Here is a 144,179-nt window from a genome sequence, read left to right on the forward strand (position 1 = left end):
CAGACGGCACTTCTGAGCCTCAACTGGCGGTGTTGGAGCCCAGGAATTTAAGTTCAGGTGGTAGAAAGATGAACACAACAGGAGACCTAGATACTGTAGACAGTCACCTAATTATTTAATCAGGAAGAGGAGTGGCAAATTCCTGCGAGATCCAAGCCTTGTTCATTTTCAGGAAAGTAAGCCGGTCAACGTTATCGGAGGATAGTCGCATGCGACGGTCAGTTAGTACACCACCTGCAGCACTAAAGACACGTTCCGATAATACACTGGCCGCAGGGCAAGACAGCACCTCCAATGCATACTGGCTTAGCTCTGGCCATGTATCCAGCTTTGAGACCCAAAACTTGAAAGGGGAAGAGCCGTCTGGGAGTACAGCAAGAGGGCAAGACATGTAGTCTGTCACCATCTGACGGAACCGTTGCCTCCTGCTGACTGGAGCCGTCTGTGATGGTGTAGACTTTTGTGGCGGGCACAGAAAACTGTGCCACAGTTGGGCCATACTGGTCTTGCCTTGGGCAGAGGCACTGCTTCTGCTCCCTCTTTGTGCAGAGCCTCCACCACTGCCTGGACGCACTGAGCTGCTTTGGAAGGCACTAGCAGCACTTCTCTCAGTTGGAATGGAGAAGATGATGGAATTCACCAGTGTGTCTTGGTACTCCCACATTTTTCGCTCCCGGTTCAACGGTGTGATGAGGCTTTCTACGTTGTCCCGGTAGCGAGGATCGAGGAGGGTGAACACCCAATAATCAGACATGTTGAGAATGTGGGCGATGCGGCGGTCGTTTCTCAGGCACTGCAGCATGTAATCCACCATGTGCTGCAGACTGCCAACTGCCCAAGAAACGCTGTCCCCTGCTGGAGGCGTGATCTCTGCCCGCTCGTCATCACCCCACCCTCGCTGTACACACTGAGTACTGGACAATTGTGTAACTCCCTCCTCTGGACGGATGTCTTCCTCCTCCATTGACTCCTCCTCATCCTCCTCACAAACTGTCCCCTGCCTACGCGTTTGTGAGGAACCACGTGGCGCTGACTGTCCAGAAGATGATGGAAATGCTGAATCCTCATCCTCCACCTCTTCCACAACATCATCCCTTAGCGCTTGCAGTGATTTTTCAAGCAGGCAGATAAGGGGGACAATCATGCTGACTAGTGCATCATCTGCACTCGCCATCCGCGTGGAATAATCAAAGGGACGCAAAACCTGGCAGACGTCATTCATAGTGGCCCACTCTGTGGTTGTGAAGTCTGTACGGCGCTGACTGCGACTTCTTTGCGCCTGAAGCAGCTGGTACTCCATTACAGCTTGCTGCTGCTCACACAACCGCTCCAACATATGTAACGTGGAATTCCACCTGGTAGGTAGGTCACATATGATGCGATGTTCCGGCAGGCGGTGTCGGCGCTGCAGAGCTGCAATGCGCGCTTTTGCCGTGCTGGAACGCCGCAAGTGAGCACACTCTAGGCGGACCTTGTGCAGCAGTGCATCAAGATCCGGATAGTCCCTCAGAAAACTCTGCACGACCAAATTGAGCACATGTGCCAGACATGGGATGTGAGTGAGGTTGCCGAGGCCCAGAGCTGCCACCAGATTTCGGCCATTATCACACACTACCACCATGCCTGGCTGGAGATTCGCTGGCACAAACCACACATCGCTCTCCTGCTTGATGGCATTCCAGAGCTCCTGCGCTGTGTGGCTTCGATTCCCCAAATAAATTAATTTCAAGACGGCCTGTTGACGTTTGGCCACGGCTGTGCTCATGTCGGTCGTAACAGGTACACGTTCATCACGGGTCCATGTGGAGGTGGACTGTGACGGCTCCTGCAGCGATGATTCTGAGGAACTGGTGTAGGAGGAGGAGTCAATGCGTACAGAATGGATTCCTGCAATCCTTGGAGTGGGCAGGACACGTCCTGCGCCACTCGCACGGTCTGTACCCGGCTCAACGACATTAACCCAATGGGCAGTGAGGGAAAGGTATCACCCCTGTCCATGTTGACTGGTCCACGCATCGGTGGTGAGGTGGACCTTGCTACTGACAGCGTTCAGTAGCGCGTGTTTTATGTGTCCCTCCACATGCTTGTGCAGGGCAGGGACGGCTTGCCTGCTGAAGTAAAAGCGGCTGGGCACATTGTACTGTGGGACTGCCAATGACATCAAGTCATGGAAGCTGTCAGTCTCCACCAGCCTAAATGACAGCATTTCCAGTGACAGAAGTTTGGCAATGCCTGCAGTCAGAGCCTGTGCTCGTGGGTGGTTTGACGAGAAAGGCCGCCTTTTCTCCCATGCCTGTACTACCGATGGCTGTAGACTGGGCTGGGAGTGTGTGGATGACTGGGAAAGTGGTGCTGCGGGTGGAATTACAGCGGGTCTCTGGACAACATGGCCAGAGGTTCTTCCACGGCGATCCTGGGAGGAAGCCGAACCACCTGCGTGTGAGCTGGAGGAAGAGGCAACACGAGCTGAAGAGGTGGTAGCTGCCGCTGTTGGTTGGCCTAGCTCTTCAGTGTGTTTTTCTAACTCCGCCGGGTGCCTGGTGCGCACATGTTTCCACATGTTGGAAGTATTGAGGTTGCTGACATTTTTCCCTCTTTTTACTTTGTGATGACACACCTTGCATTTGACATAGCAAATGTCATCTGCAACTGTGTCAAAAAAGGACCAGGCACTGCAAGTCTTGGGAGCGCCCTTTTTGGCTTTTGGAAGAGACATGCTCCTAACGGGTGCCAAAGCGGAGGCTGCAGGATCCGCAGTCTTCCCCCTCCCTCTCCCTCTTTGGGCCGTACGGGGAATCTCTTCCTCAGAGCTGCTCCCACCACCTTCCTGTCCCTCACGCCAAGATGGGTCAAGGACCTCATCATCTACACTACCCTCTGCCCCCAACTGCTCCTCCTGGGTAGTCTCAGCAGCAGAGCACGCACCAGTAAGTGGCACCTGAGTGTCATCATCAGCTGATGCGGCCTGCGATGTGGTGAACGGAGCCACTGGCCCACCCGCCTCTTCAGAGGAAGAGAGAAAAAGCTGTTGGGCATCACTGCACCCTGCCTCTTCTTCCATTTCTCCAATGCTGCTTGGCTGGCCCCCTGTTTCCAAGCCAAGAGATTCAGAGAACAGAAGTAGAGACGGCTCCTGTCCTGGGCTCTCTGTCTGCCTGGGCAATTTGGCAGGTGGTGAAGAGACAGATGGCTGCTCTCCAGTGCTCTGTGTCTGAGAGGATGTGGCACTAATTGAAGTTGATGCATTAGCTGCCATCCATCCGACAACGGCTTCAATTTGTTCTTCACGCAGCAGTGGTGTACGGCGCTCTGACACAAAGCTGCGCATGAATGACTGTTGCCTGGTGAAAGTGGGTGCTGATGAATCACCGGTGCCCGCAGCAGGCACAGAATCCCCACGTCCCCTCCCTGCTCCGCGCCCACGTGCCTTACTCACTGCCTTCTTCATCTTGGTTGACTGATAAAGATAAGCAGAAAAGTACTAACGGATTTGTGTGCTTATTCCTGAACAACTCCTCCTAACAGGTATAAGAAACACTAATTTTCTAAAGTGTGGACTAGACTTTAATATGAGCTAATGTGGCCTACACAAATGTAAAGTGGTGTCACTGGTGTGTTTGGTGAACTTTATTATTTATTTATTTTTTGGGGGCTGAACTGACAACAGATAGAGCTGCAGTCACACGGAGACCGTACAGACAGACGTAAACGGCGCTGCAAGGCCCAAAAACCCTCCTCTACGTTATCCTATGTAGTGTTTTTCCACAAGTTAGCTGGAGACGGGTGGAAAGACACTAATAGGAATTTTTTGAAAAAATGTGCAGCAGCCTGCACTACTTAAAACAAAATGAAAATTGATTTGGCGGTATGACGCAGTGAAGAACCCTGAGCTGGAGACAACCAGGCTATGGCTGCTCACAGACTACAGGGCGAGCTGCAGTCACACGGAGACCGTGCAGACAGCCGTAAACGGCGCTGCAAGGCCCAAAAACCCTCCTCTACGTTATCCTATGTAGTGTTTTTCCACAAATTAGCTGGAGACGGGTGGAAAGACACTAATAGGAATTTTTTGAAAAAATGTGCAGCAGCCTGCACTACTTAAAACAAAATGAAAATTGATTTTGCGGTATGACGCAGTGAACAACCCTGAGCTGGAGACAACCAGGCTATGGCTGCTCACAGACTACAGGGCGAGCTGCAGTCACACGGAGACCGTGCAGACAGCCGTAAACGGCGCTGCAAGGCCCAAAAACCCTCCTCTACGTTATCCTATGTAGTGTTTTTCCACAAATTAGCTGGAGACGGGTGGAAAGACACTAATAGGATTTTTTGTTAAAAATTAGCAGCAGACTACACTACTTGGAAAAAAAAAAAACAAAAGAACAGTATGAGGCAATGAACCACCCTCCCTGAACTGAATACAACCAGCTATGGATGGCCTATGTGGCTGCACTCAGACTAGAGAGTGGGCTGCACTCACACACACACACACACACACACAGACCTTGCAGATCGCTGTGAAAACAGCGCTACAAGGCAAAAGCAAGGTGAATAGTAGGTGAACACAGCGGTTGCTAAATTAGCCTTTGGAAAGCACAAAGAAGCAAATCGCTATCTCTAAACTGGCCCTCAGTCAGCAAACAGCATCCTGTCACTAACTGAATTCACAGCAGAGTGATCGCAAAATGGCGCCAGCGACTTTTAAACTGCATCATGACATCATTTCAGCAGCCAATCACAGCCATGCCAGTAGTTTCATGCCCTCCATGCTGAACAGGATGTGCCCACACTTGAAATCATTCTCATTGGCTGAATTTGTGCATTTTGAATCTGGGAACTTCCGATTCCGGTATCCGATACGCGGCAAGTATCGGAATCCCGGTATCGGAATTCCGATACCCGATACTTGCGGTATCGGAATGCTCAACACTAGAAATCGCAAAAGGGCCAACCTCGCCGTACCTTTGCGACTTGCTTGTTGTAGTAGCAGTACCCTTGATTCTTGGTGTTGCTACGTGACCCCCATTCACTTGCATTAATATGATGTAGCAGCGGCACCATGTGAACTGTGGTCACGTGAGTGACTGTTGTCGTGGCCAAAATTGTAATATAACCCTTACATAAAGCAGGATGCACAACCTTTTCTGGTCCACAGGTTTTTAGCATATCAAAGTTATAAACCATAGATGTCTAGGAAATGCAGGTTTCACTACTAGGACACCACGTATTTGGAGAATGTTAGCTCTTCTCCACCAAATAAGTACACTATAGAGGAGTAGACCCTGCACCCATGTAACTATCCATTGGGTGTTATAGTATCTGGCTGCACTTCTCAATTCCCATAAACTAGAATGGGGAGTGTTGCACACAGGCAGCCTGCACTCTAATTTACATATGCCTTTTTGGAGGGCTAAATCGGGGTCGAGAAACCCTATTCTCTTGATGTATGGGGGGCCCAGATTTGGCTACACAGCACTCTTTTCTTGCTCATCTTGCTACTCTCCGTCCCTCTGACATGGAAACTACTTTACACACAAGTTTGAGGCGGCTGTACAGGGTGGGCACCCATGATTTAAGGGAAGAGACGCCATGTAAGGAGATGTGCACACGAGATCTTGTTCAAATGGATTCTGCTTTGATAAGTACTTCAAAGGGAATCTATCACCCCCAGAGGGGGGTGAATTTATTTATGATTTGCTTATATAGCGCTATCTTATTCTGCAGCGCTTTATATACATTATCACCGCTGACCCCAATGGGGCTCACAATCTAAATTCTCTATCGATATGTCTGTGAAGTGTGGGAGGAAACCCACGCAAAAACTGGAAGAACATACAAACCTTGCAGATGATGTCCTTGGTGGGATTTGTACCCAGGACTCCAGTGCTGCAAGGCTGCAGTGCTAAACACTGAGTCACCGTGCTGTAATGGGCATACAGGTAATAGAAATGTTACACTAGTCCTACCTGTGTGCCTCATATTAATGGTCTTGTTGCTGAGAAATGTTATATTCTTTCTTTATGTTAATAATGTCTTCCAGGCTCAGCTTCAAGACCATTAATATGAGGCAGACAGATAAGACTAGTGTCTCATTTCTATTACCTGTATGCCCATATTAATGGGTCAAATATGTCCCGGGGGTGACAGACCCCCTTTAAAAGATGATAAAAAGAATGATTTCATGGCCTGCAGTATAAGTGCTTAGCATATGTGCGGCCTTCTTAGGCTCAATTTAACTGTCTCAGGCTGTGAAATCTGTGAAGCAGCCTGAAATATAATATGCAGGGTATGTGATACCCAGTGCATGCAATACGCCGAGCATGTGATACACCGAGCATGCCATATGCCGGGCATGTGATATACGGGGTGCAAGATGATTTCACTGCACTCAGACAAGCAACACGCATTCAAATCAGCTCTCACCTCTGCTAAACAGGCCTACTTTACATCCCTTGTATCTTTATCCCACAACCCCAAACAGTTGTTCAACACTTTTAACTCCCTCCTCCGCCCACCACTGCCCCCTCCGAGTTCCCTAATCGTTGCCGAAGACTTTGCCACGCACTTCAAAAATAAGATAGACCAAACAAGGCAAGTCTTTGTTGTCAAACCACCACAACCACTTTGTATACCAGACTAATGCCCTAACCCCATAACTTCCCTCTCCAAAACCACTGAAGGGGAGCTTACTCATCTTCTCTCCAAATCACACCTCACCACTTGTGCGTTTTAGCCCATTCCATCCCACCTCCTCCGCAACCTCACCATCACACTTATCCCATCCCTAACCTATCTCTTCAACCTATCACTAACTTCTGGTACCTTCCCCTCTGCTTTCAAACATGCCACAATCACACCTATCCTCAAAAACCCATCCCTTGACCCGAGCGCTATGTCCAGCTATCACCCCAAATCTTTGCTCCCAAACTCCTTGAGCAGCACGTCCATGCTGAACTTTCCTCTCACTTTGCATCTAACTCTCTCTTCGACAACCTACAATCTGGCTTCCGTCCCCACCATTCCACTGAGACTAAAATTACCAAGATTACTAATGACCTACTTACAGCCAAAGCTAACAGACAATTCTTTATACTCCTCCTTCTAGACCTGTCCTCTGCCTTCGACACAGTTGACCACTGCCTCCTACTTCAGATCCTCTCTTCCTTTTGTGTCAAAGACCTTGCCCTATCATGGATCTCCTCATACCTTACCAACCGCACATTTAGCATTTCCTACACTCATACTACCTCTTCATCTCGCCCCCTCTCTGTTGGTGTCTCTCAAGGCTCTGTCCTAGGACCCTTAAGGTACCTTCACACTGAACAACTTAACAACGATAACGATAGCGATCCGTGACATTGCAGCGTCCTGGATAGTGATATCGTTGTGTTTGACACGCAGCAGCGATCTGGATCCTGCTGCGATATCGTTGGTCGGAGCTAGAAGTCCAGAACTTTATTTGGTCGTCAGATCGGCGTGTATCGTTGTGTTTGACAGCAAAAGCAACAATGCCAGCAATGTTTTACAATGGTAACCAGGGTAAATATCGGGTTACTAAGCGCAGGGCCGCGCTTAGTAACCCGATATTTAACCTGGTTACCATTGTAAAAGTAAAAAAAAAAACAGTACATACTCACCTTCTGATGTCTGTCACGTCCCCCCAGTGTCCGCGCTGCTGCTCAGAGCTTCCTGCACTGAATGTGTCAGTGCCGGCCGTAAAGCAAAGCACAGCGGGGGACGTCACCGCTCTGCTTTAGGGCCGGCGCTTACACAGTGCAGGGAAGCGGACGCCGGGGGACGCGACACACACCGGAATGTAAGTATGTAGTGTTTGTTTGTTTTTTTACATTTACACTGGTAACCAGGGTAAACATCGGGTTACTAAGCGCGGCCCTGCGCTTAGTAACCCAATGTTTACCCTGGTTACCCAGGACCTCGGCATCGTTGGTCGCTGGAGAGCTGTCTGTGTGACAGCTCTCCAGCAACCACATAACGACGAAACAGCGACGCTGCAGCGATCGGCATTGTTGTCTATATCGCTGCAGCGTCGCTTAATGTGACGGTACCTTTACTCTTTTCAATCTATACACTTGACCTGGGACAACTCATAAAGTCCTATGGCTTCCAGTACCATCTATATGCTGATGACACTCAGATCTACCTCTCAGGCCCAGATGTCACCTCTCTGCTCTCCAGAATCCCAGTGTCTATCAGCCATATCCTCCTTCTCCTCTCGCTTCCTCAAGCTCATTGTGGACAAATCTGAACTAATTATCTTTCCTCCATCTCGCATTTCTTCCCTACCTGATCTATCAAAATAAATGAAATCACACTCTCCCCCGTCCCTGAAATCTGCTGCCTCAGAGTAACCCTTGACTCTGCCCTGTCCTTCAAACCGCACATCCAAGCTCTCGCCACCTCCTGTTGCCTCCAGCTCAAAAATATTTCCAGAATCTGTCCTTTCCTCAGTCCTCACTCTACCAAAATGCCTGTGCATGCCCTAATCATCTCCTGCCTCGACTACTGCAACCTCCTCCCTCCTCTGTGGCCTACCTTCTAACACTCTCACACCCCTCTAGTCTGTCCTTAACTCTGCTGCCCGACTAATTAATCTCTCTCCTCGCTAACCTCCTGCTTCCCCTCTTTGCAAATTCCTTCACTGGCTCCCAATTTCCCAGCGTATCCAGTTTAAACTACTAACACTGACCTACAAAGCCATCCATAACCTTTCTCCTCCGTATATTTCCAAACTAGTCTCTCGATATCTTCCCTCACGTAATGTCCGGTCCTCCCAAGACCTTATCCTCTCCTCCACGCTTATTCGCTCCTCACTCAATCGCCTCCAAGACTTCTCCCGAATATCCTCCATCCTCTGGAATTCTGTGCCCCAACACATCCGGTTATCCACCACATTTGGATCCATCAAAAGAAACCTGAAAACCCACCTCCTCAAAGAAGCTTACAGCCTGTAATGACCACACGGCCACCTCAACACCATTGGAGCTACTGCAACCCCCGACCTACTGTCTCCTTCCCCATAATCCTGTAGAATGTAAACTTGCAAGGGCAGGGTCCTCGCCCCTCTGTATCAGTCTGTCATTGTTAGTTTCTTTACTGTAAGTGATATTTGTATTTTGATGTAACCCCCTTCACAAGTACAGCACCATGGAATTAATGGTGCTATATAAATAATAATAATGTGATACGCCTGGCATGCGATATGCTGGACACGTAATACGCCAGGCACATGATAAACTGTGAATGTGATACACTGGGAATGTGATACATCAGACATGTGTGATATGCCGGCATGTGATTCACCGGGCACTTGATAGGCCAGGGATGGGATACGCCAGGCACGATACGTGGGGTATGTGATACACCGGGCACGATATGCGGGGTATGAGATACGCCGGGCACATGATACGCGCGGGGTATGTGATACGTGGGGTATGTGATAGGCCGAGCATGTGATACACTGGGGTATGAGATATGCCGGGCACATGATACGCGCGGGGTATGTGATACGTGGGGTATGTGATAGGCCGAGTATGTGATACACTGGGGTATGAGATAGGCCGGGCACATGATACGCGCGGGGTATGTGATACGTGGGGTATGTGATAGGCCGAGCATGTGATACACTGGGGTATGAGATAGGCCGGGCACATGATACGCGCGGGGTATGTGATACATGGGGTATGTGATAGGTCATGTGCACGGCCTCTGGGAGAGACATCTGTGGTAACGGTGTAACAAGCCCAGACCACGTGGCTCCTGGGGCAAGGGACCACAGACCACTCGGGCACGTGCCATCATCACCCAGAAACCCGTATATTCATGGAAAAGATTTCACTGCTGTCACCAGGGACTTCCTGGGTTTTGGAGACGACTGATCAGAATTTGCTAAACTAATAGAAAATCCTCTGATTTGCCACACACAGTGTAATGGCCTGATCAGATACAACTAGCGCCATGACTGCCTGGGCCCCTTCATCGCCATGCTTTCTGTGCTGGCCCTGCGTTTAGCACCTTGCTCCCTATGATGAAGCGCTGGAGGCCATCCCCGCCCCCTCACCACACAGCAGACGCCGCTTAGTCAACATTCACCATCACCAGTGTCACCACACAAAACAACAAAGAGCGGATAGACACGCATGCTCAGTAGGAGGCAGTCGCTGGTGGAGTCAGTGCGCAGGCGCAGGCCCTTCAGCTGCCGGAGGACTGCGCTGTGCGATCTGCTGCGGCCCTTATTATTGTCAGTCCCTGCGGTGCAGCAGCAGCTCCTTCTCACAAGTCTCCGCTCCGGCCTGTGCACAAAGCCTCGTCTTCTATTGGCTCTGGTGGAGGATCCTGGTGGCATCAGCGCCCTATAGATCACCATGGCACTAGTGGTCGGGTGCCAGAGAGGGGGCCCTGACCTCCTCCTCTAGGGGATCTGTCACCCCTTCCATCCAGCTACAGCTTCCTCCTCTGCTACCCACTAACATGCAGCAGGGAGGACCGGAGTGCTGGGAGCAGCAGCCCATGCAAGTGGCCCCCCGGAGCCTGATCCTCGGCAGCAGGGAGGTGGACAGGAGAGCAGCGCTTCTTTTCCAGCTGGTCTTCAGCTCTTGATTTGCTCCCTCTTCCTTCTACCCATCAATCACAAATCCTTCTACACCTTATCGCACTGTTGTCGGCCGGATCCAGGGATTCACAATGGAGTCGGTCGGGAAGTTTGAGTTCAGTAGGAAAGATCTGATCGGCCATGGAGCATTTGCTGTTGTGTTCAAAGGCAGGCACAAAGAGGTAATGTACCCACATCCATGGAGGCTGGCACCATCCGACTGCTCTAGTGGCGCCTTTGTCTCTGGGGGACGCCGGCCGATCTGTCTCTGGGGGGACGCCGGCCGATCTCTCTCTGGGGGGACGCCGGCCGATCTCTCTCTGGGGGGACGCCGGCCGATCTCTCTCTGGGGGGACGCCGGCCGATCTCTCTCTGGGGGGACGCCGGCCGATCTCTCTCTGGGGGGGGGACGCCGGCCGATCTCTCTCTGGGGGGACGCCGGCCGATCTCTCTCTGGGGGGACGCCGGCCGATCTCTCTCTGGGGGGACGCCGGCCGATCTCTCTCTGGGGGGACGCCGGCCGATCTCTCTCTGGGGGGGACGCCGGCCGATCTCTCTCTGGGGGGACGCCGGCCGATCTGTCTCTGGGGGGACGCCGGCCGATCTGTCTCTGGGGGGACGCCGGCCGATCTCTCTCTGGGGGGACGCCGGCCGATCTCTCTCTGGGGGGACGCCGGCCGATCTCTCTCTGGGGGGACGCCGGCCGATCTCTGTGTACATGGACAGATAACAATATTTACATTTAGGATTGTTTCAGTGAGAATGGTAAACTTGTAATAATTTAAGGGGCTGCATCGTGAACCACTGGGCAAATTGTTTATGAGAAGTGACCTGGTGGCAGTGAGGCTGTGTGATGAGCTTGGTGTCATGGAGGCTCCTCACTTCTGTGTGATCAAGGTGATTTTGTTTTAGGAACAGCACAAACCTGTGTCAGAGTGATATAAACCTGTGTGATAGGGATCTGCTAGGGATATAAAAGTGTGATCGGGATCTGCTCCTAGTGCATGACCTGCGACCATGGGACCCAGCGCTGCAATTTAATAGGGACATTTGTATAATAAAACTGGCTAAGATTAGATCTATCCTTGGAAGCTCTGCATGGGGCAGAAATTAAATCCTTCCCACAGAATTTGGACCACCATCAATTCCCCACCATCTCACAAGAAGCATGAATTAATGAATAATTCTGGGCTGGGCAAGTCTGGGCAAGGACCAGTTCAGGAACAATGGTGCCCAAGTGTATACTGTACACTACACAGGATCAGTGCTTGGGGCACCCCAGTATACGCTACACAGGATCAGTGCTTGGGGCACCCCAGTATACACTACACAGGATCAGTGCTTGGGGCACCCCAGTATACACTACACAGGATCAGTGCTTGGGGCAACCCAGTATACACTACACAGGATCAGTGCTTGGGGCACCGCAGTATACACTACACAGGATCAGTGCTTGGGGCACCCCAGTATACACTACACAGGATCAGTGCTTGGGGCACCCCAGTATACGCTACACAGGATCAGTGCTTGGGGCACCCCAGTATACGCTACACAGGATCAGTGCTTGGGGCACCGCAGTATACACTACACAGGATCAGTGCTTGGGGCACCCCAGTATACACTACACAGGATCAGTGCTTGGGGCACCCCAGTATACACTACACAGGATCAGTGCTTGGGGCACCCCAGTATACACTACACAGGATCAGTGCTTGGGGCACCCCAGTATACACTACACAGGATCAGTGCTTGGGGCACCCCAGTATACACTACACAGGATCAGTGCTTGGGGCACCCCAGTATACACTACACAGGATCAGTGCTTGGGGCACCCCAGTATACGCTACACAGGATCAGTGCTTGGGGCACCCCAGTATACGCTACACAGGATCAGTGCTTGGGGCACCCCAGTATACGCTACACAGGATCAGTGCTTGGGGCACCCCAGTATACGCTACACAGGATCAGTGCTTGGGGCACCCCAGTATACGCTACACAGGATCTGTGCTTGGGGCACCCCAGTATACGCTACACAGGATCAGTGCTTGGGGCACCCCAGTATACGCTACACAGGATCAGTGCTTGGGGCACCGCAGTATACACTACACAGGATCAGTGCTTGGGGCACCCCAGTATACACTACACAGGATCAGTTCGGTGCTCACTATACAATGGTGCCCCCCCATATGTGATACAAGTAGCACTGCCAGTGTTGCCTGCAGCTTGGGAGCCCCTCTGCTGGGTCTCGTCCTGTCATGTAGTGCTGCCCCCCATGAGATACTGATGGTTCTTGTGTTACGCTTTCAGAAGCAGGACTTGGAGGTGGCTGTGAAATGCATCAACAAGAAGAACCTGGCCAAGTCCCAGACTCTACTAGGGAAGGAGATCAAGATCCTGAAGGTGAGCGCAGCGCTGTGCGGTCTCTGTGCGGTTTCTGTGCGGCTTGCTGTAACCATACTCTTCTCGTTGCAGGAGCTGAAACATGAAAACATTGTGGCCTTGTACGACTTCCAGGTAAGCGATGATACTGCTGCTAACCCTGCGTGCTGTGTGCACTGTCATACAACGGGACCGCGGCCTTGTGCGTCTCCAGCTGCATGCCCGTGCAGCGGCAGGTCCGCTGGGAGTATTCCCGGTGTGCAGCGCTATGTAACGTGACCGCCGTCATCTCCCGTACAGCCCTCCCTCCCGGCACAGCCTCGGCCGCCGCTCTGCCGGCTCCTGCTGCCCTGTCACGTGGCCGCCTCCTTGTTTGTTGACATTCCTGCGTACTGAATTCTCATTGGTCCGGCGATTATATACGTCACGGAATTCTAAGAAAATCTCGCCCAGCTGTCAGACTGAGCGGAGACTCTCGGGAGTTGTAGTTCGTAACAGCCTTTGTACGCTTTTTTTGCGTGACGCGGAGACTACAACCCCCAAGTAGCTGTGCGCGATGTAAACACATTTTCTTGATTTGGCATCCGTCCTAGTAGATTGTTTGAAGAGGGCTCAGTTTGTGTTGTGCGTCCCAGACTAGGGGCGGCAGGGAGGAGAAGTGCTCGGTCATTGTACCAGGAGGCCGCCATCATTGCTGGGACAATCGCTCTTAGAGTTTACTTATAGGCCTTTTACAGGACAGGAGGACTATGTGTGCCAGTGCCCCACTGACTGAGGCCATACACCTGTGTGACCTGAGCCTGTGCCGTCACCGTGTGCCTGTGTGATCTGAGCCTGTGCCGTCACCGCGTGCCTGTGTGATCTGAGCCTGTGCTGTCACCGTGTGCCTGTGTGATCTGAGCCTGTGCCGTCACCGTGTGCCTGTGTGATCTGAGCCTGTGCCGTCACCGCGTGCCTGTGTGATCTGAGCCTGTGCTGTCACCGTGTGCCTGTGTGATCTGAGCCTGTGCCGTCACCGCGTGCCTGTGTGATCTGAGCCTGTGCTGTCACCGTGTGCCTGTGTGATCTGAGCCTGTGCCGTCACCGTGTGCCTGTGTGATCTGAGCCTGTGCTGTCACCGTGTGCCTGTGTGATCTGAGCCTGTGCTGTCACCGTGTGCCTGTGTGATCTGAGCCTGTGCTGTCACCGTGTGCCTGTGTGACCTGAGCCTGTGCTGTCACTGTGTGATCTGAGCCTGTGCTGTCACCGCGTGCCTGTGTGATCTGAGCCTGTGCTGTCACCGCGTGCCTGTGTGATCTGAGCCTGTGCTGTCACCGTGTGCCTGTGTGATCTGAGCCTGTGCTGTCACCGCGTGCCTGTGTGATCTGAGCCTGTGCTGTCACCGCGTGCCTGTGTGATCTGAGCCTGTGCTGTCACCGCGTGCCTGTGTGATCTGAGCCTGTGCCGTCACCGTGTGCCTGTGTGATCTGAGCCTGTGCCGTCACCGTGTGCCTGTGTGATCTGAGCCTGTGCCGTCACCGTGTGCCTGTGTGATCTGAGCCTGTGCCGTCACCGTGTGCCTGTGTGACCTGAGCCTGTGCCGTCACCGTGTGCCTGTGTGATCTGAGCCTGTGCTGTCACCGTGTGCCTGTGTGATCTGAGCCTGTGCTGTCACCGCGTGCCTGTGTGATCTGAGCCTGTGCCGTCACCGCGTGCCTGTGTGATCTGAGCCTGTGCCGTCACCGCGTGCCTGTGTGATCTGAGCCTGTGCCGTCACCGCGTGCCTGTGTGATCTGAGCCTGTGCCGTCACCGTGTGCCTGTGTGATCTGAGCCTGTGCCGTCACCGTGTGCCTGTGTGACCTGAGCCTGTGCCGTCACCGTGTGCCTGTGTGATCTGAGCCTGTGCTGTCACCGTGTGCCTGTGTGATCTGAGCCTGTGCTGTCACCGCGTGCCTGTGTGATCTGAGCCTGTGCTGTCACCGCGTGCCTGTGTGATCTGAGCCTGTGCTGTCACCGCGTGCCTGTGTGATCTGAGCCTGTGCTGTCACCGCGTGCCTGTGTGATCTGAGCCTGTGCTGTCACCGCGTGCCTGTGTGATCTGAGCCTGTGCTGTCACCGCGTGCCTGTGTGATCTGAGCCTGTGCTGTCACCGCGTGCCTGTGTGATCTGAGCCTGTGCTGTCACCGCGTGCCTGTGTGATCTGAGCCTGTGCTGTCACCGCGTGCCTGTGTGATCTGAGCCTGTGCTGTCACCGCGTGCCTGTGTGATCTGAGCCTGTGCTGTCACCGCGTGCCTGTGTGATCTGAGCCTGTGCTGTCACCGCGTGCCTGTGTGACCTGAGCCTGTGCTGTCACCGCGTGCCTGTGTGATCTGAGCCTGTGCTGTCACCGCGTGCCTGTGTGATCTGAGCCTGTGCTGTCACCGCGTGCCTGTGTGATCTGAGCCTGTGCTGTCACCGCGTGCCTGTGTGATCTGAGCCTGTGCTGTCACCGCGTGCCTGTGTGACCTGAGCCTGTGCTGTCACCGCGTGCCTGTGTGATCCGAGCCTGTGCTGTCACCGCGTGCCTGTGTGATCCGAGCCTGTGCCGTCACCGCGTGCCTGTGTGATCCGAGCCTGTGCCGTCACCGCGTGCCTGTGTGATCCGAGCCTGTGCCGTCACCGCGTGCCTGTGTGATCCGAGCCTGTGCCGTCACCGCGTGCCTGTGTGATCCGAGCCTGTGCCGTCACCGCGTGCCTGTGTGATCCGAGCCTGTGCCGTCACCGCGTGCCTGTGTGATCCGAGCCTGTGCCGTCACCGCGTGCCTGTGTGATCCGAGCCTGTGCCGTCACCGCGTGCCTGTGTGATCCGAGCCTGTGCCGTCACCGCGTGCCTGTGTGATCCGAGCCTGTGCCGTCACCGCGTGCCTGTGTGATCCGAGCCTGTGCCGTCACCGCGTGCCTGTGTGATCCGAGCCTGTGCCGTCACCGCGTGCCTGTGTGATCCGAGCCTGTGCCGTCACCGCGTGCCTGTGTGATCCGAGCCTGTGCCGTCACCGCGTGCCTGTGTGATCCGAGCCTGTGCCGTCACCGCGTGCCTGTGTGATCCGAGCCTGTGCCGTCACCGCGTGCCTGTGTGATCCGAGCCTGTGCCGTCACCGCGTGCCTGTGTGATCCGAGCCTGTGCCGTCACCGCGTGCCTGTGTGATCCGAGCCTGTGCCGTCACCGCGTGCCTGTGTGATCCGAGCCTGTGCCGTCACCGCGTGCCTGTGTGATCCGAGCCTGTGCCGTCACCGCGTGCCTGTGTGATCCGAGCCTGTGCCGTCACCGCGTGCCTGTGTGATCCGAGCCTGTGCCGTCACCGCGTGCCTGTGTGATCCGAGCCTGTGCCGTCACCGCGTGCCTGTGTGATCCGAGCCTGTGCCGTCACCGCGTGCCTGTGTGATCCGAGCCTGTGCCGTCACCGCGTGCCTGTGTGATCCGAGCCTGTGCCGTCACCGCGTGCCTGTGTGATCCGAGCCTGTGCCGTCACCGCGTGCCTGTGTGATCCGAGCCTGTGCCGTCACCGCGTGCCTGTGTGATCCGAGCCTGTGCCGTCACCGCGTGCCTGTGTGATCCGAGCCTGTGCCGTCACCGCGTGCCTGTGTGATCCGAGCCTGTGCCGTCACCGCGTGCCTGTGTGATCCGAGCCTGTGCCGTCACCGCGTGCCTGTGTGATCCGAGCCTGTGCCGTCACCGCGTGCCTGTGTGATCCGAGCCTGTGCCGTCACCGCGTGCCTGTGTGATCCGAGCCTGTGCCGTCACCGCGTGCCTGTGTGATCCGAGCCTGTGCCGTCACCGTGTGCCTGTGTGATCCGAGCCTGTGCCGTCACCGTGTGCCTGTGTGATCCGAGCCTGTGCCGTCACCGTGTGCCTGTGTGATCCGAGCCTGTGCCGTCACCGTGTGCCTGTGTGATCCGAGCCTGTGCCGTCACCGTGTGCCTGTGTGATCCGAGCCTGTGCCGTCACCGTGTGCCTGTGTGATCCGAGCCTGTGCCGTCACCGTGTGCCTGTGTGATCCGAGCCTGTGCCGTCACCGTGTGCCTGTGTGATCCGAGCCTGTGCCGTCACCGTGTGCCTGTGTGATCCGAGCCTGTGCCGTCACCGTGTGCCTGTGTGATCCGAGCCTGTGCCGTCACCGTGTGCCTGTGTGATCCGAGCCTGTGCCGTCACCGTGTGCCTGTGTGATCCGAGCCTGTGCCGTCACCGTGTGCCTGTGTGATCCGAGCCTGTGCCGTCACCGTGTGCCTGTGTGATCCGAGCCTGTGCCGTCACCGTGTGCCTGTGTGATCCGAGCCTGTGCCGTCACCGTGTGCCCGTGTGATCCGAGCCTGTGCCGTCACCGTGTGCCCGTGTGATCCGAGCCTGTGCCGTCACCGTGTGCCCGTGTGATCCGAGCCTGTGCCGTCACCGTGTGCCCGTGTGATCCGAGCCTGTGCCGTCACCGTGTGCCCGTGTGATCCGAGCCTGTGCCGTCACCGTGTGCCCGTGTGATCCGAGCCTGTGCCGTCACCGTGTGCCCGTGTGATCCGAGCCTGTGCCGTCACCGTGTGCCCGTGTGATCCGAGCCTGTGCCGTCACCGTGTGCCCGTGTGATCCGAGCCTGTGCCGTCACCGTGTGCCCGTGTGATCCGAGCCTGTGCCGTCACCGTGTGCCCGTGTGATCCGAGCCTGTGCCGTCACCGTGTGCCCGTGTGATCCGAGCCTGTGCCGTCACCGTGTGCCCGTGTGATCCGAGCCTGTGCCGTCACCGTGTGCCCGTGTGATCCGAGCCTGTGCCGTCACCGTGTGCCCGTGTGATCCGAGCCTGTGCCGTCACCGTGTGCCCGTGTGACCCGAGCCTGTGCCGTCACCGTGTGCCCGTGTGACCCGAGCCTGTGCCGTCACCGTGTGCCTGTGTGATCCGAGCCTGTGCCGTCACCGTGTGCTCTCGGGATGCCTGTCATTAAAGGGACGTGCCATTACAGAGGCGTAATAGTCTGGGTGCGCAGATCCTTTAGGGGTGATGAGGGCAGAGGGTAAGGCCACGGTCACAGGTTCACTGTTCTTAGCTAGGACTGGTGACTCCAATTTGTGCTCCAGCCATCAGCCCCATGTCAGTAACCTCTATGCATACCCCCCCCCCCCCCCCCGCCCCCGGTGCCCCCACTGACTGCAGCAGCCCACAGGACGAGGGCCGTCAGCTGACTACAGGCGGCCTATAGCCAATGGGGGATGGGTACGCTGAATTCCGAATGTCTCCTGATCCCTACCTAGAAGTCATGGCGGACGCCCGGCGATCCTCTGTAGTGACGTAATATTGTCTCAGCAGTGGGGAGTTGTGCTGTAAGCAGATGCCTTATATCAGGACCCTCGTGTGCTGGCACCAGGGAAGCAGCCGGGGATTTCCTGCTTCCAGTAATAGACCGGTGGTTGGGCTTGGCTCATGACACAGTTTCCTGATGGGTACACTTGGGTTTAGAGGTGGCCGGTCACCAAACAATTCACCAGCGCTGCACAGCTGAGATCCCTTCAAGGAATTGTCCACCTTGGAATAACTCCAATGTAAGGTCCTGTTGTGGGGGTGAATGATCTCTGGGAAACCTGAGGGTGCAGCTAGCCTTATGTGACAGGACGAAGGTGAGCTGTGTCTGGTAGATCTTGGTGACTATCCGTGCCCCTCCTCCATGTTTATCGTCTTCTTCCCCAGACGCAGATATCCTATCTCAGCACGCGGTCCATCCACATACAAGTCTAAAGCAATATAACAATTAAAACCGACCTATATTTGACCACAGGGTGTCCTATCTCCGCTGACCTTTGCTTCTGGTCGTTGCGTTGTCTGATCCTTTGTTTCTCCACATGCCATCTCATACGTTTCATTCAGACGCCTATTCCTTTATGTACTTTGGACTTTTTTTTAATGCTAAGTAATATATCTAAGGCAGATCTAGATTATAAGTAGTAAATATTAGTGCGGTGAGCTCCGGCAGAGAAACTCCATGTCCCCTGAGGCCTCCTTCATCTCCATGTCTGCACCATGGAAAAACAAAGCGATCCTTGTTCCAGTGATCCTGGCTACTGCCGGCCTCCTGCATCTCCTGGCTGGTGGCACATATAAGTGTCAGCCGAGCCGGCCAGCCACAGCGGGAATCACACAGCCATCTGATGTGGTTGGGGGTCCCAGCCAGCCACAGCGGGAATCACACAGCCATCTGATGTGGTTGGGGGTCCCAGCCAGCCACAGCGGGAATCACACAGCCATCTGATGTGTTTGGGGGTCCCAGCCAGCTACAGCTGGAATCACACAGCCATCTGATGTGTTTGGGGGTCCCAGCCAGCCACAGCAGGAATCACACAGCCATCTGATGTGTTTGGGGGTCCCAGCCAGCCACAGCGGGAATCACACAGCCATCTGATGTGGTTGGGGGTCCCAGCCAGCCACAGCAGGAATCCCACAGCCATCTGATGTGTTTGGGGGTCCCAGCCAGCCACAGCGGGAATCACACAGCCATCTGATGTGGTTGGGGGTCCCAGCCAGCCACAGCTGGAATCACACAGCCATCTGATGTGTTTGGGGGTCCCAGCCAGCCACAGCGGGAATCACACAGCCATCTGATGTGGTTGGGGGTCCCAGCCAGCCACAGCAGGAATCCCACAGCCATCTGATGTGTTTGGGGGTCCCAGCCAGCCACAGCGGGAATCACACAGCCATCTGATGTGTTTGGGGGTCCCAGCCAGCCACAGGGGGAATCACACAGCCATCTGATGTGTTTGGGGGTCCCAGCCAGCTACAGCTGGAATCACACAGCCATCTGATGTGTTTGGGGGTCCCAGCCAGCCACAGCAGGAATCACACAGCCATCTGATGTGTTTGGGGGTCCCAGCCAGCCACAGCAGGAATCACACAGCCATCTGATGTGTTTGGGGGTCCCAGCCAGCCACAGCGGGAATCACACAGCCATCTGATGTGGTTGGGGGTCCCAGCCAGCCACAGCGGGAATCACACAGCCATCTGATGTGGTTGGGGGTCCCAGCCAGCCACAGCGGGAATCACACAGCCATCTGATGTGTTTGGGGGTCCCAGCCAGCCACAGGGGGAATCACACAGCCATCTGATGTGTTTGGGGGTCCCAGCCAGCTACAGCTGGAATCACACAGCCATCTGATGTGTTTGGGGGTCCCAGCCAGCCACAGCAGGAATCACACAGCCATCTGATGTGTTTGGGGGTCCCAGCCAGCCACAGCAGGAATCACACAGCCATCTGATGTGTTTGGGGGTCCCGGCCAGCCACAACGGGAATCACACAGCCATCTGATGTGTTTGGGGGTCCTGGCCAGCCACAGCGGGAATCACACAGCCATCTGATGTGTTTGGGGGTCCCAGCCAGCCACAGCAGGATTCACACAGCCATCTGATGTCTTTGGGGGTCCCGGCCAGCCATAGCGGGAATCACACAGCCATCTGATGTGTTTGGGGGTCCCAGCCAGCCACAGCAGGAATCACACAGCCATCTGATGTCTTTGGGGGTCCCGGCCAGCCACAGCAGGAATCACACAGCCATCTGATGTGTTTGGGGGTCCCAGCCAGCCACAGCGGGAATCACACAGCCATCTGATGTGTTTGGGGGTCCTGGCCAGCCACAGCAGGAATCACACAGCCATCTGATGTGTTTGGGGGTCCCAGCCAGCCACAGCAGGAATCACACAGCCATCTGATGTGTTTGGGGGTCCCGGCCAGCCACAACGGGAATCACACAGCCATCTGATGTGTTTGGGGGTCCTGGCCAGCCACAGCGGGAATCACACAGCCATCTGATGTGTTTGGGGGTCCCAGCCAGCCACAGCGGGAATCACACAGCCATCTGATCTATTTGGGGGTCCCAGCCAGCCACAGCAGGAATCACAAAGCCATCTGATGTGTTTGGGGGTCCCGATTCTCCTCCCAGGACAGTAGAATTACATCTCAGCATGTCAGATGTTTGTTCTTGGGGGATATAACTTGTTGCCACAGCTGTTTGGGAGTTACTCATTTCCGTCTCCTCATGGAGAACACAGGCACAATGCACGTGTATGGGGCACTCATAAAAAAATAGATCAATGGCCACATTTGTCTGTGCTAAAAACTAAGGAAATGTGAAATATGTGAAATGTGAATAGCATACTGGCTTATGAACTATATGAACAAACACATGAGATTTTTAGCACAAGATTTGCAAACGTTGTGAGCCCATTCACCAAAACGTCAAGGTAATCTCAGATCGAATGGGTAACTACACTGACTGCCTGGTGTGAACACTTATCTATGGTATCTGAGCTGACTGCCTAATGTGAACACTTACCTATGGCTAATAACAGGATAAAGCCTACTTATATAGGAGGCTCAGAACCACTGTGTTGAGATGTAATTAAAACCTGGAGAAGGGCGAGACGTTCAAGTCAGAAAATAGTATATAGTAAATAGATCAACTGACCGAACAATATATATATATAAATATAAATAATTTGTAGCCAAAAAAAGTCAAATACAAAAATAGATCAATGGCCACATTTGTCTGTGCTAAAAACTAAGGAAATGTGAAATATGTGAAATGTGAATAGCATACTGGCTTATGAACTATATGAACAAACACATGAGATTTTTAGCACAAGATTTGCAAACGTTGTGAGCCCATTCACCAAAACGTCAAGGTAATCTCAGATCGAATGGGTAACTACACTGACTGCCTGGTGTGAACACTGGTGTGAACGTCTCGCCCTTCTCCAGGTTTTAATTACATCTCAACACAGTGGTTCTGAGCGTCCTATATAAGTAGGCTTTATCCTGTTATTAGCCATAGGTAAGTGTTCACATTAGGCAGTCAGCTCAGATACCATAGATAAGTGTTCACACCAGGCAGTCAGTGTAGTTACCCATTCGATCTGAGATTACCTTGACGTTTTGGTGAATGGGCTCACAACGTTTGCAAATCTTGTGCTAAAAATCTCATGTGTTTGTTCATATAGTTCATAAGCCAGTATGCTATTCACATTTCACATATTTCACATTTCCTTAGTTTTTAGCACAGACAAATGTGGCCATTGATCTATTTTTGTATTTGACTTTTTTTGGCTACAAATTATTTATATTTATATATATATATTGTTCGGTCAGTTGATCTATTTACTGGGGCACTCATAAGATATATCTGTCGGATAAACCTTAGTTCTTCTGACAGCTATCTAAGGTGTTGACATTTCTATATAATGTGAATTACCTGCCGGTATCACGTGGCCCACATACACATTAGACTAAAGTTGTCTGAACCCACCAATTATAGCATGGTCATCTAATGTATATGGGGCTGCCTGACTTCTGTTAGAATCGGGCATGTTGAATTACATCCACCGATCCTTTTGTTTCCCTGGGAGAGATGTCTGGCAGCAGCTTACTACACTCTTCCCATTGAAAATACATATTAATGCTTGTATGAATGTATGTGTATGAGGGATTAGGTAGGTACACAGGCTGTATGTATGGGGAGTATGTAGGTACACAGGCTGTATGTATGGGGGGGATAGGTAGGTACACAGGCTGTATGTATGGGGGAGTAGGTAGGTACACAGGCTGTATGTATGGGGGAGTAGGTAGGTATACGGGCTGTATGTATGGCGGAGTAGGTAGGTACACAGGCTGTATGTATGGGGGAGTAGGTAGGTATACGGGCTGTATGTATGGGGAGTATGTAGGTACACAGGCTGTATGTATGGGGGGGATAGGTAGGTACACAGGCTGTATGTATGGGGGGATAGGTAGGTACACAGGCTGTATGTATGGGAGGGATAGGTAGGTACACAGGCTGTATGTATGGGGGGATAGGTAGGTACACAGGCTGTATGTATGGGAGGGATAGGTAGGTACACAGGCTGTATGTATGGGGGGATAGGTAGGTACACAGGCTGTATGTATGGGGGGATAGGTAGGTACACAGGCTGTATGTATGGGGGGATAGGTAGGTACACAGGCTGTATGTATGGGAGGGATAGGTAGGTACACAGGCTGTATGTATGGGGGAGTAGGTAGGCACACAGGCTGTATGTATGGGAGGGATAGGTAGGTACACAGGCTGTATGTATGGGGGAGTAGGTAGGCACACAGGCTGTATGTATGGCGGAGTAGGTAGGTATACAGGCTGTATGTATGGGGGAGTAGGTAGGTATACAGGCTGTATGTATGGGGGAGTAGGTAGGTATACAGGCTGTATGTATCAGCTACTATCTAATCTGTATTTGTCCAATGTATGCAGAGAATATTGTATTGTTAGGGGAATAGAGCTGTGTTATTCTTGGCATTAGGGCTCATTAGTAACAAAGGAAGTGATGTTAGACCTCAGCTATGGTAGAATGGCAATCACCTTGGCACTTGTTTCATGCATAATGTGCCCTGGACCTGCTTTGTTATGTAATAAATGCCAAATGTTACATCAGGCCTTCAGTGACATGAGGACGGGCATGTGAATAACGTCATTAGTCATCTCAGGGTGTTCTTGCTTTCTTTAGAGTTTTTAGAGTGAATCACTAATAATTGCCGGGAACACTTTGCCGGGCAGTGAGCACGTTTAGCAGGAGCCGACGTAATTGTATATTTACCTCCAGGAGATTGTGTGAATGCCATGCACCATCATGACAGCAAACGTCTGCTTTCTCAGCTTTACTCCGACTGCAGCATTTGAACATTGTCTTACATTCGTAGAAGAGCATTGAAGACGTCATGTTTCTAGCTCTGGCCTGTCACCCAGTAGTCAGCCAGTTATATCTCAGCTACCAGTCATATATTTGTTAAGGACCCTTGTATGTTGGCATTTTCGTAGCAAAATGAGGTTATTTATCATCGAAGACACTATATGAAAGAGAGAAATCCTGTAAATCATGGTAAAATAAGCTAAACCTTGGGATGGAATAATTAATAAAATCAAACCAACAGAAACCACATGGGCCCTACACCATCTGTGTGTAGGTGTAAACAGTTGATTATCCTTACCCATGTATCTTAATGGAAAATAATAGCGTATACTCCGGATAACTTAGTTTAACAAAGAAAGGAGTTTTTACACGATTAAGTATATAAAGAGAAAAAGCAAAATAGCCACTTGAATAAATATAAAAATATAAATTTTATTATGAAAAACGTGACATATTTGAGTACATAGATAAAAGGAAAGACCCTAGTAAAAAACATCCAGGTCACAGGCAGACGAAAAAAAGTTGAAAAAACATCAGGGCATTCTCATAAGTCAGCATAAGTATCAGCACAGAAAAACATGGTATAAATCTATTGTGCAGGTTAAAAGTCCATGTGGACATGCCTCTACCATGCTTAAAGTCAGTTACTGCCTACTTAGTGCGAGATTGCTTACCCATGATGAGATAGTAGATCTGCCTGGGGCTCAGAGTACCCCCTGACGCGCGTTTCGCGTTTCTTTTTCAAAGAGGGAATAAAGGGGCTTAGCAGAGCGTGGTGCTTTTATAATGAAGTTAATAGACCCGCTTTACACGTGCACGATCACACTGTAACTAAGGTAGCAGGAAATGGTCACTACCCAGCTATTCCTACCCTTTCGGGCCTGCGCAGATTACAGACGCTCTTCCATATCACAGTGCGCAGGCGCGCCGTGATCTAATTGCGGGGAAATCCCAGCTCCCCGGCGTTCATCGGGAGCGCACGTCAGAGGGAAATCCCCCATTGACGTCACAGACATGCGCTCTCGAGTTCCTGAAGCCGGAGATACATGGGCCTCCCAGCAGTCACGGAGCGCATGCGCCGGCTGACAGCGGGATCCACAATTGAGGACCGAATGCCGCACAGTAAAAAGAAAGGTGATATATATAGTGTACCACGCTAATGAAACCTACGATTTCATGGCCCAAAAAGATCAGAAATGGTACATATATAACCGCGCAACCGCGACGCTTTGTATTAGAATAAAAACATATGGAGTGGGAGCAAGAGTCTCAGGATACAAACACAGGTCATTACTAATTTAAAATAAATGGTGCCTATAGATGTGAAACCCAACATGATATATTATATGATACACTAATTTAAAATTAATATAATCATAATAACAGTGCAAATAAATATAAAACCATACATAATATATTGTATAATATTTACAACCTATAAATAAAGTGATATATTATGGACAAATTCATAAAAGGAACATAATAATAATAACAATAAATAATAACAGTGCCAATGATGTGAAACCATACATGAAATATTTACAACCTATAAGAAAAGTGATATATTATGAACAAATTCATAACAGAACATAAGTGATGAATTATGGAGGGATTATATGCCACTTTTCAATCATCCCTCAATTTTTCACAGTGAGCAAACTTCAAATGATCATTCTTGATATAGTGAGCCGTCATCCTGATCCACGCTCCCACATTCCCCATAAACTGCCAGGTCATAAACCTCATAGGCACCAAGCTCAGGAAAGCCATTAAATCTAGGGATGTAGAAAATAACAAACATAAATGAACAGAAAAAAACAACAAAACAATATTAAAATGTAATTACAGATTAAGCCAACTCTGCAGCAAGAGAGGACATGGGGAACAAAGCTCCTTATAAGAAGGGAACAAAACTAATCGTTTCATTTAGTCCCACGGGAGACATGGAGTCCAAGATCACAATCCACTTACATTCAACCTGCGCAAGTGTCCTTTTTATATTGCCTCCCCTATTACCACTGTGAACTTGATCGATCCCAATGACCCTAAGGCCAGTAGGATCGCATGCATGAAACTTATAGAAGTGTTTGGGGATGGTTTTAAGGGCACTAGCGTCCTCAGCCTTGCGTGCATTTATTATGTCCCTTACGTGCTCTCTCACACGTACACGCAACTGACGTGACGTGAGTCCCACATAAATTTTGGAGCAAGGACATGTGGCCAGATATACAACACAAGTGCTGGTACAGCGGATATGATGCCGAATCTGAAATTTCCTGCTTCCACACGACGACGCGAAGTGAGTGCCCCTAATAAGGTTCTTTTCCCTACAGGCCAAGCAATCGCCGCATGGGTAACACCCCCATACTGGACCTCTGTTTGTTGGATTAAGGGGATTACTAATTTTTGCCACATAATGGCTTTTGACCAATAGATCTTTTATGCTTTTTCCCCGTTTGGCCGTAAAACTGGGTCTCTGGGGGATACTAGAGGCAAGGACGGGGTCGGTGAGAAGAATTGGCCAATGCTTGTTTACAATATCTTGCATACGTCTCCATTGGCAATTATAAGTAGAAATGAATCTAACGTTGTTTTCAGACTCATTTCTCCTTTCTTTTTTTTTTTTTTTTTGCCAAATGTTACATCAGGCCTTCAGTGACATGAGGACGGGCATGTGAATAACGTCATTAGTCATCTCAGGGTGTTCTTGCTTTCTTTAGAGTTTTTAGAGTGAATCACTAATAATTGCCGGGAACACTTTGCCGGGCAGTGAGCACGTTTAGCAGGAGCCGACGTAATTGTATATTTACCTCCAGGAGATTGTGCGAATGCCATGCACCATCATGACAGCAAACGTCTGCTTTCTCAGCTTTACTCCGACTGCAGCATTTGAACATTCTTACATTCGTAGAAGAGCATTGAAGACGTCATGTTTCTAGCTCTGGCCTGTCACCCAGTAGTCAGCCAGTTATATCTCAGCTACCAGTCATATACAGGTCCTTCTCAAAAAATTAGCATATAGTGTTAAATTTCATTATTTACCATAATGTAATGATTACAATTAAACTTTCATATATTATAGATTCATTATCCACCAACTGAAATTTGTCAGGTCTTTTATTGTTTTAATACTGATGATTTTGGCATACAACTCCTGATAACCCAAAAAACCTGTCTCAATAAATTAGCATATTTCACCCGACCAATCAAATAAAAGTGTTTTTTAATACCAAACAAAAAAACCATCAAATAATAATGTTCAGTTATGCACTCAATACTTGGTCGGGAATCCTTTGGCAGAAATGACTGCTTCAATGCGGCGTGGCATGGAGGCAATCAGCCTGTGACACTGCTGAGATGTTATGGAGGCCCAGGATGCTTCAATAGCGGCCTTAAGCTCATCCAGAGTGTTGGGTCTTGCGTCTCTCAACTTTCTCTTCACAATATCCCACAGATTCTCTATGGGGTTCAGGTCAGGAGAGTTGGCAGGCCAATTGAGCACAGTAATACCATGGTCAGTAAACCATTTACCAGTGGTTTTGGCACTGTGAGCAGGTGCCAGGTCGTGCTGAAAAATGAAATCTTCATCTCCATAAAGCATTTCAGCCGATGGAAGCATGAAGTGCTCCAAAATCTCCTGATAGCTAGCTGCATTGACCCTGCCCTTGATGAAACACAGTGGACCAACACCAGCAGCTGACATGGCACCCCACACCATCACTGACTGTGGGTACTTGACACTGGACTTCAGGCATTTTGGCATTTCCTTCTCCCCAGTCTTCCTCCAGACTCTGGCACCTTGATTTCCGAATGACATGCAAAATTTGCTTTCATCAGAAAAAAGTACTTGGGACCACTTAGCAACAGTCCAGTGCTGCTTCTCTGTAGCCCAGGTCAGGCGCTTCTGCCGCTGTTTATGGTTCAAAAGTGGCTTTACCTGGGGAATGCGGCACCTGTAGCCCATTTCCTGCACACGCCAGACTCAGTCCACTGCTTCCTCAGGTTCCCCAAGGTCTGGAATCGGTCCTTCTCCACAATCTTCCTCAGGGTCCGGTCACCTCTTCTCGTTGTACAGCGTTTTCTGCCACATTGTTTCCTTCCAACAGACTTACCATTGAGGTGCCTTGATACAGCACTCTGGGAACAGCCTATTTGTTGAGAAATTTCTTTCTGGGTCTTACCCTCTTGCTTGAGGGTGTCAATGATGGCCTTCTTGACATCTGTCAGGTCGCTAGTCTTACCCATGATGGGGGTTTTGAGTAATGAACCAGGCAGGGAGTTTTTAAAAGCCTCGGGTATCTTTTGCATGTGTTTAGAGTTAATTAGTTGATTCAGAAGATTAGGGTAATAGGTCATTTAGAGAACCTTTTCTTGATATGCTAATTTATTGAGACAGGTTTTTTGGGTTATCAGGAGTTGTATGCCAAAATCATCAGTATTAAAACAATAAAAGACCTGACAAATTTCAGTTGGTGGATAATGAATCTATAATATATGAAAGTTTAATTGTAATCATTACATTATGGTAAATAATGAAATTTAACACTATATGCTAATTTTTTGAGAAGGACCTGTATTTGTTAAGGACCCTTGTATGTTGGCATTTTCGTAGCAAAATGAGGTTATTTATCATCGAAGACACTATATGAAAGAGAGAAATCCTGTAAATCATGGTAAAATAAGCTAAACCTTGGGATGGAATAAATTGTCTGCTGATATTCTGCAGCAACTTGATGTTGATGTGTATTGGGCGCCATACGGATGATATTAGGGAAGATAAAACTGGGTCATTTCGAATTCCCTGATTCTTTTGTTCTTTGGGCTATAAGCTGCCACCAGAACTCTCTGGCAGCTGCGTTCTTCTTTCTTCCCTTTGAAAACACGTGACCGATTGACCGAGTCGAACGTTCATGTGTACTGGAAATTGGGAGAGATAGGTGTTGGGCTGAACAAGTGTTTGGCTAGCTTGGGACTAATGATAAAAAGTCCAAAAAATCCCTGCCCGTATGGACCTTATTACTTGCTTGGTGAATCTTTAAGTAACAAAGATTGACAAAATGCACATTGAATATTAGTTTACTTAAGACGTATGTTATAACTTTATCCACGGGCCCTCAGTGTTAACCCATTATCTACCAATGTCCTTTTTTTGGGAAGCCTAATCTTTAGCTTCTAGCAACTAAGATTTTATAATTAGGTCCAATTTTTTGTGTTGTGTTTGTAAAATGAATGTTTTCAAAATAGGAAATCATGTCATTGTCATTTTTAATTGAATATTGGGACGCCCTTTTCTGAAAAATCCGCAAGTAATGGGTTAAGCAACGTAAGCTATAGACTTCAATCATGCTATTAATGTGTGGTTGTTTAAGTCGAAAAAGGTCTGAAAAACATTACACCTAAAGTAATTCCATGTGTATAATAAGCCCCTCGCCAGCTGAATCAGGAGCCACGCTTTCCAGTCTTGTAAATATAGCGAGATCTCTTTCCTAATGGCTTGTCCCCATGCACGGTACATCTGCTGGTTGTCCTTTCTAAGAAACACATGGCCGGCGACAAGCACCAGAAAGCTGTTACTTTTTATAGCGTAATAGGTCATTTTCCCCGAGTGGTGCTAGGGTCAGACGTCCATTACCTTGGGATATTTCTGTTAGATACACAGGACTAGGTGGGGTCTCTCATTTTATAAAGAGACGTGATTGATGTTTGTTAGCGGCACATTATTAGCAAATGCTTAAGTATGTGGAAAACCAACCAAACACGTCTGTTGGGTTTAGTTTCTATCTCCGATCATCGGGAAGGTTCCTTTTTGTACCTACAGTAGAATCTGTGTTTCCTTTAAATAATGAATTAGAGAATTGGAGAAATAAAATAGTGACACGGACATTATCACCATCACCAAGATGTTATTAGCTTGGCTCTAGTAAGGATAGTGGTCCTGAAATGGTTAATGATCTAACTAGGGAGTCTATAGAAAACAATGCCATTGCGTATGACGAGCCGGACTATTGTCTCGTTCCCGTGCCACCTGTCAGGTTAACGTTGGGTTGTTGACAACAGGTTGAATTATAGGGTGTTATTCTGGCACGTTACTGTCTATTTTATTTTACCTAATGACTCATGTCCATGTCACCACTTTGCTATGAAATGTAGGATTCCTCAGCCATCATTCATCTTATCACATCCCGCAAAGCCAACATTAATTCTGTGCTCATGGGGCAAAACGTGAGAACCAGCTGAACTTGTAGTGACAGTCACATATCGTCCATGAATTAGGAGGAATACAAGATGGCGATGACTTCTGCCAGTGTTGATCAGGAGTTTTCTCCAAGCTTTTGTAGTTGTTTTACTTCTTTTGATGTTTTCTTGACCCCGAGCCAAGACCAGTCATGACATGAGTGAAGGGCAAATCAGTTCCGTTCCTCCATCACGAGTAGACCCCGAGAGGAACAGCTCGATTAGTAGCAGAAGAGGTTCTTTATCTGACCGCCACTAATTTGCTTCATTCTTCTGCATAGCGACTAATCTGCTTTGAGCTGAGATACGTCTGACCGTCTAGTAGATAGGGACACGCTGGTTAATAACCACAGACGGGTGAAATCCTCAAGTAACACATATGGTTCATGGCAGATTTGTTGTGGATTTGTTACCAAATCCATAGCAGAGTGTGAACATAACCCTTACGTCTTCATATACCTGCCAGGATGCATGTATGGTACATCTATCATCATCTATTAAATGAATAATGCTGGCGTGGGCATGAGCGGCACCAAAGAATCCCTTTTAGTTATGCTCAATACAGAAATAAGGTGCTCATACTCTTAAAATATCTATCATGGCATGACTTAGACACGGCTATGGCATATATGCCCAATGTGGACCTATTATATTTTATAACTAGTATAACCACCTGATCGCTGCTACTCCATGCACTGGATTTTCCTAGTACTCTTGGAAATTTATTAGGTTTTTTTGCACCAGTATTCCAGCCCCAAAAAAATAATGTTATTTTAACCTCAGATTTGCATAAAATTGATATTTTAAAAAATATGTAAGTTAGCAGGAAAGGGCATTGGCCTTCCCGATTTACTATATTTCACACCATATATTAGCAGACATCAATGTGAGTGTAGATTTTAAGTTGTGGCGCAGTTTTAAGTGCATACAATGTATCCGCCATTCATAATTCCTTGTAGGACTGACTACATGTGACCCTACTGTTGCTGTGCTTTGAAGACCACTTACCGTATCTGCTAAAGGTTACACTTCAGGTTCTGTGTATGTACATTGTATGTATGCATAAGAGCAAATGGCACCAGTCAAATATGCAAAAAATTAACTCACATGTAGTATTCATCTGTGTTCTCTAACTGGGCATTGTAAAAATGCGGCATGAAGAACGTTTCTCAGCACGTTTCACATCACTTAGCTTCCTTTAGGTTCCCATGCACATTAAACTAAAGTCAGCTGAACCCGCAGATATTGACAGGATCAGCCAACAGATATGTATGGGAGCCTCCCGATCTTCACTGTACTGATGATGTTGGCGGAGAGAAGGTTCCAGAAAGTCAGATTTCTGACGACCGATGCTTTTGTTCTCCCTGAGAATAAGCCACCGAGCCCCTCATAGAGAACACAAGGGCGCGTGGCCGAACAGTCCACTGTATTTATTATTATTATTATTATTATTATTATACATTTTTATGGCGCCATTTATTCCATGGCGCTTTACATGGGAAGAGGGGCAAATATAGACAAATACAATAAACATGAGCAAAAAACAAGGTCCTAACAGGTACAGAAGGAGGGAGGACCCTGCCCGCGAGGGCTCACAGTCTGCAGGGGATGGGTGAGGATACACTAGGAGAGGGTAGAGCTGGTTGTGTGGCGGTTCAGTAGGATGAGGATCACTGCAGGCTGTAGGCTTGTCGGAAGAGGTGGGTCTTCAGGTTCTTTTTGAAGGTTTCTATGGGAGGCGAGAGTCTGATGTGTTGGGGTAGAGAGTTCCGGAGTATGGGGGAAGCACGGGAGAAATCTTGGATGCGGTTGTGGGAAGAAGAGATAAGAGGGGAGTAGAGAAGGAGATCTTGTGAGGATCGAAGGTTGCGTGTAGTTAAGTACCGGGAGACCATGTCACAGATGTATGGAGGAGACAGGTTGTGGATAGCTTTGTATGTCGTAGTAAGGGTTTTGAACTGGAGTCGCTGGACGATAGGAAGCAAGTGAAGAGCTTGGCGTAGGGGAGAGGCTAGGGAGCATAGGGGAGACAGGTGGATTAGTCAGGCAGCAGAGTGTAGAATGGACTGGAGTGGTGCCAGAGTGCTAGAGGGGAGGCCAAAGTGTAGGAGGTTGCAGTAGTCAAGGCGGGAGATGATAAGGGCGTCCACTAGTGTTTTTGTGGTTTCATGGTCAAGGAATACACGGATTCCGGGAAATATTTTTGCGTTTGAGACGGCAGGAGGAGGCAAAGGCTTGGATATGTGGCTTGAAAGGGAGGGCAGAGTGGAGGATCACCCCGAGGCACCGAGCGTGTCGGACTGGGGAAAGTGAGCAGCCATTGACCTTGATGGATAGGTCTGGTAGAGGGGCATGGGGGAAAGATGATGAATTCTGTTTTGTCTATGTTCAGTTTTAGAAAGCGAGCAGAAAAGAAGGCCGAGATAGCAGACAGACAGACTGTTGCCAGAATGATTGTTCACCCTGACAGGTATCTAATGTGTATGGAGGGGTTTATTCAAATTTGTAATGTGTCCTGATGCTTATCAATGAAAACTGGAGAGATAAGATAGTCCTGTTTCTTTCATTAATGAGAATTTAATGGCGGAGTTGTTTATGACTTGGAATGAACGTTTCTGATTATATCCTCCGTGGACCTGCTGAAACAATCTTGTCCTTGACTGATAGGAACAGAAATAAATAGCATCTGATATATTACTTAGATTCCGGTGACAGCTGCTATACACCTAACCCCGGTGACCCTCTGCCGCAGGTGAACAACCTGGGCCTGACCCATTAGAGGATTCTTCCCCAATCACAATCAGGCTTGCCGAGCTAACACTCATGACTGCTGTGTGCTGCCGAATATGTTAAGAGTTAATTATTAATTGGTGACGTGTGGCTAAATGAAATATTACCATATGTAGACCCATAAAATAACACACACGACCAGACATGCCAAGCATAACAATATATCACACTATTTTTCTAATGCAATAAGGCAAAAAAAAAATCTCAATATACGGTAAATTTTATTGCTATGATCAATATGTAAAAAAAATAATAAGTCAGAATAAAACATCCAGAATATTGTGGGATTCTCGGGTATTGGGTTTAAAAAAAAAAGTAGTCAAAGACTTGTAGATGTCTAGCAACCATAATGTGAAAATTGTGTACTGTATATGCTCTAGTTAATAAGTAACTAGAAGTAGATGGTCAATCTAGTAGGGCAGATGGTATGGTGTAAGGATGATAAAACGTACAATAGACCATTCTAATATACATGCTGACAGTTAACGAGGTAAAACGCAGTGCACGCCCACTACATATGTTGTAGGTTTCGCCAGTTGGTCTGCCACCTCTAGAGATTTTATGCACTCACCAAATGCCCCCATACACATTAGACAGCTGTCGGCTAAACAATCATTCGGGCAACAGCTGCCTCCCGGACTGAACTCGACCTAGCGCCCTGTGAGAGATCCGCTGCCTGTCTCCTCTCACATTGACTTATCTTCTGAAGAACGAAAGGATTAGCTGTTGGAAATCCAACAGGGTGGATCTTTCTCTTTCCCAACAGCATCTGTTAGGGAGAGTCGGGAGACCCCCATGCACATTAGACTTTCGGACAATCCCGCCGATGTCAGCATGTATGATCGACTTACCGGATTTCTTCAGTTTTACTTACATTGTTGGGTGCTCTCTTATCTAATTAGTTTTATTATCTCGAGTTTTCGGGGACTCCCTCGTTGTGCTTCTGTATTTTATGATATGTTTTCAACATGTGTCGGCAAGACATAGTTGAGCAATAGGTCATGGTCCATTTTCAGGGAGAACACCTGTCTAGATAACACAATTTCAGGCCGTGTTGCCTGTGTGGGCACCTCTATAGGTTATGTGCTCATAGAGATCCTTATTGCACCTATGTCCTAGCTCTAACTTACAGTTTTTTATTGGCAAGACCATGACCTTATTTTGTTTCCAAAGGGCGGGTAGCATGAGGACAAGCAAGAAGATTTAGGTCAGCTGTAATTCACATCAAACATCAGAGCAGACACAACGAAGACTTAAGGCCCCGTCTCACATAGCGATTTACCAACGATCACGACCAGCGATATGACCTGGCCGTGATCGTTGGTAAGTCGCTGTGTGGTCGCTGGGGAGCTGTCACACGGACCGCTCTCCCCAGCGACCAACGATCAGGGGAACGACTTCGGCATCGTTGAAACTGTCTTCAACGATGCCGAAGTCCCCCTGCAGCACCCGGTAACCAGGGTAAACATCGGGTTACTAAGCGCAGGGCCGCGCTTAGTAACCCGATGTTTACCCTGGTTACCAAAAAAAACAAACAGTACATACTCGCCTTTCGGTGTCCAGGTCCCTTGCCGTCTGCTTCCTGCTCTGACTGAGATCCGGCCGTACAGTGAGAGCAGAGCGCAGCGGTGACGTCACTGCTGTGCTCTCACTTCTCACTGTACGGCCGGGAGTCAGTGAGAGCAGGAAGCAGACGGCAAGGGACCTGACGGACATCAGAAGGCGAGTATGTAGTGTTTGTTTTTTTTTTACATTTACGCTGGTAACCAGGGTAAACATCGGGTTACTAAGCGCGGCCCTGCGCTTAGTAACCCGATGTTTACCCTGGTTACCAGTGAAGACATCGCTGGATCGGTGTCACACACACCGATTCAGCGATGTCAGCGGGGCCTCAACGACCAAAAAAAGGTCCAGGCCATTCCGACACGACCAGCGATCTCGCAGCAGGGGCCTGATCGCTGGTACGTGTCACACATAGCGAGATCGCTATGGAGGTCGCTGTTGCGTCACAAAACTAGTGACTCAGCAGCGATCTCGCTAGCGATCTCGCTATGTGAGACGGGGGCTTTAAGTAGCCAGATCCTATTTATTAAAGACGTAGCTTTGTAGACTTAGAAGCAGGTCTTCCTTGTCGGCAGCTTTGACTAACTATCTCCTCTGTGTTCCTTAGTTGTTGTTTTTGTATTTCATATTATATCAGGACTGGGATTAATTAACTAAAATGTTACAATAAATAACTAGTGTCCACTTGTAGATTGTGAGCCCTCGCGGGCAGGGTCCTCTATCCTCCTGTACCAGCTGTGACTTTGTATTGTTTAAGATTATTGTACTTGTTTTTATTATGTATACCCCTCCTCACATGTAAAGCGCCATGGAATAAATGGCGCTATAATAATAAATAATATTAATAATTATACGAAAATAGTCAAAAATTAGTGTACTTCAAAAGGAGGAGCTCCCGTCATCCGGGATTTAGTCATTTGGACTTTTTCCTACTCTCTTATCTGGTCACATTTAGAAGTCTCCTTGACATCTATTCCTAGATTGATACAACAGTTAAAGGGCGAATTGGGTTCCTTGGTCGTAAATCAGAAAAAAAACAAGAATTGGCAGTAAATGATGGACAGCAGTTAAACATTTCAGCGATGTATGGAATGTGAAAGAGTTAAGTGATATTTGTCCCTTTAAAGGTAATGGTGGTTTAACTTGCTTTTCAAACTCTGTTACCTGTATCCCAGGGCTTGATGTATCACAAAAAGTAATGCCCATAGCATTAGTATTAAAGGGCCACTGTCACCTCCCCCAGGCGTTATAAACTAAAAGAGCCCCCTTTTGCAGCAGTAATGCTGCAGTCTAACAAGGTGGCTCTTTTAGTTTTTGATTAAGTTATTACCGCAATAAAACGTTTTAAAAATTGGCCAAACGTACCAGCGATTGTACCGGGAGGCGGTCCGAAGCGTCCTCTATGAATCTTCAAACTGCCGTCACTCTTCTCTTCAGGGCCGATGGTACCCGCCCCCTTCGCGTTGTTGCTTCAAATCCGGCGCCTGCGCTGTGCGTGCCTGCCTGGGGCCTGCGCAGTCTTCTTTGGCCGTCATCACTCACACGCAGGGTGCCTGACTGCGTCTGTGCGGGCAGTGCGGCCGCCCTGTTACTGAATCCCCGCCCCGCACTGTGTTATTCATTATGCACACTGCGGGGCTGGCATTCCTGGGCATGCGCACTGCACTGCGCTGTTCAGGCCCTCCCCCATCTCGGACGTTCTCCCTTGTCTGACGTTCCCCCTGCTCCCCCGCCTTCCGGCATTATTTTCGGCTGCCAGATTCCAAAATCTGGTGAGGATTAGTGTATATGGCGGCAAGCTGCTGTGTGCTTTGTCTCTCTCTATGTGTTTGTATGTTTTAATGCAAATGCATATTTACACCAGCAGCAATGAAAATTTGGTACTTGTGTGGGTGGCCATAAATTACAAAGCACTGATGATCAATACTGTTTTTTGGGGGAGCATTATAGGTTTACATTGCGTTCGGGCAATACGTTTTGCGAATATAGCTAGCGTATTGCACCAGCGCAATGTCTTTAGCGGGATTGCTTTTGCCGATCCCGCTATCGCAGATCCACAATCTGCGCTAGCGAGAAACGGAGCTGGGACGCTGAAAGCAGCATCTGAGGTCCGACTGAAAATAACGGCACATCGCAAGGGCGTGCCTAAAAAATGGCATGCACTAGCGATGCGATCCAGATCCTAAACACATTGCCGTCAATGGGTGCGCTAACGGACCCGTTGCATGGCGTAACTTGTGACAATCACGCCATGCAGCGTACTCCTTTAGCGTTAACCCATTAATGCTTAGTGAACCTATTTGTAACGCACTGAACATCACTAAAGGAGGAGGGGTCTGCATTATACCACATCAAAGAACAATAAACGTTGAGGGGTGACCATTATTACACCGTACTGCAGATCAATGCACGGTCAGGGGTCTGCATTATTATACCGCACTGATCATCAATAAACGGTGAGGGGGGATCATTATTATTCCGCACTATAGATCTATAAACGGTCATGGTGGAGCATTGAGTGGAGCACTTAAATACGTGGCACTGAAATACGTGGCACAGAAATACGTTGCACTGAAATACGTGGCACGTGGCACTGAAATACGTGACACGTGGCACTGAAATACGTGGCACTGAAATACGTGACACGTGGCACTAAAATACGTGGCACTGAAATACGTGGCACGTGGCACTGAAATACGTGACACTGAAATACGTGGCACGTGGCACTGAAATACGTGGCACGTGGCACTGAAATACGTGGCACTGAAATACGTGGCACGTGGCACTGAAATACGTGGCACGTGGCACTGAAATACGTGGCACTGAAATACGTTGCACTGAGTGCCACGTGCCACGTCAGTGCCACGTATTTCAGTGCCACGTATTTCAGTGCCACGTGCCACGTATTTCAGTGCCACGTATTTCAGTGTCACGTATTTCAGTGCCACGTATTTCAGTGCCACGTGTCACGTATTTCAGTGCCACGTATTTCAGTGCCACGTGCCACGTATTTCAGTGCCACGTATTTCAGTGCCACGTGCCATGTATTTCAGTGCCACGTGCCACGTATTTCAGTGCTACGTGCCACGTATTTCAGTGCCACGTATTTCAGTGCCACGTATTTCAGTGCCACGTGCCACGTATTTCAGTGCCACGTGCCACGTATTTCAGTGCCACGTATTTCAGTGCCACGTATTTCAGTGCCACGTGCCACGTATTTCAGTGCCACGTATTTCAGTGCCACGTGCCACATATTTCAGTGCCACGTATTTCAGTGCCACGTGTCACGTATTTCAGTGCCACGTATTTCAGTGCCACGTGCCACGTATTTCAGTGCCACGTATTTCAGTGCCACGTGCCACGTATTTCAGTGCCACGTGCCACGTATTTCAGTGCCACGTATTTCAGTGCCACGTATTTCAATGCCACGTATTTCAGTGCCACGTATAAGTGCCACGTGCCACGTATTTCAGTGCCACGTATTTCAGTGCCACGTATTTCAGTGCCACGTATTTCAGTGCCACGTATTTCAGTGCCACGTGCCACGTATTTCAGTGCCACGTATTTCAGTGCCACGTGTCACGTATTTCAGTGCCACGTATTTCAGTGCCACGTGTCACGTATTTCAGTGCCACGTATTTCAGTGCCACGTGCCACGTATTTCAGTGCCACGTGCCACGTATTTCAGTGCCACGTATTTCAGTGCCACGTGCCACATATTTCAGTGCCACGTATTTCAGTGCCACGTATTTCAGTGCCACGTGCCACGTATTTCAGTGCCACGTATTTCAGTGCCACGTATTTCAGTGCCACGTATTTCAGTGCCACGTATTTCAGTGCCACGTGCCACGTATTTCAGTGCCACGTATTTCAGTGCCACGTGTCACGTATTTCAGTGCCACGTATTTCAGTGCCACGTGTCACGTATTTCAGTGCCACGTATTTCAGTGCCACGTGCCACGTATTTCAGTGCCACGTGCAGGGCCGTATTTGCCACTAGGCACTCGAGGGCACGTGCCTAGGGCGGGGACGAAGCGGGGGGCGGCACCTGAGCAAGCGGGCAAGGTTTTTTTTTTGTTTTTTTTTGTTTCCCACCTCCCGACCGCCCCAACCCCCGCCCCCCCAAATCATGCATACAAGAGGTGAAGGGGGTTATGTGCCATGCATACAGCCAGGGGGGCGGGGGGGGGGAATTATGAGCCATGCATAGGGGGATATGAGCCATGCATACAGGGGAGGGGGGGTGGAGAGATGAGCCATGCATAGGGGGGAATATGAGCCATGCATACAGGAGGTGGGGGGGAATTATGAGCCATGCATAGGGGGATATGAGCCATGCATACAGGGGAGGGGGGGTGGAGAGATGAGCCATGCATAGGGGGGAATATGAGCCATGCATACAGGAGGCGGGGGGGAATTATGAGCCATGCATAGGGGGATATGAGCCATGCATACAGGGGAGGGGGGGTGGAGAGATGAGCCATGCATAGGGGGGAATATGAGCCATGCATACAGGAGGTGGGGGGGAATTATGAGCCATGCATAGGGGGATATGAGCCATGCATACAGGGGAGGGGGGGTGGAGAGATGAGCCATGCATAGGGGGGAATATGAGTCATGCATACAAGAGGTGGGGGGGATATGAGCCATGCATACAGGGGGGGAATTATGAGCCATGCATACAGGAGGAGGGGGGGAATTATGAGCCATGCATATGGGGATATGAGCCATGCATACGGGGGGGGGGAATTATGAGCCATGCATACGCGGGGGGATATGAGCCATGCATATGGGATGGGAGGAAGGTGAGCCATGCATACAAGATGGGAGGGGGGCATTATACACTATTGAGCATCATATGGGGTCATTATGCAGTATGGAGCATCATGTGGGGTCATTATGCAGTATGGAGCATCATGTGGGGTCATTATACAGTATGGAGCATCATGTGCGGTCATTATACAGTATGGAGCATCATGTGGGGTCATTATACAGTATGGAGCATCATTTGTGGCCAATATACAGTATGGAGCATCATGTGTGGCCAATATACAGTATGGAGCATCATGTGCGGTCATTATACAGTATGGAGCATCATGTGCGGTCATTATACAGTATGGAGCATCATGTGCGGTCATTATACAGTATGGAGCATCATGTGCGGTCATTATACAGAGTATGGAGCATCATGTGCGGTCATTATACAGTGTATGGAGCATCATGTGCGGTCATTATACAGTGTATGGAGCATCATGTGCGGTCATTATACAGTGTATGGAGCATCATGTGCGGTCATTATACAGTGTATGGAGCATCATGTGCGGCCATATTTTTTTGGTTATAATTATTGTATATGAAACAGTGTGATCAGCAGTGCTAAATGGGTGTGGTTGGGACTTGGATATGGGTGTGACTAGTTGTGAAATGGGTGTGGTCAGAGGCATGGCCTAAAATTTGCCGCGGCGCACTACGTGCGCCGCAACCTTTATACCTCTTTCCCTTCAAGAGTTGGGAGGTATGGTACCACATTTGCCAGATCACAGCAAGTGCCACAAATCCCATAGGGAATGAATGAATGAAGCCAAACGCAGTGTTGCCGTATGTGATCCGTTACACGGCAGATGCGAAAAAACTGCCCGATCTGCTGCGAAAGGCTATTTTCACAACAGCGATTCTTACCAAAGTCACTGCCGATAGTGTCATACTCACCAATGGGGGAGGCAGCACTAAAAGTGCCTAGGGCAGCAGAAACTCTAAATACGGCCCTGGCCACGTGCCACGTATTTCAGTGCCACGTATTTCAGTGCCACGTATTTCAGTGCCACGTGCCACATATTTCAGTGCCACGTATTTCAGTGCCACGTATTTCAGTGCCACGTGCCACGTATTTCAGTGCCACGTATTTCAGTGCCACGTATTTCAGTGCCACGTATTTCAGTGCCACGTATTTCAGTGCCACGTGCCACGTATTTCAGTGCCACGTATTTCAGTGCCACGTGCCACGTATTTCAGTGCCACGTGCCACGTATTTCAGTGCCACGTGCCACGTATTTCAGTGCCACGTATTTCAGTGCCACGTGCCACGTATTTCAGTGCCACGTATTTCAGTGCCACGTATTTCAGTGTCACGTATTTCAGTGCCACGTATTTCAGTGCCACGTGCCACGTATTTCAGTGCCACGTATTTCAGTGCCACGTGCCACGTATTTCAGTGCCACGTATTTCAGTGCCACGTGTCACGTATTTCAGTGCCACGTATTTCAGTGCCACGTGTCACGTATTTCAGTGCCACGTGCCACGTATTTCAGTGCAACGTATTTCTGTGCCACGTATTTCAGTGCCACGTATTTAAGTGCTCCACTCAATGCTCCACCATGACCGTTTATAGATCTATAGTGCGGAATAATAATGATCCCCCCTCACCGTTTATTGATGATCAGTGCGGTATAATAATGCAGACCCCTGACCGTGCATTGATCTGCAGTACGGTGTAATAATGGTCACCCCTCAACGTTTATTGTTCTTTGATGTGGTATAATGCAGACCCCTCCTCCTTTAGTGATGTTCAGTGCGTTACGAATAGGTTCACTAAGCGTTAATGGGTTAACGCTAAAGGAGTACGCTGCATGGCGTGATTGTCGCAAGTTACGCCATGCAACGGGTCCGTTAGCGCACCCATTGACGGCAATGTGTTTAGGATCTGGATCGCATCGCTAGCGCATGCCATTTTTTAGGCACGCCCTTGCGATGTGCCGTTATTTTCAGTCGGACCTCAGATGCTGCTTTCAGCGTCCCAGCTCCGTTTCTCGCTAGCGCAGATTGTGGATCTGCGATAGCGGGATCGGCAAAAGCAATCCCGCTAAAGACATTGCGCTGGTGCAATACGCTAGCTATATTCGCAAAACGTATTGCCCGAACGCAATGTAAACCTATAATGCTCCCCCAAAAAACAGTATTGATCATCAGTGCTTTGTAATTTATGGCCACCCACACAAGTACCAAATTTTCATTGCTGCTGGTGTAAATATGCATTTGCATTAAAACATACAAACACATAGAGAGAGACAAAGCACACAGCAGCTTGCCGCCATATACACTAATCCTCACCAGATTTTGGAATCTGGCAGCCGAAAATAATGCCGGAAGGCGGGGGAGCAGGGGGAACGTCAGACAAGGGAGAACGTCCGAGATGGGGGAGGGCCTGAACAGCGCAGTGCAGTGCGCATGCCCAGGAATGCCAGCCCCGCAGTGTGCATAATGAATAACACACTGCGGGGCGGGGATTCAGTATCAGGGCGGCCGCACTGCCCGCACAGACGCAGTCAGGCACCCTGCGTGTGAGTGATGACGGCCAAAGAAGACTGCGCAGGCCCCAGGCAGGCACGCACAGCGCAGGCGCCGGATTTGAAGCAACAACGCGAAGGGGGCGGGTACCATCGGCCCTGAAGAGAAGAGTGACGGCAGTTTGAAGATTCATAGAGGACGCTTCGGACCGCCTCCCGGTACAATCGTTGGTACGTTTGGCCAATTTTTAAAACGTTTTATTGCGGTAATAACTTAATCAAAAACTAAAAGAGCCACCTTGTTAGACTGCAGCATTACTGCTGCACAAGGTGGCTCTTTTAGTTTATAACGCCTGGGGGGGGGTGACAGTGGCCCTTTAAATTACTGTGGCCAACATACGAACATATACACACACGGTCAGGGCCGGACTTAGCCCAAAAGGCGCCCTGTGCGAGACTGCAGGACGGCGCCCCCCCCCCCTCCAAACTTTGAAAGAAAACAATAACTCTTTAATATTCACAACAACACGTTTACTTAGAAAACTTGTGTTTCCCTGCAAAACACTTGAAGAAACACTAATATTGCAATAACGGGAATTATAAAGTGCTTTAAAGCGGACCAAAAGGAAAAAATGACGCTTGGTCCAAAGCCATATGGGCTGACAGCCAATCAGAGTGCAGAGCGGCGGCCTGCAAGGCCAAACACCACCACACCATGACCAGATGACATATTACCACCACAGTGATCGAATAATATCAAATACAAGGAACGAATACCACAACATCATGACCAGACCACATATTACCACCACATAGTGACTGAATACTACAATACTGATCAATAATAAAAAAAACCACAATACTATCACCATAAGTGCCATTATACACAGGAGATCTGTACTTAGTATGCAGCGTCTGTGTATAGGTAATACAGTGATCACCGGTGACATACACAGGACCTCAGTATATAGTATACAGTGTATAGTGTCAGTGTATAGGTAACACACTGACTCACCAGTGACATCTCTAGGTGAAGTCCTTCATCTTTCATCCCGCACAGACCGCCATCACTTCATCCAGCCAGGACTCGTCTCTGCAGGAAATAACACAGTTATCTCGAGTTCCACTTGCAGAACACATTACTTAATTTTCCCAACTTCTACATTACACCACATGAAGAAGGCGACATAGTGTCACTCTACACAGTAATAGGACCGCCCCTCCATTTAAAACAGTATACTCAAAAAATAAAATAAATACATCACTGCAGTAATAATATCCCTTAATTAGCCCCTATGGGAATAATATTCGCCATCCTGGCCCCCGTGTGTCTCATTCCTGGCGTCAGCCATATATTCTCCCATCCTGCCCTAATGAGTATCTATCCTGCCCCATATGATCTTCCCATCCTGCCCCATCTGTCTCCATCGTATCCATCCTGCCCCATCTGTCTCCAATCCTGCCTCCAGTGTCTCCAGTCATGACGCCATGTCTGTCATCCTGCCCCGTGTCTCCATTCTGCCCCTGTGTCCAGCATTCTGCCCGTGTCCAGCATTCTGCACCAGTGTCCAGCATTCTGCACCAGTGTCCAGCATTCTGCCCCAGTGTCCAGCGTTCTGCATCAGTGTCCAGCGTTCTGCCCCAATGTCCAGCGTTCTGCCCCTGTGTCCAGCGTTCTGCCCTTGTGTCCAGCTTTCTGCCCCAGTGTCCAGCTTTCTGCCCCAGTGTCCAGCTTTCTGCCCCAGTGTCCAGCGTTCTGCCCCAGTGTCCAGCTTTCTGCCCCAGTGTCCAGCGTTCTGCATCAGTGTCCAGCGTTCTGCCCCTGTGTCCAGCGTTCTGCCCCTGTGTCCAGCGTTCTGCCCCAGTGTCCAGCTTTCTGCCCCAGTGTCCAGCTTTCTGCCCGTGTCCAGCTTTCTGCCCCAGTGTCCAGCTTTCTGCCCCAGTGTCCAGCTTTCTGCCCCTGTGTCCAGCTTTCTGCCCCCGTGTCCAGCTTTCTGCCCCAGTGTCCAGCTTTCTGCCCCCGTGTCCAGCGTTCTGCCCCCGTGTCCAGCTTTCTGCCCCCGTGTCCAGCGTTCTGCCCCAGTGTCCAGCGTTCTGCATCAGTGTCCAGCGTTCTGCCCCAATGTCCAGCGTTCTGCCCCCGTGTCCAGCTTTCTGCCCCAGTGTCCAGCTTTCTGCCCCAGTGTCCAGCTTTCTGCCCCAGTGTCCAGCTTTCTGCCCCAGTGTCCAGCTTTCTGCCCCAGTGTCCAGCTTTCTGCCCCAGTGTCCAGCGTTCTGCCCCCGTGTCCAGCGTTCTGCCCCAGTGTCCAGCGTTCTGCCCCAGTGTCCAGCGTTCTGCCCCAGTGTCCAGCGTTCTGCCCCAGTGTCCAGCGTTCTGCCCCAGTGTCCAGCGTTCTGCCCCAGTGTCCAGCGTTCTGCCCCAGTGTCCAGCGCTCTGCCCCAGTGTCCAGCGCTCTGCCCCAGTGTCCAGCGCTCTGCCCCAGTGTCCAGCGATCTGCCCCAGTGTCCAGCGATCTGCCCCAGTGTCCAGCGTTCTGCCCCAGTGTCCAGCGTTCTGCCCCAGTGTCCAGCGTTCTGCCCCCCCTGTGTCCAGCTTTCTGCCCCGTCTCCAGCTTTCTGCCCCAGTGTCCAGCTTTCTGCCCCAGTGTCCAGCTTTCTGCCCCAGTGTCCAGCTTTCTGCCCCAGTGTCCAGCTTTCTGCCCCAGTGTCCAGCTTTCTGCCCCAGTGTCCAGCGTTCTGCCTCCCTGTGTCCAGCTTTCTGCCCTGCCCCCCCCCTCCCGATCGCCGCTCTCAATAATAATTAAAAAAAAAAAACAAGTTCTTCTTACCTGACCGCGATCCTGCTCTATCTGCTTATCGGTGGGGGCGGCCATCTTCCTGAGGCCGCGCGTGCGCAGGTGGAGTGCTCTGCTGCCCGGGGCTTCAGGAAAATGGCCGCGGGATGCCGCGCATGCGCAGATGGAGATCGCGGCGGCCATTTTTCTGAAGCCGAGAAGCGAACAGGCAGGTAAATTCTGCGCCGCCGGCGACCCGCCCCCCCGCATTGTGCCGCCCCCCGCATTGTGCCGCCCCCTTCCTACGCCACTGCCAGGGGGGGCCCGATGACCGGGGGCGTGGTAACCGGAACGCTGGCAGATGGAAATTTTAGAAAACGGCTGCCCCGTACCGGGTCGTACCGGCTGAATCCCACCCCTGATTTTGATGTAATGTGACATTAATCTGCTGAGCTCAATAAATGCGCCCCTTGTATGCTAACGAGCCTTGGCGCCCTGTGCGGCCGCACAGGTCGCACAGGGCAAAGGCCGGCCCTGCACACGGTGCGTCAGCACATTGCGATTAATGAATACATGAACTCCAATATTACTGTAAGCGTTAAAAACGTAAGGTACATAGTTAGCGTTGTCTGATCAATGAGCACAAAAGCTATCCAACCACGTCAAGGTGACCGTTAATATGGATGGTCCCGAAACACAGTGATAATTTAACGGCCGAAGTCAGCCAGTGTAAGCTTAAGGGCATATTCACACTGGACAACTATCATGAATGAACCAGCCAGTGTAAACAGGCTGCCAATCAACTGACGAATGAGCAAAACAATTTTTAAGCTGGCTTAGAAATCATACATTTCGGCAGCACATCGTCGTATGCAAAAAGTATGTGATGCCGAGAGAAATGACATTTAATGAGCAAAGAACGATGTCTTACCAGTTTTTGTGCACATGGCCAGGCTATTGTATGTACATACTAAACGCAGCAAGTCAGCAAGTGTAGACGCTAGCAGAGTATAACTTTATCATTTTCTGGTCCCTGATAAGATATTATTATGCTTACTTCTGTAGATCTGCTGGTTTTCCTGCCTCGTTCAGGAACTTTCTGGTTTTGATAAGTAGTGTGTTTTTTTTGTGATAACATCATACACATACGGCCAATTTATATGTTCTCGTAAGTATAGTCTCCTGGTAACAAATGTATCACTTGTAAAAACTTCATTCATATGTAAAAATTATTGACATTGCTATAGTTTCAGGCTTGGGTCCCGTTAGCATCCAAAATAATGTGTCTATTAGCAATAAGTAAGCCGTCGCCAAACACTATGCGGGGCCACCGCTTCATTGTCAACCTCTTATTTATCCCATCGACCTGCATTACTAATATTGTTACATTTGCATTAGAAAGTGGCCCTAATACAAACGATTATTCACATAGAGATTCTCTGGTATGATGGAAAAAGACTCCAATCACTTCCATACAGAATGTATTAGTCATTTTTATATTGATTATTATTTATTCTGCTCACTTACAGTATATAGCGCCAATTGATTCCACATATCTGTTCAGATCACCACTGTCCCCATTGGGGCGCACATTATAAATTCCCTATCAGTATGTCTTTGGAATGTGGGAGGAAACTGACTCAAACACAGGGAGAACATACAGTCTCCTTGCTGATGTTGTTCCTAGTGGGATTTGAACACAGGCCCCCAGCTCTGCAAGGCTGCAGTGTTATAAACGGCCAGCAATTAGTTGAGGTGGGCTTTTGTCGGCAGATTTCTGCCCATTGAGGGCCAATCGACAATATAAGACAGCGTTATTAGGGATAAAAGCAATGTTAGGCTCTGTTCACACGTTGCATTTTTATGACGTTTTACAGTAACAGCAAAAGCTATGAAATTTCTAAACTCTCAGGCACACAATTGTTTTTTTTTTTTTCCCTGACTGAATTGGACAACTGCAGTGTTATTTTAATCTGCGGCATGTCAATTCACAGTTTTTACAGCGTTTTGACACCCATAGAAAACAATGAGAAAGTGAAAAACACTGCAAACAAACGCAAGGGTGATTTTTTTACTTTGTTTTTGCAGCATGTTTTAAACATTTTTGGTGAGTACAACTAATTTTATTAAACATGTACTGTAGAAAAAACACACCTGTAATCCACACCCAAAAACTGCATAAAAAATGCTGAAAAATGGGTGTTTTGAAGTCGTTTTTACTGCTAAGAGAACAGGTTTTGACTGCAGAAAAAAACATAGCAAAAATGCAGCATGTGAAAATTGTCTTAATACGTTGTATGCGTGTTGTCAGCAGCACGTCCCCTGGTTACATGGGGAGATGTGCTGCAGAGGAAGGTTATTTATAGGCCCATAGAAATGATCCAGTCATTCACTGGTAAAGCAGTGGCATGTAGTCAGACCAGTAATTAGGAACAAGCTCTTGTTCTGCCTTTGTGAGAGGGTCTTCTGGCTTTGGTCACATCGTGGTTTATGTGATGATGAGCCTTTCCCAACATATACCTTGTTGGAGGCTTCAATGTATTCCTTTATGACCATGGAGTGGCCATCAATGTTAAAAAAAAAATAAAAAGTATATAGGACAACCTACGTAGAAGTCACTGTTGGACCACGTCCATGTTCAGTATTTGGTCAGTATTTTACCTCAGTATTTGTAAGCCAAAACCAGGAGTGGGTGATAAATACAGAAGTGGTGATGTGTTCCTATTATACTGTACTTTTCCACTGATTGTTCCATTCCTGGTTTTGTCTTACACATACTGAGGTAAAATACTGACCAAATATTGAACGTGTGAATGTAGCCTAATACAGACTGCTGCAATATCTGAGTCTTCAGCAGTAGACCTCTGGTAGACCACTACTTGATACTGATACCACTCATTGGCATTTGGTGACCTCTGACCATGTTAGGGTACTGTCACACTAAACGATTTACCAACGATCACGACCAGCGATACGACCTGGCCGTGATCGTTGGTAAGTGGTTGTGTGGTCGCTGGGGAGCTGTCACACAGTCAGCTCTCCAGCGACCAACGATGCCGAAGTCCCCGGGTAACCAGGGTAAACATCGGGTTACTAAGCGCAGGGCCGCGCTTAGTAACCCGATGTTTACCGTGGTTACCAGCGTAAAAGTAAAAAAAAAAAAACAGTACATACTCACATTCCGGTGTCTGTCCCCCGGCGTTCTGCTTCTCTCCACTGTGAGCGCCGGCCGGAAAGCACAGCGGTGACGGCACCGCTGTGCTCGCTTTCCGGCCGGCCGGCGCTCACAGTGCAGAGAAGCAGAACGCCGGGGGACAGACACCGGAATGTGAGTATGTACTGTTTTTTTTTTTTTTACTTTTACGCTGGTAACCAGGGTAAACATCGGGTTACTAAGCGCGGCCCTGCGCTTAGTAACCCGATGTTTACCCTGGTTACAAGCGAACGCATCGCTGGATCGCTGTCACACACAACGATCCAGCGATGACAGCGGGAGATCCAGCGACGAAAGAAAGTTCCAAACGATCTGCTACGACGTACGATTCTCAGCAGGGTCCCTGATCGCTGCTGCGTGTCAGACACAGCGATATCGTATGGATATCGCTGGAACGTCTTGGATCGTACCGTCGTAGCGATCAAAGTGCCAATGTGTGACAGTACCCTAAGTCAATAGGTTTATAAACCCCCCATGGGGAAGCAGAGGGGGGTGGTCACCTCCTGGTCACACATTGTTATGCAGTCTAATTGAGAGAGGCAGAGTATTTCATGCTCAATGGTTCTTCTGTCTTTATAGCTCAACCCCTGGGAGCCCATGAATAGTGGCAGTTGTCCAGCTCCAAATGGAGGGGATGGAAGGTTTCAGGTGGTGTCTATACCGCCATACTAACATCAGTCTCCTGCCTCATCTGTAATGTAATTGGCTTTGTTCTTGTCACTGAAAAGAGGCTGAATGCTTTGTGGAAAATATCGCATCACCCGGGATTATCTATAATACATAATCTACAGCTCACACATGGGATTAATGGCACGGTTTACTTCAGGTTGTCGTCGTTATACTTACCATTTATTATGCTTGCTCATATAACGCAAACATATTCAGCGGCGCTTTACAGACTTAGGCTAGGTTCACATTGCGTTAATGGGTGTCCGCTAGCGGACTCCGTTACATGGCGTAATTGTCGCAGTTAACGCTATGTAACGGGTCTATTAGCGCACCCATTGACCGCAATGTGCTAACGGGTCGCTAACGCATCGCTGACGCATGCCATTTGTGGCATGCGCTAGCGATGTCCCGTTATTTTCGAACGGACCTCGAACGCTGCTTGCAGCGTCCGAGGTCCGTTCCTCGCTAGGGCAGATCGGGCATCTGCGCTAGCGGGATCGCCAAACGCGATCCCTTTTGGGACATTAGCTAGCGTATGCGCTAAACGGATTGCCCTAACGCAATGTGAACCTAGCCTTAGTCATCTGTATTGTATAGGCCTGTGAAACTGGAACCATTATAATCCATCCTTGTATGGAGGTGTACCGTTGTAGAGGACTCGACACTGAAAAACATGAAATACTAGAATTTTTGAGGAAATGTTAATAGAGATAGGAGCCATAATACAGAGTAGTGAGCAATAGGTGAACACGGGGTGACGTAATAATCACAAATTGGAGCTTATTATTGCCGCTGCTACTCTCAAAGGTGTTCGTCAGATGATGTGTGCACCTTTATAATATTCTGATAGTTTACATATCGAGAATTTGTAGACTTTGCTTGAATATCTAGATGTATTTGTTATTTCTCAGTCTGTATGAATCCCACTGCCCCATCACGGCAAACCTCTTAGTGGGTCCATGACCGTAAAGGTGTACCACCATGTGTCAATCACCACCTCAGTGACCCTGCACCAGTTGGACAAATGACCTGGTGCCCCACAGATTCCATGCTGCAAGGCTGAGCCCCCTGATAGTCCATGTAGACTTCGGACATAGTCCATTTATATTTGTCTACTGACCTTGGATTCCGACACTGTACATTGAGATCTGTCATGGAACATTAGACCATGAAATATTGACCACTATATAATAAAGTTAAACTGCATAATTTCCAACTATAAGACCATGTTCATACGTTGAGTATTTGGTGAGTTTTTACCTCAGTATTTGCAAGCCAAAACCAGGAGTGCAACAATCGGAGGAAAAGTATAATAGAAACACGTCACCACTTCTTTATTTTTCACCTATTCCTCGTTTTGGCTTACAAATACTAAGGTAAAGAACTCACCAAATACTCAATGTGTACACGTGGCCTAAGAAAAGACTCCTGAAATAAAATTGGGAAAATGCATGTACTAATTTGGTTTGAAAACTGCATTTGAATATTAACCCCTTCAAGACTGATGCCGTATAGATAAGTCATCGGTCATATCACTGCCTCTGATGCGGGCTCCGTCACGGCTGTTAACAAGTAAAATGTCTCTATCAGTCTCTGACAGCGTCATTTAACATGCACTCTCTGGAAATGCGTCACAAGACCTACCTATTGGTGCCCCCTGTCACATGATCGCGGGGCGCCAATGGGTTGTCATGGCCAGCCGAGAATCTGCAGAAGACCCCCATGCCTGTCATTGTAAATCTCCTATCAACGTCGGATTGTGTCCAGCAATCATAGAAAATCATGATTTATGCTTAAGCCCTGCTATGTGTAGCACAGACGATCGGATGATCGCTGTTTCAGGTCTCCTAAGGGGACTATTGAAGCCAGAAAAAAGTGAAAAATATACCGTATATAGAAAAAAAATTAAAAGAAAACAATAGTTCAAGCATCTCCCTTTTGCCCCATTCAAAATAAAACAATTTACAAAAAAATATTGCTTCGTTCAGAAAAATCTGATCATGTCAAATATAAAGTAAATTATTCCAAACGGTAAACGGCGTAACGACAATAAAATTGAAAGCCAGAGTTAGGTTATTTTTGCCGTCACAACATTGCAATGCAATAACAGGCGATCAAAACATCATATCCATTCCAGAATGATATCAATAAACATGTCAGCTTGGCGGGCAAAAACTAAGCCCTCACCCAGCCCCAGAGCCCGAAAAATGGGAGATGCTACGAGTCTCAGAAAATGGCAACTTTTTTTCTTACAAACTTTGGATTTTTTTTTCACCACTTAAATAAAAAAGAACCTAGACATGTTTGGTATTTGTGTGCTCATAATGACCTAGAAAGTCATATTGGGAGCTCAGTTTTAACATTTAGTGAAGATAGTTAATAGAAAACCCAAAAAACAATTATGGAATTGCACTTTTTTTGCAAAATCAATGGTGATGTTCAAAAGTACAACTCGGCCCACAAAAAAAACAAGCCCTCATACTCATACTGTCATAATGACGGAAAAATAAAAAAGTTATGTCACTGGGAAGAAGGGGAGTAAAAATTGGAAAATTGCCCAGGGGTGAACGGGTTAAGGAGGGGGGCTATCTTAATGCCCAATAGATTGGTGTCTGCCTTCATTTGCGCTATCTTTTTGTTGGCGCTATCGCCCCACTCCTCCATACTCAGAGATGCTCGCTCTGCCGCGGGATCCTGTGCTATCTGAGAGCTGCTGCCAGACTCCTCTGATGTGCCGGAGGCCTAGTTCACAAAGAATTGGCAGTCCAAAGTAGGACACATCAGATTCTAATCTCCCACCGATGTCATCTGAAAATAGAAACGAGCGGCCTCATACACATTAGACTGTGTGCCGAGCCTGCCAATATCGGCAAGTTTGACCACCTTGTTTATAGGATCCTTAACAGTGAATGGCATAAAATATTAAGAATATATTGCTAAGCAGTGAAAATAAGAATAAAATTAAGGCCAAATATATAGGTTATTATGCTAATTAGCCAAATGAAGGAGCCAGGTATGTGATATGGGTTTAGGTCTAGTGCCAATTGCTGGTGGTATGCTTCTGGGTAGAATGGTCTTAGTATTGGCAAAATATCCCTGGAGTCATTGGTCTACAATGCCATTAGCTATAGAACCAGGTTTAAGTGTATGTTCACACATTTACATCATTTTTTCTGCACCAAAAACGAGAATAGTGTCAGGAAGAAACGCTGTATAAAATAGTGAGTGCGTTTTTACTTACATCTTTCACCCATTTGTTTGAGTGAAAAAGGTTGCAAAAGCGTTGAAGGAATTGACATATTGCATCTTGGCAAAAACGCAGCAGGACTGAAAATGCGTGTGCCCAAATAATGAAGTGTGCCCAAATAATGAAGTGTGCCCAAATAATGAAGTGTGCCCAAAAAATTGAATGTGCCCAAAAAATGAGGTGTGTCCAAAAAATGAAGCGTGCCCAAAAAATGAAGCATGTGTATGAGATTTCAGAAACCTCATTGATCATGTTGGTAATGTAAATTGTTCCTTGTTTTACTCACTAAATATGCTGCGTTTGGTAATCAGCAAAATCGCCACTTGTGATCATGATCATAGCCTTGGAGACCTGAGTCACACAAGGCTCCTGAGCCACTGGTTAGGAAAAAAACAACCTAAAAAAGAAAATCATGAAAACTACAAGACACCTACCTAGTAGTTTGCTGTTGCAATAGTAAACAGCTATCACGTGACAAACTTTAGACATAGAAGATTACAACACCCGGGTCCAATATTACAAGTCCAGAGAAGATCACATGTTTCTGGTGGGCTTTAAATAGTCATCATCTGTTAATGTTCCAGCATATAATATAAAGTCAATCCAAATTGCAGTTGCAAGAGCCAAGGAAGTCCCGAATGGTCCCTATGTTCTATATGAGAAGACCAGTACTACTGATGGTTGGGAGTCCTTTTTGAGATCTTGTATTGGGGCCTTCAAACTTCATGTTATGAAACCGATTCTTATAGGAATCTGGTACTGGGCATGTGTCTGTAGTGTTGGGAATGTACCAGTTACACGGGACTCTTAATTACTGGTCCAATTCTCTTACAACTTTTGGAGAAATTACCTTATTGCTCTATTACTCCCAAGTGTTTCCCTTACATTTGTAGTTTGGATAATAGAGCATAGTCAAAGTTATTAAAGAATGTTTGCAGTTTTTTAAGGAATGGGATCTTCAGAAAATAACCTATAGTTTAAATTAGGATTTTGTGTTATATATACATACATGTGCATACATACATACATTTTTGGCAGTATTTTTTTTCCATATTACGATCCATATTAAAAAAGAAAAATTAGTAATCCAGTTAAAAATAATTTAAAAAAAAGACAGAAAGCCACTGGGGCTGTTTTAGACGTTTAATTTATTGTTCTTTTAGAAAATTCACATGAACTTAGCAGCAATAGACTGCCTCACACCCCATCTTTTGTATTGAAGCATCTAATGAGCATGTGCAAAGTTGATTGTGAAGAGGGGAGGAAGGGGACATCGCCTATTGTTAATGGTGGATCCTGTTTTATCAGCAGGTGTCACCTGTTGTAAGTCTGTCTCTGATGATAAGAAGCCTCCTGAATGTACAGGAAGTATGAGACTAAAAAGCCCCAGCGGATATTGTGAAAACTACAAGATCATTAATAGTACAGATCATGAGCTGAATACCTTCGGTCTTTCAACAATCCACATATTATCGGTGGTATTGGGTGATATTACTATAATATTGGGTGACATTTATTACTTGTGCCTATATGTGATCAGTGTAGATGACCTCTTATTAGGTTACTATTGGATGCTGGTTAGTAACATTGCTTATAGGGATTTGTATTGAAAAACTCACCATTGTATGAGCACATCCGGTCACACGAGATGACCCGCAGCTAGCAACAAGTCTGCGTGTGTGTAATATATATCTAGACATATATTACCCCAATGTATAAAATACATGGCCAGTCCTTATCTCCTGTCTTCAGCAGGTGCCTTGTGTGTCTGACTCCAGCACTTTCATAGGGAAATGAGGCAGGGTGAAATAGGAGCAGACATGTCCTTATACCCCCAACGCTTTGTGCTATCTGTATAGCAGAATGGCAGGCCTACGTGCTCCTGACACCAACAGATGGCCTGCAATGGCCCCTTATCAGCAGGAGGCAGCTGCGGAGAGTGGGCAGAGCTGGCAGGCCTGTTACCAGGCAGACACCAGAGCTTGCAGTCATCTCTTTGTCACTAGTGATCGCCTCTTGGGACTTTAGGTGGGATAAGAGAAAATGTTGTTACTCTTACCACTGACGTCTGATACTATAAGGCTATGTGCACACGTTCAGGATTTCTTGCAGAAATTTCCTGAGCAAAACAGGACATTTTCTGCAAGAAATCCGCATGCGTTTTTACCGCGTTTTTGGTACGTTTTTTTTGCGGATTTTTCCGGAGGTTCCCAATGCAATAATACAGTGGGAAATCCACAAAAAATCCGCAAAATTAATGAACGTGCTGCATTTTTTACCGTGATGCGTTTTTTTCGCGGAAAAAAAGCATCATGTGCACAAAAATTGCGGAATGCATTCTAAATGATGGGATGCATAATGTATGCGGGTTTTTTTTCGCATTTTTATAGCGAAAAAACGCGAAAAATCTGCAACGTGTGCACACAGCCTAAAAGTTGGCTATAATTTATCTTATAAGCAGTTAGTGAGCTTCCATGTCTCCTACAACCTGTGCGATAGGATGGCTAATAGAAACCAATTGGGTTTTACAGTTGAAGCAGAATTTGTAGAGATGTTCTCCCTTGAAGATCTCTGCACATACAAAGTGCGGTGGAACACGCAACCTCTGTATGAAATAAAAAGATATAGAGGTACAGAAGAGGCCCCATGTACCTTACCCATGTTATAGACCCATACAATACGGACCTGCAGTGTGAACATGTACCTAAGCCCTGTGGTTATTACTGGGGCAATCTTTCTCCAAAGACTTTAGTCCCTCTTCTTTTTGTGCGGTGCAGCTTTACTCCCCCGGTCTTGTTGAATCCGTGTGCGTCGCCCCTGGGCTTCTGTGTATGTTATTAACTAGGCAGCAGAATGTTAATGGATAATGTCATGGTCAATAAATCAAAGCAAACGGTTCTCAGAAATCCCTGTTCTTTCAGTGCATTGTTAGGTGTCATAAAAGAAATACTGCACATATGTCCGGGCCGTGGCGGGCAGAACATCAGGATGTACTGTATCCACGGATTAGCTGCATTAAATAACATCCAACAATAAAACTTTTCCTAGGCAAATGATGACAGGTGTAAATTTGCACTTCTGGTTTTGCATTAATTTGCCTGATAACCCTTTGTGTGCTGTGTTGTGCCGCATCCACGTATCATACGCGGCACCCTTGTCCATCGCCCTGACCTGAGTAGAAGCTGTTTAAGTCAGTAATGGGATCCTACCTGATGTTTGTTTCTTTGTTTTCAGGAAGTGGCCAATTCCGTATACCTGGTTATGGAGGTGAGTTCCTCTGCTATATTCTCACACATGCACAGCATTGGAGTGGTTATCAGTTGGTGGCCATTGCCATTCCCTATACTGGTAGACAATAATACAGAAGCCGTGACTTTTCTGTTATGTGACAATTAGGCTGCGACTTTTTTGGGAACAAGGGTCACATAGTCAATTATATCACTATTTGCCGCTGTGATATTACAGCATAATGGGGATGGGGTCGCATTGTGACCTGCAAAGTACTAGCCTAAATGTCCTGTAATCCAAACCCCTTACTTTTTTAAGTTTCTCTTAGAAATCATCCTTATGTATTCAGAACATGAAAGGTGATAGATAAATTCCCACTCTCATTCAGCTTGGGTCCACCTGTGGAACTGGCTATTTTTGGGCAGCAGATTGCAGTAATCTAAAACTAATTTTGCCTGTTCATATTGCATTTTTGTCAATGGATTCCTCCAAAAATACAGGTGCATCTCACAAAATTAAAATATCATCAAAAAGTTAATTAAACTCATATATTATATAGAGCCTTTACAAACAGAGTGATCTATTTCAAGTGTTTATTTCTGTTAATGTTGATGATTATGGCTAACAGCCAATGAAAATCCAAAAGTCATTATCTCAGTAAATTAGAATAATTAAAAAAATACCTGCAAAGGCTTCCTAAGCATTTAAAATGGTCCCTTAGTCTGTCTCATTAGGCTCCACAATCATGGGGAAGACTGCAGACTTGACAAATGTCCAGAAGGCAGTCGTTGACACATTCCACAAGGTGGGTAAGCCACAAAAGGCCATTGTTAAAGAAGCTGGCTGTTCAGAGTGCTGTATCCAAGCATATTAATGAAAAGTTGAGTGGAAGGAAAAAGTGTGCTAGAAAAAGGTGCAAAAGCAACCGGGATAACTGCAGCCTTGAAAAGATTGTTAGGAAAAGGCCATTCAAAAATTTTGGGGAGATTCACCAAGGAGTGGACTTATCCAGAACATAGGCTACAAGTGTCGCATTCCTTGTGTCAAGCTACTCATGACCAATGGACAACACCAGAAGAGTCTTACTTGGGTCAAGGAGAAAAAGAACTGGACTGTTGCTCAGTGGTCCAAGGTGTTGTTTACAGATGAAAGTAAATTTTGCATTTCATTTGGAAATCAAGGTCCCAGAGTCTGGAGGAAGAGTGGAGAGGCACACAATCCAAGCTGCTTGAGGTCTAGTGTGAAGTTTCCACAATCAGTGATAGTTTGAGGAGCCATGTCATCTACTTTTGTAGGTCCACTGTGTTTTATCAAGACCAAGTCAGCGCAGCCGTCTACCAGGAGATTTTAGAGCACTTTATGCTTCCCTCTGTCAACAAGCTTTTTGGGGATGGAAATTTCATTCTCCAGCAGGACTTGGCTCCTATCCACACTGCCAAAAGTACCAATACCTGGTTTAAAAACAACGGTATCACTGTGCTTGATTGGCCAGCAAGCTCGCCTGACCTTAACCCCATAGAGAATCTATGGAGTTCAAGCGGAAGATGAGAGACACCAGACCCAACAATGCAGACGAGCTAAAAGCTGCTATCAAAGCAACCTGGGCTTCCATAACACCTCAGCAGTGTCAGGGTATGTGCACACGTTGCGGATTTCTTGCAGAAATTTCCTGAAGAAAACCGGAAATTTTCTGCAAGAAATCCGCATTTTTTTTTTTTGCGTTTTTTTCCGTTTTTTTCGCGTTTTTTTAGCATTCTGCAAGCGTAATTAGCTTGCAGAATGCTAAAGTTTTCCAAGCGATCTGTAGCATCGCTTGGAAAACTGACTGACACGTTGGTCACACTTGTCAAACATACTGTTTGACAAGTGTGACCAACTTTTTACTATAGATGCAGCTTATGCCGCATCTATAGTAAAAGATAGAATGTTTAAAAATAATAAAAAAAATAAAAAAATGCTTATACTCACCCAGACATCTCCTCACCGGCGTCCGTTCCTCTTCCTAGCTGGTCTGTGCGCACAGGACCTTCCGTGACGTCACGGTCACGTGAGCGGTCACATGACCGCTCACGACCAATCACAGGACAGTGACGTCATCGGCGAGGTCCTTCAGCGTACATCAGCTACAGGAACCGAACGGCAGCGTGCAGTGGAGGCGGGAAGACATCGAGGGTGAGTATAGGACTATTTTTTATTTTAATTCTTATTTTTTGACCACTTATATGGTGCCCAGTGCGTGGAGGAGAGTCTCCTCTCCTCCACCCTGGGTACCAACCGCACATAATCTGCTTACTTCCCGCATGGTGTGCACGGCCCCGTGCGGGAAGTAAGCAGATCAATGGACCCCTAGGTGTGCGGAATCCCCTGCAATTCCGCATTTTAATGAACATGTTGCTTTTTTTTCCGCGATGCGATTTTTTTGCGGAAAAAAAGGCTACATTTGCACAAAAAATGCAGAATACACTTAAAATAATAGGAGGCATATGTAAGCGTTTTTTTCGCGTTTTTTTCGCGTTTTTATCACGTTTTTATAGCGAAAAAACGCGAAAAAAACGCGAAAAATACTTAACGTGTGCACATGGCCTCACAGTCTGATCGCCGCCACGCCGCATTGATGCAGTAATTGATGCAAAAAGAACCCCGACCAAGTATTTAGTGCATTTACTGAATATAAATTTCAATAGGCCAACATTTTGGACTTTAAAATCATTTTTCAAGCTGGTGTTATAAAATATTCTAATTTACTGAGATAATGACTTTTGGGTTTTCTTTGGCTGTAAGCCATAATCATGAACATTAACAGAAATAAACACTTGAAATAGATCACTGTTTGTAATGACTCTATATAATATGAGTTTCACTTTTTGTATTAAAGAACTGAAATAAATTAACTTTTTGGTAATATTCTAATTTTTTGAGAAGCACCTGTATCTAGCATGTTAGACTTCAATTTGTTTTCTTCTCCTTGGGAGATATGTTGGACATGCACTCTGTCAGAGGTGTGATTGGCTTTACACTAGACACCCCTCACACATTGAAGACAGCCACGCAATGATTTTGTCGGAACTGGCCATCTTCCGATTGGACTTCAATATGCCTGATGCTTTTGTTCCCTGGAGAAAAAAATCCAGGCAGATCTCTGTCAGTGGCGTACCCCCTCTTCCTATGCAGAACACATGATGCCCACATGCAGCCCTGCCACTACCATTGTAGAATATTACATATTGTCCGGTGTGTGTTTTTTGCAGACTTTCTCAATGTTTATTTTCTTTGTTCTGCTTTTCAGTACTGCAATGGTGGCGATTTAGCAGATTACCTGCACAGTAAGTAAAAAAGTTTTTTTTTTTTTTTTTTCCATTCAGTAATTGTAGTATTTGAAGACAGTTAAGGCTAAGTTCACACTGTGTCCATGCACCTAACCATTGTATACACCTGAAAGCTTTTCCATACATACAGTGGCTTGCAAAAGTATTCCCCCCCGCCCGCACACACACCCTTGGCCCTTGGCACTTTTCCATGTTTTGTTACCTCACAACCTGGAATTTAAATTTTTTTTAAAGGATTTACATCAATTCATGTAAAGAACATGCCTACAACTGTGAACATTAGGTTTTCTTTTTGTTGTGATGTGCTTAACTATTCAACCCCCTAAAGTCATTCCTTTTGCGGAAATTACAAGTTTCTTTGGATAAGTCTCTATGAGCTTTCCACATTTTGCCACTGGGATTTTTGCCCATTTCTAAAGGCAAAACTGCTCCAGCTCCTTACCTGTAGCAGAATGCTGCCACCACCATTTTTCACTTTATGGATGGTGTTCTTGGGGTGATGAGCTGTGCTGGTTTAGCACCAGACATAGCATTTACCTTGGTGGAACAAAAGTTCAGTTTTGGTCTTGTCTAACCACAGCACCTTGCTCCATACATTTGGGGAGTCTCCCACATGTCTTTTGGTAAACTCAAAATGAGCTATACAATTTTTGTGTGTAAAGAAAGTCTTTTTTTCTGGCCAATCTTCCTTAAAGGCTACCTCTATGGAGTGTACGGCTTATTGTGGTCATATGGACAGATACTCACTCCAGTCTCTGCTTGGGAGCTCTGCAGCTCCTTCAGGGTTACCTTTGGTCTCTGTGATGCCTCTCTAATCGATTTGCCCTCCTTACCTTGAGAGTTTTGGTGGCTGACCCTCACTTGCAGGCTTGTTGTGGTACCATGTTCTTTCCATTTTATGATCATGGATTTGATGGTGCTCCTGAGGATCATCAGAGATTGGGATATTTATTTCTAACCCAACCCCGACTTGTATTTCTCAACAACTTTTGTCCCTGACTTATTTGGAGATCTCCTTGGCCTTCATGGTGTTTGGTTAGTGGTGCTTCTTGCTTAACCCCTTATCGACATCGGGCGTAATAGTACACCGATGTCGGTATCCCTCCCTTTGATGTGGGCTCATATCTTTCCAGGGACATGTCAGCTGTTTTGAACAGCTGACATGTGCCCTCGGCTATTAACTAGTTAAATGCCGCTGTCAAGCACTGACAACAGCATTTAAATGGCGCATCGGACGTAAATACGCACACCGGTGACCTGCGTCACGTGATCGCGGGTCACCGGTGTGTTGGCATGACAACCCATGGTCTCCTGGAGACCTCTATGGTTGTCACTGCCGGATTGCTGTGAGCACCACCCAGTGGTTGGCACTCATAGCAACTCAGCAGTTCTACGACATAGAGGCAATCTGACCATCGCCTCTATGTAGCAGAGCTGATCGAGTTGTGCCAGCTTCTAGTCTCCTAGACTATTGAAGCATTGCAAAAGTAAAAAAAATGTTTAAAAATATATATAAAAAAATAAAATAAACATTCAAATCACCCCCCTTTTGCCCCATTCAAAATAAAACAATAAAAATAAAATCAAACCTACACATATTTGGTATCGCCGTGTTCAGAATCGCCGATCTATCAATTAAAAAAGGATTAAAAAAGTCAAAACGCCGAAATTACGTTTTTTGGTCGCTGCGACATTGCATTAAAATGCAATAACAGGTAATCAAAAGATCGTATCTGCACCAAAATGTTATTATTAAAAATGTCAGCTCGGCACGCAAAAAATAAGCCCTGACCCAACCCCAGATCACGAAAAGTGGAGACACTACGGGTATCGGAAAATGGCGCAATTTTTTTGTTTTAAGCAAAGTTTGGATTTTTTTTCCACCACTTAGATAAAGAAGAACCTAGACATGTTAGGTGTCTATGAACTCGTAATGACCTGGAGAATCATAATGGCAGGTCAGTTTTAGCATTTAGTGAACCAAGCAAAAAAGACAAACAAAAAACAAGTGTGGGATTGCGCATTTTTTGCAATATCACCGCACTTGGAATTTTTTCCCCATTTTCTAGTGCACGACATGCTAAAACAAATGGTGTTGTTCAAAAGTACAACTCGTCCCCCAAAAAATAAGCCCTCACATGGCCATATTGACAGAAAAATAAAAAAGTTATGGCTCTGGGAAGGAGGGGAGCAAAAAACGAAAATGCAAAACCGAAAAAAGCTCTGGTCATGAAGGGGTTAATGGTGTTGCAGCCTCTGTGGCCTTTCAGAAAAGGTGTGTATATACTGACAAACCATGTGATACATTGCACACAGGTGTACTTGAAGGTAATTGTTTGCATCAGAAATGTTTAGGGGCTTCATAGCAAAAGGGGTGAATACATATGCACATGCCAATTTTAGTTATTTGATCCTATAAATTTCATTTATGCCTATATTTTCCTTACTTCACTTCACTAGCGTAAACTATTTAGTGCTGATGCATCACGCACAAATTGATGAGAAAAATACTTAAACACAGGTTGTAATGTAACCAAATAGGTAAAAATCCAAGACGGTGAATTCTTTCGGAAACCACTGTATATACCTTGACGTTACTATAGGGCTCCTCCTGCATACCATTTAACTGTATAAGATAGCATGTCATTTTCCTATACATAGGACCCCTGCAAAGAAAGGCATACAATATGTACACGATTCTTAACAGTGGGTCCCTATGGTGGATGGAAGCCTCGACATCGATCCTGACTGTGCACACTGTCGGGCTCATAAATTCTGAGCATATGCCCCAATGTGGGCACAGATACAATGTGCATCCCGGCTTCTCTGCACAATGAACAGATGGAAAGTAACATAAAAGCTACATAAAAATCTGAATAATTGAAGTGGAGGAATAAACCATCTATTTCTTACAGACTTGCTGCAGCATGTGGTGCCATAAATGTATATCGTGCCTACTGCCGGATTACGGCTGGTAATCGGATCCGGTGGTATTCAGTGGGCAGAATATTTAGCCGCTTTGTACATGTCCAATTTAGTTGTTTTGTTACTATGTCTGAGTATTTTATGTCTCTTTGCCATCATGTGAAATGTGTTGTGTTTTGTGCTTTGTTACTTGGATTGTTTATGATTGAGACATATCCTATGAATTAGCATGCAAATCTCTGTTTTGATGACTTTATACGTAAATTATTATTTACTATCTAGGATATTTCTCCCGGGAAAAATAGGACTGTGGACTGCTGAACGTTTTATGGCTACCTCAACAGCAGACAGGATGATAAGACTTGTGCCAGCTTGTGCCCATAATTTTCTATTCTCTCTCTATAACCACCATCTGGTAACAGAGTTGTCATCTGGCCAGACATAGACTAACTATAAGGACCACAAAGACGCCTTCTATATTAATAGATGCCACTGCGTGTGCCTTCATGAAATCCTCCTAAAAGAACACTTATAATAATCAGTTCTAAAAGTAGAGCAACCATTAAAATATTGAGACTTGAGTATGTTTCCGAACCTCACGTCACATAGATACTCCTCCAAAGCAGGAAACCCATGTCCAAGTGTTGGATTACAGAGCCCATGTATGAGATCTAACCCGTATCAGGAGAACCATCCTTCAGCCTCTGTCTTCCAGATGGGATCTCACAGGGTTCGCGACCATTTTGGAGATGGTTGAGCCCGTCGTCTAGTGTGCTTCAGGCATTCCCTAGTTTGTAAATTATAAGGTATAGCATTGGCCTGATATTATATGATTTCAGGTCCTCTAGTACGGGTTTAACGCTGCTTTGCAGTGGAACGATAATTGCCAAAGGAACGTTCCTGGTTTCCAACGATGAGGCCATGTAAACAGGCCAGCAATCACCTGTTGAACGACAAAAACACTTGTTCAATGGATGTGAAGATTTTTCCACCAATTTAAAAACCGTTGTTAATGTCAGCATATTGTCCTGGGTAAGCAGGCTGTGCGCTGCCCATAATATTCTATGGACAGCATGACCGCATTGACAAACGTCCCGTGATTGTGGTCAAACACGCCATTATATGACTGCCGATGTAGCTGATCAGTGGTCATTTAACAGCCGCGCATAAGACTTTAGCATAAACATATGTGGAGTACTGGATTAGCATCTCTGGGAATGTCTTGATCTTTTTCATTCTCTTCGCATGGACTTGGCGCTGTCTGATTTTCCTTGCTCGGCAGTAATGTTAGTAAACTCTACCAGGACGGTCGGATGTTGCACCAGACAGCTCCTAGGAGTGACCTGGTCAGACAGCATGTGTTTACCCTGTGAAACTGATCTCATGCCAAGCAGATGAGAGGAAAAAAGTCTAAACAAACAGCCCCGTTCCTGGGAGAATCATTCGGTCACATCGTCATCCCAGAGAAATAAACAAAGGATATAGTTACTTCCAAGCACTGCTGGCAACACAGCGTCCTGGGAGCAAAGAGGCTGCTTATTATCGGGTACCGCACTGCTCTGATGAGTACTTGGCTCATTAATCCCCTGTGGCCTAGCCTTCTGAAGGCATATCCTACTAGGATTAAACATGCTGGTGTTGGAGGCGGAAGACGAGCCAGTCACAGGAAGACTCGGTACTCTTTATAGATCACACGTTATTTGCCTTAGTCCGTTTTGGTTTAACAAGTTGGACATTGTGCAATATAAATTTTGCATATTTAAACTCCCAGAGGAACTCTCTACAAGGAAAAGATTTACCGCTTAGACCCTGTCAGAAGCCTCTCATCCAGCAAAACAGATCTCCTGCTTTGCACTAATGAGGGGAAAATACCTGAAACATGTGTCTGTAAATGAAGTTTCTGGTCTGACTTCTCATCCAAAGTTGTGCAAATAGGCCCAATGAAGAGTCGATATTGACTTTTCGGATTGTTATGCGGAATAGGCAGCATAATATAATTCTTTTTTGTGGCGTTTTTGGTGGATTTGTACTTTTTCTGATCTGCTTCAAAGAACTTACATGCATTTATTTTTTACCAGATGATTTTCATAAAATATTAAGGAAAAAACCTAAAAAAAAAATCATTTAGACATCGGCACAGTCGCCAAGTTTTCCCGGGCGAAACTGCTTCAGGAAAAAGCCTGCGCCTTTGCACTTATTCTTGCGCCAGCTTTCACTCTATAAAGCTGCTAAAAGAAGGAGCATGTCACTTCTTTTAACTGTTTCAGAATTTCCGAACCCTGAAGAGGTTAAGAGAAGTGACGTCAGACAGAACATCTGCACGGTAATTTCATTTTGAAAGTGCTGTGCATTATGTTCATTTTATGGAGATGTTTTGTAGCGCTTTTTCAGGTGCATTCCTGTCAGAATCCACCAGAAAAATGACGTGCTGTGCAGGATTCCGCCTGGAAGGATTTTTCAAGAGTTTTGTGGAGGATTTTAGAAATCATCTAGCTCTAAAAAAAAATAATAAAAAAAAAATCTTAAAACAAACTTTGCTTTCACATACCGCTATGACTTGTATATTCGTACAGCTAGAGGGAAAGGATCACAGTTGATATTATGGAATACTAATGCTGTTGACTACAATACATAAAGGAAGCAGTGCCACTATTTAGCGTGTTGCATGTATAGGAGCCCGCTAACATGTTTGTGTAATCCCAATAATAAAAAGCTCGCCATTATTTATTCATGTTCCTTATTTCCCCTAAAGCCCATATTAAGCCGCGCACTTTCCCACGCTTGCTGGGAATTTAACCTTCCATTTCCTGCCTTGCTCTCGAGTGCTGTTACAACATAGACTATATTTTCATAAGCGTTTAATAACCTCCAGCCTTTATATGACTGTATTGGCAAGACGCGGAGCTTTTTTCGAGCTGCTGCGGTCATGTAAAGCTGGCGGGGCAGCTGGGGGAGCAGAGTCGTGTTTGATGTGTTGTATGTGGAAATGGAAAAGTTCTCTTTTATCTCAGGTCGGTTTGTGTCCTGTGAATGTCTTATTCCTGCATATTGAACACTGTGTGCCTGTGCACAGTGGGAAACGGACGCCATTGTTTATTTTCTCAAGAATAAAAAGAACAGATTTGACTAAATATCTATAAAAAGAGGTGTAAGGGCGCATTTAGACCTGCGGCTGTTAGCCAACCGGGTACATGTTTGCCGATAGGCAGGTAGCTAGGCTAATGGCGCTTCTTATTACACAAAGGGATCAGTAACAGATCGTTTTGTGCTCATAGACTTTCATTGTTCTCACCAGCACATGTCTTGTTTACATAGGATGATGTGCTACCGAGAATGATGATTTTTATGCAAGCTGTAGGCCTCATACACACCTCAGTATTTGTATTCCACAGCAGTGGATCCTACAGAGAAATTTATTAATTGATAGATTGACCCCTGTTCTGTGTTTTGGAGACGCTCCTGGTTTTGGCATACAAATATTGATAAAATGCTGATGGAAAAATACTGACATTTGAATGGAGCCTTACTCAAAGCTGTTTACCTAAATGCTATAGGGCTTCGTTAAAGGGATAGTCAGGGTTTTGAGCCGGGCATCACTTTTTGTCAGAGACTTACAGTAAATATTGATATGTACTGCGCCATGGAATAAATGACGCTATAATCTACTATATAATCGTCTAATTCTGTCTGTTTGTCTGTAATGGAAATCCCGCGTCGCTGATTGGTTGCGCCAGCCGGCCGCGACCAATCAGCGATATTGGCGTGGAATTTTAAACCCACTCACAGCGTGACGTAGTTCACTCACTTTTACTGAACAAGTTCTGTCAGTCACAGTGTGATGTAGTTCAGTCACGTTTACTGAATAAGTTCTGTCAGTCACAGTGCTACGTAGTTCACTCACATTTACTGAAAAAGTTCTGTCAGTCAGTGTGATGTAGTTCAGTCATGTTTACTGAACAAGTTCTGTCAGTCACAGTGTGATGTAGTTCAGTCATTTTTACTGAATAAGTTCTGTCAGTCACAGTGCCACGTAGTTCAGTCACGTTTACTGAATAAGTTCTGTCAGTCACAGTGCCACGTAGTTCACTCACATTTACTGAACAAGTTCTGTCAGTCACAGTGTGATGTAGTTCAGTCATTTTTACTGAATAAGTTCTGTCAGTCACAGTGCCACGTAGTTCACTCACATTTACTGAACAAGTTCTGTCAGTGACAGTGTGATGTAGTTCAGTCATTTTTACTGAATAAGTTCTGTCAGTCACAGTGCCACGTAGTTCAGTCACGTTTACTGAACAAGTTCTGTCAGTCACAGTGTGATGTAGTTCAGTCATTTTTACTGAATAAGTTCTGTCAGTCACAGTGCCAGATAGTTCAGTCACGTTTACTGAATAAGTTCTGTCAGTCACAGTGCCACGTAGTTCAGTCACGTTTACTTCATAAATAAACTACATACATATTCTAGAATACCCGATGCGTTAGAATCGGGCCTCCATCTAGTAATAAATAATAATAATATTTATGGGGGTCTGAGACACTTAATCAGCAGATATCCACCCCAGCAGTGTCATAGCCTGACAGATCTCGTATTGATGCAAGTACCTGATAACCCTTTTAATTTCCCAGCAATATTAGGCATGTTATTCAGCAAATATAACATGTCCCATTAGGACATACAGAACAAGAAGAAACAGTGACAATTAAAAAAAAAATAGTATTATATTATGTGAAAAATATTCTCCATTTGTTTTGGGGGGGTTTCTTCTTAATATTATGCCACAACTTGAGTACATTTCCTATATTAGATCATGCTGCTGTTGCCATCATTCTTTTGCACGTTTATGGAGAAGCATATGAGCTTTCACCTTTTTCTGTAAAATCTCCTTTCTCTTTGGCTGGATATTCATGCTTGACCATAAACGACCACAGATATGATATATGTACCGTACACTGTATGAGATAAGTGTGTTCAAACCATTAGCAGAAACTGCAAGAAATGTGTTCACATGACAGATCGGCTTGTAGTCACTTTAGTACAATATTGATATGACTGTAAGGAATCATTCGAGATCTAGCATGTGACTTTGCGTGAACCTCACTCTTCTTTGTGCCTTTTAGCAATGCGGACCCTGAGCGAAGACACCATCCGACTATTTCTGCAGCAAATTGCTGGAGCGATGAAGATGTTGCACAGTAAAGGCATTATTCACCGTGATCTGAAACCTCAGAACATCCTCCTGTCCTGCACAGGTGGCCGCAGGTCCAACCCCAACAATATTCGCATTAAGATAGGTAAGCTGCTCCTATATGTGGATCCCTCCTTGTTTTGCTGAGCAGAAGAACACACAACGTGCGGAGGAATGGAACCCCCCATATTGGTAGTTTGCCTTAGTAACTGGTGACCATCTTAGGTCGTTGTCCCATTATTAATAGTCACTGTGTAGCATAAATCCCAAGCGCTGTAGGAGCCTCGCTCTGTTTATCCTGGCTTTGTTTCAGCTTCCTTTCCTGGCGCCTTGTATACAAGTATTTTATCTAGGTATTTATAGTTCCAGTACTGTAGTCTTATTCTTCTTGCTTGTTTAGTGATTGTTTTAAGTCGTCTTGCAAGATTCCCCACCCACAGACTCTTTTATGTGAGGCAAGTGGTTTTTCTCCATCCCATAAACTAGCGCCAATCAACTGTAAACAGGATGATATGAACTGTATAAGGGCAGAATGATCATAATTTTTTTTACGCCAGCATACACCATCCGATCAGCTGAGAAACCAGCATTTTGCTGACCGTTGGCATATTCACACAGGATAAGGGACCACCGTTCTTATAAATGATCCATGTAAATAGACCTTAACATCTAATGGTCTGCTTTTAGTTCCTTGGGTTTACCGTAGTTTCTTATACTCCCCCATGAAAGCAAACTAAACCTGGTAACTCGAGTGTAGTTGTTCTGTAGTGATAATCTCCTGCTAATGAAACACTGATTGTGTTGAAGCAGCAAAACATAAAAAGTGATAGATATATCCTTGTAATCGGGCTCTGTTCCACCACATCATGATGCTCTCAGATTACATAGCAAAAAATTTTTTATTGTTGGGGTTTCCTCCTGAAAGTAGCTAATTTTTCCATGCAAGGTGTAAGCAAAATGTGTGCAAGGATGGAGAGCGTGAAATAGGCTTGTAACCATTTGGATTTTTCTCATTCACAGCTGATTTTGGATTTGCAAGGTATCTGCAGAACAACATGATGGCGGCAACTTTGTGTGGATCCCCCATGTATATGGTAATCAATTTCTTCCTTGAAGTCATATAGACCTTTGGTTATAACTATAATGCCCTATTATGATTTGTCTAGAGTCTGTTGTCTACAAAAATAATGTCCTCCAAAATTTACAGTTATGTAAAAAAGACCCCAAAAGTTACATCTTGTCCCCATTTGTGCAGCATTGAAAGAAGAAATGCGTCTGCATGGTGATATGTTAGGATGAAGCCCTCAAAACCAAGCAGATCAATGTTTCTGGGTTTGATATGTTCTATATGTTATTTCTCACATAATTCCTCATTCCCCGATGCTTTCACATAAAGTCCCAGGCCCTAATTTGCTGTTTCTCCATATTTAATGATGGTTTAGTAAAGTATTTCCTGTGCATTGTGCAAGATTTCGAGGTTTTGGTAGTTTTATGTGTCGGAGTGGTTACACAAGTACATACTGCACGTTGGGGTCATTGTTGGCGGAATCGATAACGTTTCATTTCTTTATCAATTATTTCTATTAACTGGAACTTGTCACGCGATTCATGCTGCCCAAACCAATCTATTTCAGAAAAAACTTAGTTGAAAGCGCCACCAGGACATTGTGTCCAGTAAAGATGAGGTGATCGAATTGCAGTACCATCGCCCAGAGGCCACATCAGTATTTTGCAGACTCCAGCCCCGCACACTGCCTCCTACCTGCCAGCTTTCCCAGAATCTCCTCTTGTAGGCCGGTGTGATGTAATTGTTGCGGCATGATATAAGCATGACATCACCCTAGATCTTCTAATCAGAAGAGGTGTCTGGCGTGCCAGTGGGTAGGAGACAGTTGGCAGTGCTACCTTCCGGCAGCCACGCATCACTGATGGGCCGCTGGGCCGGAGAACTGCAAATCGATTCGCTCGTCCCTAGTGATTATTTGAAGAGCTACGTCCGTTCTCCCTGCCACTCTGCTAGACTGACAGCTTCTCCTTTGTGCACTCACATAGAGAGATATCTGTCAGTCTACCTAAGTGGGTGGGAAGGAGGCAACTGTGCTGTGTTCAGGCAGCATGAAGCATGGGACAGGTTCCCGTTAATGCTTGATTGTGCAAGAGGAGGCAAAATTGCAACACAGCTAGGGCAAGACTTGTTTTGGAAAACTGGTAGAATGCCTCTCTAAAGGTGGCTATACCCATTAAATTTAGGTAAGGTGAGCCAGTGAATTTCGGCAGGACAGGATAACCATCCTCTGCATATGGAGACCTCCTGATTGTCTCTACACAGGAAATTTGGGGGGAGAGAAGATTTGGGCAGTTGACAAGTCTGTTGGGTTTAGTGATGGTCCTGCTGAATCACCAAGGCTGGTCAGTGTACCAATCAAAGAGCAGCTCGGGGGCTGACGGTGCTCATGATTGAATTTTCCAGAGTACCTACATTGATTGCCGGTTGTTGTATGAGTACTACCCAGAGGCGGCATTGAAGGATTGATTTTCTGTGTTCTGTTCCTGGCTGTGCTCTTGACAACTGCAACTCCTGAAGCGTAATTTCTGGAATATTGGTTGTCTTTGTTTCCATTTTTTAGGGAGTGGTCTGTAATAAACTGTAGTTTGCCAAATGTATGTTTTTCCTTGTTTCTGCACTTAATGTCAGAGATGGATTAGAGTAATGCAACTTGTAGAGCCATTCCCTGCCTGCTTTGGGAAACGGTTTGAACCACATTTGTCAACAAGGTTGCGCCTACTGACTGCTTGCTGCTAAGTAGACAGCTGGCACACTCCCAGAAGTGATGGGAATTTATGTATCCCAGTAGTCTTCATTGTCAGTCAGGCCCTTCTCCTTATTCAGCCGGACGGATGGCTGGGCCGCCAGTTTGATGTTATTTATACCTAGTGATTTACTGCCTCTGCCTAAACATCTACACATGCAGAATATGAATCCTAAACAGATATCTTACTAAGGGTACGGTGCATGGAAAGAATTCGTAATTCCGGCATATGTGTTTCCTCCGTCCTCTGCATCATTTCGTTTACCTAAACACATACTTGTAGGTCTGTTAGGTCTACACATAATATAGCTGCCTGGGCCATGAGGTTGGTGTTGGCTCTCGGGGCCAGATGTGTACCTTGTATGTTTGGGAGGATACTAATCAAGATTAACTTATTGTAAAAGAGCTACAGACTACACATCCATGGTGTCTTTTTTGTGTGTTTGTCCTGCCAGGCACCGGAGGTTATTATGTCTCAGCACTATGATGCCAAAGCTGATCTGTGGAGCATTGGCACGATCATCTACCAGTGCCTGACTGGCAAGGCTCCATTCCAGGTAAGTGTCATCTCAGTTCTACCACAGAATTAGTGACCTTGAACTGAATTTGCTCTTGACGATTTATATTGACTGCCTTTATTGTATGATACAGTTATAAAGATAGTCTGAATCCGGGATGGACCGAGACAAGAACTGTATGTGGGCCCTACATGGCCTATATTTCATCATCTGCACCCCTTTATGGGTCTGTGACATGCTGCTTGCTGACTTGGAGGAGGAAGTGGTTCCTCTTATCTCTTGGGCCCCTGTCCAGCTGCACAGGTGGTAGCAATAGCATATCCCCCCCTGCCCTGGTCTGGATTATAGTTCTCATTCAGCTACACCAGTATTCTTCACATTACGACCTTTGAAAGCTGTTAACCTTTTGTTAACCCCGATTAAATGAGCTCAGACCTTCCTCAAGCTCATAGACAGGGTAACAAAAGCCTCCTATGTCACCACCTTTTAGTAGTTGACATCCCTGAGAGAAACTGACACCTGTCTATGTAATGAGAACCTGTCTCGTGTCCTCATCAGAACTGGCATAAGCACCAGAGTGGAGAACATGGACAGTTCTGCAAGAAACATCACCTCCATGAAATGTCTCTCTAGATGGGTCTCCTAAAAGGCATTGATATATTATAGCATGGTGGCTCAGGGATGGGTTAATTTACCTTGATTAAGTTCTTTTGCTATTCACAGAGTCAAACACCTGTATACCTGTCAGAGTTCTACACATGTGGATTGTACATTTCATTGTGGCCTACAGGATTGATTGCGCCATCTTTACAGTTTGGCAGGAAGTTGACACTTTAGAATCAGTGGGTTATGGAAAGCTTTGGTTGTGTTAAAACGGTGTCTATGGTCAGTTGGCGTTATGCTTCATATTCGTTGGCATTACAAATGGGCGCTGGGCATCAAATTGTGTGAACACTATTTCCATTGTACTTTATCCCAAACATCCCACATGTTACTTTTAATCTGATGTACCTGGAGCTTTCATTTTAAAAGTTTAGGTTGCTGATTCGCAGACCCCTCTGCTGTCACCTAAGTTGGCTGTTGCGCTCCTCAGACCATCTGCCGCACAGGGCTCAGCGGTAGTCTGAGACGCTCTATACAAATGGCTGACCAGCTTTTGTTCAGACGCCAGTTATCACCATTAATAAGCATTTTTTACTTCATCTAACTTTGACACCTATAAGTAGGATTGGTGTAAATTAATTCTCAGGACCCAATCCATCAGCCAAATCAGTTATGTGTGGCCGCTGGACCGGAGCCCTGAGAACTGCCTCTTATCGGACAGCATTCGCGGTTTTCTGTTGATTAGATGGCCTGGTATGACATCACATATCACATGCATGTTACCCACAACTATGACATTGCGCCAAGCAATCAAATCAAAAGAAGAGCCTGGGATGCTGTCAGGTAAGAGTTGGTTCACAGGGCTCCTGTCCTGCAGCCACAGATTACTGTTGTGACCAAAAGCCCGAGTCCAGCAATTCTGTTCTCTACAACTGTACCAATAAGGCAATGAGGTCAATAATATAGTAATGTAAGATGAGCTATTGGTTGCTAACAGTCAGTAGCTCTCTATATTTACCCGTACATCGAACGGTTAGCATTCTATATCTACACATACATGTCATTGGTAGAACTCTTTATTAAACTCTTTCTGGCCTTGGTACTACTCTATATCTACACCTACATGTCAATGTAAGCACTCTACAGGGTAGGCCATTTATATTGATACACCTAAATAAAATGGGAATGGTTGGTGATATCAACTTCCTGTTTGTGGCACATTGGTATATGGGAGGGGGAAACTTTTTAAGATGGGTGGTGACCATGGTGGCCATTTTGTAGTCGGCCATTTTGGATCCAGCTTTATTTTATAAAATGTGTTCAAAGTGCTGCCCATTGTGTTGGATTTTCAGTGCAATCCTCTTCTCCCACTCTTGACACACTGATAGCAACACTGCAAAAGAAATGCCAGTCTAAGGGGGTCAGATTCCTTGTAGGAATGCTCGGACCTGACACTCATAATGTGGTTATGCACCATCATGTAGCAATTTCCGATATTCAGTGGCATTGAGGTTTCCATTGATGAAGAATGGCCCCGCTATCTTTGTACCCCATATACCACACCATACTATTAATTATGGGTGTCAGGTCCGAGCATTCCTACATGAACAGTTTCCTGGAAAGTGGATTGGTCGTCGTGGGCCAATTGAATGGCCACCAAGGTCTCCCGATCTGACCCCCTTAGACTTTTATCTTTGGGGTCATCTGAAGGCAATTGTCTATGCTGTGAAGATAGGAGATGTGCAGCATCTGAAAAAGCAGATACTGGAAGCCTGTGCTAGCATTTCTTCTGCGATATTGCAATCAGTGTGTCAAGAGTGGGAGAAGAGGGTTGCATTGACAATCCAACACAATGGGAAGCACTTTGAACACATTTTATAAGTGGTCATAAACTTGTGAATAACTCATGAAAGAATAAAGTTACATTAAAACCAAGCACACCATTGTTTTTCTTGTGAAATTATCAATAAGTTTGATGTGTCACATGACCCACTTCCCTTTGAAAAAAATAAAGTTGGATCCAAAATGGCTGACTTCAAAATGGCCACCATGGTCACCACCCATTTTGAAAAGTTTCCCCTCTCCCATACACCAATGTGCCACAAACAGTAAGTTGATATCCCCAACCATTCCAATTTTATTTTTGGTGTATCCATATAAATGGCCCACCCTGTATATCTACCCCTTTATGGGATTGGTGCACTCTGTATCTATCCCTACATGACATTAATACTTCGGTATATGTACCCCTTCATGTCATTAGTAGCATTCTATATCTACCCCTTCCTAGCCTTGGTAGCACTCTATATCTACACTTACATGGCATTTGTAGCACTCTATATCTACCCCTACATGTCATTGGTACCACTCTATATCTACCCCTACATGTCATTGGTAGCACTCTATATCTACCCCTACATGTCATTAGTAGCACTATATCTACCCCTTCATGTCATTGATAGCACTATATCTACCCCTACATGTCATTGGTAGCACTATATCTACCTCTACATGTCATTGGTAGCACTATATCTACCTCTACATGGCCTTGGTAGCACTCTGTAGAATTAGCACTCTGTAGATATGCCATTTGTAGGTCACAGAGTCTAATGTGATGGCGCCCTTAAGTGTATGGCTCCCTGAAGAAGTCCTATATTGTGCAGACAGGAAATGGAGAAAGTTTTCCAGTTCTGAGTGTTTATGAAAGATATGATTGTTGGTGGTCTATTCATCCAGTAAAATTCTTACTACATAGACAAAAATGAAACAGTTGAAGTAATAATTTATTTAAAATGTGTTATAAAACTGGCTCCAGTCTCAGTCTGAGCCCCAGACATAAACCAGAACACTGTAAAGCATGCCTGTACCGTTGGTTGTCAGTGCTACAATAAAATATCCTTTGGGGGGGTTAGTGCTTTTTCGCCATTTTTGTAGCACCTTTTTTTTACTAGCATTTTCCAGTGTTTTTTTTTTTTTTTAACCCACTTACCTTTGAACAATCCACTTGCAAGTCTTCAAGTAGACGCACTGTCAAAACATTCAAAAAGATGCACAGGCATCTTCTGGGCGTTCTTTACAGTAGGTCTTCCCATTAACTTCTGTTAGAAAGAACAGAGTGTCTTCAGAGCGGAAAACGCCTGCAGAATGGCCGACTCACTTTTTAAGCTTCTTGGTGTTTTTGAAACCTTGAAGAGGTTAAAAGATGCTCAAAAGCCTAAACATATGCACAGCAAGACATTTTCACATAGAAATGCGTGTAATCATTCTTTTGAGAATTTAGGTAGCCATTTTCAGGTGGTTTTCAGAGCGGAATTCCCCTGAGAAAGATATTGTGTGCATTTACCTTAAAGGTCTTATATTTGGAAGAAGTGCTCCTTCCTTGTTCTGTGGATGGGTGTGTTGCTTAGGAGGGTACTAATATATATATATACTAGCTGTACTACCCGGCTTCGCCCGGGTTAATGACTGCTGTTAGCAAAATAGAATGTGTTAACAAAAATTTATTCTGCACACAAAAACCACAAAACAAATAGATAGAAATGTAATTATTAAAAGGCAAAAACTAAGCAAATAGAAGCATTTCACAACATATATTAGCTTTGTTATACTGAGAATGTCTTTGTTGCCTATATTAACCAATCAGAGCTCAGGTTAATTAACTGTAGCAAAATAGAAGCTGAGCTGTGATTGGTTGCTATTGGCAGCCTGATAAATCCCCAGCCAACAGGAAGCCCTCCCCCCTGGCAGTATATATTAGCTCACACATACACATAATAGACAGGTCATGTGACTGACAGCTGCCGTATTTCCTATATGGTACATTTGTTGCTCTTGTAGTTTGCTTATTAATCAGATTTTTATTTTTGAAGGACAATACCAGACTTGTGTGTGTTTTAGGGCGAGTTTTATGTGTCAAGTTGTGTGTGTTGAGTTGCGTGTGGCGACATGCATGTAGCGACTTTTGTGAGATGAGTTTTGTGTGGCGACATGCGTGTAGCAACATTTTGTGTGTTGAGTTGCATGTGACAGGTTAGTGTAGCAAGTTGTGTGCAGCAAGATTTGTGCATGGCGAGTTTTGCGCGTGGCGAGTTTTATGTGTGGTGCATTTTGAGTATGTGCAAGTTTTGTGTGAGGCAACTTTTGCATGTGGTGCAACTTTTGTACATGTGGCAATTTTTCTGTGTGTGCAAGTTTTGCATGAGGTGAGTTTTCCATGAGGTGAGTTTTGCACGTGTGGCGAGTTTTGCGTGAGCCTAGTTTTGCATATGGCGAGTTTTGCATGTAGCGAGTTTTGAGTGGTGACTTTTGTGTTTCGACTTTTATGTGGCGAGGTTGGTGTGTGTGTGTGGTGAAATGTGTGCTGAGGGTGGTATATGTGTTCAAGCACGTGGTAGTGTGTGGCGCATTTTGTGTTTGTGTTCATATCCCCGTGTGTGGTGAGTATCCCATGTCGGGGCCCCACCTTAGCAACTGTACGGTATATACTCTTTGTCGCCATCGCTCTCATTCTTTAAGTCCTCATTGTTCACATCTGGCAGCTGTCAATTTTCCTCCAACACTTTTCCCTTCACTTTTTCCCCATTATGTAGATAGGAGCAAAATTGTTTGGTGAATTGGAACGCGCGGGGTTAAAATTTCACCTCACAACATAGCCTATGACGCTCTCGGGGTCCAGACGTGTGACTGTGCAAAATTTTGTGGCTGTAGCTGCGACGGTACAGATGCCAATCCCGGACATACACACATACATACATACACACATTCAGCTTTATATATTAGATATATGTATGTAATCTCCTGTATATAGTATATACCTGTGTGTCATCTCACCTATATATAGTATATATCTGTGTGTCATCTCCTGTATATAGTATATACCTGTATGTCATCTCCTCCTATACATAGCATATACCTGTGTCATCTCCTCCTGTATATACTATATACCTGTAGGTAATCTGCTCCTGTATATAGTATATACCTGTGTGTCATCTCCTCCTGTATATAGTATATACCTGTATGTCATCTCCTCCTGTATGTAGTATGTACCTGTATGTCATCTCCTCCTCTATATAGTATATACCTGTGTGTCATCTCTCCTGTATATAGTATATATCTGTGTGTCATCTCCTCCTGTATATAGTATATACCTGTGTGTCATCTCCCCTGTAAATAGTATATACCTGTGTGTCATCTCCTGTATATAGTATATAGCTGTATGCCATCTCCTCCTGTATTAGCCCTCGTTCACACGTTATTTGGTCAGTATTTTTACCTCAGTATTTGTAAGCTAAAATGGCAGCCTGATAAATCCCCAGCCAACAGTAAGCCCACCCCCTGGCAGTATATATTAGCTCACACATACACATAATAGACTGGTCATGTGACTGACAGCTGCCGGATTCCTATATGGTACATTTGTTGCTCTTGTAGTTTGTCTGCTTATTAATCAGATTTTTATTTTTGAAGGATACCAGACTTGTGTGTGTTTTAGGGCGAGTTTCGTGTGTCAAGTTGTGTGTGTTGAGTTGCGTGTGGCGACATGCATGTAGGGACTTTTGTGAGATGAGTTTTGTGTGGCGACATGCGTGTAGCAACTTTTTGTGTGTCGAGTTGCATGTGACAGGTTAGTGTAGCAAGTTGTGTGCAGCAAGTTTTGCGCATGGCGAGTTTTGCGCGTGGCGAGTTTTATGTGTGGTGCCTTTTGAGTATGTGCAAGTTTTGTGTGAGGCAACTTTTGCATGTGTTGCAACTTTTGTGCATGTGGCAATTTTTCTGCGTGTGGCAATTTTTCTGCGTGTGCAAGTTTTGCGTGTGGCGAGTTTTGCACGTGTGGCGAGTTTTGCATGTGGAGAGTTTTGCGCGTGGCGAGTTTTGAGCGGCGACTTTTGTGTTTCTACTTTTATGTGGCGAGGTTGGTGTATGTGTGGTGAAATGTGCACTGAGGGTGGTATATGTGTTCGAGCACGTGGTAGTGTGTGGCGCATTTTGTGTGTGTGTTCATATCCCCGTGGTGGTGTGATTATCCCATGTTGGGGCCCCACCTTAGCAACTGTACAGTATATACTCTTTGGTGCCATCGCTGTCATTCTTTAAGTCCCCCTTGTTCACATCTGGCAGCTGTTAATTTGCCTCCAACACTTTTCCTTTCATTTTTTCCCCATTATGTAGATAGGGGCAAAATTGTTTGGTGACTTGGAAAGCGCGGGGTTAAAATTTCACCTCACAATATAGCTTTGACGCTCTCAGGGTCCAGACGTGTGACTGTGCAAAATTTTGTGCCTGTAGCTGCGACGCCTCCAACACTTTTCCTTTCACTTTTTCCCCATTATGTAGATAGGGGCAAAATTGTTTGGTGAATTGGAAAGCGCGGGGTTAAAATTTCACCTCACAACATAGCCTATGACGCTCTCGGGGTCCAGACGTGTGACTGTGCAAAATTTTGTGGCTGTAGCTGCTACGGTTCAGATGCCAATCCCGGACATACATACATACATACATACATACACACACACACACATTCAGCTTTATATATTAGATATTTTCTCTAGGGTATTTTAGTCCATCATCTGGCTTGAAGTTATATATTCCAAATCCCCAAATAATGTACTGATCCGAGTTCTTCTTGTGCGCTGTGTACACAGGAAAATCCTAAGTAAAAATAGCGTGTCCATGTTATGCTAGCCCTCAGAGATCCACAAGGTTAATTGATTGTTGCTCACGTATTTATAGATCATTGACTCATGAGCATTAATAAGGAGAGAATTCAGCACGTACAATGGCTCTGCCCTCTGCTGGAGGTACAGCCCCACTGGTCACTGGTAGACATGCCCGGCCGTGTGTCTGGAGGAGCTTGTTCTGATCTGTTCTGAAGGAAGAGTTTTTGAAGAGTCTTCTCTGCTGAGCTCTCTAGTTCTCTGCACTCATTACATCAATATATATATATATATATATATATATTCTGCTTCTAGATATGAAGAATCCTATTCACTGATTGTACAAGTCCGCTCACGTAAATCCCCGTTCTTCATTTTCCTTTTGGCTTACAAGTGGCTGATGCAACTTTTTCAGTCTATTGCCCCTAGCCTCCCAAGTAGATAATTGACCCATTTTGGATGTAGTGGTATGATTCCTCACAGTTACACAATGATTTCCTGGAAAGGTCGCACAGTGTTCCATAAAATAAAGTGTAAGCTCTTTGGCACATGAAATAAAGCCGCACATAACAGCACCCACATAGCCTTCATCGCATGACTCTGTGACTTATCCTTTTCTTTTGTTTGTTCACTTTTTTTTACAACAACCATGATCAGAAATTAAAGGCGATCTGTTTTTTTTTCTTTATTATTTTATTCACACGGCTCCATTGAGATTTTCCTTTTTTAAAAAATTTTTTAGTTTTTTTTTTTTTTTTAAATCCACAGTATAGTTTTAGAGATATGTTATGGGGCGTTGCTCACGGGATTCTCTGTGGCGTGTCTTTAGTCTGATCGGCATGATTAACCTGTGAGACACGACCCCCTGTAGAGAACATGAAAACGAGCACTAAATAAAAAGGCCCATACCTCTAGTACCATATGGCGGATATTGGAATCCTCAGGGGAGTGCCGAGAATAGCAGCAATAACTGGCCACTTCTGTACGGGCGCCTGGTTATTTTGTTTTTTATTCGAGTATGCTTTAGAGTAGACACTCTGTTAGCACACGAGCATGCTCAGATAACACCTTATCCCGTCATGTTCACTCATCACTATTTTCTACGAATTACCATGTTTGGTGGTTTCGAGGAATCTGATGAAAAAGGCTTCCACAAGGTGCTTGGAATCCGTTGCTGTCAGACATGTGTTTTCTAACTAAAACTGATATTTAGATCCAAAACGTAATGGTGGTAGAAAAGGGAAAGCTGTATAGCACACTTCACTTGAAGTGTCATCAAGAACCCCATATACCCAGCCTTGAACTATAGGGGCCTTTTCTCTATACAGTAAGCTCCTATACCAGCGGGAATGTGAAACCTTGACCCGGGCCCCACATGTTTCCTGAAATGCAGCTCACAGGCAAAACTCTGTTAACGCTCTCAGTAACTTGGAAACCTAATTCCTGTTTACGTCTAGGCTGGCCTCGGCATTTGACTTTCGAAGAAATCCCTCTTCCCAACCCTGTATAAAGTGAGCGTTGTTTTGGCGACCAAGAGTTATGAATTCATAGAAGTATCTAGACCCGAATTTTATAGGGACATTTCAAAGAGACAAAATAATGTTCCTGGGTAGAGGAACCAGACAAGGCTGCCCCCTGTCCCCGAAGCTCTTTGTGAGAGAGCCTATCGCCCTTAAAATTAGGCAGGACCCTTTAGTGGAGGGCATTAGTATAAATTCTAGAATAGATAAAGTGGGATTATATGCCGACGAGCTGGTGCTCTTCCTAAATAAAGTAGAGCAATCCCTCCTGAGAGCAATTGACCTCATTAACTGTTTTGGGGAACTATCAGGTCTCAAAATGAATTGGGGCAAATCTGTGGTTATGCCATTTATAGATAATATGGCTGAAACTGTGGTTTTTGGATTACAAGTAGTATAGAAATTTAAATACCTAGGTATTATAATTAATCAAAGCCCAATTAAGGATAATGCATACCCCCTAAGTGATATGATGAAGAAAAGGTTTGAGAACTGGTCTCAACTTCCCCAATCTGTGGCAGGAAGAATTAACTTAATCAAAATGATAATTCTTCCAAAATGTTTGTATGTGTTGGAACATTCATCAATTAAAATCCCCAAAGGGTTTTATAGGAAAATACATGTTATGATGGCGATATTTATATGGGGTTCATAAAGGCCCATATTAAGTATTGGATCCCCGCAGAGACCCAAAAATCAGGGTGGCTTTTGTATTATTTAGCTGATCAGATACGTTATTTGAAGCACTGGATAGGTAGTGACAAGCTCAATAACGCAGAAGCTCATCTTATACACTTCTCGGGTGGGAATACACCAAGGGCAATATTAGAAGGGTCCTACAGACCACCACAAGGTTTATTGTTTGCAAACAGTTTAGCGATACAGATGTGGCTAGAGAGTAAGCGCATCATGAAATTCACCGACCAGATGGCAGAGACTCGGATATGGGATAATCCCGAATTTCCACACCTCACATCTACAGGACCCAATTTTCTGGAAGCAATATAGAATAACAACACTTAATAAAATTTCATTTTCAAAAATCTGATTATCATTTGATCAAATTCATATCAAGTTTGGGATACCGCATAGGGATTTTTACAGATACTTTCAGATGAGCGCTTCAATTTCCATATCCTAGGATGCGAGTATCCAGATATCCACTGATAGGAGTGCTAACAAGTCAAGAGCCCACAGGTGTAATATTGTCCTATATACCTTTCTACTAAACTCCAGGATTGCTTCTCCTCAACTTGTTGTAGAGAGTAAATGGCGACAATTGAGTCCTTTGATCACTGATGATCAGTGGAATGATGCCCTAGAGGCACATATGGTGTGTCGCCAGCCGCAAATAATAAATTAATCCAACTATATATCCTACATCAATCGTATCTGACCCCAATTAGACTTCATAGATTTGGCGGACTAGTATCTGATGAATGCCATAGGTGTGGGGAACCAGGGGCGGATTTCTGGCATCTTATCTGGAATTATGGGATAATCTGAAGATACTGGAGTGAAGTGATAACTACACTAGAAAGGATAATTGGGATACCTATTTAGTGTGTCCCAGAGATATGTATCTTGGGTATTGTGGATGAAGAATTGTGGTCGCACTATGATAGAATATAAATTGTATGTATTTAATGCTAGGAAAGCAATAGCACTAAGGTGGATGGGGGGAAAACCTCCCACTATCAACCAGTGGAAAAAACGAGTGAATGATCTAATACCATATGAGAACATATTGTATAGAAATAGAGGATGTCCCCAGAAGTTCCATAGAATTTGGGAGAACTGGTGTGACTCAACCTTAACGCACTTATCCTCTAATGCCATGACTTCGTCAGTCTCACGTTACGAGCCCTGATGTGTGTTCCTTTAGACATATGGACTGTGATGTATGATATACATAGACTAAAAGAGTGTACTTCTGATATGCCCCGAATTGGTACGTGTTCTGAATGTTGATAAGGAACCATCTAATTTAGCCAAGGGAGCAATGCTTCATAAAGGAACCTGTCCCAATACGCTATGTTCCAATCTGTTCGCTTTTCTTTATTTGTTCACTCTGAGTGTGATGTTACATCCATGTTATTGTACTGAATGGTTAAAGGTAAATGATGGAATCATTCTGACCTTATACTGTGATATTATATGATTGTAACATTTATCCTGTGAAATCTTTCAATAAAAAGAGTTAAAAAAAAAAGTAATAAGCAGATCTAAAAAGAGAATGGAACTAAGGGCAAAGTCTTTGGAGCTTTACTGGTACCTGTCTGTAGTATTGAAATAACTGGAGGACTGGCGCTGGTTCAATCACTTATCCATTCGCCACATAAGAAGTTGTTTTCCTGTTTATTTCTATAGTTAATGTAGCCCTTTGTGCGGAAAAATGGCCCCTGACATACTACTATTGTGTTGTCTAACTGCAGTTCTGTAAAATAAAGCTCCTTAAAGGGAATCTGCCAGCATGATTTCAAACCCTGTCCCCTTAAATATTTATATGTGCATGTAGCTCGTTTGAACACAAATCCAGCAGTCTGTTTCTCCATTCATAAGTAATCAGCGTTTAAATCGATATGCAAATGAGGCTGAAGTGCTTTCACATATGGAAGCACTTCCCAAGCCTTTGTCACGCTGACTCTATTTCCCAAACAGGGCTGCCTTCTCCTGCTTGAGTGACCGGTACTTTGTCATGTAACGTCAAGCACAGGAGGAGACAGCCCTGGATGGAGAATAGAGCTGGAGTGGCAGAGGTTTGAGCAGTGCTTCCATGCATGGAAATCACTTCATCCTCACTTCATTTTCATGTCCCTTCATATGGTGATTTCTCAGTAGTGGAGGAGGAATGGACTGTGTAGGTAAAGGCATTGCTGGGTTTGTCTCTGAAAGAGCTGCGGTACATATAAATAGTTAGTGGGTGAAAGCCTGCTGACAGGTTCTCTTACATGACTTATCAAATAGTTGTCAAGCACATTCTGTTCCATGGTCAATCCGGGTCACCATGCTAATATTGAGATTGTAATCTTTATTTGTCAGACCATGTTTTCTATTCTTATGTAATACTTCTGTGCTAGTCTTTATGCAATAGATAGACACAATTGCATTGATTACTTACAGTGAATATACAAATTCTACACACCCTTGTTAAAGTGCCAGGTTTTTGTCATCAGAAGAACCATTTTCCAACTTTTATTACTTCTAATGTCACCCATAATCTGACAAATCCTTTGAGAAACAATATCCTTTTGAGGTGAAAATAACAACACTAAAATAATGTGGTTGCATAAGTGTGGACACCCTCATTTAATTGGGGATATGGTTGTGCCATTCACATTTAAACTCATGGTCAATAGTAGCCGGAACACAGCTCTATTGTCTAAGGTGATTCTTTAGATTTTAGCCCCTCTTGCAGGATGTTCCTGACATTTTCTTAGTTGCATTATATAGGAAAAGCCATGATCCGTAAACAGCTTACAACACAGCAAAGGGATCTCATCTTAGATGCTGAAGATTTTCCCACAGTGAAAATACACAGCGTCAAAAACTCATCATGGGAACGTAACCTAACCGGAGTTTGGGATGGGTTTGTTCGTCTTTACACATTGACAATGCATGCATGCTTGGCTGAGCTTGCATGTTTATCGTACCATGAGGTGAAGTACTGTAGCTGGCTGAATGACTGAGCGACCTTCCTTATTTCTTCTCGAGTGCCGGCTCATAAATCGCTGCCTGAGTGTAGCTGACCTACAATATAATATACACTGCCATTTTTGTCCACAATACAAACTTTGTACAGTAAAGATTTTGTTTTCCTAGCGTCCGCTGAGGAATGGATGTGTATTGCAGCACCTTGTGGTTTACATGACATGGTTGCACCTCTTCTATGTCAGATAACAAGAATAGCTCCTTTCATGTTGGCTCTAAATAAGTACATTGGTGGTTAGGGAGGTGGTGGTTAGGCCAATAGGGTGTCTTACTTATCGTATGACTGTGATAAAAATAATAATCCGCAGCCCAGATCTTTTCGAGCATACAGCACACCCATGGTTAAAGCTTCCTTCTCTTTTCAGGCCAGCAGCCCTCAGGATCTTCGTCTCTACTATGAAAAAAACAAGACCCTCACACCCAAGTAATCATTCTCTCAGCGTGACTGACTTTTTCCATTGACTTGCTCTCGGCCTACACCTGTTGATTCTGTGCTGAAGTTCCAAGCTGCCAGGGAGATGGGCGATGGGCGCTGCATGGCTGGCACTAACACGAGCATTCCTTAATTAACACTGCATAACTGCTTGTGCCAGGCTTAGACAGAAAGGCCGTTAATCCCTTCAGCAAATGGGGCAGGTTATTTGAGGAAACCTTTTTTTTTATTACAGAAGAAGTCTATGGGGCACAAGAAAATGTTTAGACTAGTTTGTATTTTTAATGAGGTGTTCTACCAAAAGTGGCCGAAGTGAAATATGTATATGGGCCTGGGATGGCAGGGACTGATATTGGTGCCTCCTGTACATCGAGTGTAGAAGTTACCCTTTATCTATAGGATAGGGGATAACTTCCCAATCGCTGGGGATCTGACAGCTGGGACCCCCTCTGATCCCGAGAACCAGGACTCTTCAGCATTGGTCGACCGTGCGCACGTCTGTTCCATTTATTCTTAATGGGAATTCCGAAAACAAGCAGAACGCTAGTCCCATAGTGAATGAATGGAGCAGATAACTTGGTACAACTCCTACAACAGATCATTATCAGCACAAACGTAATTTCTTTACTGTACATATGTAAGACCTAGAGAAGTAGGCTAGGGGCTGCAAACTTTTGTGCTCTTCATCATATTGTTCATCTGTATAGATGAACAATCACTCTGGTCTCTTTCCAATATTATTTGACTGGCCTGGAGTTATTTCGCCGACTTCCCAACATTTCTGTCCCCTTTCTAATTATTGCACCGAGTCTAGTTTAGGAGTGCTGAAGAATAATACCCAGGCTGCCGGCAACTGTTAAATTTAACCCTGGCAAACAAGCTCGCCTCTCGCTTTACGCCCGCACAGACCGCTCGAACCCCCTGCTCAGCATTTTTCCTATTCTGTGACTCCTCACTCTCGGCTGGACAGCTTTGCCCTTGTATTTTTGTGCCGTATGTGTTTTTTAACTGTCGTGTGTGTTGACATTTCAGTGTCCCCAGAGAAACCTCATGTCATCTGAAGCAGCTTCTTTTTGGGCTTTTACAGAGGAACCAGAAGGATCGAATGGACTTTGGTAAAGTGTTAAAAATACTTCTTTTGATAATCCTCCTGTAAATGCATAGGGAACTAGTAAAGCTGTTTCTAGATCTCTGTATGTCTCAAAATCTCTGCCAAAATGTGTACTTAGAGGGTTTGTCCTCCTTTGGGGACATTTTTTTTTTCCTACCTAAATGCTTTCATTTAGGGCTAAAATTCATTTTTGCAATTGGTTTCTATTAAGAAATGTGCACAGTTTTTCGTTTGTATTGCCTCTATATACACTGTCTATTGTAATGAGTTAACTGAGAATCTGTCAGTGAGCCAGCTATGATAGTCTCACAGCGGGCTTGTAACGCTTTTATCTGGTTTTCTGGTGATTTATCACCACGGATTACATCATAGTTGAATGTGCAGGGAAGCAAAGAGCCTGTAAAAGGCAAAAAGTGCCATATTTTTAATGAGACACAAATGTAAAAATGATTTTTAGTCCCAAATACATGCATTTAAGTTCACAACAAAAACCTAATGCTTCTCTGGTTACATTCCAGTAACAGTAAAGGTATTAATAAGGCTAAAATATCTGCAGAACATCATCCATAAGTCTTGGGTTCTCCCAGATTACTGCAGTTACACATTATGGAGTTTCGGCCATCACAGAGATTACATTATTGTATCATGTATAGAAATCCTTTCTATGTCAGTGGTTTCTATGGTGGTTTTAGAAGTCACAGATCGTGGCACTGATGCCACATTATAGTACCTAATGTTTCGGATGTGCAGCACTTTCTTTGGCTTGATCATAAGCTTTGATTTTGTTTCTTCAGATGAATTCTTTCACCATGCGTTTTTGGATGCCGGCTCCTCCATGAAGAAATGTATGTATCATTCATAGTGAACTAGATTCAGCACAGTTATTATTTCCTTTTACAATGTATAAATAGAAATAATGATTTTCCAATGTATTTCCAGCTTTTAGTTACTTAGGATTTTTAAAATCTCTGCTTGCTTTCATTCATTAGGAACCTTAGAGGGATGTTCCCATCTTCAAGATCCTATCCCAGTATGTAGTGGGTGTAATACTATTAGCAAATACCTTCAACTAGAATTGTAGTATAGTTCTTCTGATTCTCTGTATCTCTTACCTTATGTGCAGGCATTGCAGGACCTTAGGTATTCATGGTTATGTCCACTGATAAAGTGACAGTTAGCTTGTTGCTAGTGGTCATAACCATGGATACCTAAGGTCCTGCAATGCTTGCACATGGGGAACAAAACATAGCTTATCAGAAAAACTATACTACATTTCTAATAGGAGGAATTTGCTAATGTTACTATTATTATTACACCAACTACATATTGGGATTGGATTCTGGAAATAGGAATACTCCTTTAAGGTTCATCTTTAAAGCCTTTAAAAACATCAAGTTTTTTTTACATATGAGTGCCATTAGAGTTTCTTTAGATTTTGGTCAGCGTTTTATCAGGTTTTTTTTTTTTCACTGATGATAAAAAATAACAGTTTCCCCACCTTCTATCAGTCAGTGAGTGAAAAACGGAAGGCACATGGATGGCATCTGAATGCTGCCTGATTTTGTTTTCACGGGCACACAAACATTCATTGCCAAGTTTGATCCGATACTGGTAAACTCACTGAGACATGGCCAATGTTGATCCAAAGACCCCTCGGTCCGCCAAAAATCCCGGACATGTGAACAGCCTCATAGACTGTCATAGGTACGAGTGTTATCCGTAAAAAACATAAACCGCACGCGTATGTGAAGAAGTGTCATGTGAATGAGTCCTAGGGGATAAACCTCTGTCCTGAGCGCTGTATGATGAACACGTACACGGCTCATCAGACGTACAGCCCAGTTATTAGGCCTGGATAATAAGCAGAGCACGTGTGTCGCCATAACATGACTCGGACGGATTTTCATCCCATAGAAGTGAACAATGAATGTTCTAGCAAGCAGAGATCTTACAAACAGTGAGACATTAACAAAGAAAATGTTATTGTTATTGGCAGTAACCATAATACTCTTAAAGGGGGCCTGTCAGCAGGATTTCACAGCCCGCACAACTCCAGCAATACCTGTACCTGGCCAGTCCGTTCCTCCATTAATGAGAAATCAGTGATTGAAGTGATATGTAAATGTGGCTGTAGATCTGAAGCCTCTGTCACTCCAGCTCTACTCCCCACCTAGGGCTGCCTCCTCTTGCTTGACTGACAGCATTTATATTGTGTGTCTTCAGGCAAATGAGCCGTCAGTCAACAAGGAAGGAGAGGCAGCTCTGGGTGGGGTGTAGATCTGGGGTGACAGAGGTTCAGACCTACCATAGTCCTGGAGCCTCACAATTCAAACACTGATTTCTCGGGAATGGAGGAACGTACTGGTCTTATAAAAAGTGTTGCTGGACTTGTATTTGAAAGAGCTACATGTGTATATGAATAGTTTGGGGGTGAAATCCTGCTGACAGATTCCCTTTAATATACAGCTCTGGGGTTTTAAAGCCAATCTCTTTGCTTCACTATATGGGTAAAATTTGCTTGTAATGCTGCAAAAATCTATTTTTTACATGTGCGTATGTTACCTTTATTATGTTATTTCTTATTGGAAGACATTTCATGTGCATTATATAATAAAGTGTAGTCAGTATAAGGCTGCTGTCACACTATCAGTATTTGGTCAGTATTTTACATCAGTATTTGTAAGCCAAAACCAGGAGTGGGTGATAAATGCAGAAGTGGTGCATATGTTTCTGTTATACTTTTCCTCTAATTGTTCCACTCCTGGTTTTGGCTTACACATACTGATGTAAAATACTGACCAAATACTGATGATAGTGTGATGGCAGCCTGACATCTAGCTTATATTTTATGTAGTTTGGTTCCAATATGTCCTAATTTCTTAAAGGGATTGTTCATGAGTGAACAAGTGATTATCAGCATGAGATTGGTGGGGGTCCGACACCTGACATTCTCACTGATCAGCTGACATTTGCAGGGGCAGTAGCTAGATACAAGCCCTGTATGTTGCTTTGTGGCCGCTGCTTAGCGCTGCACTTTATCACTCATTCAAGCGAATAAGAAATAAAGTGCAGCACTCGGCAGCGGCCATTAAGCAATGTACGGGGCTATTGTGTTTACCGGATCGTGGGTCATCAACAGTTCATTCCCAGACAACCGCTTTCAGGGGAATCTGTTACCAGATTTATGCCACCTAATGTGAGAGCAGCATAATGTAGGGGCCGAGACTCTTATTCCACCAATGTATAATTTACTGGGCTACTTACTTTAGTTTTGATTAAATCACTATTTTATCAGCAGGAGATTATCAGCAGTGGGCTCGTACACCTGCTGCCATGAAGTTCTCCAAATTCATAAGCTCTGTATAACCCGACCCCCACCACTGATTGACAGCTTTCTGCCTATGCACAGTGTATACAGAACGCTGCCAATCAGTGGTGTGGGCGGAGTTGCACAGAGCTCAGCATTCAGAGAGCTGGTAAAAATGGAGCAGATAAAACAATGATTTCATTAAAACTAGCAAGGAGCCCAGTTGGTACATCACTGGAATCAGTGTGTATGCCCCTACATCATGCTGTTCTAAGAAGGGTGACAAAACCCTGGTGAAAGATTCTCTTTAAGTATAATTAATTAGATGAATAGTTATTCATATCCATCTGAACATTTGTGAATAACTTAATAACTAGTAAATCTGCGCTGAAGCTTTCCTGTATCAGATACTTTATCACTCAGCAATGCTCCTGTCTGCCTTCTAGCTGCACCTGTGCCAATGCCATCGTATCCCAGCTCAGGCTCGGGCAGCTCTTGTAGCAGTTCCTCCACGTCACACTTGGCATCCCCACCTGTAAGTATATCGATTTGCCTTAAGAAGTACCTAAATATCTAAAAATCCTGCATTTAATTATTCCATAAGAATGTCATCTCGTCCCCTTTACTTTACACTATGTACATGTGAGCACAGAGCAGTGCTGCAGACGTCACCTATTCAGTGTAGGAAGCTGGACTACATGTACAAGTGTGGCCACGGTCCTTCCTAAAGATAAGCCTGAGGAAAGCTCCTAATTTAGGCCAAACCGTGCGATCCTGGGGACCAAAATCCATGGCATCATGAATGCTGCTATTTAGCATACTAATATTGGGAAGGTGGCCCTTTCAGGTATAATCCCCTTTATGGACTGACTGTCAGTGTTTTTTACTTTCTTCCTAGGTTGTGTTCATATATCGTGGCCATATTATATATATATATATATATATATATATATATATATATATATATATATTTTTATAAAATGTGGTTGATTATGTTGTGCTTATGAATGGGAAACAGTCAGGATGATTATTGTACTGAAGCCAGTGCTATGGCGGAGTTGGGCTTAATACAGCAATAACTGATTCCTGTTTTGCAGAAATCCAGTGTACCTGACCTGAGAAATCCAGCTTTGAAGACCTATGCAAATTAGATTAGAAGTGCAGTGTGGGAGTGTCAATAACAGGAATCTGTCAGCAGGTTTTTGCTGCACCATCCAAGAGCAGCATAATGTAGAGACAGAGACCCTGATTGATGCAATGTATCACCTACTAGCCAGCCTTGATAAACTCTCTGTTTTTTCTGCTGCAGATCTGCGAGTTCTCTAATACTGAGCCCTGTAGAACCCCGTCCACACCACTGATTGGCAGATTCTGTGTACACTGTGCATAGGCAGAATGCTGCCAATCAGTGGTGCTCTTGAATATGAAGGATTGTAACAAGCAGCCCATTAAGTAACATATCACTGGAATCAGGGTCTCTGCCCCTACATCAGGCTGCTCTCAGATTAGTTTGCAAAAAAACGGTGACAGATTCCCTTTAAGGCACATCAACATGCCCCTAATGGACTGCCAGGATAACTTACATGTGCGTTCACAGCTTGATTTCCCCGTGCTGGCACATCAAATTACTATGGTGCAGGTAATGCAGTTATGCCACTAGTGTCAATAGTCCCGACAGGTTCTCATAATGGTCTTACTAGCGGTATAAAGTGTCCGAAATGTTAGTTGCACAATGTCAGCTGTAATTTCTCATTATGTATAAATCAATCATTAGCTCATACTTTGCTGCCCCCTGTCCCTCGAATATTTTGTCAATCTCCTCCTGCATATCTATTATTTCTCTATTCTACCTACACTATATAGACGGGTAGGCAATGCAGTGTAGTGCAGTGTCAATACATTAAATGGTAAACTAATACTACTACTTTCATAATTTAATGCTTTGATTCCCAGCAATCTCTAGGTGAATTGCAGCAACTACAGGAAAAAACGCTGGTTTCCCCAATTCCGGATTCTCCAGGATTTCTTCAAGGTTCAAAGGAATCTGCAGGGAGCAGCAGCAAAAACTCCTCTTGTGACACTGATGATTTTGTTATGGTGCCTGCACAATTTCCAAGTACCCAAGGTTTGTTTATTGAAAATTGTATAATATTAAAGGGATGTTACATCAGAAAATGATAGATAGATAGATAGATAGATAGATAGATAGATAGATAGATAGATAGATAGATAGATAGATAGATCTATAGGTAGATAAATAATGTCACTTTTCAGTTCTCTTTGGAGCTTTTCTCTGTACAAAACAGTCTAATATTACGCCTAGTGGGCAGTAGGAAAATAGCAAGATTTATTACATTTTTTCACATAGTGATATGAAAATAATAAAAAATTATATATATATATATATATATATATATATATATATAGACATTTTAAAAAATGAAACAGAAAAAGCTTATTTAAGCAATCGGTCATTTCCACATTCGCTGTAAAGGCCCTCCATGACAGTAATGTGAACAGTCCAGGTGAAGAGACTTGAGAGCAGGAGCTCGTGGCCGGGGGAGCACAGCGTGGCTGGTTACAACATATTCCGGCCCTTGCTGAATCATTAGTGGAGAAAGCAACCCCTAATTTTCTGTGCTACATAGGACGGGGAGAGGCGAGGGATGAGACAAAGGGGAAGCCTCCTCCAGTATGGCGGGCTATACAATGCATCAGCAGGGGCTTCACTCTGCTCCGAGTGCGCTTCCCTATAGGACTCCTTCTCTATAGGGTGATCTATAGGTTTCCCTGATGTTCATTACTGACATAGGTAATGAAAGAAGAGATTTGCAAATCTACTGCAGTCACCAAGGACTAATCCAGTGGACAAGTTCTGACTCTTCATCTTCACAAATGACTGACTAATGAAGGCTCTCTGAGGCGCCTGAAACTCTTTAGACGAATCAAGTCTCGGCCATTGTTTCTTCTAAGTATTTAGCAGTTACGGACTTGTCTCCCTGCCTGACACGCTGTGAAAAGCAGGAAAGCGAGGCACAGCACACTTCCAAGCATTCCAGAGCACTTTGCATCAAGCTTTGTATAAATGTCGCCCACTGAAGCCCCTTCTACTAAGTTGTTCCAAGCTTAATGCAGCTCAGTGACCCAAAAGGAGGTAATAACAAAGGGTAGGCCAAGCGCCTTACACTGGTAATGGGACAATTGTCCTTCTCACTCCGTCTGTCCCTATGATCTTCAGTTTTGCTTAGTTCTGGCTAATTAAGACTGCTCCGTCTGAACCTAATGATTAAAGTCTGGAGTCTGGGCTGTTTCCCAGGTAATTAAAGCAAAGATTCAGATATGTGTACATGCCCAAGCCGCTTCAGGTTTTTTGGCAGGTGGGAAATAACCGTTTGGCCAGGAGCTATAGGAATGGTTTGAAAAGATGCCAGCTTTTATTTTTTTACTTTTCATGGATCCATTGACTGTGAAAGAGAGATGGTTAGTATATTTGTCTCCATTGCCCATGATAGATATATAGACATTCAGTGGAAATAAAAAGTCTACACACCTCTGTTAAAATGCCTGGTTTTCACACCAAGAAGAATCATTTCAGAACTTTTTCCACCTTTAATGTCATCTGTAATCTGTGCAAAACCATTTACAAACAACATGAAAACATATAAACATATTGCTGAGGAAATATATATATATATATATATATATATATATATATATATATATATATATATATATATATATATATGTATGTATCACTGGAAAAGAAAATTAACAATATCACTGAGAGAGATGGGACAGCCATACTTGCAATGCCATGTCCAGATGACACAAATGCACAAACAGGATGCAGCAGGCCCCCCCAAGATAAAAGCAGGGTGTCGTTCACACTATTATGTGAGATGCACATCTATCCGTATAGCAGCCTAATACTGACGCCCCTACTATTACATCAGGCATCTCACATAATCCTGTGAATGACACCCTACGCAGACTGTGTGCAATTGGAATACTAGGCAGCCGCCCCACGGTTGTTTGGTGGGTCAGCAAGTGGCATCTTTTCGGCATTTTGCACCTGTGCTGCCCCTGCTTTTATCTTGGGGGACCTGCCTCATCCTGTTTGTGCATTTCTGTGTGCACATGGCATTGCAAGTATGGCTGTTTTATCTCTCTCAGTGATATTGAGGAAACATATAAGTAAGAAAACTAAAATAATGTGGTTGCATAAGTGTATATATTTGGGATGTGGTTGTGTTCACATTTAAACTCCCGTTAAATGATAGTTAGTAACCCCTCAACTCCTCGTGCCTGCTATTGACGCTTAATTGAATTTTTGATTAAGGATCCCATTATCAGGAGCATCTTAAGCAAGTATTCCAGTTAAATACTGGCTCAGTTTCTGCCCAAACCATTTTATGGGAAGCTCATAAGGTCGTGATGAGAGTTTGTCGTATAGCTGAAGGGTCTAGGATAAAGAAAACTGCTAACCAACTTCATTCCAACCTCACTACTCAGCTTAAATACTTGGAAGATAAACTAGTCAAGTCCTCATCTACTGAGACCCTGAGGAAACTGAGCGCCATCAGAGATACGTTAAAGACCTGTCTATGTGTAAGATTGAGAAGTTGCTTCAATACACTAAACAGAAGTATTACGAAAAAGGCACGCTCTCGACTAGCCAGACAACTTCAAGAACGATCTGTGGCCTCAGCCGCCCAAGACCTTAAAGGGAACGTGTCACGAGGTTTGACAGATATGAGATATAGGCACCACCTTACAGGCTTGATATAAAGCATTCTATAATGCTGTATATCTGACCCGACCTGAAAGACAAGAAAAACGGCTTTTATTATCTCACCTGCGGATGGTCTGGTCCGGAGCCTCCCTTCTTGTTTGCCATGAACTTGGTCTGGCCAACCCCTTAGGATACCTACTCCGCTTCTGGGGCCAATGCAGTTTACTAGAGATTTTTGGTTTACCTGTAAGAGACATCTTTCATGTACTTGCCCTTATTACCAAATAGCCTAGTCATAAACAGTTAATATATTGGATTATATTAAAACTAATTTTCCCATTACCAATTGTGAATTCTTTCAATACTTGCAGATCAAATACTTAGCAAACCCCTCTTTGGCTCCCCTAAAGTTTCTTCTCCATCTGAGTTTGAAAGGCTTTGCAAGAGAGGCCTGTCCACTGAATAGTTGATATCTGACCTTTACAGGTTAATGAATTCTCCTCCGTGGTACTCATTTGTCAAACACTCCTATATGACTAGATGGGAGACCTTCTTGGAATATGCAGCCAAGACTTCGAAATGCACCTTGTATAACAAAGATCAATACACGATTCTTATGTTTTGGTGTCACATTTCTTCATAAGATGAATCCTCAAATTGTGGATGTCTCCTGGTCATGTACTAAATTAACTCCATTCTTGGAAATAGTCAAATTCCTGATTCAGGTAGTGTTATTTACAGAGGTCTTCTTAGACCCATTGGTCTACCAACTCAACATCTCTCTCAGAGAGTTGGGAAAAACTCGTCTCAATTGCTCTTGCGGTTACTTACGACTGCTCGGTGCTTGATAGCTTCCTGCTAGAAGCAGATTCTTCTTCCCTTTCGCCAAAAATATCTCAGATAAGCTTGCGATATTCCTCACATGGAACTTGTCATTGCCATTTGAATGCAAGGGACAACTCATTCAATCTGGTCTCAACAAAACATGAGCTTCCTCTACTCACTCCCCGGCAGTGGCACATACGTAGGTGCTGGCCCAAAGAGCGTTCTGCCATTGGCTATCTTGTGCATGGCTAGCTTCAGGTGAAAAGTTCATTAGTCTTACATTTGATGCCAGCATCATTATAGACTTTTGTATTGTTGAATATTTCATCATTTTAGTACATTTATTAATTAGAAAAGAAAACATAAAAAATGAATGTGACTTTTCAAATGTGTGTTTTTTGCAATGATGGGTAAGAATGGAGAGATTATGCTCGATCTGTCATGTCTGTTTCATTGAACAAAAACCTGTTGGATTCTAATGGTAACGTTATAATCGGCTTTATTATAGCTTTAGGCTTAATCATTGTTTTCTATGTTCTAGGAGATCTCGCAGAAGCTGCCACAAGCAAGCCCATTCATGATACCTTAATGTATAGTGGGTAAGTAAAGTCCAGTTACTAACATGTCACCTAACCGGACAATCTGACCCCTGAATTCTCATGCCTACACTAGCTGAGCAGAGAGATCATTTTATATTTTTACTGATTATTATGGCGGTCATACCACATTATGAGTGATCCGACTGTTCTGTGTCGCAGTGCAATATCCATTTATATTGAGACAATTATTTGAAAATTTCCAAGGCTTTAGTGGGCCAATTACAGATATCCGGCTCATGGGCATAGTAATATTGATTCATACTTTTGAAGGTCTTCATCCTTATCTCTGTTTCTTATCAGTTCTCTGTTGACATCAGCGGGTCTCGAGAGCCGAGCGCGAACACCCTCCCCAACGCTTCCATATAGCTGCTCTCCCAGTCCATCTCGGTAAGAACTAATCAAAATATCTTTTCACTCATAAAATCATAGATAAAGGGGTCTTTTTTTTAGGTTTCATTTTGCACTAACCACTTATTTTCCTTTCATGGGTAAGGTTAAGGATCCTCCAGCAGATTTCTGTAAGACTCAAGCTGCTGTTAAAGGGAATCTGTCAGTAGGATCAACCCTCCTAAGCTGTCTACATGGGCATGGAAGTCATAGAAAGTGGAATAAATTTATACCTTCATAATCTGTGATCCGATGTCTTATTCTAGAGAAATCCGTATTTTACTTATTATTTAAATGAGTTGTTAAGATCTATGGGCAGACAATTATCTGCATGAAAGCTTATTTTGAATAAAAGGTGACATTACCAGTGTGAGACATGTAGATCAGGAGAGCAGACCGTCAGCAGTTACATGTCTCATAGTGGTAATGCCCCCCTTTCATATAAAATAATATCTGGGGGCAGATTCTCAGAGAGATCTTTGTCCGGCCCATAGATCTGAACAGCTCATTTACATATTAATAAAAACATGGATTTCTCTGAAGTAAGCCATTCGAATCGTAGATATCAAGGTGGCATTTTATTCAGCTGTCTATGCACTACCTGCCCATATAGACAGCATAGGAGGGATGATCCTACTGACACATTCCCTTTAAAATGAATCTGTTTGAATCATTTTACACAAACTCAGTCAATATCTGTATTAAAGTGAATGTATCTTTAGAACCTGTACAATAAAATCACAAATAATAACAAAACCCAAAAGAATCTATACCAGCTTTACAGCTCAAGAGCCTGTATGGGCAGAGCCAGCACTCTATGTATACATGTAATGTATCCAGATATCTCCCGTATTACAGCATTGAATGGAGAGAAGTGCACAGTCTCCTACTGAATGCCTATAATATGGCCTAGGCATTAGCATCTTAATATGATCTTCACCTTCCTTATCTATTAGCACAGCTTTAATTCTAGAACATCTTGTATTCTTTTATTTAAGGCTGTCTCAGGCATCAGCTAGTAGATATGGCCAGTCTGTGCCCATTCCTGTCCCGTCTCAAATCGACAATTATCGGAGGATTGAGCAGAATTTGCAGTCGCCCAATCAGTACCCACCACAGAGGTTTGTATGCGATATAATAACGGATTGCATTTTTCTGTAGGCTCCTGTCTACACTTGTCCTATTAGAGATGGGGCAGGTTAGATAACTGCTAATGGTAATATTATCAAAAAGGTCTAATGTGACTTCTGTGATACGACCACAATCTATCATGATAACTTCTGTGTACCAAGTAGTCATCTCCTAACACAATGAAACAAATGTGAACAGATCCAAGCTGCAGTGACTGCAATATTTACGTAGAAAAAGTGCCGTCACACACTGTTCATCAGGATATATGCAAATATTGAATATATGATCTAGGAACAGAATATACTGCTGTATAAGCTATATTTACAAAATTGATTTACTTAGAACACAAATTTTAATAAATTTGTGTGTGCTCACCAGCCATGACAGGAAGTATCTGAGCAAAGATACGCCTTGTCATGGCTGGTGGGCACATATGAATTGGGCAGCTTGTATAAATATAGTATTATATACTAGTAATGCGATTCATAATTAATCTGTTCAATGTTTGCACATATATCGGTGCACACAGTGGGCTGCGACACTTTTTTCTTTTTGTGCACTGAATTTACTGTAGCAGTCAGATATGCGCAATTGTTCATAGTAATCTACCTATAATGGTGTAAACATCCGTCTGTAGATTGAGGAGACGGCTGTCAGTAGTGCAGGTTATTGGTAAATTCCTTGTGATGGGCATCTACGGGGTCTAATAGCTGTGATTACCAAACTGGCCGGACTACAATGTGTGCCAGATTGATTGTGCAGCCCCCGCACTGCGCACTGTGTGTACCTATGTGTGCATGTGTAGGTGTTCTTGGTTGGGCATATTAAAAAGTAACGTGATCTCTTGTATCACAGTTCTTCAGAGCAATGTTTTGTATGTGATCTTTCAGACCTGGCATGGTGCGGAAGTCCAGCAGTGCCAGCCCCCTTCATTTCATGAGAGCAGGAACCTCGCCTCCTTTTCCTGTAGAAGCCGCCTCCGCACCAACAAGGAGACTGTCTTTCGGAGGAGCAAAACCATACATTCCCTCTCCACAAGGTACGCTGGATTGTTACACTGCTAATTGCCTGTATTCCCATCTGACGGAGGTTTTCTTTTATAACGGAAAACCATGATGCCCGGCGGACCTAAACATCATAATGTCTGGCGACCTAAACACCATGATGGCCATTGATTTACCATTAAAAATAGCACAAATTCCAATTTCATCTCTGATTTCTCAGTCAATGTAACAGAACCTGTGACGGAAGCTACTAACTGAGAGTAAAAGGCATAAACTTCACGTTGGCATAAGTTGTATATAGTGTACCCATGTTTATGACTAGTGATGAGCGAGTGTACTCGTTACTCGAGATTTCTCGAGCATGCTCGGGTGTCCTCCGAGTATTTTTCTTAGTGCTCGGAGATTTCGTTTTCATCGCCTCAGCTGAATGATTTACAGCTATTAGCCAGCATAAGTACATGTGGGGGTTGCCTGGTTGCAAGGGAATCCCCACATGTACTCAGCCTGGCTAACAGATGTAAATCATTCAGCTGCGGCGATGAAAACGAAATCTCCGAGCACTAAGAAAAATACTCTGTGGACACCCGAGCATGCTCGAGAAATCTCGAGTAACGAGTATATTCGCTCATCACTATTTATGACCGGACATCCACATTTCATAACAAAACAGCTTAAACTGCTGAACATCAAAATAAAAGATAAAATTAAAAGTTGTGTAAATGGTTTTATTGACTATGTTAAAGGGAATATGTCACAAGGATTTTGCTGCCCTATGTAAGAGCAGCTTGATATAGGGGCAGAGACACTGATTGTAGTGATTTGTTACTTTCTGGGCTGCTTGCTGCAGTTTTGATAAAACCCCTGTTATATGTGCTGCAGATCTGCCAGTTCTCTGAATTCCGAGCTCTGTATAACTCCGCCCGCACCACTGATTGACAGCTGCCAATTTATGGCGGGGCCATGGTTACACAGATGTCATGAATATGCTATGTAGTCCTCAAGTAATAATCTCCTGCTGATAAAACTGTGTTTTAATCAAAACAACACCAAGCAGCCTAGTACGTTACACATTGCTGGAGTCAAGGTTTCTGCCTCTACATTATGCTACTCTTAGATTAGGCTCTTTAAAGGGCACAGAATCCTCCCCTCCTTCATGTTTTCCCTCTATCTCTGCCCTCCTCTCTTCCTGTAAAGTCATTAAATCAAGAGCGAGGCACAGATAAGTACAAAACACGTAGGTGGGAAGGTGCTTGGTCATGTTAGGGTGCAGCAAGCCCATGTGCTTGGTTTGACCGGTCATTCTGTACATACAGGCCCCCTTTAAATACGCTGTGCACACAAAACATTGTATTGAAAACCGTGATATATTTATTTCATACTTAAAATCTTCATGTTATTTTTCACAACAATTTTGCCTCTTTTATGTGTCGCAGTGGGCACTATTCCAGAGCAGCCAGTAGCAGACATCAGCCGAAGCCCTGGAGGAGCAGAACCTAGAAACAGGAGCCCTGATTATGGTGGGTACGGCCTGCCAAATAGAAGCCAGAGTCCCTGTAGTCAATTAATCGGTGGGGTGCCACAAGCTGGACCCTTACTTGTCTGACATTGATATAGTAATGGCCATCAATGCCTATGTCCCCATGCCTTTGAAACAGAAAATCTGTTCTAATACCTTATTGCTTATAGAGCTGAGAATATCTTACAATGGTCAGTGTAGGTAGGAGCGATCAGCACTGCCAAGGGGACAGAGATTTGTGCTTCTACGACCATAACTAGGTTACACGGTACTAATATCTTCACAGGGTGCACACAACACACTCCTGAAATGAGGACATATGGATTTGGTGTCTGTAGTAAACATGAGAGCCATTGTGAGTCACTCACATAGTGGTCAGCGCTCGGTGGTGTGTTTCCAGCACTAGGGTAGGAGCTGCTCGAGGTCTAGCGAAGTGGAGCTGACTTGGGAACGTCAAGATTGTACATGTGAAATGCAATCATGAGAGAAGCGGAGGAGAATCTAGTCGGCACATGACCAAAAGTATGCAAATCATATACACAGATTTGTTTTTATCAAATATCACCAGAATCAGGCTGTAAATGGTATTTCTAATTGAACTAGTGGTGAAAGTCATTAAGTAGTTTTATAAAGATCAAGGTCCAGATTTTCAGAATCTTGTTGCGTACTCTCCATGTAAAACACAGTATTTGTTTCACCACATGGTTGAATCATCTATTTTTATGTGTTTTCCAGGTATTCCAATGGCTGCACAGAATTGTAGAATGGGATCCCGTCTTAACAGCGCCCCAAACCTGTCTGACCTACAACCAAGCAAGCAAAAGATAAAGAAACAGCTATCGGATCCTGTTGTACCTAGGGATGTCTTTATAAAGCCAAGTTCTCCACAGCAGATCCACGGCCTTCAGTCCACTCGACCTCTCAGATCCTCCCCCAAGTTATCTGAGTTTATGCATAGGAGCCCCCTTCCAACTATACTGGGTTCACCCACAAAGGTAAGAAACCATTAGCCCATCAAGGAGTAACCAAAAGTATTTGACTTCTATGTTTAATTGGAATCTGTCACCAGATTTTTGCTACCCCATATGAGAGCTGCACAATGTATGGGCAGAGACACTGATTCCAGCGGTGTCATAAATCTCTGTAGTATGTGCTGCAGATCTAGCAGTTCTCTGAATGCTGAGCTGTGTATAACCCCACCCACACTGCTGATTGGCAGCTTTCTGTGTACACTGTGCATAGGCAGAAAGCTGCCAATCTCTGGTGGGGGTGGAGTTGTACAAAGCTCATAAATATGGAGGACTACATGGCTGCAAGTTTACTAGTCCTCTAGTGATAATCTGCTGATAAAACCGTGATTTCATCAAAGCTACTGAAAGCAGCCCTGTAAGTGACACATCGCTCTTTCTCTACATCATGCTGCTCTCCGATCAAAATAGCAAAACCTGGTGACGAAAATAAAAATTAAAAGGTCATTCCTAACTTGACATACCTTGCTGATGGTTGAGGGTCCTACTGCTGGGACCCGCGCCAACCACAGGCACAAGGTTCTGAAATGCCCTGCCATAATCTAGTGGTGCGTGCATATAATTCGCACCAATTCTTTGTCTATGGGAGTTAGCCAAGTACAGTGCACGACTATTTCCAGCAGACCCATAGACAATGAAGGGGGCAGTGGTGCTCATTAGCGGCCACCTATTAATTCCAGTGAGGCATTCCTGACCCTTGTTTTTAGAATTGGTGCGGATCACAGTAGTTGGACCCACATCTATCTTCCAGTTTTCAGAAAAACTAGGTTGGTCCTAGAAAGTAGGAAAGAGTATGGAGGCAAGTTATTGAGTCCTAAACATACAGTGCCTACAAGTAGTATTCAACCCCCTGCAGATTTAGCAGGTTTACACATTTGGAATTAACTTGGCATTGTGACATTTGGACTGTAGATCAGCCTGGAAGTGTGAAATGCACTGCAGCAAAAAAGAATGTTATTTCTTTGCTTATTTTTTTTTTTAAATTGGGAAAAGTATTTTCAGAGGGTCATTTATTATTCAACCCCTCAACCCACCAGAATTCTGTTTGGTTCCCCTAAAGTATTAAGAAGTAGTTCAGGCACAAAGAACAATGAGCTTCACATGTTTGGATTAATTATCTCTTTTTCCAGTCTTTTCTGACTATTTAAGACCCTCCCCAAACTTGTGAACAGCACTCATACATGGTCAACATGGGAAAGACAAAGGAGCATTCCAAGGCCATCAGAGACAAGATCGTGGAGGGTCACAAGGCTGGCAAGGGGTACAAAACCCTTTCCAAGGAGTTGGACCTACCTGTCTCCACTGTTGGGAGCATCATCCGGAAGTGGAAGGCTTATGGAACTACTGTTAGCCTTCCACGGCCTGGACAGCCTTTGAAAGTTTCCTCCCGTGCCAAGGCCAGGCTTGTCAGAAGAGTCAAGGCTAACCCAAGGACAACAAGGAAGGAGCTCCGGGAAAATCTCATGGCAGTGGGGACATTGGTTTCAGTCAATACCATAAGTAACGTACTCCACCGCAATGGTCTCCGTTCCAGACGAGCCCGTAAGGTACCTTTACTTTCAAAGCGTCATGTCAAGGCTCGTCTACAGTTTGCTCATGATCACTTGGAGGACTCTGAGACTGACTGGTTCAAGGTTCTCTGGTCTGATGAGACCAAGATCGAGATCTTTGGTGCCAACCACACACGTGACGTTTGGAGACTGGATGGCACTGCATACGACCCCAAGAATACCATCCCTACAGTCAAGCATGGTGGTGGCAGCATCATGCTGTGGGGCTGTTTCTCAGCCAAGGGGCCTGGCCATCTGGTCCGCATCCATGGGAAGATGGATAGCACGGCCTACCTGGAGATTTTGGCCAAGAACCTCCGCTCCTCCATCAAGGATCTTAAGATGGGTCGTCATTTCATCTTCCAACAAGACAACGACCCAAAGCACACAGCCAAGAAAACGAAGGCCTGGTTCAAGAGGCAAAAAATCAAGGTGTTGCAGTGGCCTAGTCAGTCTCCTGACCTTAACCCAATTGAAAACTTGTGGAAGGAGCTCAAGATTAAAGTCCACATGAGACACCCAAAGAACCTAGATAACTTGGAGAAGATCTGCATGGAGGAGTGGGCCAAGATAACTCCAGAGACCTGTGCCGGCCTGATCAGGTCTTATAAAAGACGATTATTAGCTGTAATTGCAAACAAAGGTTATTCCACAAAATATTAAACCTAGGGGTTGAATAATAATTGACCCACACTTTTATGTTGAAAATTTATAAAAATTTAACTGAGCAACAAAACTTTTTGGTTTGTAAGATTTATGCATCTGTTAATAAATCCTGCTCTTGTTTGAAGTTTGAAGGCTCTAACTTATTTGCATCTTATTAAATCTGCTAAATCTGCAGGGGGTTGAATACTACTTGTAGGCACTGTATGTACATGATCTGCTGAAAAGGGTTTTTCTGGTGCTGCTCCTCTCAGTATTGGAAGATGGCGTCATCCACATCGGGAGCTGAGCAGCACCAAAGCTGTAAGACATATGCTACCATTGAACCTGATTGTAGGTCTGATGATTCACACACATGCGCCTCCTCTTTATACCATGCGTGCCACGAAGGATGTGTGTAGTGCAAATGATTCACTTTGTTAGAGTGTAATCTATGAATACTTCATATATCTCCTCTTTTTCACTCTTCAGAGTATATCCCCATTTGAGTTTCCCAGGGGAACCAGTTCTCAAAATCTTGTGACGCTTCTCACTCACCAAGGAGTGATCATCCCACCAACCAGAAACAAGACCCTTCCGGACCTAAAGAATATAGGGCAATACCAGTGCCAGCAAACTGGCATGGGTATGCGTCCTGTGGAGGAAATGAAGGGGCCTTTTGGCAGGTAATTATGTTACTGTATTGTTCCTTGCTGTCACTATGGGCTGTTATGTACACTATACACAGTATATAAGTTTACTGTTTTAATTGGAGCTGTGTTACATGTTTACTACATCCCCTCCCTTCAGTTATGAGATGACACGAGCATTCCTTGTTCATATAAAATGCCCAGAGGCCGTGCACTAGAACTCTAGCGCCAGCTATTGGTGGGTAGCAATCCTAAAAGTCAGTGCCAAGCCTTGCCACATGATTTAGGATAAAATCCAAACCAGACACTCCGTTTGCAGACATGTGTTGTTTCGGAGGAAGGGCAAACATCCAGAAACAACACGTCATGTTGCAAGGCTCGTTATAGGGTCGGTATTAACTTTTAGTGGAATCTGTGGCCACTTCCATTCATATTAGATGGCCGACAGGTCCAACCACAATCAGCAAGCTCAGCCAATGTACACCTAATGTGTATGGCTACTTTACCTTTGTTTCCCCCCTGCCCGTAATTACCCTTTTATTGCTTCCATAAATGTGCTTGTGTACAGCTGAGATCATTATCGTTTGGACAGCTATATATAGTTGTATAATGTGTTTATACGGGTCCTTATCATCCCTCTCAAGTATGTTTAGCATTGGGTTAATAGAGTAGAAAATAGCCTTTTAGTCCTAGAGCAAACACCAATTGCCCCTTCATATCAGGTTATGATCAGACTGTGTCAATGTTCTCCTATAAAGACTTTGGTCGGATTTCGAGAAGGTTGACCTAGAAAAGGGTTCTCTGGTCTTTGCTGAGTAATCAGGAGGTGTTGATAAGCTGTTGGCCTTGCCTATTTCTAGCGGGGGATTGTGCTGAATTTACATTAGGAACCCCAATGGGGACAGTGATGTCTTGCATGTTTGGGAATGTTGGGCCGCGTCAACACATGCGAGGATTGCTTGTTTGTTAGGGAATCTCCGAATGTGTAGAGGCTGTGTCTAACATTCCCAAATCATGCAGCCGCAGGGACTTGACCATAATATACGAACACTCCCTGATGCTCTGATAACACCTGAGCATGCTCAGATAACACATAATCCGGGCACGTTCTCTCATCACTAACCACTAACTGTGAAAAGAGCCAGATTCCCAGCTGCCCTATGGCCTGAGTGCATTTTGTCCGTCCCCCTGCTCACTTTGTTCTCTCGTCTGGGTCCCTGCAGGTCTCTCAGCACTGGCAGACTCACAGATCTCCTGCTGAAAGCAGCATTTGGGACTCAGGCTCCCGACATTGGCAGCACAGAGAGCCTCAACACAGAGAAACCAATGGAGATAGCAGGTGAGTGTCCCTTTCCTTCTCCAACCCCATATCCTACTCCTTTCTTGGGGTGATACATTTCATGTCTTTTATCTGTAGTGGTGCAAAATCCGTCCTCTTGTGACCTTGTGGTCACTGAAATAATGTCCAGACCCTGACAGTCCTTTTATACCGTGCTCAGACCCCAGTGCCATTAGTGCCATCCATCAGTGCCGTTAGTGGTGATCCAGTAGCTCCGCAAATATTCTCTTATATCATTTTGAAAAGAGAAAATAAGAACATTGTTGCATTGGTCAAACTCTGTTTTACAAGTTACCCATTTGCTTTCTCAACACAAGAATCCGCTGTCGGCCAGTGATGTAATATTCTACTATTCCTGTATATAACTAGTGTCACAGAACCACATAGTGGTCAGCCTGTAATAATGGGGACGGTATAAATGCAGTGCTCCGTTAGGTGGGTGCAGCACATCTGACATTTCTATTTGGAACTGAATGAGAATGAGGGACGTGCTCTAAACTGAAAAAGCGTTTGTGTGTTTTGTTAGTTTCATAGATGGGGTTGTTATTTGCAACCTCACACCGACTAAACATCCCCAGGTCCTTAACTACCTCCGTGCTCTCCTCATTGCGGCTGCACACTCTGTCCGTTCTGTATATCATTCATTTAATATTGTGGGCTTCATTTTTTTCAACTGCTTTTCTCAATGTCTGTATTTTCCAGGAGATTTGTGGGTCCATATGTCTTTTGATTGCTTTTAATTGACATACGTATAGTATAAATATAATAAAATGGATAGCTACATAAATAGTTATTACTACCATTTAATATTTTTAAAGTAACTATGTAATTCAATAACTATTCAGTGGGGATTCACTCTCTCAGGTAGGCATTAGGTAGCGTTCACACAGGCAATGCGGTTTAGCTCAAACAGGTGCGGTTTTATTGCTTTCATAAACCTCCAGGGGATTCAAAACCGAAAACAACTTCTTCTGGGCACAAAGGTATCACAGCAAACAAAAACAGTTCATTTAATAGGGCACATATGTCAGTGCAGGCTCACCCAATTACAATCCTTTCTCCCGGAGTAGACTTCATACACAGAAGAGTCCCGATCCCACCAGTCTTAATATCCCCATTTAACCCAAGCTCCAGCTTCCAGTGCGAGGCAGAAGTGTTCAACTCTGGACACAGTACACACTGAACATGCTGCAGCCTCCACATGGTTTTCTGCAGCTCCAACACACAGACTGCTCAGCTTTCCTAGCTGACCCATGCAGCCACCATTCAGAGATAGACCCCAACACGTCCCTCTTCCAGCTACTGCTCACATTTTGGCTGGTCACTTACCAGCAGAATACTTGATTCTGCTCAACATCTAACAGACAGACACCCCTAGTAAACAGAGGCCCTGGTTCTAGTAATAAAAGCAAGGCAGGTGCATCTAATGAAGACCTGCAGTGCTAGGATTTAACCCTGTCCTACCTGGCTTTGCTACAATGTATATAATGTAGTACATAGTTACCTAATAAATATATTAATAAATATGTATGTAACTATCCACTTTATTATATTTACAATACTTATGTCATGTCAATAGCATTAATGCATTTTTAATTATATCTGTTTAATAATATTTGTACCATATATCTGTCAAATAGCAATGATTTAAACTATTTTGCTGTTTAGCTCCCTTAATTGGTTATGGAGGGAACCTGCACTGTGGGGCACAAGCTTCAGTCAGTCCCGCTCCCGTCATTTTCACTGTGGGTTCTCCACCAGATGGCATGACCCCTCCGCAGACAACACGCACGCGATTCTTCTCAGGTAATTTGGACAGATTGTGTATTATTGTACTATGTTATGTTTTCATGCATTTTTACAGTGCATCCTTACTACTTTGTCCTCTCAGTGGGATCATCCAGCTCTCAGAGCTCGGCTGGCTCATACACTGGAAGACATCTTGTAGTTGGCGCCGGTGGGGAAACATTTGAAGCCCCGTCAAGCCTTAGATACGCGTTCCCTGACACTGGGATGGCAAATGCTGAAGGCATTGTGATGTTTGAAGTGCCTGAGCTTCCTGAAGAGACGCTGATGGAGGTAAGATGGGTGAGCTGGTCTGGTAAGATTATAATGGTTGTGTGTTTGGTGGAGAAGCAGGAGAAGGTCAGTACAGCCATTTTCATGGAGAACACACAGTATCCCAATATAGTTTTCATCCTTCCTCTCTATATTAATAGTCATGTTTCCTGCACACACCCTTCTAGAGCAACTGACCTCAGAAGTGGACAGGATCAGGCCACCAGAAATTCACAAACAAGCTACAATGGAAGCGTGCCATGTTATTCCAGATTCATGGGAAATATGAGTGTGTGACGCCGTGCCCAGTTCCAGAGCTCAGTCTGTGTGAGGAGCAATCATTAGGTCATGTTTGGTCAGGTGCACCCACGTCCACTGTGTAAATGTCGGCCCTTCACTTCATAAGTGCTTATTATGGGACTCTGTAGAATCAGAGGCACTTGTGGTTACAGTCAGTGCTTTTCCACTTTATTCGGGTCAGAACTCTGAGGAAAAATGCTTTTATTTCTGCTTTGCGGTTATCCAGTAATTCAGAGGAGCAATGATTACTAAAATCTTGTGACGCTCACAGAAACTTTCTTCTTCCTGTACGATAAGCATTTCAGAATGGCAGATGTCAGGGGCGGCCGTTGTGCTGTCCATTAACTTCATAGTTTTCCATTGTAGTGTGTGAGAAATGAGCGTCATCTTTCCTGAGCCATGCTATCAGTGCAATAACATGATTCCATTTCACGTTTTGAGTCTGATATGTGATTTATGACCTGCCATTTTCACATTATAAACACTATTCAGACTGTGTGGTTATGACTTTATTCAGTGTGGGAAATCTTCCAAATCATCTCATTTTATTTTGAGGATAGTGAAATTTTCTTTTAAATGGAAATAGTCATTGCGTTTATTGGATTTAGTTATTTTAAAGGCAATCTGTCACTAGGTTTTTGCCAACTTATCTAACAGCAGCATAATGTAGAGACCCAGACACTGATTACAGCAATGTGACACTTACTCGGCTCTCAGATGGGATACAAAAACCTGAAGACAGATTCCCTTTTAGGCTATGACTACATGAGACATTGAAATTGTAGTTTCCCATTGCGACATTGCATCTAATGGCTTTTCATGTTGTTGCTTTGTGACCTAACGCAACAGTGGTATGTAACCATTTGGGCACCCCTGGTCAAATGACTGTTATTGTGAACAGTTGAGCAAGTTGAAGATGAAATTATCTCTCTAAAAGGCCTAAAGTTAAAATGACATATTTCCTTTGTATTTTAAGCAAATATATAGTAATTTTTTACATTTTAGCATTCCGAAAAGCAAGATGAGCCGATGCAAAAGCTTCGGCACCCTTGGAGATTTCTGTGCTCAGATACCTTTGACCAAGGTTTCATACCTTAATTAGCTTGATAGGGGTATGGCTTGTTCACTATCATCATTATGAAAGGCCAGGTCATGCAAATCCCAGCTTTGTAAAAAAACAAGCCGCCTCTAATCTTGTGCCAAAAAACAGCAGCCATAAGTTCTCTAAGCAGCTGTCTAGCACTCTGAAACTGAACTGTGGGGGTCAAGATAAGGTCTGGAAGACCAAGCAGAATTTCAGTAAGGTCTGCTCATAGGATTACCAAACTCTGGTGTTGTGGTACATTGTTCTATTACTAAAATTAAAAGCAAAGCCACAAAAAGAGGCATACAAAATCGTCAAAAAATGCAAGAATTAATACTGCTAGAAAGGGCAGTAGTATTTCGGGGGAGGGCATAAAATACAAAGGAAATGTGTCATCTATAACTTTAGGCCTTTTAGAGATCACTCCATCTTCAACTTGATCAACTGTTCACAATAAAAGTAATTTTGGTGTATATATATATATATATATATATATATATATATATATATATATATATACATACATACATACATACATACATACATACATACATACATACATACATATATACATGTATATGTATGTACACATATCTTGCTCATAAATTAATCTACTTTTAGTTAGCCGTTAATCTATTCTTTAGATCTGCATGATTCCTTCTTATTCTACCATTTACCTGTAATATTCCACTTGTCTCTGCAGCAAGAGCATACAGACTCGCTCCGCAGCCTGCGATTCACGCTTGCCTTTGCACATTCTGTTATGGAAATCGCCAGTCTCAAAGGCGGGTCTGCGGACGTGAGTGCGTCTGTGACATCCGAGTACCAAATGCAGGAGAGTGTTGTGGCGGATCAGATTAGCCTGCTAAGCCGAGAGTGGAGGTAAGCCTGTCTGCTACAAGTGATAAGTCCACAGCTGTAATATCCAGACAGGGGGATTAATCATGAATAGGTTATTAGGACATTACCATGAATGTAATCCTCCCGACCTCATGAAGTTCAGACAGACACAATTAGACCCTTAAGGATCGCTTTACAAGTATTATTTGAATCTTATTACTTTGATGGAAATCGGTGAATTAGGAAAAAATATAACTTAGCCTAAAACAAGAAGCAACTGTGCCCAAGATGATACAAGCTGCTTTTTTCTGTATTTTAAAACGGACCCAGATAAATTCTGCTATTTTGTGCAGTCGATATCTTCCAGTCTTGAAAGTCCTTTTTTTTCCTAATCTTGAACATAAAGCCATATGTTACTCTTGGATATAAGCACGAGTGAATATAACAATTATATGGATGCCAATTTGTGGCAAGCTCATTTGTATGTACTTTCTTGTAGTTACGCAGAACAACTGGTTCTCTATCTCAAAGCAGCAGAACTTCTCTCGAACGGGCTTCAGACGGCCATGGAGCAGGTCAAGAGTGGGAAACTGTGTCTCTCCTCTACAGTCAAACAGGGTAGGCATTCGTGTGCATGACAATGACAAATCCTTAGGTTTATGTCCACAGTTCTTCTGACTGTTGATCCAGTCGATTGACAAATGGAATCAGGAGGGAAGAATTTGCTCTTTTAGGCCACGTTCAGTATTTGGTCAGTTTTTTAGATCACTATTTGTAAGGAGTGGATGAAAAAGACCGAAGTGGTGACGTGTTTCTATTCTACTTTTCCTCTGATTGTTCCATTTCTGGTTTTCTCTTACAAATACTGAAAGTGTGAACGTGGCCTTACAGCAGACTGAATCGTGCATTTTCGTTGTACCTACACCCTTTCCCTTATTCCATTCCTTTGTTAAAGGGAACCTGTCACCCCGTTTTTTCAATATGAGGTAAAAATAGTGTTCAGTAGGGCCTGAGCTGTGCTGGACAATAGTGCCTTTATTATCCCCTGATTCCCCACCTTTGCTGCCAAAATGCCTTAGTAAAGTCGCCGTTTTCGGCTGTGAATCACGCAGGTCTGGTCAAATGGGCGTTGTGAAATTGCTGTTTCTCCCCCACCTCTGCTATTCACAGATCGCGCTTTTTTTGCCGTTGCGCAGTGCATTCGGCTGTTGCGTATGCGCAGTATGTATTGCACAGAGGTTACAGTGAAGAGACTGTAATGCGCAGGCGCGAACCACTTCGCCAACGCCGGGAAGAAAAGCAAGAGGTGGGGGAGAAACAGCGATTTCACAACGCCCACTTGATCAGACCTGCGTGATTGACAGCCGAAAACGGCGACTTTACTAAGGCATTTTGGCAGCAAAGGTGGGGAATCAGGGGATAATAAAGGCACTATTGTACAGCACAGCTCAGGCCCTATTGAACACTATTTTTACCTCATATTGAAAAAACGGGGTGACAGGTTCCCTTTAAACTTGATGGACATGTGCCTTTTCTCAATCGTACTAACCATGTAATAATATTATGGTCCACAAAGCTTCCCCTGTGTCCCACACATGACGGGCAATGCTACAGAAGACTGTCTGGAGAAATGTACAAATATCCAATATCTGCACATTCCTGACGCCATTACTTTAGTATAGCTGCCAGGTAGATCCATCGCTACTCATCTCCGGGTAGACCAGGCTGCAGATTACAGTTACAAATCCAATGAATCGGATCATTTCACTGATGTCTTGGAAGAATCTGTTCAGCTTCATAGACAATAGATGACCATTGCTGACATATCCTGAAGTCTATGACCGCTTCAGACATAGGTTCCTAATATATAACAAGATGGACAAATTGTACAATTTCTGACTTACTAGAATACAATCATGTCTCCGGCACGTAGATAATGATAGCTATGTGAGATCTCTGTTGAGTTTTTTTTTTTTTGCTTTCTTAGTGGTAAAGAAGCTGAATGATCTGTACAAATCTTGCGTGTCTTCCTGCCATTGCCTGAATGTGCGGCTTCAGAGGTTCTTTGCTGACAAACAGAAGCTCATGGACCGGATCAACAGCATCACCGCGGAAAAGCTGATCTTTAGCTACACAGTCCAGATGGTGAGTGGCAGCGGACATGGGCATTGCATTCAATCTTGAGTTGTCGTCATCATTGAACTAATGAATGAAATCACCGCACTCGCCATCATTCCAATGCATTTACTTAATGACTGCTTATTGCCGATCCAACAATAGCAGAATACTACAGGACTGAAAGAGAAGAAGACATACCAGTAAGACACGTGTTCAGATTTACAGACAAGAACCCTTGTATCAAGTGATGACATACATGGGGGAAGAACCACTGGGAGCCCCACTGATTGCTAGATTGAAGGATCTAAAGGGGGTGTAGTGGCTTTTTCTTAATTTTCGATTCTTCAAGGGGTGTCCACTTTCTCGTAAAAGCGTTAAAAGACCTTCCTAGCAGGATGATTGATGAATTAAATAAAAAAGCAATCCCCGCCATTATTTTTAGTGTGGATACTCACTGATGGCCATCATATAATCACTGATGGCCATCCTCACCAGTTTCTAGACTTCTATTCCGAATCCCTGGATCACACCAAGGTTTGTGTGAGCCAGAAGTCTCTTTTCCAATGAACGCCTATGGAGCCTCCTTCTGACACTGTGTTGGCATTCATTGTAAAAGTGATTTCTCACACATAAGCCCCAGGTTCAGCGAGTTGGAATAGCAGTCATGTGATTCAGAAGAGGACCGGATCGGCACTGGAAGGAGGACGGCCATCGGTGAGTATATAACAAAGTCTATAGAAGACAAATTGTGCACAATTTATTATGGAACCCAAGTGCAAATGTGATTTTTAGCTCCAATTACATGCACTTGTTTTTTTACTTGTCACCCAAAGTGGACAATTCCATTACTTGTGCCACTGTTGACCAAGTGCTGTACTAGGCTTCAGTTCTGCAACTTGGTCCCATATAATTAATTTATAGTTCCTCGTTTGGAGGATGAGGTACTTTCTCCCTAGGTCAGCCTCCCATCACTTCCTACAACGTCTCTGTTCAAACATTGCAAAGGGAGATTTCTTTGCTGGTATTTCCAGTACATAGAGGCTTCTTCTAGTGTCCACCTTTTGCAGCATGCCTTTATAAATCACAAACTTGCATAGAAACTATCATAAACATGTTAGATTTTTAGTTTTTCCCTATTAAACAATATATAGTAATACTGCGATGTTATTACAGGTGCAGTCAGCAGCATTAGATGAAATGTTTCACCATCGAGAAGACTGTGTGCAGAGATATCACAAAGCTCTGCTCCTAATGGATGGATTGCTGAACTTCATGACTGAGCAGGGAGATATAGAGAACATCAACAAATGTAAGTTTACGTAGTTGTGTCTGTTACTGAATGTTAGCTCACTACAGTATATCTGCATATAGTAAAAATCACGGTCTCCTTTAGAGCCCAGCCATAGGAGTGCCGTGCTGACAGGCATGGAGGTCTTCAAAAGCCTCCTGACTATTATAGCAACCCATCAGCATCCTGCGATGACGTGTGTTGTTGGGCTCATGGAATGATGCGCCCCATGCCAGTTAAAGCCACTGTAAGAGTTTAAATGGGGTATCTGGGACTTTACAAAAAAAACAAAAATGTGTCTAAGCATTAACAGGCAGGTAAGCCGTTCTTCCCCAGCACAGAGCAGTCATAGACCGCTCCTGGCTGAGATTCAGAAGCCTCTGCTGACGTCACATCTATGGCTTCTTTTCCGCTCCGCTCTGTCAACAGGGCGGGACTTCCAAGGTCAATCTGATTGCCGATTCCCTGCTGCCTAACTGGGGGAGCCGGCTCTCAATTAGAATGACCTCAGAATTTCCGCCGTTGGGTTAGCAGAGGCAGCTGAATTCCTGGCAGGAGCCCTCTGTGACCACTCTGTGCTGAGAACAAACGGCGCTGAGCACAACAGGCAGGTAAGTTGCAATTACCTGCCTGTTAGTGCTTAGCTAATTTTGTTGTTCTTTGTAAAGTCCCGGATACGCCCTTTAACAGCCGCATTTAACAGGGTAACAAATGCTGGTGGAACTCTACTCCACCCGCAACTGTAAGAGACAGGTCCTGGCTTCATGTCAAAGCCATTATCTGCATGGAATGGATTGGACTGTGAGCCCACTCCATACACCACCTACAGACTTGTCCCAAAACTGCAACAAAGAGCCCAGTAAGTGATACATTTCTGGAATCATGCGGCTCTCGGAGGGTGTAAAACTTGATGACCGATTCCTTTTAAGAATTGTCAGGAATACTGAATACTGGATCACTGTCCTGACACAACTATTTCCTGTTTGACAACTTTTATAGTGCTTTCGTCAGACTCTTAGGTTCCAATTGATTTAATACTGAAGAGGATGAAAAAAAAATATTATTCCCATAATTGCCTCACAATAAATCATCCATAAACTTTTAATGTCTAAGCAACTTCTGCCCCAGCCAGATGCAGGTTTGAAATGACTTGAAAGGTGTTTTTTCACCAGGCACGTAATTATAATGCTGATATATAAACTTGGGCAATTGTAACAGATCGACATCTCCAATATTAGACATAGTAATTGTCACGACTCTGTTGACAGATTTTCCGGGGCCAGGTTCTCCTACCCTGTCCCTAGCGCTAGGGTGCCATAGTTATCCCTGCTGTCCGGATTACTTCTAATGGTGAAGATGCTGGAGCCACTTGCTTTGCTGAACTCCTGAATCTGCACTTATCTGTCCCCTTCTCCACCAAGGGAAGTGGGTAGTAGTAGTGTATGAAAATACACAAACTAGACTAACAAGGGAATATGTACAGGGATAAAGGAAAATACCAATCACACAAATGTGCACTCACAAACAACAGAGTGGAACACTGGAGAGTGAAGGACAGAAAAGAACAAATAGAAGAGGATGAGGAAATGCACACAGACAAATCACCAAGTAGCAGTCTTTAGATAAACACTCCAAATGCCTCCTCAAACAACCAACTACTCCAGTTCCAGAGCCAGGCAGCAAGAACTAACACTGGCACCCCTGATAGCCAGAGGAGAATATATATAGAAGAGGAGAGTGGCCTACACTGAATAGCTGAGACCATCAATGCTGGAAAGCTGTAGCAGCTCTCAACTGAACAGATTAACCCTTGCACTGCTAGCAGAAACCTGCACCGTTTAATATGATGGTGAGGTGCTTTTCTAATCAGTGTGGGAAATCAGATGCTGCAGTCTTCTGACACCTCTCTGTCGTGGTAAACCCATGATAGTAACACGCCTTTTCATATGTATATATATGGTACTTCATCTATGCTGAAATGTGTTTACCTTAAGTTACGGCCCTAAGGCCAGAAGCTGCACTACTGAGATATCTTAGTTGCGGTCAGGTGCGTTGTACATTCAGAAGGTGGCCATAGAAAACGCCATAGTTGAAGTATGAGTAGATCCTTGTCTTTAATCAACATTGTCCTTGCACGCCATGAATGTTTCTGTTCTTTCTTACAGGTAAACTGTGTATAGAACGACGACTGTTTGCACTTCAAGGAAGCATTTGTGCATGAGTCCATGTCCCAGACGTCTTCCGGTTACATTTCCTCTCATTCTGGAAGAAGAGCATTGCCAGCATTGTGTCTAGTCCATTCTTCTCATTTCCTTACCTGGGATGAATCCTATAAAACATTGTTTCTCTCAGTACCTCATGGAAACCCCCCACTACATTTTTCAACATTCTCCTTTGTACATTATTATGACATTATTTCTGGTGAAGAACGCCTGGAGAACACACCATGGAGTTTGTGTTGTAGTAACAGGACGGCACAAGGGAGAAGGTAAAATGTGGCCCCATGCACTCTTTAAGGACATGAGTGGCCAAGAGTGCTTGTAAAGTTTTGAATAACAGCACAGTATGTCGCCTGTGGAGAGTGCCCAGCTTGGTGTAAAAATACGCCCTCGGCAACATATTTCACCCAAGCCAAAATGGAGGCATGATCTGCCTGATGGTACGTGAAGGATAACACTGTTACTCTCAACATAGCCACATAGTCTAACCGAGATGTGGACTAAAAAGCAGCAATGTCCCGGTTTCCTTAATGTTCCTCTCACCAGCTGGCACTGAACATCACAGGGTTCCTCACTGAGTCGTATCTTGCACAAAGCCGTCATTACGTTTTCTGCAGATCTATTAATATTTAGTTTTGCACAGTTGCGAATAATTGAAGCTGTTCCGTAGATTGGATCCTTGCTCTCCTTTACAGAGAACTAATAGTTTATGAATGATGGATATATCTCAACACCATCATCAAGGAGAATTTAAAAAAAAAAAAGTACTGTATTTTATTTGCCAAGGCTCGGAGTAACTTTTGCACAGATTGGAGTTTTTTCATGGACTTTAACCTGCCACAGGCTCTAGACTAACCCAAGGACGTAAAATGAGCTAATTTCCCTAGGTGTTCCCCTTTAGTATTCCATTTCCTTTTGGAACACCTCCTTTTCTCAGTCTGGAGCAGTTTACTGAAGATTTCCTGGGAGTTTAGTGAACAAGTGTATTATGTGGATCAGAAACTGAGAAATGTCCTCATGTAACTGAGGACAGAACTGAGTCCCCTAGTGCAGCATTGAAGAATATCGTTTCTCTGCATGTTCTCTTTATAAACCTGTTTTTCCTTGCACTTTATTCACTTTTAATGAAGATCTGAGAATGCTAACCAAAATGTTTTCTTGAACATACAAAGAGCGTATCATTATTCAAGCGGGCTGGTGTGTTCAGAGGTGGCATAGATGGCGAAACGCTAGGTTATCCGAAGCCAAGGTTACTTCTCTCGTGTTGTTTCCTTTTGTGCTACACTACCAGTGTAAATATGTTAGTGTATATAAAATATATATATATGTATATAATGTAGATTTTACAAAGAATGTAAAATTGCGGTAAGATGTGACTATCACACGTTTGTAACTTTGTCTTCCTATCAATAGTTTTCTTATGTTTGTTCCATTCATATGCAACAGAGAAAATAGTCATGTAGGGTTGCTGCTCCTCCGTGCTTATGTTGACGACTCAGTTCAGACCCAACACATTTGTGTTCGCAAGGTCACTATTGTGGATTTATATGATGCCTATAGAAGAAGGATTATCAACAAGCCCTCTGGGATATTGCCACTTTAATACGCCGATCCATCTGATACAGACAATCCGTTGGTAATAAGGATATGTATCAATGGATTAAGTCCATACTTGCAATATAGGATGCAATATATGGCTGTGATAAGTGCAAAATTGCATTGATAAATGAGCTGGGAATGAATGGACTCAATAACCGAATTTGATGGTGGCAGAAATGGGATCTGATTGGAGCTGCTATTACGAAACAAGAACTCTGCTTAGATTCAGAAGTATTACTCCGCAACTTATGGTTTACAGGTCTGTTGAAGCAGTTGGTCATGTTCAGATAGTATACAATGGAGGTAACTTCACTCTGTATTGTCAATAGACCTGTCTATTAACCCTGATTACAGGTTAAGTAGTATTTATGGTGTTACCTTCGTTTCGGGTTCTGGGACTGCATCTGGGGTTAGTCCTACATAGTAGAGAAATCACTGAGACCTGGTCGTTGTAACAACCTGGGGAGATCATGTTACCACTGCTTCTCCAATTTTACTTCTCAATACTTGAAAATTTATTTAATGCTTTTAGTCGATAAACATTAAGCGCCTTGAGGCCTATCGAGACCTAGGAATTACGGTAATCAGTTTTGTAGAAGCAAAATCTATTTTGCTGTGCTAGGTAGTGTTAGGCCTCTGGCCACAAAGGGTGAAGTAACTGTTTTATTTGCCATTAGCTGGGTTTCATTTTTATCACGTTTTTATGTTGTTTGTAGCATTGATTCAAAGATTTGGTATTTATTGTGTGCTAGCCAAATATACGATAAAGAAAATAAAAAAGGTTAAATAAAAAAAACTGCAGATTTTTCACAATGAAAAGTGCCCTTTTAACCCATTTAGTACCATAATTGAACAGAGTATTGCAAGTGATGCTCTCAATATTATCTACTTAAGGCCAGGGTCACACTTGCATGTGCACTGCGAGAAATTCGGGCATCAATACCCGGAACTGCCGCCAGCACTCGGACTGGAGTGTGCGGCTGCATAGAAATACATGCTGGTCCTGAGTGCCGGCGGCAGTGCCGGGTATTGATGCGCGAGACTCACCCGCAAGTGTGACCCCGGCCTAAGGCTGAAGGTAACTTATTCTGCTTTGTCATGTGTGCTTATGTATGATATGCGAGTGGTCAGATGGAAAAATGTTTTACAAGACTTTGTTTTTAAAGCCTTACTAATTCAGTGCAGGACATTGGGCAAGCGTTTCTGGGGAATAGCTAGTGACTGGCCATTATGCCCACTACTCTTGGTTACACAGTCCAAAGTTGCGCCAAAGGCATACATTTCTGGAGAGACTCTGCTGGATTGAGTCAATCTGACATTTCCACTGTTCTCTTAGAGTGAAAGGGTTAAACTAATGGCGGAAATCTGATATTAGCTAGTTGCACATGTAGAAATAACTTCTCAGTAGGCTTCCCTACTAAATGTGCTTTTTGTATTATGAAAACTTATGTGAAATATGCTGGTTTGGGTGATAAAATACATGGTTGGAGAAATATGATGTGGAATGTCTGCTTTTATAAAAAAAAAAAAATAGTTAAATTGATAGTGTTTGAGACATGATTGTTTTTTGATTTTTCTTCGATTTTTGGTTTTTGTGTGCTGCATTGATTTATTTTATTTGTATACCTTCAATAAGAAAATGTAAAAATAAAAAAAAAAGAAATAAAATCTTTAAAACTTACTGTTCTCGTATTTATTTAAAACAACACAAAGAAAGAACAAATTAAGGCTCGGTCCATAAGTGTTTCTCCCAGCTGAAATTTTGCCGTTAAGGTAGCAGCCGATCAGTGACATCGGTCATGTGACACCGTAGGAGATAATCAGGACCCCAGTGGAGGATTCCTTATAAAGGGGTATACACCTTTTTTGAAGATTTATGGCATTTTCTAGAGATGTGTTATTTACAGTGGTATAGAAAGTATTCGTACCCCTTTAAATTTTTCACTCTTTCTTTCATTGCAGTAATTTTGTAAATTCAAAAAAGTTCATTTTTTTTAACATTAATTCACATTCTGCACCCCATCTTGACTGGAAAAAAACAGAAATGAAGAAATGTTAGCAAATTAAAAAAGAAAAACTGAAATATCACATGGTCATAAGTATTCAGACCCTTTGGTCAGTATTGAGTAGAAGCACCCTTTTGAGCTAGTACAGCCATGAGTCTGTCCATTTCCTTGTGAACCTCCTTGAGATGGTTCTGCTCCTTCATTGGAGTCCAGCTGTGTTTAATTAAACCAATAGGACTTCATTTGGAAACGCACACACCTGTCCATATAAGACCTCACAGCCTCACAGTGCATGTCAACCCAAATGAGTACCATGATGTATTAATTATAGGGGATGACTCAGGAGACTCTTTGCGTGGAACAAGACAACTACAAGACACAGTTTTATAAGTGGTAAAGTCTATATTATCACACGGTGATTCAAACAGGTGCAGAGAGAAACTCAAGTCCACAACACTTGGTGTAAATATTAACCCCTTCACCCCCGGAGCTTTTTTCGTTTTCGTTTTTCGCTCCCCTCCTTCCCAGAGCCATAACTTTTTTATTTTTCTGTCAATATGGCCATGTGAGGGCTTATTTTTTGCGGGACGAGATGTACTTTTGAATGATACCATTGGTTTTACCATGCCGTGTAACAGAAAACAGGAAAAAAATTCCAAGTGTGATGAAATTGCAAAAAAAAGTGCAATCTCACACTTGTTTTTTGTTTGGCTTTTTTGCTAGGTTCACCAAATGCTAAAACTAACCTGCCATTATGATTCTCCAGGTCATTACGAGTTCATAGACACCTAACATGTCTAAGTTATTTTTTATCTAAGTGGTGAAAACAAATTCCAAAGTTTGCTGTATAAAAAAAAAAAAATTGCACGATTTTCCGATACTCGTAGCGTCTACAATTTTCATGATCTGGGGTCGGGTGAGGGCTTATTTTTTGCGTGCCGAGCTGGCATTTTTGATAGCATTTTGGTGTAGATACATTCTTTTGATCGCCCGTTATTGCATTTTAATGCAATGTCGCGGCGACCAAAAAAACATAATTTTGGCGTTTTGATTTTTTTTCTCGCTACGCCATTTAGCGGTCAGGTTAATCCTTTGTTTTTATTGATAGATCGGGCGATTCTGAACGCGGCGATACCAAATATGTGTATGTTAAATTTTTTTTTAATTGTTTTATTTTGATTGGGGCGAAAGGGGGGTGATTTGAACTTTTATATATTTTTTATTTTTTTTATATTTTTAAACTTTTTTTTTCTTAATTTTGGCATGCTTCAATAGCCTCCATAGGAGGCTAGAAGCATGCACAACTCGATCGGCTCTGCTACATAGAGGTGAAGTACAGATCACCTCTATGTAGCAGAAATCCAGGTGTACTTTGAGCGCCGACCACAGGGTGGCGCTCAAAGCAATCGGCCATCAACAACCATAGAGGTCTCAAGGAGACCTCTGGTTGTTATGGAAATGCACCGCTGACCTCCAATCATGTGACGGGGGTCAGCGGTGCGAGCATTTCCGGCCGCGCTGCCGGGAGCGCTAGTTAAATGCCGCTGTCAGCGCTTGACGGCGGCATTTAACTAGTTAATGGGCGCGGGCGGATCGCGATTCCGCTCGCGCTCATTGCGCGCACATGTCAGCTGTACAAAACAGCTGACATGTCGCAGCTTTAAGGTGGGCTCACCGCCGGAGCCCACCTTAAAGCAGGGGATCTGCCAGCTGACGTACTATTCCGTCAGCTGGCAGAAAGGGGTTAAACACAGCTTAGCAGTCTATAGGAAACTTCAGAGGAAAATGCAATCACGCAGAAAGTCTATGAAGCACAATTATTCTTGAGGATACTTGACACGAATAAGTCCTTGTTTTAGTCCAAACACAGATAGATATGCTTATAAGGCAGTTCAAATAATATCTTAGCTCAACCAGGGAGGCCTGGGTAATAGTCTCAGGTTTTTGCAGAGCAGCAACAGCTTACATGTCCAGCAAATGCAGATGGAAGTAAACACGAGCAGCAGATGGAGGATTACTGGAAACTGGTATATGCAGCAGGAACTCAGAGCAGAGTAGCAGGATCACCAAACAGGTTCACAGGAGCAGGTATATAGCCAGGGAGTCATCAGGGTCAGGAGCTGGATGCAAGGCAGAATACTCTAGCACAGACTGAAGGCTGGGGTGGAGTTATATAGCAGGAAGACACAGTGCACATGAGACCAAAGGCGCCATCTTGGAAAAGGGCAGTAATGCACAAAAGGTAATCAAAATGTTCAGAGTCCTGACATTACTCCCTCCTTAGAAGCGGCCTCAGGACGATCCTGGACTTGGTTTCTCAGGGAATCTCTGATGAAAACGAGAAATCGTCTGTTGGGCATTGATGTTTTCCACAGGTTCCCAAGAGCCTTCCTCAATCCTGGAATCAACAATTTCCTCCACCACAAATTGTTCTTGCCCATCAATCACCACAGGCTGCGGAGGTGGCACAACACGTCCCTGGAAGGTATTAGGAGATACAGGCTTTAGTAAGGATACATGAAAAACTGGATGTGCCTTCATAGTCCTAGGCAGCTTCAGCCGGCAGGCCACAGAGCTGACAATACCTTTGATCTTGAAAGGGCCAATGAATTTCTGTCCAAGTTTTTGTGAAGGAAAGTTTAACTTCAGATTCTTAGTTGCTAACCACACGGAATCTCCTACCTTGAACATGGGTGCAGGTTTACGGAATCTATCAGCCGATCTCTTATAACGTTCTTGAGCTGTGGTCAGGGATTCCTTCAGAACCTCCAGATTTTGCCTCATCGCAGTCAGCCTTTCCTCTACTGCCAGAACCGGAGAATTAATTGGAGACCTAGGTAAGATACACGGATGATAACCCAGATTTGCAAAGAAAGGTGTAAATTTAGTGGAGGCGCTCTGAGAATTGTTATATGAAAATTCGGCTACCGGCAGCAGCTCCAACCAATCATCCTGGAGATGGCTGACATAGCATCTTAGATATTGTTTCAGCGTCTGGTTGGTACGCTCAGTCTGACCATTTGTCTGGGGATGGTAAGCGGAAGAGACAGACATTAATATTGAGAGCAGAGCAAAACCCCTTCCAGAATCTTGAAGTGAACTGTACTCCACGGTCAGAGATGATCTCATCCGGAACCCCGTGCAACCGAAAGATATTCTGTATAACCAAGTTCACTGTATCTTTAGCTGAGGGGAGGCCAGTGCATGGAACAAAATGAGCAGCTTTAGTCAGGCGATCAACTACCACCATGATTGTATTCATGCCCCCAGATGTAGGCAGCTCCAGAATAAAGTCCATTGATATAGACCCCCAAGGGCGGGACGGAACAGGTAATGGTTGTAGAAGACCCATAGGTGCCACATGAGGAGTCTTGTAACGAGCACATACCTCGCAAAAGAGAACATAGTCCTTGGTATCCTTCAGGCAAGATGGCCTCCAGAAGAATCGGCTCAGGAACTCTTGTGTCTTCTGTACCCCCCTGTAACCAGCCAACTTGGAGTCATGTACCAACTTGAGGATCTGCAGACGGACGACCTCAGGGATGTAGATACGTCGATCTCTGAACTACATACCACCCTTAAAGACCAGATTAATATCCACAGGTGGGTTGGCCAGAAATACATCACCGTCATAGGCCTCCCTGCACTCCTTCCACAAGTCCTGATCGTGGATAACTCCGATGAAATTGGCATCAGATAGAATGGTCTTGGACGGGGCTCCAGGTACGGAATCCGCAGCATGGATTCGGGATAAAGCATCAGCCTTCCCATTACGAGAACCTGGACGGTACGAGATAAAGTTAAATTGATTTAAAAATAAGTTCCAACGAGCCTGACGAGGAGAAAGACATCTTGCGGATCTAAGGAACTCTAAATTGCGATGGTCAGTTAGCACTATGATCTGTTGTGCAGCTCTTTGCAGATGATGCCTCCATTCTTTGAAAGCCGCAATAATAGCCAGCAATTCCTTGTCTCCCATGTCATAATTCTTCTCTGCTGAGGTTAGTCTACGGGAAAAGAAAGCACAAGGATGTAGCAGACCCTTCTCTCCAGTTCTTTGGGAGAGAATAGCCCCTAAAGCATTATCAGAAGCGTCCACCTCCACAATGAAAGAAAGTGTTGGATCTGGGTGTATCAACAGCGGTGCTGCTGTGAAACAGATCTTAAGCCGATCAAAAGCTTCTTGAGCCTGTGATGACCACTTAAAGGGCTTTTCCTTCTTTGTCAAGGAAGTAATGGGACGGACAATATCAGAAAAATTTCGAATGAAGCGTCTGTAGAAATTTGCAAAACCAATAAAACGTTGGACTTCCTTAACATTTTTGGGTACCGGCCAGTCAAGGATAGCCTGAATCTTACCAGATTCCATGTTCAGCCCCTGGGGAGAGATGATATAACCTAAGAACTGTCTCAGAACGATGGAACTCGCATTTCTGCGGCTTAATATACAGATGGTTCTCTTTCAGATGTCTTAAAACAGTTTTGACATGTTCTTCATGTTCCTGTAGAGAGTCTGCCATGAGAGTCAGAAAAGATTAGTATATCGTCCAAATAGATCACCACAAACTGGTCCAACAAATCTCTGAAAATGTCATTAGCAAGGTGTTGAAACGTTGCAGGGGCGTTACAAAGCCCGAAGGACATCACAAGATATTCAAAGTGTCCATACCGGCATCTGAATGCTGTCTTCCACTCATCCCCTGGACGAATACGCCCCAAATTATAAGCCCCACGAAGATCCAGTTTAGAGAACACCTTAGCATGGCGGACTCTTTCCAGTAATTCGGGAATCAGAGGCAAAGGGAAACGGTTTTGTACGGTTACCTTATTGAGTTCCCGATAGTCAACACAGGGTCTCAGGGTCCCATCCTTCTTTTTTACAAAAAATATAGGTGCCCCTTCTGGTGAGGAAGAAGGACGTATGAAGCCTTTGGCCAGATTTTCATCAATATACTCCTTTAAGGCTTGAAGCTTAGGTGCCACCAAAGGGTACACGTTACCAAAAGGAATAGCTGCCCCAGGAAGCAGCTCAATGGGACAGTCATAATGCCTGTGTGGAGGAAGCTGATCTGCATTCTTCTTATCACAGATGTCAGAGAACTCTTTATATGCTGGAGGTAAAGAAAATACCTGTACATGTGGTTCCGTAGCCGTGGACTCAGGGACAGCTTCTGGTAACGCTGAGTTGCTCCTTGTTGGAAAGATAATCTCCTTGTCTCCCAGTTGATAATTGGGTTCTGAGAATGCAACCAAGGAATGCCTAAAATCACAGGAAAATGAGAATAAATTAGCAAGAAAGAAAGTTGCTCCTGATGATTAGGCTCCAACACAATTTCAAGGGGTACGATCTCCTGATCCACAGGCCCAGAGATTAAAGGTGACCCATCCACTGTTTCCATGGTAATTGGAGAGGCTCTTTGCTGAATTTCAATACCATGTTTCTTGGCAAATGCGATATCCATGAAATTGCCACCTGCACCAGAGTCAATCATAGCTGCACTGGAAATCCACTGTCCTGAACACAGGATCTTAATAGGGAGAGAACAGTGAGAGTTATTTTCCTTAAGCTCCTTGGGGGGTGAAGTCATAGAAAGTGAATGGAATACAGCGTTTGAAGGCAGGCTACATTCAGAGATGTCAGAGTCATCATCACAGTTGTCATACTCCCCTACTGCTGCTAGCACTTTGTTAGGCCGTCTAGGACACTTAGGACAATTGATCAAGAAGTGGTCAGACTGTCCGCAGTAGAAACATAGACTTTCACGAAGGCGATGCTCCCGGCGCCTCTGAACAGAATCAATTTGCATGGGCACCGCCTCCTCCTCCTCCCGAGATGTTTTACCTGCAGGCTCTTTGGAAGGAAGGGAAAAGTTAGAAATACGGTTATATGCAGCAAACATCTCCTGCCTACGCTCAGTAAGGTGAATGTCTATGCTCACACAATGCTCTATAAATGTCTCTAGCTCTTATGGTGACTCAGAGCGAGCAAGTTCATCTTTTACAATACTAGACAGACCCCTTTTAAAAATAGGCAATTGTGCATAACTGTCCCAATTGGTATCTACCGCTAATCTCCTGAATTCAGTAGCATTCTCAATAACATAATGTTTAGCCTGGCGTAAAGACAATAAAGCAGATTCAGCGGTTGCACGGCGATTAGGGTCATCAAACATTAATGCCATAGCGACCAAGAAATCATCCAAGTTATTTAACCGTGGGTCACGAGACTCAATCATCGGATTCGCCCAGGCGAGCGCTCGTGCGGTCAGCAGCATTATTACACACAGTACTTTGGAAAATGGTCAGCATGCACATCAAAATATAGCATACATTGATTCACAAAGCCATGAAATTTGTCGCGATCACCATTAAATCTGAATGGTGGCAACTTAGGTGGGCTAGCTGGTGGCGGTTGCCCAGAGAGTAAAGTCGCTTGAGCAGCTATTTGCGTGCTTATGTCCTGAAAAGCCCGTCCATACTTGGACTCTATGCCAGCAAGTTTGTTTTCCTGGGCTGCCATGCGGGAGCTTAAGTCCTGCAAAGTCTGTCGAAACACTTGTTGATTGTGTTCAAAGCTTCCAAACTTCTTTTGCAGACCTTCCACATCTTTCTGCAGTGATCTAATTATGGAAAACACCTGCTCTAATCTGCTCTCTGCAGTCATTGTTCCAGCAGTCTCCTATTTTGTGGCTAGAGTATCCTGTAATAATTATAGGGGATAACTCAGGAGACTCTTTGCGTGGAACAAGACAACTACAGGACACAGTTTTATAAGTGGTAAAGTCTATATTATCACACGGTGATTCAAACAGGTGCAGAGAGAAACTCAAGTCCACAACACTTGGTGTAAATATTAAACACAGCTTAGCAGTCTATAGGAAACTTCAGAGGAAAATGCAATCACGCAGAAAGTCTATGAAGCACAATTATTCTTGAGGATACTTGACACAAATAAGTCCTTGTTTTAGTCCAAACACATATAGATATGCTTATAAGGCAGTTCAAATAATATCTTAGCTCAACCAGGGAGGCCTGGGTAATAGTCTCAGGTTTTTGCAGAGCAGCAACAGCTTACATGTCCAGCAAATGCAGATGGAAGTAAACACGAGCAGCAGATGAAGGAGGAGTACTGGAAACTGGTATATGCAGCAGGAACTCAGAGCAGAGTAGCAGGATCACCACACAGGTTCACAGGAGCAGGTATATAGCCAGGGAGTCATCAGGGACAGGAGCTGGATGCAAGGCAGAATTCTCTAGCACAGACTGAAGGCTGGGGTGGAGTTTTATAGCAGGAAGACACAGTGCACATGAGACCAAAGACGCCATCTTGGAAAAGGGCAGTAATGCACAAAAGGTAATAAAAAATGTTCAGAGTCCTGACACATGAGGTCAAAGGAACTGGCCAAGGAGCTTGGAGACAGAATTGTGGCAAGGCACAGATCTGGCCAAAGTTACAACAGAATTTCTGCAGTACTCAAGGTTTCTAAGAGCCCATTGGCCTCCATATTCCTTAAATGGAAGAAGTTTGGGACTACCGGTAGTCTTCCTAGACCTGGCCGTCCAGCCAACTGAGCAATTGTGGAAGAAGAGCCTTGGTGAAAGAGGTAAAGAGGAACCCCAAGATTACTGTAGCTGAGCTCCAGAGATGCAGTAGGGAGATGGGAGAAAGTTCCACAAAGTCAACTATCACTGCAGCCCTCAACCAGTCGGGCCTTTATGGCAGAGTGGCCCGACGGAAGCCTCTCCTCAGTGCAAGACATATGAAAGCCCGCATAGAGTTTGCTAAAAAACACATGAAGGACTCCCAGACTATGAGAAATAAGATTCTCTGGTCTAATGAGACAAAGATAAAACTTTTTAGTCATATTTCTAAGTGGTATGTGTGGAGAAAACCAGGCACTGTTCATCACCTGCCCAATACAATCCCAACAGTGAAACATTGTGGTGGCAGCATCATGCTATGGGGGTGTTTTTCAACTGCAGGGACAGGATGACTGGTTGTCATTGAAGGAAACATGAATGCGGCCAAGTACAGAGATATCCTGGATGAAAACCTCTTCCAGAGTGCTCTGGACCTCAGACTTGGCCAAAGGTTCACCTCCCAACAAGACAATGACCCTAAGCACACACCTAAAATAACAAAGGAGTGACTTCAGAACAACTCTGTGGCCATTCTTGACTGGCCCAGCCAGAGCCCTGACCTAAACCCAATTGAGCATCTCTGGAGAGACCTGAAAATGGCTGTCCACCAACGTTCACCATCCAACCTGACGGAACTGGAGAGGATCTCCAAGAATGAATGGCAGACGATCCCCAAATCCAGGTATGAAAAACTTGTTGGATCATTCCAAAGAAGACTCATGGCTGTACTAGCTCAAAAGGGTGATTCTACTCAATACTGAGCAAAGGGTCTGAATACTTATGACCATGTGAGATTTTAATTTTTCTAAATTAATAAATTTGCAAAAATTACTACATAGTGCAGAGGTACATTAATGAGAAAAAAATTTACTTTTTTTAATTCACCAAATGGCTGGAATGAAACAAAGAGTGAAAAATTTAAAGGGCTATGAATACTTTCCGTACCCACTGTATAATATGTAAGCGATGTTGGTTTGGGTTTTGGGACCTCATCCATCACCTGAGTTTGGTACACGCACTAAAGGAATAATGAGTCTTCAAAGTTTGACATAGCCTCTTTGTAGTATGTGCAGACACAGGCATATGGGCCATGGACGTCGATGCAGCATTGAGGTGAGGCATGTTGGAAAGAGATAAAGGTAAGGGAGACAGCTGACAGACAGGAATGCCCAAACAGGTAGCAGAGGTCCTGTCTTGGCAGACCGCTGACAGACCGGAATGCCCAAACAGGTAGCAGAGGTCCTGTCCTGGCAGACCGCTGACAGACAGAAGTCCCAAAAGCAACAGGTGGACAGTAGACCGGCGGGAACAGGTAGCAGAAGTCCTGGAAGACTGTGAACAGGTAACACAGCACTCCGGGGCGATTAGAAAGTCTTAATACCAAGACGCAGGTGTGTGTCTTGGTAGGCCTCATACAGGTCCAGGCAGATGATCCTATGGGATCTTGCTGAGCCATCTGCAAAGCCCCAAGTGGAGCACAACAGAGTTCAGCGGATGGAGGTGAGGGGATTAAATGGATAGGTGTGTAACAGTGCCATTCAGGCAAGAAGTGCTAGAACGTGTAGAAGTGGTGTGTCAGTGCACTTAGAAGAAGCAGTCATAATTGTATTGACACATTCTTGTGCTCTTCCAGTCTTATTTGCATATAATGTTTGTGATAGATTCCTCATGACTTGTACACCGGATCACTACAAAAAAAGGATTCATTTTAATTAAGAGCGTGCATCTATACAGCCATGTAACTACTTGCATATTAAAATTGCAGACGAGTTCCCTTTAAGAAGAAAATAGCACTGAGCTTCAACACCAGAACTAGTGCATAGGTTCGGAGTGTTCCTATAGCTGGTTCCATAAAAAGTGCATGGCATTCTGTCACACTCCACAGTGTCCTTCTAATGCTGACTTTTCATCCCTGGATGAACTGACAAATTAGTCACTAAAGTCCACGCTGCAGAACAAGGACCTTCTAAGTTTATAGGCCTCGGAGCGCTGTTTTTCTCGTCTTACTGTAGCTAAACCATATATTTCTGGTTGCCTCCAGAATAGCATGTAGAAATTCTGTATATAACTAAGTTACAACTATCAATCTGAATGCAGTGAGGTCGCCCTACTGGAATATGCAGACAGGCAGTATATTATTATTAATGGATAATAATGATGGCATATCCACTGGATATCCCGTAAGTAAATGGCAGACTCATATGGACCCATAGAAGCCTGTGGAGAAGTGGCTGTACTGTTCTTGTTTGGGACTTCTCTCTGTTAGCCAAAGCTTTACATAGATCACTTGGCAGAGTGATGCATCTCCTGGAAATAAAACTTTAACTTCAGGGGATCTGTTGTTGAAAATTACATAAATAAACCCTGTATTCCGGATGGTAGTGTTTCTCATTTGACTACCAATGCCATCAACATTGAAAAGTATGGTAGCCGTTCAAACTAGGCAGCATGGTGGCTCAGTGGTTAGCATGAGAGCCTTACACAGGTGGGGTACTGGGTTCATATCTGTCCATGGAGTCGGTATGTTGTCCATGTTTGTGTGCATTTTCTCCGATTTCCTCTTAAGGTACCTTCACACTGAACAACTTAACAACGATAACGATAGCGATCCGTGATGTTGCAGCGTCCTGGATAGCGATATCATTGTGTTTGACACACAGCAGCGATCAAGATCCTGCTGTGACATCGTTGGTCGGAGCTAGAAGGCCAGCACCTTATTTCGTCGCTGGATCACCCGCTGACATCGCTGAATCGGTGTGTGTGACACCGATCCAGCGATGTGTTCACTGGTAACCAGGGTAAACATCGGGTTACTAAGCACAGGGCCGCGCTTAGTAACCCGATATTTACCCTGGTTACCAGTGTAAATGTAAAAAAACCCCAAACACTACATACTTACATTCCGGTGTCTGTCGGGTCCCCCCGCGTCTGCTTCCCTGCACTGTGTCACCGCCGGCCGTAAAGCAGAGCACAGCGGTGACGTCACTGCACTGCTTTAGGGCCGCCGCTTACACAGTGCAGGGAAGCGGACGCCGGGGGACGCGACAGACACCGGAATGTAAGTATGTAGTGTTTGGGTTTTTTTACATTTACACTGGTAACCAGGGTAAACATCGGGTTACTAAGCGCGGCCCTGCGCTTAGTAACCCGATGTTTACCCTGGTTACCCGGGGACTTCGGCATCGTTGGTCGCTGGAGAGCTGTCTGTGTGACAGCTCTCCAGCGACCACACAACGACGAAACAGCAACGCTGCAGCGATCGGCATCGTCTATATCGCTGCAGCGTCGCTTAATGTGACGATACCTTTACATTTTGAAGACATACTGATAGGGAATTTAGCATAAACAAAAATGTCCATAAACATAATGCTGCTAATCACAGGGTTCCTCCACCAGGATAGGAAATCCCACAGGAAGCATATAGGCGGTGTGGAAAGCTTACACTAACCCAATAGGATACAAAGTATCAGAACACACCACTCAGGAGATGGTATAAAAGAATAACAATTTTTATTGAAATTACACACATGTTAAAACAATTAATAACAACGCACAATATCTTCCCCTTGATAAAGCAAAGAACGCGAAACGCGCGTCGGGGCTCTCTTTTGAGACTGAGGACAGGCGGACCTTATGGGTATGTGTTTATAACCATATTAACTCTTTTTGCACTGGCACTTTGTACTTCGGTTAAAATGGCTAATTTTCATGCATGTTATTATGTAGTTAATATGGTATGGATACCTTTTTCATTCCCATAGCCTGTGGTAACACTATTTTTCTACCTCATTCTCTGGTCTTTGTGCACTTTACTCGGGTATCATCCTTCCTCTTATTGTTTATTGTTTGTTATTAATTGTTTTAACATGTGTGTAATTTCAATAAAAATTGTTATTCTTTTATACCATCTCCTGAGTGGTGTGTTCTGATACTTTGTATCCTATTGGGTTAGTGGAATTTAGGTTGTGAGTTCCATGGAAGGCAATACTTTAGAGCGATCTAAACTACATCTTGATAACTTTAAATTGCTCTGGTCACTAGTGATGAGCAAACGCTCTTGCCACTGTTCGATACTCGATTGAGCATCGGGGTGCTCGGGTACACCAGTTACTCAATCAAGTATCGTGGGTGCTTGAGCACCATGCTCCAGTCTCCACCCTGCATGTTTTGTAGCTGTTAGGGTATGTTTCCACGTTCAGGAAATGCTGCGTGTTTGACGCTGCATAGAGCTGCAGTGTCAAACACGCAGCGTCCAGATGTTACAGCATAGTGAAGGGGATTTCATGAAATCCCATCTCCACTATGCGGTAAAACACGCAGGCGGCAGATCCGCGTAAATGGACATGCGGCTCGTCTTTTCAGAACACAGCATGTCCTTACAATGCGGCAACGCTCCGTCGCCGCACCGTAAATTTACCATCGACTATCATAAGATGCGGTAATACCGCATCTAATGATTAGTCACATGCGTAGAAACTGCGTAACTGCAGCTTACTACGCATGTCTGCCGGCTCACCTGTCCCGCCGCCAGAAGTTCCTCGTCCACTGCAGTTCTCGCGATAACTTATCGTGAGCACTGCCGTGCACGTGACCGGGACTAATCTCCGGTCAGTAGGCTGGTTCTCACAAACAGCTGATCAGGTGATTGTGAGAACGCTGCAGTGTAGGTTATCGCTGGAGAGTTATCTCTGGCGATCATCTACAGGCTCTGCTACATCTGGATGTCAGGCATCCAGATATAGCGGAGCCGGACTCGTCTACACTGTGTGCACATAGAACACACAACTTACACCATACAACATACACCATGCGACATACAACATGCGACACACAACCTGTGACATACAACATGCGACGCGACATACAACATGCACCATGCACCATGCAACATACAACATGTACCATGCGACATACAACATGCAACATACAACATGCACCATACAACATGCAACATACACCATACAACACATACAGTTATATGAAAAAGTTTGGGCACTCCTATTAATCTTAAGCTTAATGTTTTATAAAAATTGTTTTTTTTTGCAACAGCTACTTCAGTTTCATATATCTAACTAGATGGGTATTTCCTGAAGGAACTACAGATAGTGCTTTGGAATGGTGCCCGGGCTGCCCCTGCAAGACTTTCACACTTGGGTGCCCCTCAGGCGCTGGTTTGGCAGTTGTAGCCCCTCAGGGTTGAGGCCACTCTGGGTCCGATTTGGTGGGCGGGGTCACTCTGGGTCCGATTTGGTGGGCGGGGTCACTCTGGGTCCGATTTGGCGGGTGGCGCCACTCTGGGTCCGATTTGGCGGGCGGCGCCACTCCGGGTCCGATTTGGCGGGCGGCGCCACTCCGGGTCCGATTTGGCGGGCGGCGCCACTCCGGGTCCGATTTGGCGGGCGGCGCCACTCCGGGTCCGATTTGGCGGGCGGCGCCACTCCGGGTCCGATTTGGCGGGCGGCACCACTCCGGGTCCGATTTGGCGGGCGGCACCACTCCGGGTCCGATTTGGCGGGCGGCGCCACTCCGGGTCCGATTTGGCGGGCGGCGCCACACCGGGTCCGATTTGGTGGGCGGCGCCACTCCGGGTCCGATTTGGTGGGCGGCGCCACTCCGGGTCCGATTTGGCGGAATTGTGCTGTGCTATCACTTTAAGAGCTGATATTATCTGGCAAAACTGTGCTGGTGTGGTCATGTACAGTTCGCAGGCGTTGGCATAGTAACTGGGCCTGACTGCGCATATCAATGAGCTAATCAGCCAGGTGGCAAGTGGCAGGTACATTTCAAATTGCCTCAGAAACCCAGAAACCCGGCCATTATAACCTATGGGAAAATTTCCCTATTGAAATGCATTACAATGAGGGGAAAAAACATTTTCAAACGCAAATTGCGCCAAAACTACAAATCCGATCGACACGAAAAATAGTTAGCACACCTCTTGGGGACGCTGGCTTAACAAAGCACTGTATTTTTTTGCCGCCATTCATAATGCCTTTTTGTATGACCAAACAACTCGATCTTGGTTTCATCAGTCCACAGGACCTTCTTCCAAAAAGAAATTGGCTTCTCCAAATGTGCTTTTGCATACCTCAGCCGACTCTGTTTGTGGCGTGCTTGCAGAAACGGCTTCTTTCGCATCACTCTCCCATACAGCTTCTCCTTGTGCAAAGTGCGTTGTATAGTTGACCGATGCACAGTGACACCATCTGCAGCAAGTTGATGCTGCAGCTCTCTGGAGGTGGTCTGAGGATTGTCCTTGACTGATCTCACCATTCTTCTTCTCTGCCTTTCTGATGTTTTTCTTGGCCTGCCACTTCTGGCCTTAACAAGAACTGTACCTGTGTTCTTCCATTTCCTTACTATGTTCCTCACAGTGGAAATTGACAGGTTAAATCTCTTAGACAGCTTTTTGTATCCTTCCCCTGAACAACTATGTTGAATAATCTTTGTTTTCAGATAATTTGACAGTTGTTTTGAGGAGCCCATGATGCCACTCTTCAGAGGAGATTCAAACAGGAGAACAACTTGCAAGTGGCCACTTTAAGTAGCTTTTCTCATGATTGCATACACCTAGCTATGAAGTTCAAAGCTCAATGAGGTTACAAAACCAAAAAAAGTGCTTTAGTAAGTCAGTAAAAAGTAGGTAGGAGTATTTAAAACAAGAAAATGATAAGGGTGCCCATACTTATGCACCTGTCAAATTTTGTTTGAATGCAGATTGCACATTTTCTGTTAGTACAATAAACCTCATTTCAAGGCAGAAACATTACTGTGTCCAACAGTTATTAGATATATGAAACTGAAATAGCTGTTGCAAAAAAAACAATTTTTATAAAACATTAAGCTTAAGATTAATAGGGGTGCCCAAACTTTTTCATATAACTGTACATACACTACATACATATAGACATACAGTACATATAACATAGAGTACATACTCACCATCACCTTGTCACCTTGATCCCTGAAGCCATTGTCACCTGTAAAAAAACACTAGACTCCTTGAGTCCACAGTTACCCAATAAAAACGAGTGTCCCACGACGATCTCCCGTGGAGAGCAGCCACATCAGCTGATGCGACCGCTCTCCAGGGGCTCCAGGAATACAATGACAGAAGGTATCCTTCAGCAATGTATTCCTACGCCCCTGTGAGAAATAGTCCCTAGTCTCACTTGTGGCACTGCTGTGTGGGAAAATTCCCACGCAGCTTTTGCCATAAAGTGAGACCCTGAACTAAGGTAACCTCAGTGATACACAGCAGGATCCATTGTCTCCTGTCAGTGTGTCACTGGAGGGCCTATAGAGCAGTGACATCACCCGATGTCACAGTTCTATAGGGGAGATCATTGTGGGACATTTGTTATTAATTGGACTACGGCAGACAGGTAGTATACGGTTGGTTTATTATTTTAATTTTTTTATGCAGGCGATCGAGTACGGTAAGTATGGTAAAATTAAGAATATTAAAATACTTTTTTTGGCTGTGTCTTTATTTTTTTTTTTACCCTTTCACTACTCTAGGATTAATAATGGATAGGCGTCTTATTGACGTCTCTCCATTATTAACCAGGCTTAATGTCACCTTACAATAGCAAGGTGACATTAACCCCTTATTACCCCATATCCCACCACTACAGGGGAGTGGGAAGAGAGGGGCTAAGTGCCGGAATTGGCACATCTTATAGATGCGCCATTTCTGGGGCGGCTGGGGTCTGGTATTTGTAGCCAGGGGGGGCAATAACCATGGCCCCTCTCTAGGCTATGAATACCAGCCCAAACACCAGAAACTGGAGCAAAAAAACACAAAATATGTATATCATAAAATAATAAATTTTATTTTAAATGTATCATATAAAGGTAAGTATCACAAAATAAGTAATTAGAGCAGAGCAAAAGATTAGGTTAGAGGTGCACCTTAAGTAATTGCACCCCCCGGACAAAGGCATGGAAATTTTAGCTATCTCATATAGCCCAAACAGGGGTCTAATCCAAATAACGTGCCTAGTGCATATAATTTAATCCATAGCCTAAATGGTCACATAAGTGTCACGATCCATGTTTGGATCTGTGGCAGATCTGGTTTCCCTCAGATTAAAACCTTTTTTCCTTTCAGGTCATCGGGGGTTAATGCAGTTTCTCCCCTGCTGGCCACTGGTGTAATTGCATTGCAGCTTGTTCTGCTGTTGTGGGTGGTGACCACTCCCACCTTCCTTTAAAAGGTCACCTGGTGCATCAGCTGACTGTGGGTTATACAGGTTCTTTGGATACCAACCTTGCTGGAATAGGAGCTTGCTGAGTGCTGTTGTTCTACAGCTGAATACTCATTCCTGGTGCCTTGCTCTGCTGTGCAGTGCATTGCAGCAGAGAAAGCTAAGTGTGGTGTTGTTTCTTTGTCCCTTTGTAGTTTGTAACTTTCCCAGTGTTGTATTAGTGCAGCGGTGGGACCAGTGCTCTCACCTGCTAGTTCCCTATATAGGGATTAGAGCAGGGCAAGTGAGGGACTAGGTATCCTGGTCTGCGACGGGTTGAAAGAACCCATATAGGGACGGTAGAAAGATCAGGTACAGCCTCAGGTGAGTGCAAGAGGTGCCCATTACCCATTCCCTACAGACAGGACCCAGCATTGTTAAAGTGTACCCTTGTGTGTTTCGTCGTTTTGTGACCGACCACCCGCCAGGTCGTGTCACACCAGGACAGTCACAGCGCGACATTATAACCAACCAACCATCCCTTTTTTTTTTTTCTGGTGAGCTATGGCTCAAATGCAGGCCTTTGCCCAACTGCTTCAGACCCTCACCAATGAGTTTAAGGTGCTTCGTGGTGAGGTGGTGCAGCAGTTGGTGGGGTTTTGGGCTTCGGCCCAGGTACATGCTCAACCAGAGCCCAAGATATCTCTTCCTGAAAGGTTCTCTGGAGAGAGAGATAAATTTTTGTTATTTCAGGAAGCCTGTAAGCTATACTTTAGGCTCCGCCCTCGTTCATCAGGGAGTGAGGAACAGTGTGTGGGGATTATAACCTCCCTTCTTAAGGGTCATCCTCAATCCTGGGCTTTCTCCCTGCCGGCCGGTTCTCCATCTTTACGGTCGGACGAGTTTTTTGCGGCCTTGGCGCTTGTGTATGGGGATCCTGATAGCGTCTCCCTGGCAGAATCCCGACTGCGTAAAATCAAGCAGGGGGCTCGGCCGGCTGAGGAGTACTGCTCGGAGTTCAGGAGGTGGGCCACTGACACACAGTGGAATGACCCTGCCCTTATTAGCCATTTTAGACAGGGTCTGTCTCCAAGGTTGCAGGATGCTCTTGTGCAGTATGCCGCCCCCAGGTCATTGGAGGCTGCCATGTCCCTTGCCATCCGGGTAGATAGACGCTTGAGGGAGAGACATACATCTAATGTGTCTCCGGTAGTCCTTGCTAGGGAGGGGGACACACCAGAGCAGGTGGATGAACCCATGCAGGTGGGAGGAGTTGTTTCCCAAACGGGGTTGCCGGTGGTTTGCCGTGGTGTGGGGGCATGTTTTTACTGTGGGCAGACTGGTCATTTTATCAGTGTCTGCCCAGCTCGCGCCAAAATACCTGTACCACCTAAGAAGCCGCATCCCCCTGGTCGTGAGGAGGGAGGCGACCAGGGAGTGTATATTTCCTCCATATCTTCTCCTCAGTGTAACCTGTCAGCTGAAGTAGTGGTTGGCGGGGTAACTGAGTGTATACCGGTGCTTGTGGACAGTGGAGCAGGTGTCAATCTGGTGGATGCTCATTTTGTCCAGACCCATGGCCTGAGGTGTAGAACACTAACTAAAGCCCTAAGCGTCCAGGCCATTGACTCCGTACCACTCAGCCAGGGGTGGGTGACCCAAGTCGTGGATATACACCTGCGTATAGGGACTCATGAGGAGTTCCTGTCGTGCTACGTCTTGGGGGGAATACCAACACCCATCGTTTTAGGACTCCCTTGGTTGAAAAAGCACAACCCGGTCATAGATTGGCGGTCAAGGGGAGTGGTCAGCTGGGATCAGTCGTATGAGGGCTGCTGCCCAGGGGCAACTGTCTCTGCCGTCCTTCTACAACCTACCCCTTCCTCTCCAGTGGGGGCAGCAGAGATGCTGCCAGAGAGTAGGGGCAAGACTCTACCCTCACTACATGCTAACCCGGTGTGTCAGAGACCTCTTAGGAGGAGGGGTCAGAGGAGGGTGGTGGTTCCCTCTGACCATAATGGGGGTGTGAGTTTGGTGACACAGGGGGATGCCTCTGTTGTCAATTCCTCTAAGAATTCACCATCTTGTGGCAGACGCATGCATGAAAATAAACATTTAGGTCCAGACCTGGGTGTGAATGAGTATGTATGGGTTTCCACCAAAAACATCAGGTGGCAGTGTGCAACTGGGTCCTGGAGTTCCAGGGTGATTGGGCCATATCGGGTGTCAGCCATTCTCAGCCCAGGGACTTATCAGTTGGAGTTACCCCCAGTTATGCATGTACACAACTCATTCCCCAGGTCGGCCCTCTGGAGGTTTGTGGTGCCTCCGGAGCCTTCGTTGGTGGCATTTTCATCAGGTCACGTTAGCCGTGAACCTGAGAGTCAGGTGACTGCCGAGGTGAACGTTGGTGGATTGAGGCGTCCTCACCATAGGTTGTTTTGTGGTGAGGTCCGGTGTTGAGTGTCCAGAGGCCCCTCATTGAATGGGGGGTACTGTCACGATCCATGTTTGGATCTGTGGCAGATCTGGTTTCCCTCAGATTAAAAGCTTTTTTCCTTTCAGGTCATCGGGGGTTAATGCAGTTTTTCCCCTGGTGGCCACTGGTGTAATTGCATTGCAGCTTGTTCTGCTGTTGTGGGTGGTGACCACTCCCACCTTCCTTTAAAAGGTCACCTGGTGCATCAGCTGACTGTTGGTTATACAGGTTCTTTGGATACCAACCTTGCTGGAATAGGAGCTTGCTGAGTGCTGTTGTTCTACAGCTGAATACTCATTCCTGGTGCCTTACTCAGCTGTGCGGTGCATTGCAGCAGAGAAAGCTAAGTGTGGTGTTGTTTCTTTGTCCCTTTGTTGTTTGTAACTTTCCCAGTGTTGTATTAGTGCAGCGGTGGGACCAGTGCTCTCACCTGCCAGTTCCCTATATAGGGATTAGAGCAGGGCAAGTGAGGTACTAGGTATCCTGGTTGGCGACGGGTTGAAAGAACCCGTATAAGGATGGTAGCAAGATCAGGTACAGCCTCAGGTGAGTGCAAGAGGTGCCCATTACCCATTCCCTACCGACAGGACCCACCGTTGTTAAAGTGTACCCTTGTGTGTTTCATCGTTTTGTGACCGACCACCCGCCAGGTCGTGTCACACCAGGACAGTCACAGCGTGACAATAAGTCTCAAAAAGGTAAAATCCCATTGTATCAAACAGCCGTATGGCTAGCATAATCTAACCAGTACAAGAGACATGAGACCACCCGCAGATCTTACCCATATCTTTGTCCATAGGGATATCCACGCGCCCCAATGCGCGTTTCACAACAGCTTCCTCAGGGGGCAGAGTGATGGTAAATGAATATCAGCCCGCTGTCTGCGTAGCCTTTCTGGCTATAAAATATAGGGGTACCCCACATTTTTTTGGGGTCCCCTTAATTTAATAGCCAGTAAAGGCTATGCAGACAGCTGCAGGCTGATATTCATAGCCTAGAGAGGGGCCATGGGTATTACCCCCTTTTCAGGCTACAAATATTGGCCCCCAGCTGTTGGCTTTCGCCTTCTGGCGCAGAAAATATTTTTTCCCTTTTTTAAAAAAAAATTAAACGTTCATTCATAAACATCGGCCTTGCTATTACATATCTACTTGATGGTGGCCTGATTCTAACGCATTAGGTATTCTAGAATATGCATGTATGTACGTCGCGCTGTGAATGGGGGTTAAATTCCGTGCCAATATCGCTGATTGGTCGCGGCCGGCCGCGTAGTATATAGCAGCCATGTAGTATATAGCACAGCCACGTAGTATATAGCACAGCAATGTAGTATATAGCATAGCCCACGTAGTATATAACACAGCCCACATAGTATATAGCACAGCCACGTAGTATATAGCAGCCATGTAGTATATAGCACAGCCACGTAGTATATAACACGGCCACGTAGTATATAGTACAACACACGCAGTAGATAGCACAGCCACGTAGTATATAGCAGCGACGTAGTATATAACACAGCCCACGTAGTATAGAGCAGTGTGGGCACCATATCCCTGTGAAAAAAAGAATTAGGCTATGTGCACACTTTGCGGATTCCACTGCGGAATTTTCCGCAGCGGAATTCCAAAATCCGCAGTGAAAACCCGTTGCGGTTTTTAGTGCGGATTTATCACGGTTTTTACTGCGGTTTCTTCTGCGGATTTTCATCTGCAGTTTCCTATTGGAGCAGGTGAAAATCCGCAGAAAAGAAGTGACATGCTGCGGAATGTAATCCGCTGCGTTTCCGCGCGGTTTTTCCCCCAGCATGTGCACAGCGTTTTTTGTTTCCCATAGGTTTACATTGTACTGTAAACTCATGGGAAACTGCTGCGGATCCGCAGCGGTCAAATCCGCTGCGGATCCACAGCAAAATCCGCAAAGTGTGCACATAGCCTTAAAATAAAAAATAGTTATATACTCACCTTCCGTCGTCCACCGAAGCTGTCCCGCTCTTCGCGATGCGGCCGGCAGCTTCCGATCCCAGAGATGCATTGCGAAATTACCCAGATGACTTAGGGTCTTAGCCAGAGACTGCTAAGTCATCTGGGTAATTTCGCAATTCATCTCTGGGAACGGAAGCTGCTGAGAGCATCGGGAGGAGCGGGAAAGCTGCGGAGCCGACGGAAGGTCAGAATAGCATGATTTATTTTTTTGTAATTATTTTTAACATTATATCTTTTTACTATTGATGCTGCATAGCCAGCATCAATAGTAAAAAGTTGGTCCAGGATGGGGCGACACACTGGTGCTGACTGGAGGGTAGTAGGGAGGGGCCAATTCGCTGGCCAGACTAAGCCTGTCGCTGATTGCTCGCAGCCTGCCGGCTGCGAGCAATCAGCTACTCTAGATTTCCGTTACAGACAGAAAGACAGACGGACAAACAGATGGAAGTACCCCTTAGATGATTATATAGATAGACGGATAATCTATCCATAGATATATTTATAGATAGATATATCTATAGATACATCTATGTGTGTATGTATATATATATATATATATATATATATATATATATGGCATCGTGATTACTCGCTAATCCCGCCCCCTGTACAGCAGCTCCGCCCCACTCCACATCACCACACATAATCCTGCCCTCCACCTTATTACCACACACAATCCCGCCCCCCCACCACATTACCACACATAATCCGCACCACATCACCACACACAATCCCGCCCCCCACAAATCCTGCCCCCCACCACATTACCACACCTAATCCCGCCCCCCACAAATCTCACCCCCCACCACATCACCACACAAAATCCCGCCCCCCACCCCATTACCACACATAATCCCGCCCCCCCACCTACATTACCACACATAATCCCGCCCCCACCACATTACCGCAGATAATCCCGCATCCCCACCACATCACCACACCTAATCCCACCCCTTCAACACATCACCACACATAATCCCGCCCCCCAACACATCACCACACAATCCCACCCCCCCCACCACATTACTACACATAATCCCGCCCCCACCACATTACCACAGATAATCTCACCCCCCCACCACATTACCACTAGTGTTGAGCATTCCGATACCGCAAGTATCGGGTATCGGCCGATACTTACGGTATCGGAACTCCGATACCGAGATCCGATACTTTTGTGGTATCGGGAATCGGAATCGGAAGTTCCCAGTGTATGGTTCCCAGGGTCTGAAGGAGAGGAAACTCTCCTTCAGGCCCTGGGATCCATATCCATGTAAAAAATAATGAATTAAAATAAAAAATAGGGCTATACTCACCCTCTGACGCGCCCTGGTAGTAACCGGCAGCCTGCTTTGCTTAAAATGAGCGCGTTCAGCACCTTCCATGACGTCACGGCTTCTGATTGGTGGCGTGCCGCTCATGTGACCGCCACGCGACCAATCACAAGCCGCGACGTCATCCCTCAGGTCCTAAATTCCCTTCTAGGAATTTAGGACCTGAGGGATGACGTCACGGCTTCTGATTGGTCGCGTGGCGGTCACATGAGCGGCACGCGACCAATCAGAAGCCGTGACGTCATGGAAGGTACTGAACGCGCTCATTTTAAGCAAAGAAGGCTGCCGGTTCACAGCGGTAAGGTCCAGGCTGCGTCGGAGAGGTGAGTATATTAATATTTTTTATTTTAATTCTTTATTTTACACATTCATATGGATCCCAGGGCCTGAAGGAGAGTTTCCTCTCCTTCAGACCCTGGGAACCATCAGGGATACCTTCCAATACTTGAGTCCCATTGACTTGTATTGGTATCGGGTATCGGTATCGGCGAGATCCGATACTTTGCCGGTATCGGCCGATACTTTCCGATACCGATACTTTCAAGTATCGGACGGTATCGCTCAACACTAATTACCACTCATAATCCCGCCCCCCACCACACTACCACACATAATCCCGCCCCCACCACATTTCCACACATAATCCAGCCCCCCCACATTACTACAGATAATCCCGCCCCCACCACATTACCACACATAATCCCGCCCCCCACCACATTACCACAGATAATCCCGCACCCCCACCACATTACCGCACATAATCCCACCCCACACCACATTACCACACATAATCCCGCCCCCCCACCACATCACCATACCTGATCCCGCCTCTTCAACACATCACCACATAAATCCCGCCCCCAACACATCACCACACATAATCCGGCCCCCATCACATTACCACAGATAATCCCGCCCCCCCACCACATTACCACACATAATCCCGCCCCCCACCACATTACCACAGATAATCCCGCATCCCCACCACATCACCACACCTAATCCCGCCCCTTCAACACATCACCACACATAATCCCGCCCACCCAGCACATCACCACAGATAATCCCGCCCGCCCACCACATCACCACATAATCCCGTCCGCCCACCACATCAACACACATAATCCCGCCCCCCCACCACATCACCACACATAATCCCGCCCCCCCACCACATCACCACTGTGAGGCTGTGGCCTCTGATACAGCTAGGGGGCGCTGTTTGTTCTCCCCAGAATGTGCATGCAGACGGATGAAGTCCATAGGTGTGCATGAGAGTCACGGATTTCTGGTCCGGGTTTTCCAGGTGGCTAAAGGCCACAGGTTTGTGTGTGTTTAAAAGCCCTGCAGTAAGGGGTATGGGTGTGTCAGGCCATGCAGGCCATGTCAGGTGTCTGGCCAGGTGTGCGAGGTGCACGTCAGTGTCAGTCTGGTGTGTGCTGGTCTGCAGAGTGCATGGAGGCCAGCAGAGCCAGCACCCAGGGCAGCTGAATAGCCTGGCACCCGCAGCGTACACAGAGATGCAAGTCGTCCATGGTACTGGTCTCGGATGTGGACAGTCCTGTGCCCGGAGGTGGATGTCCTGTGCCCGTAGGAGTCGGATGTGGACAGTCCTGTGCCCGGAGGTGGACAGTCCTGTGCCCGGAGGTGGACAGTCCTGTGCCCGGAGGTGGATGTCCTGTGCCCGTAGGAGTCGGATGTGGACAGTCCTGTGCCCGGAGGTGGATGTTCTGTGCCCGGAGGTGGATGTCCTGTGCCCGAAAGAGGACTAGTGTTGTGGATTCTGTTTTTGGGCTCCCTCTGGTGGTTACGGCTGGTACTGGGTGACTTTGGTGGGTTGCGGTCTCTGGTTTCCTCCTGTCCATCAGAGGCTGGGTGTTTCCTATTTAACCTGGCTTTCCTGTCATTCCCTTGCCGGCTATCAATGTACTCAGATGTGCTCAGTTTGGTTCCTGACTACCTGCTCCCAGATCTCTCAGGATAAGCTAAGTTTTGTTTTTCAGTTGTTTGGTTTTTTGTCCAGCTTGCTAATTATGACTCTATGCTAGCTGGTAGCTCTAGTGGGCTGAGGTTCTCCCCATGTGCCATGAGTTGGCACATGGGTTCTTGTAATCTCAGGATGGTTTTTGATTAGGGTTTTTTGCTGACCGCTCAGACCCCTTTTGTATCATTCTGCTTTCTAGTTATAGCGGGCCTCATTTTGCTAAATCTATTTTCATCTCTATGTGCGTGCCTTCCTCTCATTTCACCGTCAATACATGTGGGGGGCAACTATACCTTTTGGGGTTCATTCCTCTGGAAGCAAGCTAGGTCTTTATTTCCTCTGCAGTGCTAGTTAGCTCTTAGGCTGGCGCGTGGCGTCTAGAATCAACGTAGGCACGCTCCCTGGCTATTTCTAGTTGTGTTTGTCAGGAGTAGGGCAGCGGTCAGCCCAGGTTCCATCACCCTAGAGCTCGTCCGTTATTTATGTTATTTTGCTTGTCCAGTGCGATCCCCAGCCATTGGGATCCATGACAGTATAGCCGGCCCACAAAGTGTTAATTGTTTGGGCTGAAGCAGGAGAAAAAAGAAGTGTTTAAGGGAAATTTTTTTTTTTTTTTTGTTCCCCTCAGAGTTTTGCTGCCTAGCCCTTAATTGCTGTCTAGCTGCTTCTTACCTCCTCTTAACCCTTGAATGGCTCTGACCTTAGCTGTTTAACATGGATGTCCAGAGTTTGGCTTCCAGCCTGAGTAATCTTGCTGCAAAAGTTCAAAACATACAGGATTTTGTTGTTCATACTCCCATGTCTGAACCTAGAATTCCTATTCCAGAGTTTTTTTCTGGAGATAGATCTACCTTCCTGAATTTCAGGAACAATTGCAAATTGTTTCTTTCTTTGAAATCTCGCTCCTCTGGAGACCCTGCTCAGCAGGTTAAGATTGTAATATCTTTCCTGCGGGGCGACCCTCAGAATTGGGCATTTGCATTGGCACCAGGGGATCCTGCATTGCTCAGTGTGGATGCGTTTTTTCTGGCACTGGGATTGCTCTATGAGGAACCTAACCTGGAGATTCAGGCTGAAAAGGCTTTATTAGCCCTCTCTCAGGGGCATGATGAAGCGGAAGTATATTGTCAAAAATTTCGGAAATGGTCGGTGCTTACTCAGTGGAATGAGTGCGCCCTGGCTGCAAACTTCAGAGATGGTCTTTCTGAGGCCATTAAGGATATTATGGTGGGGTTCCCTGCGCCTACAGGTCTGAATGAGTCTATGGCTATGGCCATTCAGATTGATCGGCGTTTACGGGAGCGCAAACCTGTGCACCAGTTGGCGGTGTCTTCTGAACAGGCACCTGAGACTATGCAATGTGATAGAATTCAGTCCAGAAGTGAACGGCAAAATTATAGGCGGAAAAATTGATTGTGTTTTTATTGTGGTGATTCAGCTCATGTTATATCAGCATGCTCTGAACGCACAAAAAAGGTTGATAAATCTTTTGCCATTAGTACTCTGCAGTCTAAGTTCATTTTGTCTGTAACTCTGATTTTTTCACTGTCTTCCATTTCCGTCGATGCCTATGTGGATTCGGGCGCTGTCCTGAGTCTTATGGATTGGTCATTTGCCAAACGCTGCGGTTTTAGTCTGGAGCCTCTGGAAGTTCCTATTCCTTTGAAGGGAATTGACTCTACACCATTGGCTATGAATAAACCGCAGTACTGGACACAAGTGACCATGCGCATGACTCCCGTTCATCAGGAGGTGATTAGCTTCCTTGTACTGTATAATTTACATGATGTACTAGTGCTTGGTCTGCCATGGTTACAAACTCATAATCCTGTCCTGGATTGGAAAACAATGTCTGTGTTAAGCTGGGGATGTCAGGGGGTTCATGATGATGCACCTCTGATTTCAATAGCTTCATCTACTCCTTCTGAGGTCCCTGCGTTTTTGTCTGACTATCGGGATGTTTTTGAGGAGCCTAAGCTCAATTCGCTCCCTCCTCATAGGGATTGTGACTGTGCTATAGAATTAATTCCTGGCAGTAAGTTGCCTAAGGGTCGTTTATTTAATCTGTCAGTGCCAGAGCATACTGCTATGCGGAATTATATTAAGGAGTCCTTGGAAAAGGGACATATTCGTCCATCTTCATCCCCTCTGGGAGCAGGTTTTTTTTTCGTGGCTAAAAAAGATGGTTCCCTGAGGCCTTGTATAGATTATCGCCTTCTGAATAAGTTTACAGTCAAATATCAGTATCCATTGCCATTATTGACTGATTTGTTTGCTCGCATTAAGGGGGCTAGGTGGTTCACTAAGATAGATCTTCGCGGTGCGTATAATCTTGTGCGGATAAAACAGGGTGATGAGTGGAAAACCGCATTTAATACGCCTGAGGGCCATTTTGAGTATTTGGTAATGCCTTTTGGACTTTCTAATGCTCCTTCAGTCTTTCAGTCCTTTATGCACAATATTTTCCGTGAATATCTGGATAAGTTTATGATTGTGTATTTGGATGATATTTTGCTGTTTTCTGATGACTGGGAGTCTCATGTTCTACAGGTCAGGAAGGTGTTTCAAGTCCTGCGGGCCAATTCTCTGTTTGTGAAGGGCTCAAAATGTCTCTTCGGAGTCCAGAAAATTTCTTTTTTGGGGTACATTTTTTCTCCTTCTACTATTGAGATGGATCCCGTCAAGGTTCAGGCGATTTGTGACTGGACACAACCTACATCTGTTAAGAGTCTTCAGAAGTTCTTGGGTTTTGCTAATTTTTATCGTCGGTTCATTACTAATTTTTCCAGTGTTGTTAAACCTTTGACTGATTTGACTAAAAAGGGTGCTGATGTTGCTAATTGGTCTCCTACGGCTGTGGAGGCCTTTCAGGAACTTAAGCGCCGGTTTTCTTCTGCTCCTGTGTTATGTCAACCAGATGTTTCACTTCCTTTTCAGGTTGAGGTTGATGCTTCCGAGATTGGAGCGGGGGCGGTTTTGTCACAGAGAAGTTCCAATGGCTCGGTGATGAAGCCATGTGCGTTCTTTTCTAGAAAATTCTCGCCCGCCGAGCGCAATTATGATGTGGGTAATCGGGAGCTTTTGGCCATGAAGTGGGCATTTGAGGAGTGGCGTCATTGGCTTGAGGGTGCTAGACATCGTGTGGTGGTCTTGACTGATCTCAAAAATCTGATTTACCTTGAGTCTGCCAGGCGTCTGAATCCTAGACAGGCTCGTTGGTCGTTGTTTTTTTCTCGTTTCAATTTTGTGGTTTCATACCTGCCAGGTTCAAAGAATGTGAAGGCAGATGCTCTTTCCAGGAGTTTTGTGCCTGACTCTCCTGGAGACTCTGGGCCTACTGGTATCCTTAGGGATGGGGTAATATTGTCCGCCGTCTCCCCAGACTTGCGACGTGCATTGCAGGAGTTTCAGGCGGATAAACCTGATCGTTGTCCACCAGAAAGACTGTTTGTTCCGGATGATTGGACCAGTAGAGTCATCTCCGAGGTCCATTCTTCTGTGTTGGCTGGTCATCCTGGAATATTTGGTACTAGAGACTTGGTGGCCAGGTCTTTTTGGTGGCCTTCCTTGTCAAGGGATGTGCGCACCTTTGTGCAGTCTTGTGAAGTGTGTGCTCGGGCTAAGCCTTGCTGTTCTCGGGCCAGTGGGTTGTTGTTATCCTTGCCTATCCCGAAGAGGCCTTGGACGCACATTTCCATGGATTTTATTTCAGATCTCCCTGTCTCACAGAAAATGTCCGTTATCTGGGTTGTGTGTGACCGCTTTTCTAAGATGGTTCATTTGGTACCCTTGCCTAAGTTGCCTTCCTCCTCTGAGTTGGTCCCTTTATTTTTTCAGAACGTGGTTCGTTTGCATGGGATTCCGGAGAATATCGTTTCTGACAGGGGATCCCAGTTTGTGTCTAGATTTTGGCGGACGTTTTGTGCTAAGATGGGCATTGATTTGTCTTTCTCATCTGCATTCCATCCTCAGACGAATGGCCAGACGGAGCGAACTAATCAGACCTTGGAAACTTATTTAAGGTGGTTTGTTTCTGCTGATCAAGATGACTGGGTTGCCTTTTTGCCACTGGCCGAATTTGCCCTTAATAATCGGGCTAGTTCTGCTACTTTGGTCTCTCCTTTCTTTTGTAATTCGGGGTTTCATCCTCGTTTTTCCTCTGGTCAGGTGGAGCCTTCGGATTGTCCTGGAGTGGACGTGGTGGTGGACAGGCTACATCAGATTTGGAATCTAGGTGGTGGACAATTTGAAGTTGTCTCAGGAGAAGACTCAGCAGTTTGCTAATCGCCGTCGCCGCGTGGGTCCCCGACTTCTTGTTGGGGACTTGGTGTGGTTGTCTTCTCGTTTTGTCCCTATGAAGGTCTCTTCTCCTAAGTTCAAGCCTCGGTTCATCGGTCCTTATAAGATCTTGGAGATTCTTAACCCTGTGTCTTTTCGTTTGGATCTCCCAGCATCGTTTGCTATTCATAATGTGTTCCATCGGTCGTTATTGCGGAGGTATGAGGTGCCCGTTGTTCCTTCGGTTGAGCCTCCTGCTCCGGTGCTGGTGGAGGGAGAATTGGAGTATGTTGTTGAGAAGATCTTGGATTCTCGTGTTTCCAGACGTAAACTCCAGTATTTGGTTAAGTGGAAGGGTTATGGTCAGGAGGATAATTCCTGGGTGGTCGCCTCTGATGTTCATGCGACTGATTTGGTCCGCGCCTTCCATAGAGCTCATCCTGATTGCCCTGGGGGTTCTCGTGAGGGTTCGGTGACCCCTCCTCAAGGGGGGGTACTGTTGTGGATTCTGTTTTTGGGCTCCCTCTGGTGGTTACGGCTGGTACTGGGTGACTTTGGTGGGTTGCGGTCTCTGGTTTCCTCCTGTCCA

General features: G+C 45.2%; 1 protein-coding gene across 1 annotated transcript; it reads left to right on the forward strand.

The window, feature by feature from the left end:
• Window positions 1–10,173: 10,173 nt before the first annotated feature.
• Window positions 10,174–115,378, forward strand: ULK1 (unc-51 like autophagy activating kinase 1). Its single transcript, XM_077293322.1, has 28 exons — window positions 10,174–10,791; window positions 12,917–13,009; window positions 13,082–13,123; window positions 54,695–54,727; window positions 57,975–58,011; window positions 66,055–66,228; window positions 67,143–67,216; window positions 69,388–69,489; window positions 82,303–82,361; window positions 83,403–83,485; window positions 84,276–84,326; window positions 87,235–87,323; window positions 88,742–88,913; window positions 92,887–92,944; window positions 93,245–93,331; window positions 94,330–94,452; window positions 95,353–95,501; window positions 96,900–96,983; window positions 97,718–97,977; window positions 100,695–100,888; window positions 102,076–102,191; window positions 103,860–103,997; window positions 104,083–104,270; window positions 106,337–106,515; window positions 106,973–107,091; window positions 108,461–108,618; window positions 109,765–109,900; window positions 112,045–115,378. Exons 1-28 carry the CDS (start codon window positions 10,702–10,704, stop codon window positions 112,098–112,100), a joined length of 3,144 nt encoding a protein of 1,047 aa, XP_077149437.1. The 5' UTR covers window positions 10,174–10,701; the 3' UTR covers window positions 112,101–115,378.
• The last annotated feature ends 28,801 nt before the right edge of the window (window positions 115,379–144,179 follow it).

Source organism: Ranitomeya variabilis, chromosome 1, assembly GCF_051348905.1.
Source record: "Ranitomeya variabilis isolate aRanVar5 chromosome 1, aRanVar5.hap1, whole genome shotgun sequence".
NCBI lineage: Eukaryota > Metazoa > Chordata > Amphibia > Anura > Dendrobatidae > Ranitomeya > Ranitomeya variabilis.

What these genes read in the sequence shown, in the direction of transcription:
- ULK1 (XM_077293322.1), top strand. Translation starts at nt 10,702, where the DNA reads ATGGAGTCGGTCGGGAAGTTTGAGTTCAGTAGGAAAGATCTGATCGGC. An exon ending in ACAATTTCCAAGTACCCAAG is followed by an intron (nt 88,914 to 92,886) that starts GTTTGTTTATTG and finishes TCTATGTTCTAG; the next exon opens with GAGATCTCGCAGAAGCTGCC. An exon ending in GATACCTTAATGTATAGTGG is followed by an intron (nt 92,945 to 93,244) that starts GTAAGTAAAGTC and finishes GTTTCTTATCAG; the next exon opens with TTCTCTGTTGACATCAGCGG.